The following is a 144,179-nucleotide window of genomic DNA, read 5'->3' as shown; positions in this document are numbered from 1 at the left end:
GAAGGACGTCGTCTCTCCAGCGTGTATTGCAGGGCTGGCCAACTAGTCAGAGACTAAGAGCCACTTTTTTTTCTGTGTTACTGCAAAGAGCCACATACACGGGTACACATGAACATCATCTTTTAATCATGTATGCACGCATACACAGACCTCTGCTCAGCCAGATCTAATGAAAATAACCACACCAACATGATAATATCAGTAATTTTCAACAGTTAACATTGTGTGCACTGTCTCACACACACAAACTCTCAGTTCAAGCAAGTCCACAAACAATAATAGAATAATTTTCAATAACATCTTTCTCTTACTATGCTGCTTAGTGAGACTTCTGGCATTACTTATCTTGAACAATCCTCTTCAAATCTGGCTTGTATTCTGTTGTTGCCACTCTAAGCAATTCTTTCAAATGAGTGTCAGTCAGAACAGATCGATGCTTTGATTTCACATGTTTCAGGGTAGAAAACACAGACTCGCAGACGTACGTTGACCCAAACATGGACAGTATCTTAAGCGCAGCTCGTTTGATGTTGGGGTATTTTTCAATTGGGACACTTTTCCAGAACTCAACGGTCCCTTCCCTTAAAAAAGCTTTCAGTTGATCCTCCTCACAAAGGTCGATCATCTCCAACTCAGCCGCAGCCTCATCTGTGACGAGCGGGGCTTTCAAACAGTCTGGCTTCCAAGCCAGCTGATATGATGCAAGCGTTACGGTCTCCGAGTGTTTTGTAAATTTTTTGAAAAACTGCACCTGCTTTTCTGCCTTGCTTTTCAAAGCGACCAACTTGTTCTTGCGAAGTTCAGTCCCTTTTGGAAATTCCTGTTCGATGTTAGGGTGGAGTGAGCTGAAGTGACGCTGAAGATTTGAAGCTTTGAAATGCGCTAATGCTGCGTGACATATAAGGCAGATCGGCTTGCCATTACGTTTAACAAAAAAATATAAACTCTCCCACTCTGGCAAAAACGTCCTGTGTTCTACTTCATATTTTCGTTTGGCTGTGCTTTTTTTCCCTGCCATTTCAAGAGGTAACTTGACGGAAATTGTTTACAACACAAATGATGTCACACCAAAGATTCTCTCGTCGCTCGTTTGACGTCACTCAAACAGGCTTACATGGTCAGTGTGCCATCTAGCTGTAGGGGGAGTGAATGACAGCGCCAGCCAAGCATTTTTGACACATGTCATGTGACAGCTCCTGAAGAGCCGCATGAAACTAGTTAAAGAGCCGCATGAGGCTCGCGAGCCGCGGGTTGGCCAGGCCAGGTGTATTGGGTCGTCCCCGGGGTCTACTCCCGGTGGGACGTGCCCGGAACACCGCACCAGGGAGGCGTCCGGGAGGCATCCGAATCAGATGCCACAGCCACCTCATCTGGCTCCTCTCGATGTGGAGGAGCAGCGGCTCTACTCTGAGATCCTCCCGGATGACCAAGCTTCTCACCCTATCTCTAAGGGGGAGCCCGGACACCCTACGGAGGAAACTCATTTCGGCCGCGTGTATCCGGGATATTGTTCTTTCGGTCATGACCCACAGCATGTGACCATAGGTGAGGGTAGAAACGTAGATCGACGGACTTGGAAAGTCGGGAAGTCGAATCTCAGATTCAGGAGGAGCAGTGTGGTTTTCGTCCTGGCCTTGGAACAGTGAACCAGCACTACACCCTCGACAGAGTCCTCGAGGGTGCATGGGAGTTCGCCTAACCACTCTACATGTGTTTTGTGGACTTGGAGAAGACGTTCAACTGTGTCCCTCGGGGAGTCCTGTGGAGGGTGCTTCGGGAGTATGGGGTCCCTGTACGGCCGGAGTCAGAGTTTGGTCTGCATATCCGGCAGTAAGTCGGACTCGTTCCCGGTGAGGGTTGGACTCCGCCAAGGCTGCCCTTTGTCACCGATTCGGTTCATAACTTTTACGGACCGAATTTCTAGGCGCAGCCGAGGCGTAGAGGGGGTCCGGTTTGGTGGCCTCAGTATTGCATCTCTGCTTTTTGCCACCTGTCCCAGCTTTTTAGGAATGTGTTGCAGCCATAAAATTATTAAAAGTTATTGATTATTTGCTAAAAACAATAAAGTTTATCAGTTTGAAAATTAAATATCTTGTATTTGTCGTGTATTCAATTAAATATAGGTTGAACATGATTTGCAAATCGTTGTATTCTGTTTTTATTTATGTTTAACACAACGTCCCAACTTCATTGGAATTGGGGTTGTACAACCCGGGCAGTAAGCGCGTGTAATGAAGTTGTTCACAATCATAAGTAAATTAAAAAAATGTCACGAACTTCCTCAGCCAATGGCAAACAAAATAAAGCATTTGCTAAGTCAATAACAATAAAACAAATTGTATGTGTGGTCAATTGCAGTCAAAGCAGAAAAGGATTTGGGACCGGAATAGTGGGTGTTGTAAAAACAGAATGAATGGGTCTGAGATCGTGTGTCATCCGATACTTCCCCCACCACCTTTTCCACGGGCAAAATGTTCCAGGAAGACGACGAGGGCTCCAAGACCCTCGATTCCTTCAAACCTACGATGGTGTCCCGGATGCCCTCATCGGCCTCCGGAGTGCGTCGATACTGGTTCTGCCAGATGGGGTTTGGGAAAGAGACAGAAAAATAATGGGAGGCACCGTGGAGCAGAAGTCAACATCAGTTGTACTCTGAGTCCACAATGCCTCAGGCAACTGCGCCAGAACCGTTTCAGCGTCAGAGTGACCTGTCTGCGCTCTACCATTATCAGGTGACATTTGGTGATATTCTAAAATAGAGGAATTTGTAACATATACCAAATTGCCATACCCTGACATAGATGATGAAAACTCGACATCAGGAATGGCGGTCTGGACCCAATCTTTTACGCACTTTCTAATCATGGGACCCAAATTTTTTGATTGATGGTTAGGTCCGACAACCAATGTGATGTGTGGCACAGCTGTCGTGTCCATCTCATACCACTTGCTCTGCTCCTGTGTGAGACACACATGTGAGGCAATGCCAGTTGATATGACATACAAATAGTCAGAAAAAAATGACCACTGATTACCTTCAATTTGAGATGAGAAGTGGTCCTGATAGACTAGGTCATATGACTTATCATAATACAATGTACAATGTAACGGGTCAATTGGTGAAGTGTAAGGGTGCAGGCTAGTAAGCCATGGACACCAGAGTTGATAGAGGGTGTGCAAACCGTGGGAGGAGGGAGACTCAGGATTCAGAGCTGCCCAATCGATGTCAGCATATTGATCTTGATCTGCCGTGGGGACAGTAAAGAGCATGACGTGTGATGCCCCTGGTGAATAATGACAGTCAATTTAAGTCCCATCCGGGAAGGCCACATGTAGCCCATCGTGTCCACCGAAGATACTAGCTCAACACTTGACGAGCATATCTGAGAGGGGTGTCCATCTGCAGTCACCGGAATGCAGGGGTCTGCCAAACCCTGCACGTCGAGGCTTCCTGGGCACCCCTATTGATGAGTGGAGTACTGCCCCAGAGGTGGCGGCGCCAGGTCAGCATTCGGTAGCATGTGCGGCGGTGGTAGTTGTTGCAGTTGTTGATAAAACAGAAGTGGAGGTCGTGATGTCTGGCGTGGTGGTTCAGATGGTAAAGTTGTGCCTCACAGGGAGTCCGACCTGGGGCAGGTGGAGCGGCAGTCATGGACTCCTGCTGCACCAGTTGCTTATCTTTTTTAATGGACTGAGAATTTACTCTTTTCTAGCCTGCAGCACCTGTAAATGTAATAATTATTTTTCTTTATCTGTATTAGCCTTTTCTTTCTTTTTTTTATGTCTAATTAAGTAATGCAAAAAGGGTATTTTCCAATCAGTAGGTGTTGCTGTTGTCATAGCCGGATTATTTTTCATAGCATCGGCCACTGGGTGGGTTGCTCCTCTGAGCACCACATCACTATGAAGCTGAGTCATCACAGGACTATCCGACGGATCACCACCTGAAGCTTTGGTCCAGTCTCGGCACATGAGTGAAAAATAAGCAAGGCCTGTCTCCTCCCCACCATCCGAAAAACACAGTTGGGGAGAGAGACCTGGATGGGGTCCTGAAGTCGCCCATATCTAACACCTCCCCCTGTGTGGCATTTCAGAAATGTTGCATGAAAATTGGAAGTTTTTCACTTAAGCATGTGCGATAAGACATATTGAAAGGAGTATACATAAGTTCCTGTATATGAACAGAACAATGCAGGAGGGGCCCCAATAATTTCCTGTTTATGTTTTTATTGTTTGTCTTACCAGACCACTTCTCCTCTAACTGGAGAGTCCGCACTCATCTGCTTCCTCCTTCCATCTGCCATCTCGTTAACTGATCCTGGTCCGGACCAGTCATACACAAACTCTGAAACAACTCACACGCTTACACATATTATGTCTCCTCTATCTTCAAATGGGCCGCACTCAAGTGTATACGTAAACCATCCAAGTGTGAAATATCATTACCAAATGAACAGAACAATGCAGGAGGGGCCCCAAGAATTTCCTGTTTATGTTTGTATTGTTTGTCTTACCAGACCACTTCTCCTCTAACTGGAGAGTCCGCACTCATCTGCTTCCTCCTTCCATCTGACATCTCGTTAACTGATCCTGGTCCGGACCAGTCACACACAAACTCTGAAACAACTCACACGCTTACAGATATTATGTCTCCTCTATCTTCAAATGGGCCACACTCAAGTGCATACGTAAACCATCCAAGTGTGAAATATCATTACCAAATGTAATTTTGTCCAGCTCCCTCTTCACAGAGTCATAAGCAAAAACTAATCTTGAAAATGTATATTTTCCCTGCAACCCTAAACAGGATTAGCGTTACTGAAAATGGATGGATGGCTGTATATAGTATATTTTTTGCATTTGTAAATAATGTAATGTAATGTGTACCTCAGTAAAGGTTTTGCCATATGAATGGGATTATTTCTAATCCTTTCCTAAAGAAGTGGTATTGACTTGAACCATGCAGAGTTCAGGGGAAGTTTACTTTGAAATGTCACATCATATTAGATCGGACCTTTTCTGTTGGTGACCTGGGGTGGTCTAGTGTTACCCAGAACTGCACTGGTGTTGCGATACCTCATTGATTTTTTTAATGAATGTTTTAAATCAGTGGTAGTGACAATGAAATATGCATATTTCAGGAGACTTGTATTTTGAAATGCCACATCATATTTGGATGGGACCTCTTTTGTTGGAGACCTGGGGTGGTGTAGTGTCCCCCAGAACTGGACTGTTGTTGCGATACCGAAAGGATTATTTTTAATCCTTTTTTAAAAATCAGTATGCATTGATAGCCACGTGTTATTTGAAATTCAACATCAGAAATGGATGGGACCTCTTTTGGTGGAGACCTGGGGTGGTGTAGTGTCCCCCAGAACTGGACTGGTGTTTTGATACCGAAATGATTATTAGTATTCCTTTTTAAAAAATCAGTATGCATCGATAACCACGTATTATTTGGAGGCTTCTATTTTGAATGTGGCTTTTGTCGCTAGTTTGCGGCATATTACCGTAATGCCTAGTATACATAAAATTAGGGGCGGCTGGCTTGACTTCTTCTTTTCCTGTGGAGCCTGGCTTGACCGCAGTAACTGCAGGCAGGAGGTACACCCTGCACTGGTTGCCACCCAATCGCAGGGCACACATAGACAAACAACCATTCACACGCACATTCATAGGGAGGGGCAATTTAGAGTCTTCAATTAACCTATCGTGCATGTTTTGGGGATGTGGGAGGAAACCGGAGTACCCGGGGAAAACCCACGCAGGCACAGGCAGAACATGCAAAGTCCACAAAGGCGAGGCCGGATTTGAACACGGGTCCTCAGAACTGTGAGGCAGATGTGCTAACCAGTCGTGTCGCCGCTACATAAACATTATTTGTTTTATTGACTTAAATGACTGGAAGAAGAAGCTGTTTGCTGACCAGACTTATTGATAGTGTGTGTGTGTGTCTGTGTCTGTGCCTGTCTATGTTTGTGTGTGTGTGTGTATGTGTGTCTGTGTGTGTGTGTATTTGAGCGCATGAGAGAGAGAGAGAGAGAGAGAGAGAGAGAGAGAGAGAGAGAGAGAGAGAAAGAAACATCTGCAATTTACCGCAAACAAACAAAAACTGAAAGAGGCTGCAGTAAAGGCCTGGAAAAGCATTTCAGATGAAGAATGCAACAGTCTGGTGAAGTCAATGGGTCGCAGGCTTGATGCAGTTATTGTTAAAATTTATGCCACCAAAAATGATACTTTAATTTAATTTAATAATGTCTGTTCCAATACTTTTGCTCACTTAAAAAATGGGTGGCTTCAAACAAAAGGTGCTCTGTCCAACTCAATCCTCAAAAAGGCCCAGCAGAGGATGTACTTCCAGTGTCTTCTGAGGAAGCACGGCCTGCCACAGGAGCTGTCGAGACAGTTCTACACAGCAGTCATCACAGTCTGGTTTGGTGCTGCTACAAAAAAGGACAAACTCTGACTGCAATGGACAAGCAAAACTGCTGGAAGGATTGTCGGTACCACCCTACCCACCCTTGAGGACTTGCACGCTGCCAGAACTAAGATAAGAGCATGCAAAATCCTCTTGGATCCTCCACATCCTGGTCAAACCTCTTCCAGCTCCTTCCCTCAGGTAGGCGCTACAAAACAATGCAAACTAAAACAAGCAGACATTCCAACAGTTTCTTTCCTCTTGCCATTAACTTCTGAAACAGTTAATTTACAACCCCATTGCAACATGCTGCCAAGTTGAGTTTGTTGTCACATCTCTGTCGGGTCAATTATACATTACTCGCGCACTTTTGCACAATGGTCATTGCACCGGACTATTGCAATATTAGTCATTCAAACTGCTCTAAGTGCTAGAGGACTCTGCATCTTTTTGCACAATTGTCAAAAAATAAAAATAAAAATGTACCGGCATTACCAGATAACGAGCAACCCTTTATTGCTCAGTGACTGTTTTTTGTCAATGTTTTTATGTCCCAAAAGTATTCTCTGTCAATTGACTGTCTGTTGTCGTACTAGAGCGGCTTAGATACTTAAACTGTATAAATTTCTTGAAGTATGTGTGCCCTTTGCACAATGGTCATTGCACCGAACTATTGTTCTATTAGTAATTTCAAACTGCTCGAAGTGTGTGGCTTCAAACAAAAGGTGCTCTGTCCTGAGTTGTTCAACACATCTAGATGTAAATACCATGAAATAAAAGCTGGAATTGTGAACTTTTGTATCTCATATTCATCTTTTGATCTGAAACCCAAATGTCTTTAGTAGACAACAAAAACAAAGGAATTGACCTTGCCATTCCAATACCTTTGGAGGTGACTGTACCTGTATAATGGTAGTATAGTATAGACAATGTTGAGAGGATTTACACCGACCTTAAAGATATGGCCATGAAGATGTCTAATCTTGAAAAACAAATTGAAGTGGTAGCACGTCCTGTCAAGTTGAAGCAGAAAAGAATGGATGACCTTGAAACATGCACAAGAAGATGTAACCTAAAGCTGGAGGAAGTTCCTGAAACTAACCAGGATAATGTTCGAGGGGAAGTCATCAAAATATGTGCAGTTGTCTTACCAAGCATGAAAAACAAGCTGGCTGATACCATAGACATTGTCCATCGCCTGGGAAAGAAGCCACAATCCACGAAGTTGAGACCCAGGGGCATCATCTTGCAATTTATATTGCCTGTCTGCAGAGATAAAGTGTGGAGAGCTGCAAAAATCTCTCCTTACTAGAATGAGCGTGGGATTCCCTTCCAGTCAGATTTCTCCAAAACGGATTGTGAAAAAAGACAGAAACTGTGGCCTGAGCTTGAGAGAGCACATGCTGCAGGGATGAAGGCTTTCTTCGCCGGGGCCAGGGCTTTCATTTGAGAGGGAGCGATCATTCTTCCTTGATAAATTCCATGAACGTTTTGTGATGATGATAAGCAAGATTAAGTTTTTTTTGCAAGGTATTACATTATCTTATCTTCTTTTATATTGTAAAATCCAGAGAGATTCGGTGAGCACTGATACGTTCTTCTTACATGGCAATTGGTATTTTTATAATTTCAACAGTTTTGTCTCAAGATAACTGTGGCTAAAATTCATCATCCTCTTCTTCTTTCCCAATCCGGCCTTTCCCGTTAGGGGTCGCCACAGCGTGTCATCCTTTTCCATGTAAGCCTATCTCCTGCACCCCCCTCTCTAACACCAACTGCCCTCATGTCTTCCCTCAGAACATCCATCAACCTTCTCTTTGGTCTTCCTCTAGCTCTCGCTCCTGGTAGCTCCATCCTCATCAACCTTCTACCAATATACTCACTATCTCTCATCTGGACGTGTCCAAACCATCGAAGTCTGCTCTCTCTAACTTTGTCTCCAGAACATCTAACCTTGGCTGTCCCTCTGATGAGCTCGTTTCTAATTTTATCCAACCGAGTCACTCCGGGAGCGAATCTCAACATCTTCATTTCCGCCACCTCCAGCTCTGCTTCCTGTTGTCTCTTCAGTCCCACTCTCTCTAATCTGTACATTATGGCTGGCCTCACCACTGTTTTATAAACTTTGCTCTTTATCCTAGCAGAGACTCTTCTGTCACATAACACACCTGACACCTTCCTCCACCCGTTCCAACCTGCTTGGACCCGTTTCTTCACTTCCTTACCACACTCACCATTGCTCTGGACTGGTGATACCCCAAGTATTTAAAGTTCTCCACCCTTGCTATCTCTTCTCCCTGTAGCCTCACTCTTCCCCCAAACCCCTCTCATTCATGCACATATAGTATATTCTGTCTTTCTTCGGCTAATCTTCATTCCTCTCCTTTCCAGTGCATGCCTCCATCTTTCTAATTGTTCCTCCACCTGCTCCATGCTTTCACTGCAGATCACAGTGTCATCTGTAAACATCATGGTCCACCGGGATTCCAGTCTAACCTCATCTGTCAGCCTATCCATCACCACTGCAAACAGGAAAGGGCTCAGGGCTGATCCCTGATGCAGTTCCACCTCCACCTTAAACTCCTCTGTCACACCTACAGCACACCTCACCACTGTTCTGCTGCCCTCATTTATGTCCTGTATTATTCTACCTTACTTCTCTGTCACTCCAGATGTCCGCATGCAGTACCACAGTTCCTCTCTGGGTACGCTGTCATGCGCTTCCTGCACGAAGACAGAATGTAGCTCCTTCTGACCTTCTCTGTACTTTTCCATCAACATCCTCAAGGCAAATAATGCATCTGTGGTACTCTTTCTAGGCATGAAACCATATGCAAATACTCACTTCTGTCCTTAGGCTAACCTCCACTACTCTTTCCCATAACTTCATCGTGTGGCTCATCAACTTTATTCCTCTATAGTTACCACAGCTCTGCACATCACCCTTGTTCTTACAATTGGGCACCAGCACACCTTTCCTCCATTCCTCAGACATCTTCTCACTCTAGTATTCTGTTGAACAAGCTGGTCAAGAACTCCACAGCCTCCTCTCCTAGATGCTTCCATACCTCCACAGTAATGTCATCAGGACCAACTGCCGTTCCATTTTTCATCCTTACTAATCATTGCCACTTCCTGGTCCACCACACTTGGCTCCTCTACTATTCCTTCTCTTTTCATTTTCCTCATTCATCAACTCCTCAAAGTATTCTTTCCATCTATACAGCACACTACTGGTACCAGTCAACACATTTCCATCTCTATCCTTAATCACCCTAACCAGCTGCACATACTTCTATCTCTCTGTCTGGCCAACCTGTATAGATGCTTTTCTCCTTCTTTAGTGTCCAACCTGGCATACATGTTATCATATGCCTCTTGTTTGGCCTTTTCCACCGCTACCTTTGCCCTACGTCGCATCTCAATGTATTCCTTTCTCCTCTCCTTGGTCCTCTCAGTGTCCCACTTCTTCTAAGCTAACATTTCCTTGTAACCTCTTTCCTGTACTTTGAGGTTCCACCACCAAGTCTCCTACTCTCCTTTCCTGCCAGAAGATACACCAAGTACTCTCCTGCTTGTCTCTCTGATCACCTTGGCTGTAGTGGTCTAGTCTTCTGGAAGTTCCTCCTGTCCACCAATAATCTGTCTCAGCTCTTTCCGAAAAGCCGCACAACACTCTTCCTTTCCCAGTTTCCACCACATGGTTCTCTGCTCTGCCTTTGTCTTCTTAATCTTCTTCCCCACCACCAGAGTCATTTTCCACACCACCATCTTATGCTGTCATGCCACACTCTCCCGTACCACTACCTTACAGTCAGCAACTTCCTTCAGATTACATCATCTGCACAAGATGTGATCCACCTGCATGCTTCTACCTCCGCTCTTGTAGGTCACCCTATGTTCCTGCCTCTTCTAGAAAAAAGTGTTCACTACAGCCATTTCTATCCTTTTTGCAAAGTCTGCCACCATCTGTCCCTCCAAGTTCCTTTCTTGGATGCCAAATTTACCCATTACTTTTTCATCACCCCTGTTTCCTTCACTAACATGTCCATCACAATCTGCACCAATCACGACTCTCTCTCTGTCTGGGATGCTCAGAACTACAACCCCAATTCCAATGAAGTTGGGACGTTGTGTTAAACATAAATAAAAACATAATACAGTGATTTGCAAATCATGTTCAACCTATATTTAATTACACTACAACAGGGGTGCCCAATACGTCGATCGCAATCAACCAGTCGATCGCAAAGGTCGTGTGGGTAGATCGCGTCATGCAGATGTACACAGACAGGCATGCACAGGAACACACAACGGCGCCTTCCTTGCAAGCTAGTGAGTTATCGTTTAATTTAGAAACTAAACTTAAGGTGTAAAAATGTGTGAGGGCGCCGGACCAAGTAAAAAGACGAAAACGTATCACTTCCATACGGAATGGGAGGAGGACTATTTTTTTACTATGTCATTTTCAAAGTGCATTTGCCTCATCTGCCTGTCCAACATTGCTATTCCGAAAAACGGAAACGAGGAGCGGCATTTTCGGACTGTGCATAAAAACTATGACATTGACTTCCCACCGAAACGCGAGCTGAGAAGGAGAAAGGTTAAGGAATTAAAATCCCAATTGTCCAGGCAGCAATTATTTTTCACGCAGCGAACTTTTAAACAAAGCAGAAATACTGTCCTTGATCAGAGCTCTCCAACTATCAAGAATGACAGTCACACTAAAATCAAAGTTCGCAGACCAAACCCCATTTCGACAAATAGACCTCAACAATCTCTGACATTGTTGTGTGACGCACCGAATGAGTCCGGCGACCTGCCAAGCAAAAAAGACAAACAGCCATTTTGACGACTTTTAGGTAATCTTACCGTTGACAGCAGATCGGAAAATTTTTACTTGACAACCACACTTGGGCGGCACGGTGACCAACTGGTTAGCAAATCTGCCTCACAGTTCTGAGAACTGGGGTTCAGATCCCGGCCCCGCCTGTGTGGAGTTTGCATGTTCTCCCCGTGCCTGCGTGGGTTTTCTCCGGGGCACTCCGGTTTCCTCCCACATCCCAAAAACATGCATTAATTGGAGACTCTAAATTGCCCGTAGGCATGACTGTGAGTGCGAATGGTTGTTTGTTTCTATGTGCCCTGCGATTGGCTGGCAACCAGTTCAGGGTGTACCCCGCCTCCTGCCCGATGACAGCTGGGATAGGCTCCAGCACGCCCGCGACCCTAGTGAGGAGAAGCGGCTCAGAAAATGGATGGATGGATGGATGGTGTTTTCTGATATGACTGCAAAAGAGGAGTTGTTAACGGTCCTAACCATAAAAGAACATACTCGAGGAGAGGACATATTTCAGTCTTTTAAAAACTTTATTGAGAAAACTCAGCTCCCAGTGTTCAAATTGGTGTCCATCACCACGGATGGAGCACCTGCGATGGTTGGCCACTTGAATGGATTTATTGCCAAGGGCAGGGAGGACGACACTTTTCCGGACTTCCTTAATTACACCATGCACGAAAATGCTCAACATGAAGGAAATGGATTTAGCAACGAAGATCGCCTGTTCTATTCGCGCCAGATCTCTTCAAAGACGGCTTTTCCGTGAGCATCTGGATAACGCTGACAGTGACTACTCTGAGTTACTGTTGCACACTGATGTCAGATGGCTTAGTCGAGGGAAATTCCTGCAAAGATTTCGAGACCTCTGTCCTGAGATTAAGGTTTTTCTCAGTGAAGCTAAACATGCAGTCCTGAGATTAAGGTTTTTCTCAGTGAAGCTAAACATGCAGTATATAGCCAATTAAATGATGAAACTTGGAATTTTTAACTGATCTGACCAACATGCTGAATGAACTGAACCTAGAGCTGCAAGCAAAAGATAAAACTGTGATCAATAAGATAAGCTCAATTAATGCTTTAAAAGAAAAATGTGAAATTTCTCCTCAAAGCTCCAGCGCCATGATTTGGCAAACTTCAAGAACCTTGTGTCGGAGTTGGAGATGCAAGGGAAATCATGTGTGCAGCTTGACAGTGTACGCTACACAAAACAGATTGATAATTGTCCGTCAGAGTTTAAAAAACGATTTCAAGACTGTGGATGACTCGAGCCAGTCGCTACGTTCATGTGCTACCCTTTTCAGGAAGATGCTTAGGTTGTTTCACACGCATCAAAAATGGCAAAACTCTTTGACCTAATTTCTACTGTAGTAGAGGAGAAGATTTTGACATTACAAGACGATATTGAGCTGAAGTACAAAGCTCATGGACAGTTCTGGTGCTTACTCACAGAGGAGAAGTACCCCAACATGAGGAAATGTGCAACCTGTTTGACTGCATTATTCGGCTCAACTTATTTATGTGTGTCAGCCTTTTCTCAAATGAAGATCATCAAGTCCAAGTACCATTCTACCATGACTGATGATCATTTGGAAGTGTGCTTGAGGCGAGCTGTCAGCAGCGACTCTCCGGATTAGGCATCTCTGCTGATTCCATTCAGTGCAAGTCATCAGAGTAAGGTAAGGACAAAAAAATTGTTGTGTTCAGCAATATGGGTTCACACAGGTATGTAAGGTACACTACCATATATGGTTCATATAAAGAATTCTCAATATATTTATAAATAAATGTATGTTTTTTGTATAGTAGGTAGATCATTTTCACTTGGTCATTTTGTAGGTAGCTCGCATGTTAAAGATGTGTGGGCACCCCTGCACTACAAAGACAAGATATTTAATGTTCAAACTGATAAACTTTATTGTTTTTAGCAAATAATCATTAACTTAGAATTTTATGGCTGCAACACGTTCCAAAAATGCTGGGACAGGTGGCAAAAAAGACTGAGAAAATTGAGGAATGCTCATCAAACACCTGTTTGGAACATCCCACAGGTGAACAGGCTAATTGGGAACAGGTGGGTGCCATGATTGGGTATAAAAGGATCTTCCCTGAATTGCTCAGTCATTCACAAGCAAAGATGGGGCGAGGTTCACCTCTTTGTGAACAAGTGCGTGAGAAAATAGTCGAACAGTTTAAGAACAATGTTCCTCAACGTACAATTGCAAGGAATTTAGGGATTTCATCATCTACGATCTATAATATCATCAAAAGGTTCAGAGAATCTGGAGAAATCCCTGCATGTAAGATGAAATTGAAATTGAATGCCCATAACCTTCGATACCTCAGGCGACACTGCATCAAAAACCGACATCAATGTGTAAAGGATATCACCACATGGGCTCAAGAGAACTTCAGAAAACCAATGTCAGTAAATACAGTTCGGCGCTACATCCGTAAGTGCAACCTGAAACTCTACTATGCAGAGCAAAAGCCATTTATCAACAACACACAGAAACGCCGCCGGCTTCTCTGGGCCCGAGCTCAGATGCATATGCATTGTCATTACACGCTCATTCCACCCTCACATCACCAGTCAGTCTCCTTTGCCAATGTTCGTCTGTCCAATGTTTTGTTGTTGTTTCCTGCATTGCTTCCCTTGTAGATTCCTATGTTAGATCTCATTAAATTTTCTATAAAAATTCACTACCGGCATCAGTTGTGTGTGTTTGGGTTGGAGAAAAAAACCTCTGGCTGTCTAGAACGCTTATCTAATTCATGTAGCAACCTTCAAATTATGAGACTGAGGAAAAAAGGTTTGTCGACACTTTGTCCTGAAGTTATATACATCTAAAAAGTGACGTGGATCCCCTTTACTAGATAAAATAGTTGATTTTAACAATTAAAGTTACGGAAGTAATGCAGGCGTCGCTTCCAGCTTATTCTTTTCTCCTAAATTAAGTACATTTTTATTTAACACATATAGGCTAAACCTTCAAGACATTCTTAGCTAACTATTCTTTTAAAATAACCCCTACTCCATTTCGCTTCCCATCTACACCATGGTAAAATAATTTAAACCTTGCCCCTAAACTTCTAGCATTACTGCCTTTCCACCTGCTCTCCTGGACACACAATATATCAACCATTCTCCTCATCATCATGTGAACCAACTCCCGAGCTTTTCCTGTCATAGTCCCAACATTCAAACACCCCACATTAAATTCTAGGCTCTGTGCTTTCCTCTTCTCTTTCTGCCTAAGAACCTGCTTTCCACCTCCTTCGTCTTCAACCCACAGGAGCTGAATTTCCACCGGCGCCCAGCAGGTTAACGGTGCCGGTGGCGGACGTTGTTAATCCGGGCCAGGACCAATCCAGTATAGAATGCTTTAGATGAACGCTCATATTTGTTTGGCAAAATTTCAAGCCGGATGCCCTTGATGCATCCCTCTGCCTTTATCCGGGCTTGGGACTGGCCTACAGTTTGCACTGGGTTGTGCATTGGAGACAGGATATTGTATTTATTAATATACTGAGATAGCTGGATAAAGAAATGTTTCTCAAAACTTTGGCAGTGGAACAGATAATACAGATTGGATGATAATTATTCATATCTGTTGTATTTCCTGATTTGAAAATAGGGGTACATTTTGCGGCCTTCCAAATAGAGGCTGAACTGAACATGTCGAAAGTGTCGTTAAATAAATCAGCAAGTGGGTACACCTCTCCTTAAGCCGTCACCTTATCGTGGTGGAGGGGGTTTGTGTGTCCCAGTGATCCTAGGAGCTAAGTTGTTTGGGGCTTCACGCCCCTGGTAGGGTCACCCATGGCAAACAGGTCCTAGCTGAGGGACCAGACAAAGCAAGGCTCCAAAACCCCCTATGAAGAACAAACTATATGGAGAACAAACTATATGGATCGAGGTTTCCCTTGGGACCGGCCTACAGAGGGTCACCGGGGCCACCTGGGCTCCAGAGGGTCACCGGGGCCACCCTATGGAGCCAGGTCTGGGGGTGGGGCACGAAGGCGAGCGCCCGCTGGCCGGGCCTGCACCCATGGGGCACAGCCCGAAAGGGTAACGTGGGGGCGGGGACATTGGCGATCCCATCCCCGGCTACAGAAGCTGGCTCGAGGTACGTGGAATGTCACCTCTCTGGCAGGGAAGGAGCCTGAGCTGGTGTGTGGGGTTGAGAAGTTCTGACTAGATATAGTCGGGCTCGCCTCCACACACGGCTTGGGCTCTGGTACCAGTCCTCTTGAGAGCGGTTGGACTCTTTTCCACTCTGGAGTTGCCCACAGTGAAAGGCGCCGAGCAGGTGTGGGTGTACTTGTTGCCCCCCAGCTCGGCGCGTGTACGTTGGGGTTCACCCCGGTGGACAAGAGGGTAGCCTCCCTCCGCCTTCAGGTGGGGGGACGGGTCCTGACTGTTGTTTGGGCCTATGCACCAAACAGCAGTTCAGAGTACCCAACGTTTTTGGAGTCCTGAGAGGGTGTGCTGGAGAGCGCTCCTGCTGGGGACTCCATCGTTCTGCTGGGGGAATTCATTGCTCACGTGGGCAATGACAGTGAGACCTGGAAGGGCGTGATTGGGAGGAACAGCCCCCTCGATCAGAACCCGAGTGGTGTTCTGTTATTGGACTTCTGTGCTCACCACGGATTGTCCATAACGAACACCATGTTCAAGCATAAGGGTGTCCACATGTGCACTTGGCACCAGGACACCGTAGGTCGCCGTTTGATGATCGACTTTGTGGTCGTGTCATCGGACTTGCGGCCGCATGTCTTGGACACTCGGGTAAAGAGAGGGACGGAGCTGTCAACTGATCACCACCTGGTGGTGAGTTGGCTCCGATGGTGGGGGAAGATGCCAGTCCGACGTGACAGGCCCAAACGTATTGTGAGGGTCTGCTGGGAACGTCTGGCAGAATCCCCTGTCAGAAGGAGTTTCAACTCCCACCTCCGGCAGAACTTCACCCACGTCCTGGGGTAGTGGGGGACATTGAGTCCGAGTGGACCATGTTCCGCGCCTCTATTGCCGAGGCAGCCGACCGGAGCTGTGGCTGTAAGGTAGTCGGTGCCTGTCGTGGCGGCAATCCCCGAACCCGTTGGTGGACACCAGCGGTGAGGTATGCTGTCAAGCTGAAAAAGGAGTCCTATCGGTCCTTTTTGGCCTGTGGGACTCCTGAGGCAGCTGATGGGTACCGGCTGGCCAAGCAGAATGTGTCTTTGGTGGTCGCTGAGTCAAATACCTGGGCGTGGGAGGAGTTCGGTGAGGCCATGGAGAACGATTTCCGGGCGGTTTCGAGGAAATTCTGGCCCACCATCCGGCGTCTCAGGAGGGGGAAGCAGTGCACCATCAACACTGTGTATAGTGGGGATGGGGTGCTGCTGACCTTGACTCGGGACGTTGTGAGTCGGTGGGGAGAATACTTCGAAGACCTCCTCAATTCCACCGACACGCCTTCCCTTGAGGAAGCAGAGTCTGGGTTCTCTGAGGCGGGCTCTCCTATCTCTGGGGTTGAGGTCACCGAGGTGGTTAAAAAGCTCCTCGGTGGCAAGCCCCCGGGCGTGGATGAGATTCGCCCGGAGTTCCTAAAGGCTCTGGATGTTGTGGGGCTGTCCTGGTTGACACACCTCTGCAACATCGCGTGGACATCGGGGACAGTGCCTCTGGATTGGCAGACTGGGGTGGTGGTCCCCTTTTTGGGAAGGGGGACCGGAGGGTGTGTTCCAACTACAGGGGGATCACACTCCTCAGCCTCCCTGGTAAGGTCTATTCAGAGGTGCTGGAGAGGAGGGTCCGTCGGGAAGTCGAATCTCAGATTCAGGAGGAGCAGTGTGGTTTTCGTCCTGGCCGTGGAACAGTGGACCAGCTCTTCACCCTTGGCAGGGTCCTCGAGGGTGCATGGGAGTTCGCCCAAGCACTCTGCATGTGTTTTGTGGACTTGGAGAAGGTGTTCGACCATGTCCCTCGTGGAGTCCTGTGGGGGGTGCTTCGGGAGTATGGGGTACCGAACCCCCTGCACGACCGGAGTCAGAGTTTGGTCCGCATTGCTGGCAGTAATTCGGACTTGTGAGGGTTGGACTCCGCCAAGGCTACCCTTTGTCGCCGATTCTGTTCATAACTTTTATGGACAGAATTTTTCGGCGCAGCCAAGGCTTAGAGGGGGTCCGGTTTGGTGGCCTCAGAATTGCATCTCTTCTTTTTGCAGATGATGTGGTTCTGTTGGCTGTGATCTACAACTTTCACTGGAGCGGTTCGCAGTGTGAAGCGGCTGGGATGAAAATTAGCACCTCCAAATCTGAGACATTGGTCCTCAGTCGGATAAGGGTGGAGTGCCCTCTCCGGGAGATCCTGCTCCAAGTGGAGGAGTTCAAGTATCTTGGGGTCTTGTTCACGAGTGAGGGAAGAATGGAACGGGAGATCGGCAGGCAGCTCGGTGCAGCGTCAGCAGTGATGCGGACTTTGTATCGATCTGTTGTGGTAAAGAAGGAGCTAAGCCGAAAGGCGAAGCTCTCGATTTACCGGTCAATATACGTTCCTACCCTCACCTATGGTCAGGAGCTGTGGGTCATGACCGAAAGAACAAGATCCCGGATACAAGCAGCCGAAATGATTTTTCTCCGCATGGTGTCCGGGCTCTCCCTTAGAGATATGGTGAGAAGCTCGGTCACCCGGGAGGGGCTCAGAGTAGAGCCGCTGCTCCTCTGCATTGAGAGGTGCCAGATGAGGTGGCTCGGGCATCTGTTTAGGATGCCTCCCAGACGCCTCCCTGGTGAGGTGTTCCTGGTGGACGACCCATGATACGCTGGAAAGACTACGTCTCTCAGCTTGCCTGGGAACACCTCGGGATCCCCTCAGACGAGCTAGAGGAAGTGGCTGTGGAGAGGGAAGTCTGGGCTTCCCTGCTGAGGCTGCTGCCCCCGCGACCTGACCTCGGATAAGCGGAAGACAATGGATGGATGGATGGATGGGTACATTAATAACAGCTGCTATTTAAAGAAATTTAGCTTGCAGACCACCCAGCCCAGGACTGCTATTTTCTTTTAGTGCATTACATGAAAAACATCAAGAAGCTGGATCCTCCTCTAAGAAAATTAATGTGGAAGTGTAGCTGAATAGTTAATGTTGAGAAAGCCAGCTGTACTATAGGAAGTGAAGTCGTGGGAACCACAGATAGATCCAAAGTAACTATCGAATGCATGTGAAATACATCCTGGATCAGAGTAATATTCATTATTGATCACTTTTTGATTGTCAATTTTTTTGTATTATTTAATGATATTTGCTTTGTAAAGTTATTGATCCTATCTTAGGTGTGCTTGCCTATTTGTACTTTTTTGTTCTTCTCTCTTAGAAAACCACGAGTCACACAACTAAACATATAAATGCACGAAGAGACAGGGATTGTTTTCAAGGGAAAAAACGGCAGTTAAGGAGAAAAGTCACTGAAAATTTTGAATTTGCAAGCATTTTCATGAGTCCCCTGATTTGGAAAATTATGTTTCATATGCACCAAATATTACTAACCCTATTAGTTTTATACAACCTTCAAATGTTTTATTGTTCCATAGCTCTTAGTCAGCACAGTACTTATGTATGTCCCGGCCATGTTTTGAATACTCTGTTTTTCTCCTCCTTTCTCATCCTGTGCATGTACCCATTCCCAGAAAGATAAGTTTGAGTCCAGCTGGACAAAGATAATTGTGTGAGAATGTTGTGGGAATGAGGGGGTGTATTTCTTTTTTTTCCCTTCTTCTCTCTGTCTCTTTCACGTCTGTATAATGGTGATGTTTAGGTTGGAATTCAGTAAGGGGTAACAACTCATGACGACTTGTACCTTTTCCTCTCTTTGCAAAGATTTATTTTTTCCTGCAATAAAATCCCACAAAGACAAGATTTATTCCTTACTTATTCTGTCAGAAAAATATTTGCCAAAACAGTTGTTGTCAGAACTGGGATTCCAGGATTGATCGCCGATACAGAGGCCCTCCGGACCAGTGACTGATCATCCCGGACGAACACACCAGTCCCGCCCCTACCCAAACATTAAGACGGGGATTGCCCGGCTGCCCTCCTGGACTGGTCATCACCTCGGGCTTCCAAACGGACCTGAACACAGAATTACCATAAATAATTCAATCATTTTTTATTTTACATGGTAGTGCATTTTGTTTGGGGCAGTCTTGTCTTTGTATTAAGTGGTATTGGTAATTGCTCTCCCCACATTCCATTGGTAAGGTTAGGGTCCTTAAAGTCCATGTTATAAAGTCTAGGTTAAAGTCCCGGATCAAAGTCCCCTGGTTTGAGTTTGGGGGTTGGGGGTTTAGGTTCCCCAGGTTCCAGTGTTAGTGGTTATGGTCCCCAGGTTCGGATTCGAAGGAGTTAGGGTCCCCAAGTTCGAGTTCCGACGACCAGTGGTTAGGGTGCCCAACAATTTCGAAGATGTTTGAATATTGTCAAAAAGAGAAGCGCTTCTAGCAGGTCCTGGAAACGGGAAGTGGGAAGAGCAAAAAATAATTACCCACATGAGACAAAAATATGGGGAAAAAAATATATGGAGTGTGTTGAGAAGTGGATAACTGAATATGGTTTCCCAGTGACAGCAAGTTTAAGTATTCGGGAGTTACAGCAACTGAAGGAAAGGTTGGAAGGAAAAAAAAAGTCATTTGAGGAAGAACAAAAAATTTAAAGTAAAGGATTTAGAAGAAATTAAGACAAATGTGAAATGTCTAGAAATACGGTTGGCAGAGGCTAATCAGCGAGAGAAGGATAATAATAATGAAGAAAGAAAAAGAGTGCAAAGAAACTGATAACTGTGCATTTCCTCCTGTGTCCCTGTTGTCCCAGGTTGCCTGGTGGAAGACATCGGGATGACGCCAGTGATTGGGTTCCCCCATATCTCCCACCGGCACAAGTCAATCAGCAGCCTGAGCAAGGCCAGCCAGGCGACAACGATCAGTGGCTGCCTCCTCCGACCGCGCAGCTCCCTCCCCTCCTCACACAACCCGCCGCTGCTGCTGCTGCTTCCCCGTACTCCCTGCCTGCACAGCCTGCTCCTGCTGGCAGCATGCCACTTCCTGCCATGAAACAGGAAAGATGGGTCGCCGGCAGACACCAGACAGAAGGCCTAGATGGATCCAAACTTTCAAATGCCAATGATTGAGTTCCCCGGCCCTGACGGTCAACCTGTTCTGGCATTCCGTCATATGGACCCAGAAATGAAGGAGGCAATAAAGGAGTGGCCACATCCCAATGAAGGTGGCTACAAGCTTTGCCGTGCTTTCCTCCAGTTTGCCCGACAGTGGCAGTGACAGTGGCGACAGTTTTCCTCCTCCACCTCGGAGCAGAGAATTTCAGGAAAATTGCGTCAGTGGTGAAACAGGGAGAGTAAGAGCACCTACAAGCGAGGACAGCCTCCTGGAACCCAAACGGAAGTGCGAATGACAGCCATAGGGGAGGCCCTGGCGATGCACTTCCCCCTCCGGACTGACCTGTCACACATTCGCACCTGCGTGCAAGAAGCAAAGGAGACAGCAGCTGAATACTTGTACCGTCTCATGGACATTTTCTGAGAGCCATTCTGGACTTACTAAACCGGCCAGTTTCGACAGTGATGAGGGCCCCTTCTATTCCATTGTGAAGGCAGCATTTATGGATAGTCTATGTGCCCTACTGACCAAAATCAGGGCATCCCAACCGTCAGATATTCACACATCTCTGAAAACTGTAGCCTATATGAGCTTTCCTTCTTTGTTGATTCTGGGGCTTCAAATTCTGTAATTATGGCCTCTGAAACTGTTGCTCTCGCTCCAACCAAACGATTTTGTTACTCAACGTGTGTAAATGGAGGTGTCACAAAAGACACACCCCGCTTCATGCACATTGCGTGGCTTTGGGCCAGACGTGCCATTCAAGCATCCATTTGTGGTATCTTCCACGTGTCCAATCAATTTATTGGGAAGGCATCTCATGATAAAATTAGGATTGCTACTGACATCCACTCCCGCCAGTATTGATATCACGTGTACAGAATCATCATTTGTTAAATTTAGTCCCCACAAACCTCTATACATTTATCGTTGGGGAATCAACAGTCCAATAAACACTTATCTGACGCAATTTGCGACTCAGTTAATTTCTCCCGGTTCTTATGTAATGGACAGCCGCAAATTGCATTGCATGACACATTACATGACGGACCAGACCGACATTTGGAGGAGACTCTTTATAAGGACTTGAATGACTCACTAAATATCAGGCACCTATTTCTTAATTATGACTTTTGCGCAGGATTTGTCTCACTCACGGCAGCGCAGATGTCTGTCTTTGATGTTGTCCGTTAAGCACCACACATTTCTCTAGCAAAACGACCTGCGGCGCAATGGCAGGATGGCCCTTTTGTTTATCAATGTCAACGCACGACTGATTGGGCACCAACATCGGATCTGACGTTTTTTTTTTCTTCGAAATCTGTCAGAAAGGTGATCAGTGCGCGCACACGTGCCTTGCGTTCTGTCTATCTTACGTTGAAACCGACCTCATTTAGATCTCAGTTGTTTCACACACAAACTCCAATGGACATCTCCCCTCTGCTAGAGCAAGTTCTACCCACGCTGTGGACTACCAGTAAACATGATGTAGGGTTAATTAAGAAATGTCCACCGGTTCAAATCAAACCTAAGTCGTCCTACCGCCCTCTACAGCGTCAGTACCCACTGCGTTGGGACGCTGTTGATGGTATTCGGCCAGTATTTGAGACATTGCTCAAAACTTGAATTTTTGTACGGTGTACCAATTCACCAGTTCAAACTCCAATATTTCCGGTGAAAAAATTTTTACCTCAAGGTCAGCTGACTAAGTGGCGCTTTGTTCAGGATTTGTAAGCTGTTAATGCTGCGATAAACACTCCAGCTCCTTGCGTTTCAAAGGTATACACCATTTTGGGCCAAATTCTACCTGACGCAAAATGGTTCTTGGTTGTCAGGGGTTGACGTGCAGCCCCACCATCTTTTGTGAGGCGCTCACCCGCAGTCTTGAACCTTTGACATTCACACCTGCCACAGCTTTATAACAATATGTTGATGACTTGATGATTGCCGCACCCACCAAAGAATAATGTGAGACTGATACAATTGCTTTGTTGAAACACCTTGCATCAGAAGGTAACAAGGCATCATTGTCAAATTTGCAGTTCGTATCACAAAGGGTTAGGTTTTTGGGACACATCTTTACATCTCATGGGAAAACACTTTCTCAAGCCCGAATGCAGGCTATTGTCAACACCCCTAATCCACTCACCAAGAAACGGGTATTACCTTTTTTGGGAATGTGCTCTTACTGTAGACATTTCATTCCGAATTACTCTATGACTGTGCTGTCCGCTTCCTCAACCTGGACAGGTGTCTCACTTCCACATCACACGTCCAATGGACGCCTGAGGCTACCACCAACTTTGAACACCTGAAGTGCACTTTGCAGTCCTCCCCCACTGGCTTCCAGATTCATCCAAGCCCTTTGTTCAGTTTGTGGTCGAACGCCATGGCAACATGACTTCCGTGTTACTTCAGCGTCACGGCGACCGTCTCCGCCCAGTGGGGTGTTTCTCTCGTCAACTTGATCCAGTGGCGCGGGGTCTTCCTACGTTCCTCCGTGCTCTGGTAGCCTGTGAACAGGCTGCGCTTGCTACACGTGACTATGTGGGGTACTCCCCACTCACTTTGTATGTTCCTCTGTGTAAGTTCTATCTTACAGGAACAACGCACACTTGTCTGTTTCATGTTGGCTCCGATACAACACTGTGTTGTTGGGACTTCCTCATGTGACAGTACAACGTTGCAAAACTCTTAACCCTGCCACTGTCATGCCCCTCCCTGATGAGGGGGAGCCATATTCTTGTGTTTCAGAGTTGCAATATTTATGTGCACCTCATGTTTGCCTCTCTGACACGCCCTTGCAAAACCCAGATTTAATCTTTTATGCAGATGGCTCTTCCTTGCGAGACCCTGATACCCTGACCCCTAAACAGCTGCAGCTTATTCATAATGTTGCAGCTCGGGTTCTGACCAGAACAAAGAAGTCAGAGCATATTACTCCAATTCTAAAGTCTTTACACTGGGTTCCAGTCAGCTTTAGAATAGATTTTAAAGTTCTGCTACTGGTCTATAAATCACTAAACGGTTTAGGTCCTGAATACATGAATGAAATGCTAACTCTTCTTTTTTCCCATGCTTTTTAGAGCATTTCAACTTTTAAAACGATATTTCTTGCTTGTACGTTGTTTTAATTGTATTTGTATTTTTATTTTTTCTCTTTGTTTTAAATGCTTATAAGCTGCTTTTTTCAGTTTTTTTATTTATTTTTTTGGTTTTTTTAATCATGTAAAGCACATTGAGTTACCTTGTGTATGAAATGCGCTATATAAATAAATTTGCTTTGCTTTGCTTTGGTACGGGTTCCGGCCGCAGTGGCTTTCGCTGTGGTTGATGACTTCAGCGTCATGTCTTCCTCACTAGTCCCTTCTCATTATTTGTCGCAAGTGGCTGAGTTGGTGGCACTCACTGAGGCAGGCCATCTAGCAGACGGTGAATCTGTTACAATTTACACTGACTCTCGTTATGCCTTTGGCATGGTTCATGACTTTGGCGCCCTCTGGCGCCACCGCAAACTTTTAAAATCTGACGGAAAACCTATTCTTCATCATAAAAAGGTCACTGCTCTTCTTGATGCCATTCTTCTCCTTTCCGTCATGGCGGTCTGCAAATGTACGGCGCACACCAGCATATCTGACCCCATCTCTGAAGGGAATGCACGTGCAGATCCCGTGGCCAAAGAGGCGTTCCTACCTCCTCCATCTCTCCACCTCTCCTCTTCCCTCTCCGCTCCTCCCTTACACGCTCTTGCTCTCTCTGAGTCTCACTGTCTACTCCCGCTGAGCGCACTTTGTGGCAACAGTGCGGGGCGACCTTTGATGAAGGCGTGTGGATGGGCCCCAAGGATAAGCCTTGTCTCCCTCGGCGTCTGTTTTTTTGTTATGCTAAAATGGCACATGGGTTAGACCATGGTGCCAAAGGGGGGATGATTTCTGCAGTGCAAGATCAGTGATTTATGAAGGGGTTTTCTGCTTTTGCAGGCACCTTCTGCAAATCTGCCTCACATGTGTTCATCACAATCCTGGCAGACTGCGCCCACTCACCAAACAGGCAGCACACCCATCACCTACACGATCATTCCAACATGCAATGATGGACTTCATAAAATTAACACCCTGTGAGGGCAAGAAATACTGTCTAGATATGGTAGATATGTTTTCAAAATGGATGGAAGTATTCCGGCAAAACATGCATCTGTGGTGGCAAAAGCACTATTGATTGAAATTATTCCCAGATGGGGAATTCCTGAAAAACTTTCTTCTGACAACATTTTGTAAATGAAGTAAGCTTTTAAATGAATAATGAAGTAAGCTTTTAAAATTTGACCTAAAAACACATTGTAGCTACCATCCCCAATCTGGCGGTGCAATAGAGAAAGAAAATGGGATTCTAAAATCTAAATTGATTGCTGTGAAGACACAAAATTAAATTGGATTAAATGTCTGCCTATTGTGTTAATGTATATGAGAATGCATGTGTGGCCTAGCCACAATTTGTCCCCTTTTGAATGTCAGACTGCATCCTCCAGGCTTGCCGATAGACACACATTTTGCGAGGAGAAAATGATCAAATATTGCACATCTTTGACTAACTCTGATGTCAGGAAACAAGTCCAATCAGGATTGCCAAGGCCGGCCGACAAACCCCTGTATGACATAAAATCCGGCGACTTCATGCTGATTAAGAACTTCCAGCGGAAAACGTGGAGACATCAGCACTGGCTGTGACCTTTCCAAGTCCTCCTTGTGACCCACATTGCAGTGAAGGTTGCTGAAAGAGCTTTGTGGGTTCACGTATCACAGTGCCAGAAGGTCTCAGCGCCTCCTATGGTCCAGACTTCTCTTCTTTCACATTCTACAACAGATGCCCAGAAGGTTCATCCTAATTAGACAAAAAAATCACCTCTAAGAAAGAGGATTCACTGTTAGCATACACTTTTAGCTACAATCAGTGCAAGTAACTGACTGCACGTTGATAGGTCATAGAGGAGCAGAAGATAGGTCATAAAAAGCCGAGCAACGACTGTTATCTGAACTGACGCGTGCACACCACACACACACTTGCATAACTCGGCAGAAGAAAAGAAGAAGACGATGACATCTCCCGGGGGTTTCAAACCCCCTCCTCGGTGGTTTGACATTAATTGCCATAATTATTGTGATTAAAATGTGTATTAATGCTCCCACTATGCCAGTTGACACAATTTTGCACCTTAGAAGACAACAACTATGACAACCTTCTTTGGTTACATGCTATCACCACTATCTCTGCTAATTAAACTTCCTACAGTATGAATGTTTGGTTTCTCTATGCCTTCATGTGGCCAAGCATCGTTCTGCTGTGTTTGTTCTTTCATGCTGCATGCCGCTGCAAACCCACATGTAGTACCTTCTCCGCATCCCAATTCGTCTTCACTCTTTCTTCACAACTTAACTTCTTTTGCCAGTTCACAATACCTTAACCAAACCGTCCTTGCTGCGACAGGTTCTCCACTCCCCCACCTCAATGTGACCAAAAATGTTGATGGTTTTAAACCCACTAATGATTCGGTTATGGTGCCTTAGTTTGACCCAGTTCACATTAGCTCCGGAGTGAAATTCTGCTGTTTTGCTATGAACAAGACCCTATTTGGCCAGCGTCTGTGTGTTGGGAAGGTACCAAAATCTTATTGCCAATCTATAACTGTACCATGCACGACCTTTGTTTCTAACTCCTCTCTGGACAATTCCCAAAACCTTCTTGGTACTACCTGTCTTCCCTATATGTCAGCACCAGCACCGGTTTTGTGTGCGTGTGTGTGTGTGTGTGTGTGTGTGTGTGTGTGTGTGTGCGTGCAAAATCAGAAAATCACATTTTGTGGATTTTTTTTCTCATTTTGTCTCTCATAGGTGACTCCTATGATGAAAATTACAGGCCTGTCTCATCATTTTAAGTGGGAGAACTTGTATAATTGGTGGCTGACTAATTACTTTTTTGCCCCACTATATATACACACACACGCACACACACGCACACACACGCACACACACACACACGCACACACACAGTGGATACGGAAAGTATGCAGACCCCCTTAAATCTTTCACCCTTTGTTATATTGCAGCCATTTGCTAAAATCATTTAAGTTCAATCATTTAAGTTCAATCATTTCATTTCAAGTTCAAAAATCATTTAAGTTCACCCCTCCTTGAGCTGTCACCTTATCGTGGTGGAGGGGTTTTCAGTATCCCAATGATCCCAGGAGCTAAGTTGTCTGGGGCTTTATGCTCCTGGCAGGGTCACCGATGGCAAACAGGTCCTAGGTGAGGGACCAGACAAAGCACAGCTCCAAAAACCCCTCTGATGACAAACAATTCAGGAAGACGTTTTCCCTTGCCCAGACGTGGGTCAGCGGGGCCCATCTCTGGAGCCAGGCCTGGAGGTGGGGCTCGAAGACGAGTGTCTGGTGGCTGGGCCTACACCCATGGGGCCTGGCCGGGCACAGCCCGAAAGAGTAACGTGGGTCCCCCTTCCCATGGGCTCACCACCTGTGGGAGGGGACATAGGGGTCGGGTGCAGTGTGAGCTGGGCGGTGGAAAAAGGCAAGGACCTTGGCGATCTGATTGCCGGCTACAGAGGCTGGCTCTTGGTACGTGGAATGTCACCTCTCTGGCAGGGAAGGAGCCTGAGCTGGTGTGTGAGGTCGAGAAGTTCCGACTAGATATAGTCGGGCTCGCCTCCACACAGCTTGGGCTCTGGTACCAGTCCTCTCGAGAAAGGTTGGACTCTCTTCCAGTCTGGAGTTGCCCACGGTGAGAGGCGCCGAGCAGGTGTGGGAATACTTATTGCCCCCCGACTCGGCGCCTGTATGTTGGGGTTCACCCCGGAGGACGAGAGGGTAGCCTCCCTCCGCTTTCGGGTGGGGGGAAGGGTCCTGACTCTTGTTTGTGCCTATGCACTAAATAGCAGTTCAGAGTACCCGCTCTTTTTGGAGTCCATGGAAGGGGTGCTGGAAAACGCTCCCGCTGGGGACTCCATCGTTCTGCTGGGGGACTTTATTGCTCACGTGGGCAATGACAGTGAGACCTTGAAGGGCGTGATTGGGAAGAACGGCCCCCCCGATCATAACCCGAGTGGTGTTCTGTTATTGGACTTCTGTGCTCACCACGGATTGTCCATAACGAACACCATGTTCAAGCATAAGGGTGTCCACACGTGCAGTTGGCACCAGGACACCCTAGGTCGCAGTTCGATGATCGACTTTGTGGTCGTGTCATCGGACTTGCGGCCGCATGTCTTGGACACTCGGGTGAAGAGAGGGGCGGAGGTGTCAACCTCGAGTTGGCTCCGATGGTGGGGGAAGATGCCGGTCCGACGTGGCAGGCCCAAACATATTGTGAGGGTCTGCTGGGAACGTCTGGCAGAATCCCCTGTCAGAAGGAGTTTCAACTCCCACCTCCGACAGAACTTTGCTCATGTTCCGGGGGTGGCGGGGGACATCGAGTCCGAGTGGACCATGTTCAGCACCTCTATTGCCAAGGCGGCCGACTGATGCTGTGGCCATAAGGTACTTGGTGTCTGTCGTGGCGGCAATCCCCGAACCTGTTGGTGGACACCAACGGGGAGGGATGCCATCAAGCTGAAGAAGGAGTGGCCTGTGGGACTCCTGAGGCAGCTGATGGGTACCGGCTGGCCAAGCGGAATTCAGCTTTGGTGGTCACTGAAGCAAAAACTCGGGCATGGGAAGAGTTCGGTGAGGCCATGGAAATAGACTTTCGGATGGCTTCGAAGAAATTCTGGTCCGGCCTCTCAGGAGGGGAAAGCAGTGCACCACCAACACTGTGTATAGTGGGGATGGGGCGCTGCTGAACTCGACTCGGGACCTTATGAGTCGGTGGGGAGAATACTAGAAGAAGAGTATGGGTTCTCTGAGGCGGGCTCTCCTATCTCTGGGGTTGAGGTCACCGAGGTGGTTAAAAAGCTCCTTGGTGGAAGGAGTGGATGAGATTCGCCTGGAGTTCCTAAAGGCTCTGGATGTTGTGGGGTTGTCCTAGTTGACACGCCTCTGCAACATCGCGTGGACATCGGGGACAGTGCCTCTGGATTGGCAGACTGGGGTGGTGGTCCCCCTTTTTAAGAAGGGGGACCGGAGGGTGTGTTCCAACTACAGGGGGATCACACTCCTCAGCCTCCCGGTAAGGTCTATTCAGGGGTGCTGGAGGGGAGGGTCCGTCGGGAAGTCGAATCTCAGATTCAGGAGGAGCAGTGTGGTTTTCGTCCTGGCCGTGGAATAGTGGACCAGCTCTACACCCTCGGCAGGGTCCTCGAGGGTGCATGGGAGTTCGCCTAACCACTCTACATGTGTTTTGTGGACTTGGAGAAGAAGTTCGACCGTGTTCCTCTGGGAGTCCTGTGGAGGGTGCTTCGGGAGTATGGGGTACCGAACCCCCTGATACGGGCTGTTCGGTCCCTGTACGGCCGGGGTCAGAGTTTGGTCTGCATATCCGGCAGTAAGTTGGACTCGTTCCCGGTGAGGGTTGGACTCCGCCAAGGCTGCCCTTTGTCACTGATTCTGTTCATAACTTTCATGGACAGAATTTCTAGGTGCAGCCGAGGCATAGAGAGGGTCCGGTTTGGTGGCCTCGGAATTGCATCTCTGCTTTTTGCAGATGATGTGGTTGTGTTCGCTTCATCAAGCCGTGACCTCCAACTCTCATTGGAGCAGTTCGCAGCCGAGTGTGAAGCGGCTGTGATGAGAATCAGCACCTCCAAATCTGAGACCGGAAAAGGGTGGCGTGCCCTCTCCGGGTCGGGGATGAGAGCCTGCCCCAACTGGAGGAGTTCAAGTATCTTGGGGTCTTGTTCACAAGTGAGGGAAGAATGGAACGGGAGATTGACAGGCGGATCGGTGCAGCGTCTGCAGTGATGCTGACTTTGTATCGGTCCGTTGTGGTAAAGAAGAAGCTAAGCCGAAAGGCGAAGCTCTCGATTTACCGGTCGATCTACGTTCCTACCCTCACCTATGGTCACAAGCTGTGAGTCGTGACCGAAAGAACAAGATCCCTGATACAAGCGGCCAAAAAGAGTTTCCTCCGCAGGGTGCCTGGGATCTCCCTTAGAGATAGGGAGAGAAGCTCGGTCATCCGGGAGGATCCCAGAGTAGAGCCGCTGCTCCTCCACATCGAGAGGAGCCAGATGAGGTGGCGGGGGCATCTGATTTGGATGCCTCATGGACGCCTCCCTGATGAGGTGTTCCAGGCACGTCCCACCGGGAGGAGGCCCCGGGGACGACCCAAGACACGCTGGAGAGACTACATCTCTCAGTTGGTCTGGGAACGCCTCGGGATCCTCTCGGAAGAGCTGGAGGAAGTGGCTGGGGAGAGGGAAGTCTGGGCGTTCCTGCTAAAGCTACTGCCCCCGCGACCCGACCTCAAATAAGCAGTAGAAAATGGATGGATGGAAGTTTTTCACACTTGGATTTGGGGATCCTCTGCTATTCCTCCAGATCCTCTCCATTTCTGTCAGGTTGGCTGTTGAATATTGGTGGACAGCCATTTTCAGGTCTCTCCAGAGATGCTCAATTGGTTTAAGTCAGGGCTCAGGCTGGGCCTTTCAAGAACAGACACGGAGTTGGTCTAAAGCCACTCCTTATTTCAGCTCTGTGCTTAGGGTCATTGTCTTGTTGGAAGGTGAACCTTCGGCCCAGTCTGAGGTCCTGAGCATTCATCCAGGAAATCCATGTACTTGGCCGCATTCATCTTTCCTTCGATTGCAAACAGTCGTCCTGCCCCTGCAGCTAAAAAACACCCCCAAAGGATGAGGCTGCCAGCATCATGCTTCACTGTTGGGACTGTATTGGACAGGTGATGAGTAGTGCCTGGTCCTCTCCACACATACGTCATAGAATTCAGGCCAAAAAGTTCTATCTTGTTCTCATCAGACCAGAGAATATTATTTCTCACCATCTTGGAGTCCTTCAGGTGTTTTTCAGTGTTTTTTTAGCAAACTCCATGCGGGCTTTCATGTGTCTCGCACTGAGGAGAGGCTACCATCGGGCCACTCTGCCATAAAGCCCGAACTGGTGGAGGGCTGCAGTGATGGTTGACTTTCTAGAACTTTCTCCCATTTCCCAACTGCATCTCTGGAGCTCAGCCACAATGATCTTTGGGTTCTTCTTTACCTCTCTCAACAAGGCTCTTCTCCCCCGATTGCTAAGTTTCGCCGCAGGGCCAGCTCTAGGAAGGGTTCTGGTCGTCCCAAACATCTTCCATTTTTAGGATTATGGAGGCCACTGTGCTCTTAGTAACCTTAAGTGCAGCAGATATTTTTTTTGTAACTTTGGCCAGATCTGTGCCTTGCCACAATTCTGTCTCTGAGCTCTTCAGGCAGTTCCTTGGACCTCATGATTCTCATTTGCTCTGACATGCACTGTGAGCTGTAAGGTCTTATATGGGGTGTGGCTTTCCTAATCAAGTCCAATCAGTATAATCAAACACAGCTGGACTCAAATGAAGGTGTAGAACCATCTCAAGGAAGATCAGAAGAAATGGACAGCACCCAAGTTAAATATATGACTGTCACAGCAAAGGGTCTGACTACTATTGGCTGTGTGATATTTCAGTTTTTCTTTTTTAATAAATCTGCAAAAATTTCAACAATTCCGTTTTTTTATGTCAATGTGGGGTGCTGTGTGTACATTAATGAGGAAAATATTGACTGAAATAATTTTAGCTAATGGCTGCAATAAAACAAAGAGTGAAAAATTTAAGGGGGTCTGAATATTTTCCATACCCACTGTGTGTGTGTGTGTGTTAAGCTGGCAGCCTGGATGAATATACGGACACTGTCAGACCCTATATTAGTTTCTGCCAAGATGTGTGTGTACCAACAAAGTAATTTCGCACATTCAATAACAAAAAGCCGTGGTTCACTGCCAAACATAAGCAACTTCGCCAAGCTAAGGAGGACGTATATCGAAGCGGGGACAGGGCCCTGTATAATCGCACTAGAAACCAGCTGACAAAAGAAATTAACATTGCAAAGTGAAACTATGCAGCAAAGTTGGAAAAACAGTTTACCGCTAACGATTCTAAAACAGTCTGGCATCCATTACAATCACTAACCAATTACAAGCGACGATCCCCCCAAGCTGAGAACAATAATAGACTAGCCGACAACTTGAACACCTTCTTATGCAGATTTGAAAACGACACTTTCTGTGGTGGCCGACACAACCTGGAGCTGAACACGCTCAAGACTGTAGAGATGATTGTGGACTTCAGGAGGCATCCCTCGCCACAGCTGCCCCTCATGCTGTCCAGTTGCTTTGTGTCAACCGTCGAGACCTTTAAGTTTCTGGGTATTACAGTTTCTCAGGACCTGAAGTGGGTGATCAACATCAACTCCATCCTCAAAAAGACCCAGCAGAGGATGTACTTTCTGTGGCTTCTGAGGAAGCACGGCCTGCCACAGGAGCTGTTGAGGCAGTTTTACACAGCGGTTATCGAATCAGTCCTGTGTTCTTCTATCACAGTCTGGTTTGTTGCTGCTACAAAAAAGGACAAACTCCGACTGCAATGGACAATCAAAAGTGCTGAAAAGATTCTCGGTACCTCTTGGTACCTCCACATCCTGGTCACCAGCTCTTCCAGCTCCTTCCCTCAGGTAGGCACTACCGAACAATGCAAACTAAAACCAGCAGACATTCCAACAGCTTCTTCCCTCTTGCCATCAACTTCTTAAACAGACAACTTATTCCATTGCAACATGCTGCCAATTTTTTGTCTTGAGTTTGTTGTCACATTTCTGTCGGGCCAATTATACATTACTCGTGCACTCACTGTAGTAATTTCGCAACACCGTACTATTTGCATATCTGTTGTTGACCAATACTGGCCACTCATGCCAGAATAGCATCTGCACCACCACACTGACTGAGGAGTATCTGCAACATTGGCACAATTGAAATTGTCCCAGATTATCGCACTACTAGTCACTTTAAACTGCGTACATTCCTTGAAGTCTCGGCGCCCTTTGCACAATGGTCATTGCATCGGACTATTGCTATATTAGTCATTCAAACTGCTATCATTGCTAGAGTACTCTGCATCTTTTTGCACAATTGTCAAAAAAAAAGAAGATTACTAGCAACCTTTTATTGCTCAGCGACTGTTTTTCTCAATGTCTTTATGTCTCAAAAGTATTCTCTGTCAATTGACTGTCTATTGTCGTACTTGAGCCGCTCCAACTACCGGAGACAAATTCCTTGTGTGTGTTTTTTTGGACATAGTTGGCAAAATAAAGATGATTCTGATTCTGATTCTGATGTCTTGGACATTCGGGTGAAGAGGGGGGCGGAGCTGTCAACTGATCACCACCTTGTGGTGTGTTGGCTCCGAGGGTGAAGGAGGATGCCGCTCCTACCTAGCAGACCCAAACGTATTGTGATAGTCTGCTGGGAACGTCTGACACAGTACCCTGTCAGAAGGACTTTCAACTCTCACCTCCAGCAGAACTTCGCCCATGTCCCAAAGGGGGTGGGGGACATTGAGTCCAAATGGACCATGTTCCGTGTCCCATAGTTGAGGACCGGAGGTGTGGCCGTAAGGTGGTTAGTGCCTGTAATGGCGGCAACCCCTGATCCCGTTCGTGGACACCAGTAGTGAGGGATGCTGTCAAGCTGAAGGAGACCTTAGGGCCTTTTGGGCCTGTGGGACTCAGGAGGCAGCTGATGGGTACCAGCTGGCCAAGTGGAATACAGCTTTGGTGATCGTAGAGGTAAAAACTCGGGTGTGGCAGGAGTTTGTTGGGGCCATGGAGAATGACTTCCAGACGGCTTTGAGGAAATTCTGGTCCACCTTCCGGCGTCTCAGGAGGGGGAAGCAGTGCACCATCAACACTGTGTATAGTTGGGGATGGGGTGCTGCTGACCTCAACTCTGGACGTTGTGATGCATTGAATACATCAAAGACCTCTCTTCATTTCCACCGACATGGCTTCCTTTGAGGAAGCAGAGTCTGGGGACTGTGAGATGGGCTCTCCTATCTCTGGGGTTCAGGTCACTGAGGTGATTAAAAATCTCCTTGCTGGCAGGGCCCCGGAGATGGATGAGATCCACCTGGAACTGCTAAAGGCTCTGGATGTTGTGGGGCTGTCCTGGCTGACACGCCTCTGCAACATCACATGGACATCGTGGACAGTGCCTCTGAATTGGCGGACCGGGGTGGTGGTCCCCCTCCACAGGGTGTGTTAATGTTCTCGGAACCATGCAGGTTTCGCTTTCTAAGTCTCTAAGAGGAAACGGATTGCCTAAGCTTTGCGGAGGGATGGTGGTGACTGCGAACTCGATACAGTCGAGCATCTCTGTGGAAAATTAAGTTAGTCCAGGAGCTTGTAGCAAAGGTAACAACCTACCTGATTCCTGGTGCACCATGTCTCCTTTCCTCACGGTGTCCAATTGTGAAAGCTGTGCCACTCTGAGCTAAAAAGTGATCGAGCTTGAAGAAAGAATATCCACGCTTAAAAAAAATCCAGGAAGCAGAACGTGAGCTAGAAACGATTCTCAACGAACGAACACAAGTCCTCGCCATCAGCGCACAACTAGCCAAGACAGCACTGTGTGATAAGCCTCCACCTGGATGAATATACGGACACTGTCAAATCCTATATCAGTTTCTGTGAAGATGTGTGTGTACCAACAAAGTCATTTCGCACATTCAACAACAACAAGCCGTGTTTCACTGCCAAACTTAAGCAGCTTTGCCAAGCTAAGGAGGACGCATATCAAAGCGGGGACAGGGCCCTCTATAATCGAGGTAGAAACCAGCTGACTAAAGAAATTATCATTGCAAAGAGAAACTATGCAGCAAAGTTGGAAAAACAGTTTAGCGCTAACAACTCTAAATCAGTCTGGCATGCATTCCAATCGCTGACAAATTATAAGCGACGATCCCCCCAGGCTGAGAACAATAGCAACTAGTCAACGACTTGAATACCTTCTAATGCAGATTTGAAAAGGACACTTTAACACCCCACACCCACTCAGCCGCACCACCGACCACCATCAGACCACCAACTTCTGCGTTAACCATCCGTGAACAGGATGTGAAATGCATTTTCAAACAACAAAAGATTAACAAAGCGGCAGGCCCAGACCATGTGTCCCCATCCTGCCTCAAAGTCTGCGTGGACCAGCTCGCTCCAGTCTTCACACAGATCTTCAACAGATCTCTGGAACTGTGCGAAGTACCATCCTGTTTCAAACGCTCCCCCTTCATTCCAGTCCCCAAGAAACCTACAATCTCGGGTCTAAATGACTACAGGCCTGCCGCCTTGACATCTGTGGTCATGAAGTCCTTTGAACGTCTCGTGCTGGACCACCTCAAGAGCGTCACAGGTCCCCTGCTAGACCCCCTGCAGTTTGACTACCGAGCGAACAGGTCTGCGGATGATGCAGTCAACATGGGACTGCACTTCATCCTAGAACACCTCGACAGTGCAGGGACCTACGCGAGGATCCTGTTCGTGGACCTCAGCTCAGCATTCAACCACATCATCCCTGAACTCCTTTCCTCCAAGCTTCTCCAGCTCAGCGTCTCACCTGCCATCTGCCAGTGGATTTACAGCTTTCTGACGAGCAGGACACAGCAGGTGAGGCTGGGAGAGACCACCTCATCCACACGCAGCATCAGCACTGGGGCACCCCAAGGTTGTGTCCTCTCTCCGCTGCTCTTCTCTCTCTACACGAACGACTGCACCTCAACCCACCCGGCTGTCAAACTCCTGAAGTTTGCAGATGACACCACTGTCATCTGCCTCATCAAGGACGGTGATGCGTCTGCATATCGACAGGAAGTGGAGCGGCTGGAGCTGTGGTGCAGCCGACAAAACCTGGAGCTGAACACGCTCAAGACTGTCGAGATGATCGTGGACTTTAGGAGGCATCCTTTGCCACAGCTGCCCCTTACGCTGTCCAGCTGCCTTGTGTCAACTTTAGAGACCTTCAAGTTCCTGGGAATTACAGTCTCTGAGGACCTGAAGTGGGCAATCAACATCAACTCCGTCCTCAAAAAGGCCCAGCAGAGGATGTACTTCCTGCGGCTTCTGAGAAAGCACGGCCTGCCACAGGAGCTGCTGAGGCAGTTCTACACAGCGGTCATCGAATCAGTCCTGTGTTCTTCCATCAGAGTCTGGTTTGGTGCTGCTACAAAAAAGGACAAACTCCGACTCCAATGGACAATCAAACCTGCTGAAAGGATTGTCGGTACCCCCCAACCCACCTTTGAGGACTTGCACTCTGCCAGAACTAAGACAAGAGTGCGCAAAATCCTCTCAGACCCTCCACATCCCGGTCACCGGCTCTTCCGGCTTCTTCCCTCAGGTAGGCGCTTCTGATCAATGCAAACTAGAACTAGCATACATTCCAACAGCTTCTTTCCTCTTGCAATCAACTTCTTAAACACCTAACCTACAATTCCATTGCAACATGCTGGCAATTTTTCTGTCTTGAGTTTGTTGTCACATTTCTACTTGTGCACTCACTATAGAAGTCTCGCCACGCTGCACTATTTGCATATCTATTTGCATATCTGTTGTTGACCAATACTGGCCACTCATGCCAGAGTAGCATCTGCTCCATTTGCACACTGACTGAGGAGTATCTGCAACATTTGCACAATCAACATTGTCCCAGATTATCGCACTACTCGCTTGAAGTCTCGGCGCCTTTTGCACAACGGTCATTGCACCGGACTATTGCAATATTAGTTATTCAAACTGCTCTAAGTGCTGGAGGACTCAGCATCTTTTTGCACAATTGTCAAAAAAAAATAATAATAATGTACCGGCATTACCAGATAACGAGCGACCCTTTATTGCTCAGTGACTGTTTTTTGTCAATGTCTTTATGTCCCAAAAGTATTCTCTGTCAATTGACTGTCTGTTGTCGTACTGGAGCGGCTCCAACTACCGGAGACAAATTCCTTGTGTGTTTTTTGGACATACTTGACAAATAAAGATGATTCTGATTCTGATTCTGATCATTCAACATGAAGGATTTGAAGCCGGTCACTGATGGTTTAGTGGTACACTTGCCTGACTTTGGTGCGGGCAGCGTGGGTTCAGTTCCCACTCAGTGACGGTGTGAATGTGAGTGCATGTTGAGCAAATGGTTGTCCATGTCTATATGTGCCCTGCAACTGACTGGTGACCAGTTCAGTGTGTAGTCTGCCTTTCGCCCGAAGTCAGCTGAGATAGGCTCCAGTGCCCTGCAACCCTAACCAGGATAAGGTGAAAATGGATGAAATGGATGGATTTGAAGCCAACTGTCTAAATCAGTATGTGCTGGAAACCAGCTTCTTGGAGTACATCCAGACAAATGGCCCAATCGGTGATGAAGACCCAGTAAATGAGACCAGTGTTTCTCACACAATTTTTCACCAAGTATCACGGTAAAAAAAAATACTTGGCTTTCCAAGTACCACCATCATGACCAGCATTACAGTAGCGTAGTAGGCCTAAGTGTTCATGAAATTAACAAGGCAGAGGATTTATTCCCAAAGAGTATTTTTAATATTATCATAATACAGTCAAACACTATGGACAGTTACAGCATCAACACTGCGCTTGAAAATAAGAAAATGGAAAAAGTGCATTTCAGTGACTTGTTTTTCTTTATTCTTTTTTTAACATTCAGGGTTCAAGAGGTACCTTGCATATAGACAATTCACACAATGGATCAATCACATCCTTGGGAAGAAAAACAGTTCTGCCTTCCTGTGTTGTTAGTAGAATATGTGCTCAGTGGGAGAGTGAAAACTATAAATACTGTGGATTTAAATATCCAAAAGTCTAATTAAACCAGAACTTTGTTGAACCAGGTGCATTTTTTTCTCCCATTTACCACCTGCATCTTGTCAACCCTGTCATATTTCTCAACAACATTTCGTGGCTCACATATCTAGCCGGCATCAACCACAGCTGCCTTCAAGGTTGGACATTTCTGTCTCCTTTGCATGACTTCATCCAGCAGTGTCTGGACAGTCTCGACCAAAAATGTTTGGACATTTGAAGTAGTGATCAAAGCACTTAATAAATACAATATACTATATTCCAACTCACCCATGATGTTTGAGTACTGACTGGCTTATTCTTAACCGTAGCTTGGATACACACAGAGTTGAGATTGGACTGTGGTATAATTTCTGTGACATCCATGGCAGTATTAGCATCATTTGACGTGACATGGTTTTCATCTATTTCTCTCGCTCCTTGTAACTCGGACACCATCTGGAAAAATAGTGATGCAAGATTAACCACTTTATTTGTGAACAAGCAACAAAAGCCCTTGATGAGTCAGACTGTGCATAAGGATTTGCAGGCTTGAGTTTGATACATACAGGAAATGTACCAAACTGCGAAGCATTTTAATCAATGGGATATTTAAAAACAATCACATATTTTAATATTTTTTTTACGTGATTTCAATCACAGATTTTGAATCATCTTATTTGAAACCAAAAAGATGGGGGAGACCAAGCCACATCATCCTTACATGTAGTATTACCGTTGTGGTAAAAAAAATATTGGCACCCCTGCGGTGCCAATGCAAAGACACAGTGCTTTTTTTATTGACGTCTGACATGAAATCAGACTAAACTTCATCTGTTTTAGGATTAGCAAAATTATTTCTATTTGCTAAATGCAAGAATAGTGAGAGAAGGATTCTTTGGGATTCATTATGGGATTCATAACGCATTGGTCCATCCATCCATCCATCCATCCATGCATCTCTACCGGTCAAATTTATTTGTTGTGATATGATAGAGCATTTTATTGTACGTGCATTATATACATTTGGTCAGTATTCTTCCGGTTTCTTGGAGAGAGCCCTCCTTAAAAAGAGACAGTGGTCTCAGTGGGTTTTAATTTCTAAATAAAGGTATTGATTGTTTGGTTATTGTCACTGTTACAGTAACAATGAAAATCCATTTGGGATCCCTTCATAAATGACATTGAAGTAAAAGTTTTAAAAAGATTATCCCAGATTATCGCACTACTCATCACTTTAAACTGCATACACTGCACAATGGTCATTGCACTGGACTATTGTGAGATTAGTCATTCGAACTGCTCTAAGTGCTAGAGGACTCTGAATCTTTTTGCACAATTGTCCCCCCAAATTTTTTTTTATGAATAAATACTAAATAATAAAACAACCCCTCCTTGAGCCGTCACCTTATCGTGGTGGAGGGGTTTGTGTGCCCCAATGATCCTAGGGGTTAAGTTGTCTGGGGATTCAAGCCCCTGCTAGGGTCACCCATGGCAAACAAGTCCTCGGTGAGGGACCAGACAAAGCACGGCTCAAAGACCCCTTATGAAGAAGACAAATTATGGACTCAGGTTTCCCTTGCCCGGACGCGGGTCACCCATGGGACCCGGCCGGGCACAGCCCGAAAGGGTAACGTGGGTCCCCCTTCCCATGGCCTCACCCCCTGTGGGAGGGGCCATAGGGGTCGGGTGCAGTGCGAGCTGGGCGGTGGCCGAAGGTGGGGACCTTGGCGATCCGATCCCCGGCTACAGAAGCTGGCTCTAGGGATGTGGAATGTCACCTCTTTGGCAGGGAAGGAGCCCGAGCTGCTGTGTGAGGTCGAGAAGTTCCGACAAGATATAGTCGGACTCGCCTCCACGCACAGCTTGGGCTCTGGTACCAGTCCTCTCGAGAGGGGTTGAACTCTCTTCCACTCTGGAGTTGCCCACGGTGAGAGGCGCCGAGCAGGTGTGGGTATACTTATTGCTCCCCGGCTCGGCGCCTGTACGTTGGGGTTCATCCCGGTGGACGAGAGGGTAGCCTTCGGGTGGGAGGACGGGTCCTGACTGTTGTTTGTGCCTATGCACCAAAACAGCAGTTCAGAGTACCCACCCTTTTTGGAGTCCTTGGAGGGGATGCTGGAGAGCGCTCCCGCTGGGGACTCCATCGTCCTGCTGGGGAACTTCAATGCTCACGTGGGCAATGACAGTGAGACCTGGAAGGGCGTGATTGGGAGGAACGGCCCCCCCGATCAGAATCCGAGTGGTGTTCTGTTATTGGACTTCTGTGCTCATTACGACTTGTCCATAATGAACACCATGTTCAAGCATAAGGGTGTCCACACGTGCACTTGGCACCAGGACAACCTAGGTCGCAATTCGATGATCGACTTTGTGTTATGTCATCGGACTTGCAGCTGCATGTCTTGGACACTCGGGTGAAGAGAGGGGCGGAGCTGTCAACTGATCACCACCTGGTGGTGAGTTGGCTCCGAACGTATTGTGAGGGTCTGCTGGGAACGTCTGGCAGAATCCCCTGTCAGAAGGAGTTTCAACTCCCACCTCCTACAGAACTTTGCTCATGTTCCGGGGGAGGCGGGGGACATCGAGTCCGAGTGGACCATGTTCCGCGCCTCCATTGCTGAGGCGGCTGACCAGAGCTGTGGCCGTAAGGTGGTCTGCAATCCCCGAATCCGTTGGTGGACACCAACAGTGAGGGATGCCGTCAAGCTGAAGAAGGAGTCCTATCCTTTTTGGCCTGTGGGACTCCTGATGCAGCTGATGGGTACTGGCTGGCCAAGCGGAATGTAGCTTTGCCATGGCGGCTGCGAGATTTAGTTCTCTTGCTGGCAGTTGAGGTCCTGATGGCCGTAAGAAAAATAATTGGCACCGCAGATGGTTTCAACCTCTGCCTTATTACACCTGTGTATCCAATGCTTTCTGCTAAGTCTTTCTCAAAACACGCCAGTTCGAAGTGATCAGCACAGAGTTTGGAATGCTTGCTTGGCACCCGAGGAACAGTGGACGACTGGTTAGAGCGTCTGCCTCACAGTTCTGAGGACCGGGGTTCAATCCCCAGCCCCACCTGTGTGGAGTTTGCATGTTCTCCCCGTGCCTGCGTGGGTTTTCTCCGGGCACTGCGGTTTCCTCCCACATCCCCAAAACATGCATGGTAGGTTAATTGACAACTCTAAATTGCCCGTAGGTGTAAATCTGAGTGCAAATGATTGTTTGTTTATATGTGCCCTGCGATTGGCTGGCAACCAGTTCAGGTTGTACCCCGCCTCCTGCCCGATGATAGCTGGGATAGGCTCCAGCACGCCCGCGACCCTAGTGAGGAGAAGCGGCTCAGAAAAAGGATTGGATGGATGGATGGATGCTAGGCACCCATAGTTTCTTCCCCTGTCGATTTACTTTCCCTATCCACTGGTCACATATTCCTTTTTCAATTGGAAAGCCAAACAAACTCTTCCCACTGCCTGAACCATTTGTACAACCAAATGCCACACAATAAACCATTGTGAAATCGCTAGATCATCCATCCATCCATCCATTTTCTGAGCCGCTTCTCCTCACTAGGGTCGCGGGCGTGCTGGAGCCAATCCCAGCTGTCATCGGGCAGGAGGCGGGGTACACCCTGAACTGGTTGCCAGCCAATCGCAGGGCACATAGAAACAAACAACCATTCGCACTCACAGTCATGCCTACGGGCAATTTAGAGTCTCCAATTAATGCATGTTTTTGGGATGTGGGAGGAAACCGGAGTGCCCGGAGAAAACCCACGCAGGCACGGGGAGAACATGCAAACTCCACACAGGCGGGGACGGGGATTGAACCCCGCACCTCAGAACTGTGAGGCTGACCCTCTAACCAGTCGGCCACCGTGCCGCCTCGCTAGATCATACGACAACAAATATACAAGGCATGGAACAATAGCACACAACGATGAATGAACAGGCTGTTTGGCTAGTGTTACCATCACAGCGCCGGATCGCGCCGAAGACCGGAAGGCACTTGATGCAAAAAGCAGAAGGCGCATTCTGAATCATATTTATCGATTTATCTGCTGTATATCTTCTATATAATCAGTTTGAAATGGTAGATGTGGTTTGAAGGGTGTTTCGAAGCTTTTCATTGGCTCATAGTCTTTCATTGTGTGTCATTGCCTCATTGCGTTTCAATGCATACTGCCTGACAGGTTTGACAGATTTAAGTGGTTGGCACTATACTAGCTATATAAGATGCATCATTATGCTTCAAAATTGGGTTGTGAGGAGAAAGAGATTTGGAGAGTGAGAGTAAATAAACCCTTAACCAACATTTAACCCTTAATATAATTTGCATTTATTCTTTGGGTTAATCTGGAATGTGGTTTACAGTATGGGGGAAAGCATCTGCATATTTTATTGTAATGACGATATAATTATTATTTGGTATGAATGAACAAAACACTTGAATGACCATACAGACTTTTCTGAACTTTTATTGCTGTCATGGGAAACAGTGCCAGTACTTCAGTCGTGCTCTTTAGCGGTTGCTCAATGACTTGTTTATCACCGTGATCGTAATACAAAGTTATCCAATACAGCAGACCTCTAACGCACCTTGCATCTTCTAGCGCCGACTCTTTCGTCATGCCCACAAACGTCTCCATACTTTTTTTTTAATCTCCGCAATTGACCACAAGCAACGATGCTTCACTTCTTCTGCATTCACCGGCTAGCATTATTTTTTAGGCGCTACTTCCTGCTTTAGAGTGCACACCGCTTCGCCTCATTAGTAAATGAGAGAGAGAGAAAAAGAGTTTTGCGTGCCTGTAACCCGAAACCAAAGGTTCGGACAATTATCATCAACCGTCCCACGCCTAGTTACGTTACTTAGCTGTACTAAAACGTTCACAATCACATCATTTTTATTTCTAATCGTCCCAAACCAATCTATTAAACGTAATGTTTAACCAGCTAGATAAACTGTTAAAATAGCTTACCTGTCTTTGTGAGTATTGTAGTCATGGATGAAGTTTGACTTCGTTGCTGTTGTGTATATAATGCGCAAGTTGCAAACCATGCAGATTGTCATCCTCTTTTTGCAGACTTCATCAACAACATAGTCCTTGAATCCAAATTTTATTATCTTTAGAGCTTCTGCCATCGTTGTTCATACAGGTGGGTACTTCATGCTGGCAAATGTGCAACAATGAAGACTGTGTTGCCAGGTTGGTGTTTTAGCAATCTTTTTCTGACAAAATAAGTAAGGAAGCAATCTTGTCTTTGTGGGTTTTTATTACGAGAAAGAAATCTTTGCAAAGAGAGCAAAAGGTACAAGAGTATTCACCCCTTACTGAAGCCCGACCAAAATATCACCTTTGTTATAAGTGACAGAGACAGAGAGAAGAAAAGAAAAAAAAGAAAAGAAATACACCCCTCTCATTCCCACAACATTCTCACACAATTATCTTCGTCCAGCTGCACTCACACTTTATGCTAATGGCTGCATGCAGAGGATGAGAAGAGAAAAACAGAGAGTAGTCAAAACAATCCAGGACACACATGAGTACTGGTCTGACTAAGAGCTATGGAACAATAAAACATGTAAAGGTTCTATAAAACGAATATTTGTTATATATGAAACATACATTTTCACTGTGAATAAACCCCCCAAAACGTTTCTTTTTCTTTCTTTTTTAAAGGCAAACTGTCTTAATTAAAATGCAGATTTCCAACTCTATATAAGATGACTTATCAAGTCATGTAGTTCAAGTCAAAGTCAAGTCAAGTCTCTTGGTTACCAAGTCTTAAGTCAAGTATTTATTAAGTATTCGCAAGTCATAAAACTGGTCGTTTTACTTGCTGTCATGTCACATAGACTTTGACGTCATGTTTTCTCTATAGTTTGAGTGTTTTGTTTTTCCTGCGTTTCTTTGTATTATGAATTTGGGGGACTTATTACTGTATTTTAGTGATTTAATTCTATGAGGAACTGTACTTTGTTTGACCTTTTTGTGAATAAATACTTTTTTTTATTAGAAAACGCCTGCTTCCCCTGCCTCACTTCTCTGTCTTCCCTGCATTTGGGTCCACCTTTTAAACCTGTCCTGTTCAGCTGCATGGCCTTGCAGGATGGTGGATCTGTATGCCTTTGTGCTGGAACGGTTTTGTCGTGCAACAGGGGAGGCTGAAACACTCCCTCTGCTTACTTTTAAATGTTTTAATTATTCTGATGTTCATTGAAAATCCAGCCAGACAGAAAAGAGTTTTAGGGGACAGACAGAGGGCACTACGGGTCAGAACCACAGCAGAACAATGGTGAGACAAGTCTACTGTACATATTTGAACACATGTAACATTTCAACAGTCAAATCATATTATTATTTGTGGATGGAGGGCATGCAATAACTAACTAAGAGAACAAGATGAGCGAGGACAGAAAAGAGCAGGACAGGATGTGGGAGTGGCAGTGCTACTGACGAGTGGTGCAGTGGGATTTTCTTTTTAGTGTCTAAGCACCTGTAAGAACCTATGAGTTGCTATGTTGGTATAACCTATGTTGTTATAAGTAGTCCCAGCACAAGCAATTAAAGCCTATCATGTGTCTATTGAACTTATTAGTGAATGAATCTCTTATCACATGCATGTTAGTCAACTGGTGTACGGAGTTGCTGAACCGGCACACTGAGTAAGGGTGGGCCCCTCCACCCACAAAGGGGGGCCAAGCCAGCCAGCCCGCCCAGCAGGGGACCCAACCAGGGGGACGACACCAACCCCCCCAGGACCAAGGGAGGTCCTGAGTCCAACCGAAGTGCCCCGACCTGTTTCAAAGGGAGGGGCGCGGACACCCCTCAGGAGGGCAACACGGACACAACCAGACCCAAGAAGAGGTGGGGGAAACAGGCCCAGCATCCCCAGAGGCCCACCACGCAGATCCAGAAGGATAAGGGATGCAAGTGACCCTATGGTGTGCACAGGGGTCTAAAATAACAAGATATGATTTGGTCAGATTACATTATTTACCGGCATTACCAGATAACTAGCAACCCTTTATTGCTCAGTGACTGTTTTTCTCAATGTCTATGTCTCAAAAGTGTTCTCTGTCAATTGACTATGTTGTCGTACTAGAGCGGCTCCAATTACTGGAGACAAATTCCTTGTCTCTTTTTTGGACATACTTGGCAAATAAAGATGATTCTGATTCTGATTCTGATTATATTAAATTTCTGTATGACATTCTTCACCACAGAATTGCGCTTCAAGGTTCACCATTTTAATGAAAGGTGACAAGATTTTGCCATTTGTTATTATCAATCTCTTGTTTACTTTTCGAGTTTAACAGTATTGTTTTTTAGTATTGGTTGAGCATGTTTACTTGGGAGATCTACAGTATACCTTTGAAATCACCGAGCAAAGATAAGGAGAAATCGGAATCCTACAGTTCAAAACTGAGAAAAGCTTCTGTGTAACTAGTGACCTCAGAAGCACTGTATGGGTGTGCAATGCCAAAGAGCATGCAAATAAGTGTCTAGAGCGTTTTCAGTACAATGAGTGCATATGTTTGATTTTGAATAGCCCATTTTATGCATACTATATTGCGTAACATGTGATCTATGGAGTACTTTGAACAGAATTAGCTGTAAATTACTGTTTTTTGTCATTGAGAATGTGTTTCTACAGATTTGTCCCCAGTAATCATTGTCAGCAAACACTGAGAAGTCTTTATTCCATTTTGCGATCGGTAAGTGTATTGAATTGAATGAGTTTTTTGTTTTACAAAGGTTCCTTCAAATGGTGAGCCCGACGTGATCCTGGAAGAACATTAGATAAAAAGACAGTGGAGCGGACTGGAATTCAGTTGGACTGCAAATCTCACCGGTGCACCGAAATAAAAAAGGTGAGCAGAAGCCTGTTTGATTATATCACGAATTCTGCACATTGGAAATGGCGAAATTTGGGAGACTTGTGGTACAGTTGTTTTGTTGTCAATAGTTAATAAGACGTTGTGTTGCTAAAATTGCATAATTAGAAGTCAGGGTAACGGAGGACCTGACGTCAGGGTAACAAGGTACCTGACAAACCAGGATAATAGAAAATCCTGGGAGAAAGTAGGGTAACAAGGTACCTACTTGTCCCGTCGTAGACTGACTTGAAATCGGACGCGGTTTCAAATTGTAACGTTTCGGTAGACAGGGATTTTGGGACCCCCAAAAACCGATTTAGAATAAGATGAGTGTGCCACCAAAACTTGGGGTTGTGAATTGGACAGTCGAGTGTAGAGGTAATGAATATAAGTGTCGTGTGTGTGTGTGTGTTCCGGGTTTTGTCTTCCCCCCTGTTTCACACACACCTGCTCCTGTGAGCATCTTCACCACCTGTGCCTCGTTCACCCTAATTACCCCTTGTATATAACCTCGTGTCTCATTTCCTCTCGTTGCCAGTTCGTTGTACCTTGTCGTCGCGTTCCAGCATTCCTTGTTTCCACGTCATAGATTCACAGTAAGACTTGACCCTGTTCCGATTATCGACCTTGCCTCTTTGCCTCATGTTTTTGGATACTGTTGCCTCTCATGGATTGCCTGCCTGTGTACCGACCTATGCCCGTCTATTAAACCTCTCTTTTTGGAAACTGTCCATTTGTTTTGGAGTCGTGCATTTTTGGGTCCTATCCTCTGTTCCGTTCATGACAGAACGAACTGGCCATAACATGGACCCAGCAGACTCAGACCCGGTGCGCAAAGCCCTTCAAGCGCAGGGTCAACGCCTCGCGAAGCAGGATGAGCAGATTGCTGCCCTCCACCTTCATCTAGAGGGACTGTCAAGGCATCAGGACAATATGATGAGACAGGTGGCCTCGCAGTTTGAACTTCTTTTGAAATTTTTTCAAGAGAAGGAACCAGTTGGCACCACACCCAGTACTGCCACGGTATTTCCATGTGAAGTAGTCACCATGCAGCCACCTGCCACCTCCGCTGCTGTCTGCCCACAGCTCTCTCGACCGGAGAGGTTCTCTGGAAATTCTGGGAACATTAAGCCGTTCATCACGCAGTGCGAACTCCACTTTGAGCTGCAGGGAGCTGCATTCCCCACCGAGCGGGCAAAAATCGCATTTGTCATTTCCCACCTGACTGGTCATGCGGAGACGTGGGCTACTGCTGAATGGAGCCGCAATTCCGCCGCGTGTCATTCATGGGCTTTTTTCGTAAAGACTATGGAGCAAATTTTTCAATTTTCCACTCCTGATCGTGAGGCAGCTCGCTCCCTTGTCACCTTACAACAAGGCAAGCGCCGGGTGTCAGATTACGCGATTGAGTTTCGCATTCTAGCAGCTGAGAGTCATTGGAATAATCGGGTGCTACTCGATGCCTTAAAGGACTATCCCCCGCCGTCAAGGATCATTTAGTCCCGCTAGACCTGCCGACCGACTTGGACGCTCTCATTGCTCTCGCCGTAAAAATCGACAAGAGGCTTTAGGATCGCGAGCTAGATGGAGATCGGCGGAGGGCTGCGTCAACGCGCACTTGGAGGACGAGCCTCGGTGACCAGCCAAACCAAGGCAGATCCCCTGGTTCCGGTCTCAACCCACTGGCTAGCGTCCCCACGGAGGAACCCATGCAACTGGGCAGGTTCCGTCTCTCCCCTGAGGAACGTCAACGTCGGCTGAGGGAAGGGCGGTGCTTCTACTGCGGTCAGTTGGGTCATTCCGTGAGCAACTGTCACGTCAAAGGTGCCGGTAGACAGGGCACAGGAGAGGTGAGTCTGAATTTCATTACGGAAGACCCTACACGGGTTCTTCCTAAAGTGACACTATGCTCTCCTGATCAAGAAATTCATACGCCTGTATTAATTGACTTTAATTGGTTCTGATGCAAACTTACTCAACTCCATCCTGGTTAGACGTATGCACCTTAGAACCTTTGGAATAAAACGCCACCGCAACACCTATGCTGCAGACGGCAGTTTTATGGGCAAGATCACTCACCGCACCCAAACACTCACATTGACATTCCCTGATTCTCACTCGGAACGTATTAGTTTTCATGTTTTTGATGCCATGAATCATGACGTTATCTTAGGGAACCCATGGTTGAAATTACATAACCCCCACATTGACTGGTCCTCTGGGCAGTTTATGTCATGGGGCAGCAATTGCGCCCGCAACTGTTTCAAGCCGCCACGTGATGTTCAGGGTCATGTTTCTAAGGACACTCCACAGACCCCATCTGGGGATCCTGATTTATCTCAAGTGCCCACCTGTTATCAGGATATTAAAGATGTTTTTTCCAAGTCCAAGGCCAAATCCCTTCCACCCCACAGACCTTATGACTGTGCTGTTGACTTGCTGCCTGGAACCACACCCCCACGAGGGAGGTTGTTCTCTCTTTCAGGGCCGGAACACAAGGCCATGAAGGAGTACGTAGAAGAATCACTGGCAGCCGGGATCATTCGCCCATCTTCATCCCCTGCGGGAACAGGATTTTTCTTCGTGGACAAGAAAGACAAGACCCTGTGACCCTGTATCGATTACTGGGGTCTCAACGAGATCACGGTAAAAAACAGGTACCCTCTTCCTCTCATCTCCACCGCCTTTGAGTTCCTGGAGCCAAGATTTTCATTTTCTCCGAAGAGAATTCTTTGTCCGACCCTAAGACTATCTTGCCTAAATCATGTTTCATTTCCGCGTTTGTGTGGGACATTGAAAATGCGGTCAAAGGGGCTCTGAAAGACACTCCTAGCCCTGAAGATTGCCCTGAGAACAGGCTTTATGTGGTTCCGACCTTAAGGGGAAGAGTCATCCACTGGGCTCACACGAACCGAACTGTATGTCACCCAGGCATTGCCAAGACGCAATCAGTGGTCGAACAGCGCTTTTGGTGGCCTAATGTTAGGAGGGATGTTATCGATTATGTCAATGCTTGCCAGGTATGTGCTGCTAACAAGCCCTCTCATCAACGTCCTTCTGGGGAGTTGCGACCCCTGCCAATACCACATCGTCCTTGGTCAGACATTTCCGTAGACTTTGTGACAGGATTACCGGCCTCTAAAGGCAATACCACCATTCTTACAGTTGTTGACAGGTTCTCTAAGATGGCACACTTCATTGCACTTCCAAAACTCCCCTCAGCTAAGGACACTGCCGAGCTAATGATTAATCAGGTTTTTAAGTTCGTTGTACCTTGTCGTCGCGTTCCAGCATTCCTTGTTTCCACGCCATAGATTCACAGTAAGACTTGACCCTGTTCTGATTATCGACCTTGCCTCTTTGCCTCATGTTTTTGGATACTGTTGCCTCTCTTGGATTGCCTGCCTGTGTACCGACCTATGCCCGTCTATTAAACCTCTCTTTTTGGAAACTGTCCATTTGTTTTGGAGTCGTGCATTTTTGGGTCCTATCCTCTGTTCCGTTCATGACAATAAGTTGTTTCACATAACAGAGAGGTTATTCTGAAAGGGAAAAAAAGAGGAAGGAAAAGTTGGATGCTGCAGGGTGGAGAGAGAAAAGAGATTTGAATAAGAAAATAGAAGAGAATGAAAAATTGAGGAGAAAAATTTATGAAATTTGTCTGGTGTGCCCTGCCATGGCAGCTGTTCAGCGGAAAAAAAGAGCGACAAATTCCCCCGCTAAATACAATTTACGGACCTTCCCGAAAACAGCCCCAGTGACGTCACTATAAGGGAGCTGCTCAAATGGCAGACCAATTGTAGAGGGGAAATAAAACTCCTATCAATTCCGCACGAGCCCGCATTCAAAAAGGTGGGTAAATATACAAAAATTGTCTTTAAAAAATTTAGAGTTTTTACAGAAACGGCTGCCCGGACTGGCTGCTGTTGGTGTAATTTGGATCCAGGGGCTGAAAAAGTTGACGGACAACATGAACCTGGCGTGTGGTGACATAGTGAGATTGATACGCACCTGTTGCATTTCGGTTCACCAATCGGATGATATTTTGACACGGTCGGGTCTGAATAATGTCGAACCTGAAATTTTATTTTCCCCTTTTGCTCCTATAGTGTTTGCAGTCATCCACAACATGTTCCCGTCCTCTTCCCCAACGGTGCCGAAGCTTCCGGACTTCAATCCTCTCATGGATCCCAGTTCTCACTTCGAAAATTGCATAAGTATTTGGACAGATAAGACCGGGTCACATCCCTCCCGTTTAAGGGAGGCAAATGTTATTTATAGAATAGCTTTACTTGACACCTTGCCGGTTGAAGTTAGGACTGAACTTTTAAAGACCCTGACCACAGGAAAGGGGGAGATAGCTTCTTTAATTGTCATGTGTCACACCATTTGAAACTTTTTGTCGACAGACAACACAAATCATCAGATGAGGTAAAGGACATGCAGGAACAACTTTTGAAGCTACAATTGGCCAGGGCCCGTAAAGTGGCCATTAAAAAAATAAAAAATAAAAAATAAAAATGGAAGCAGAAAAACAGATGTGGATGGCGCAGGGGTCAACGAGGAGACGAGGTGGGAGTCGTGACAGAGTACACCAACGGAGGCAGGGGAAGCCCTTGCCGACCTCCAACGGACCAAGCGTGCTTCAATGGTGGTCAGTATGGACACTGACGATCACCAATGTACTGTTTACCCAATGATTCAACAGCGACCTCCAGTGGAACCCGGAGAGGCCACACCTCAAAGAGGAGGCTACAAAGCTTCAAGAGGGAGAGGTGGGCGCTGCCCGGCAACAGCATCCGCAGCAGGCTCCACAGCAACAAGAGCCATCTCGCCAGTACTACTGCGATGAGGACTGGTCTGAATGCCCAATGAGCCCGGAGCCAGGGGACGGAGGAAAGACAGAGCCTCTGAACCCCGCTAAGGGAAGACAACCACCTGAATGAGCTTTGCAGGAGTGCTCATGAGTCGACACCATTAAAGACTGAAATTGCTGGACAGACACATGAACATCAGTTTGTCCTCATGAAAAGAGGGGCTCCAGTGAACCTGATGGGCAGAGATCTGCTTATCTAAACCAGGGCTACCATCCTTTGTAGCCCGGACGGACTGACGATACGGTTGCCCGATGGGACTGTGATGAACTGAGAGTGGAAAATTGTCCACTGCATGGAACATGGTACAACATGAACTTCCGAAAGCGACCGCTGCAGAAACCAAGGAGGGAGGAGGCGTCTACTCGGCCTTCCTGCGGTGGAAGCCCTGAATCGACTCTCTTGCCTCCTAAAGCCCTCCGATTGATCCCCTCCATCTCACACTGTACTATGATAAAAATGACGATTTGGTTTACAGAGAAGCTTTTGAGCCAATACAGGAGGAAAACTGGATGCTCAATAGTAAAAGTATTTACATAGGGAAGCAAGGTGTGGCAGCTGCCTCCACCTTGACGCCAGAGCAGAGTGAGTGGTTTATGATGATTTTGACATCTTTTCAAACTTTTTCACTTCCACTTGCACTAGGACATGAAGCCTGAGAACTGGGACCCATGGTGAGAAAATGCCATTTGGCAAATGATTGGCAACAAGGTCAGATACAATGTGTTGTACTTTCCTAGTAGTGAATGTTTTTGTATTCAGGGTGCCACGGTAGACGGGGAATGTGACTTTGGCGCGATTCCATGGCAGAGAGCTCTCGGACCATGAGGACGCCGCACAGCTGTTGAACTCGCTGCCGGACTCACTGTGGTCCGAGTGGCCTGCAGATGGCATCCGTGACTCCCGTAACATTCGAGGTAGACCCGACTGCTTTTGTTAACGTGCCGTAGTATCCTTGTAAACAAGAGGCCGTAGAAGATATCGCGGAAACCCAAATTCTGAAATCCAAACGCTTTGGTCCATAAATGATGTTATGAAACCCTCCGCTTAAGCTGCAGAACTGCTGGCCATGTGCAGGGCACTAGAGGTATCTGAAAGTCAGAGTGTTACTATTTATTAATGATTGTTGACACTTTTTCTGGATGGCCCAAAGGCTATCCTTGTGCAAAAGAAAACGTGCCGTCTGTCGACAAAGCGCTGGTTAACCATTATATTCCGACGTATGCGTTTCCACGAGTAATCAGATCGGACAAATGATTCTACTTGTCCCAAACATGCAGGCCTCTATTGTAAAAAAAAAAACTAAGGAATAAGGGTGAATGGTATAAATATTTGGTGCGATACGTTTTATAAATTGTGTACACAATATAAAGTAAACCTTAGAACTTCGATGAATAAAATTATATGACTATATATGTAAAAAGTTATAAAGCACTTCAAAGGGTACCCATTATATTTATTAACTAAATAAATAAGGCATACATATTGTATGTATAAATAGGTATGCATATGATATTCTGGAAGATAAATTAAATAATAGATAAATTAAGACGTGTGCCTGGCGGATGTGATCAAGCCTCTCTCTCAGCAGGAGATCAACCATATGGCAGATTTCACCTGGGAGAGTGACTGGTGTGGGGGGTGTTTATTCATTTTCTCAGGAGACTTGTCCTCTCAAGGCCTTTAAAGAGAAGAACCCCCACTGCAAAGATCTGCAGCTGCCGTTGAAAGAGGACGGGGAGACAATGAGCGCGCTCGCTGCCTTGATCGACGCCTTTGTATCCCCTTCACAAGACTGTTTAAATTAGGTTTTGTTGAGTATTGTCGTGAAATAGGCTGCAGGTATAGGGGTTGTTGATCTTCTGATTATCAGAAGATCAACTTGGGGGATTGAAGGGAATATAGAATACTTTATATTATATTATGTAATTATAACTAGTTTGGAAGGTAAGCAAGGATGTGTATTGAGTAGAATCAGATAGGGGGTAGGAGTATATTGCAGTAAGGCCCCCCCATCGGGGGGTATTTGGAGACAATAAGAAACAGATGTCAAGGAAGAAAGGAACTGCGGGAAGCTACTATAAACATTGAATGCAGGAATGTGGGCCGGAGTCTGCAGGCGACATCTGCAGGTGACACCTGGAGGCGACGTCTGGAGCCAGAACAAATGGTCATCATTCTGCAAACAACGATGACGTCAGATTACGGACCAATCAGACGACAGCGATTCCATACTGGCCCGTTTTGAAACATTGTATAAGTCTGGGGTAGAATCAGATAGTTTTAGTTCGATTACTTTATCTGCTAAGGATAAGATAGTTACGAACCCAGAGCTCTGCAAATGTATAGACTCCTCTGTCAGGAATAAATTGGTTGGTTTTTATACATTGTTGTGAACGTAATTCTTTCACGAAAACAAGCACGCTTGGAACCACGGGAATAATAGAAGATTTTAAAACAAAGGTTCCTTCAGGACGCAATGATATGGTGCGAACAGATTGCGTGGTTTCTAGACTTTTCCACCAAGATGATAAAGTGGCAGCAATAATCAGATTCTTAAAACAGTTGTGGTGTTTGAGACTTGTGTTGATAAATGGGAGGTCTGAAAGTTTGGTACTATTGGGCTATCTGTTCTCGTTCCAGCCAAGATTGTTGTTCAAAATTTGGATGTAACCATTTAATGAGGTACTGTATTTGGCTAGCTAAGTAGTCGTGTTTGAAGTTGGGGGCGTCAAGTCCCCCTTCTGTTTTACCTTTCTGAAGGGTAGCAAGGCTGATCCATCCATCCATCCATCCATATTCTTTACCGCTTATCCTCAGTAGGGTCGCGGGCTGCTGGAGCCTATACCAGCTATCTTGGGGCAGAACCCTGAACCGGTTGCCAGCCAATCGTAGGGCCCAGAGAAACAAACAACCATCGCACTCACATTCACACCAACGAGCAATTTAGAGTCCTCAATCAACCTACCACGCATGTTTTTGGGATGTGGGAGGAAACCGGAGTGCCCGGAGGCACGGGGAGAGCATGCAAACTCCACACAGGTGGGGCCGGGATTTGAACCCCGGTCCCCAGAACTGTGAGGCAGATGTGCTAATGTGCTATTGTTTTAGCAGATAATCATTAACTTAGAATTGTATGGCTGCAACACGTTCCAAAAAAGCTGGGACGGGGTCACGTTTACTGTGTTACATCACCTTTTCTTTTAACAACATTCAATAAACGTTTGGGAACTGAGGACACGACGTCCAGAATTTACAAAAACAATTTGAAATGTGGACTCGTCAGACTGCAGAACACTTTCCCACTTTGCATCAGTCCATCTTAGATGAGCTCAGGCCCAGAGAAGCCGCCGGTGTTTCTGGGTGTTGCTGATACAACCCCATTTCCAATGAAGTTGGGACGTTGTGTTAGACATAAATAAAAACAGAATACAATGATTTGCAAATCATGTTCGACCTATATTTAATTGAATACACTACAAAGACAACATATTTAATGTTCAAACTGATAAACTTTATTGTTTTTACCAAATACTCATGAACTTCAGAGAATCTGAAGAAATCACTGCATGTAAGCGGCAAGGCCGAAAACCAACATTGAATGCCAGTGACCTTCGATCCCTCAGGCGGCATTGCATCAAAAACCGGCATCAACGTGTAAAGGATATCACCACATGGCCTCAGGAACACTTCAGAAAACCAATGTCAGTAAATACAGTTCGGAGCTACATCCGTAAGTGCAACTTGAAACTCTACTATGCAAAGCAAAAGCCATTTATCAACAACACCCAGAATCGCCGCCAGCTTCTCTGGGCCCGAGTTCATCTAAGATGGACTGATTCAAAGTGGAAAAGTGTTCTTTGGTCCGACGAGTCCACATTCCAAATTGTTTTTGTAAATTCTGGACGTCGTGTCCTCAGTTCCCAAACGTTTATTGAATGTTGTTAAAAGAAAAGGTGATGTAACACAGTGGTAAATGTGACCCCGTCCCAGCTTTTTTGGAACGTGTTGCAGCCATAAAATTCTAAGTTAATGATTATCTGCTAAAAACAATAAAGTTTATCAGTTTGAACATTAAATATCTTGTCTTTGTAGTGTATTCAATTAAATATAGGTTGAACATGATTTGCAAATCATTGTATTCTGTTTTTATTTATGTTTAACACAACATCCCAACTTCATTAGAATTGTTATAAATGGCTTTTGCTTTGCTTAGTAAAGTTTAAGGTTGTACTTACGGATGTAGCGCCGAACTGTATTTACTCAGAGTAGCATCTGCTCCATTTGCACACTGATTGAGGAGTATCTGCAACATTTGCACAATCAACATTGTCCCAGATTATGCACCATGCTAGTCAAGAACTACTCGCTTGAAGTCTCGGCGCCCTTTGCACAATGGTCATTGCACCGGACTATTGCAATATTAGTCATTCGAACAGCTCTAAGTGCTAGAGGACTCTGCATCTTTTTGCACAATTGTCAAAAAATAATAATAATAATGTACCGGCATTACCAGATAACTAGCAACCGTTTATTGCTCAGTAACTGTCTTTTTTTTTTTTTTTTTGTCAATGTCTTTATGTCTCAAAAGTGTTCTCTGTCAATTGACTGTCTGTTGTCGTACTAGAGCGGCTCCAATACCGGAGACAAATTCCTTGTGTGCTTTTTGGACATACTTGGCAAATAAAGATGATTCTGATTCTGATGTCAATCGTTTGAATCCCTTCAAATTGGATTTGGTTGAGCGTTTCAGGATGAACTTCGAGTTTGTATTGTCCAAAAAAGTTGGAAATCTTGATTTCGCTGTCATAATTGTCAGCTGGCAGGTGGTAAAGGGCGACATCCTCAATGTACAAAATGGCATCTTTGGGGACGTTGAGCCACATGGTTTGATTTGGCAGGGCGAGTCTCGTTGTGGTGTCGCGGTGGTTGAAACTTAGTGTTGCGCTTAGGGCAGGTGTGTTGACTAGCCATTTGGTACCAACAATTTCCACGGGAGTAGTAGTAACCTTGTAGAGAGGTCTAGCTTCTACTATCCAACGTGACCCATCCTTCATTGGCTTCAGGCCACAAATCCCATCCGAGACTGGGGCACAAGTAATGGATGTCTTTCGTGAGGATGCACGTGTGCAAATCTGGCGCCAGATACAAATAGTGGCTAGTTAACACCTATAGCTGCCAACACTAAAAGACTGACTGTTATGATGTTTTTTTGTTGTGATCAAATGATTTGTGGTTTTATTCTCTCTTAATAGTATATTTGTAATAAATTAGTGACTCGAAGCGGCAGAGCAGGTCTTGGCCGATGACCAGGGGGACGGATTCAATTGAAGACACATAGACCCGATGGACTACCGTCATGGGACCAATTGTCCAGTGGAGCATAGTTACATAACAGTGATGTGTGCCGTGGGGTCAATCAGAGCTTCGCAGACAAGTTCGTGCTCAAGTGTAACGGTTAACTAGAACTTCCGAGAAGTACCTTTAGCAGTTAGTTCGCCCAGAAGCTGTCGAAATGGCTGAACGTTATTCAGTAGCGTAATGTCACGCGAGTCAGGGTCCTCACCTGGGTCTTGTCGGACGATTAGGATGGCACGAGAGGGGTCTTGGGATTGGTTGTCACAAAGTGGTCCATTAAGGTTATGGCGAGGTGAGGTCGTCGTGGGGTTTTCCAGGGTCACAGATGGATTGGACAGGTCGTTAGGAGAACAATGGAGGTTCCCCGGTTGACCTACCACATCCTCTGTGACTGTGTTCGACTCAGTCAGGCCTAGTCATAACGATAGATCCTCCTTTTTGTCTTTGGACAGGCTGCAGAGCACCTCAGGTAATTCTTCTATCACTGCACTAAGTTCCCTTTGGAAGCTTTGAGCTCAGGGGGCCCTTTTCCCGGTTGTCACTAGTCATTTTAGGGTTTCGGTTAGACGAGTCAGATTTATGCTGGTTGTTGCGTGTACCCTGTTTTGACATGTAGTTGTTGTGCGAATTAGAGTTACGGTTATTCCCTGATTTAGATTTATCATTGGATTGGCGTTGTTGGTTACGAGGACCATTGATATACATGGACCGAGATTGGTTGTTTGGATAAAATAGTTCTTTTGGTTGCCGGGTTTAACATCGCCAGAACGTTGTGCGTCAGCCGTACGTGTGTCACACGTAGCTCCCTCTAATTCCATCTGTGGCGGTTCGTTTGTGAAGAAGACGCCGGAGTCTTGTGCTTTTGAGGGAGGGTATTTTTGTTTAGCGAAACCTTTGGCGGGCAGTTCACGCAGTTGGGCACAGGACATTATGCGCGGGCACGCTGCCATGCCCAGCTGGTGGCTGGTGTTTGGCTGTAGGTTTCGTTTAAATTTCTGAAGTACGCAACTGGCAGTAATAAGCTTGTGGTGTCTCAAGTCTCCCCTGTTTAACTGTGAGGGCTGCAGAAAAGCCAGTTGCGGCCTCTAGATCATCAAATTCTTTAGACGTCTACTGTGCAGCCTCAGATGCAGCAGTTAGATCGGTTATCCGAGCCTCAGCATCATCGCGTTCCATTTCAACATCAAGGAAGCGGGCTTCAGACAAGTTTGTTGGCGCGGTGGTTTCTGTCAATTGTGCAGTTAACTCGACTTGTTTATGCTGTTCAGCTTCCAGCCTGCGCTTCATCTAGGTCGCTCCATTTTAGTTGGGACACCAAGTTCAGCACTATGAAACCAAGTGTTCAAGCGAAAATTTTATCTTTTAAGGCTTTGTGCTCGGCGTCACTCATAAGTCGTGTGATGTCATTTAGGCCTTCAAGGCTAGCATTCTTTTACAGATTGTGCATAACCCAGGACAAGGTCTTTAGTTAAGTTACTGACGAGGTTTTCGAGTGTGTCAAGATTTTTTTCAAGCGCCTTTTGTTGGTACAGTTTGTTGTAATCGTTATGTTGTAAATCTCAAAACTGGTTAAAAATACGAGGCATGAAGCTTTAAAACACAATCATAGCGTCAGCATTCCGAAAAACGAGCGAAAATGGAGGCTTTTAAATGAATAAGAGCACTGTATCGCGATCGTGGGTGGAGTGGCTAGTTCGCTGTGTTCTCGGAGGGTGGTCGGTTGCTAGGTGACGTATCAGAGCACTCGTGGGAAATCAGCGCACAACAAAAGCTTAAACCAGCAGGAAAAAGCACTCTGCGGTGTTGTAGGCAAGCTAATGTTTATTGTTTCGACAGCAATGACCAAGAGTGAACATGATTTGTCGATGTGTGTTCGATAAGAGCTTCCTAATGGCTGAGCAGCGGCTAAGCGGCTAACAGCTTCAAGGCAGTTTACTGGAAGCTGCGTAATGGCATGAGCGTCCGCGAGGGGGCACTCGAGGGCAAACCAAAGCCTATACCACGGTTCAAAGCCACGAAGGAGGGAACCAAAGTGGCTACATCACGATGACATCACGTCTTCCCCAAACGAAGACGGTGAATTACGATCCCTTAAGTCAAAATGACCAAATGGCATTTCATGCAGGAGCCATGTGGTTTCAAAACAAAGCAAAAATGACAACCGTCACGGACGCCACGTATTTTGTTTCAAACACAAAGAGCTAACACTTTAGCTTGGAGTTTGATTGACACACAACAGGAATTCTCTGTGTCGCACGCATTTATTTGGGGCCAGTGACTTCCCAACTCTCCTATTCACACAGCGAAGCTCAGAATAAAATTCCCCAAAACCACAACGGGCATATAACTAGTCCGGTCAGCTACTCCAGAACCTATAATAAGGGGAAAAGGTATCGCACAAACGCCCAGAATTCGTGATCCATTTTGTGATCCTTGAAGACCTTTTTAGTCATTTACGAATGAAATCTTCCCACAGTTCAAAGCACGGATATCCAAATATCATTTAAAATGCCACAAATTCGCTCCTATTTCATTAGAGGGCTAATCTTAGCTTTCTCAAACTCACAAGTGCTCGGGACTCTGTGTTGCCATGGTAACGAAGTGACACTCACACACAGACTGCGGCTGCTTCCTGCCACATCCAAGATGGCTACTACGCTGCCTAGATTTATTGCAAAATATCGTGAATTTTGTGTGTTTGGGTTTGATAGAACTTGGTATTTGCCTCACTCGGGCCTGCACCAATATGTAGTGTGAATTGGCGTTGGATAAAACGTAATTTACATAATCTGAAGGTTGCTACAGTAATGAAATACGAGTCCTCGATCCCAGAGGTCTCTTGTCGCATCCACACACACAAATGATACAGGTAGTGGATTCTTAGAGAAAATTTAATGAACTCTAATCTACATGAACCAATACAGAGGGGTCTAACTACAGAACAAAGGACAGACAAACATTGGTAAAGGGGGCTGGACTCGGTGTGCAAGCTGGCGTGAGGATGTATGGTGAACAATGCATAGAGCTGGGAGTTCCTGTTCCCGTTAATTTAAACCCAAATATGCACAAATCTGTACTTTAGTAGACCACAAATTGGATTTACGTTGCATGGAACACAATTTAGGTAGGCTGGTTGATCTCCCGGATGCTTGGCAAGGAACAGGTGGATTTGATGGAAAAAGGAGGAAGGAAAAAAAGAAAAAGAGTTTCAAGTGCAGGGCGGCTGCAGCATTTGGATGGTGCTGGTTGCCAGGCGTTCGGAGCGAACTTGTGTCGTACCGCCTCCCGAATGGATCTGTCAAAATTACCCCACATGCACCAAAGTGTGGTTGTGGGGCGCGGCAGAGCACTTCCGCCCTCTGCATTCCGTTGAGTCAAGGCCTCGCGGTGGGGGGCTTCACTGGAGATACGCCAGTTCTTCAGCAAGGTGAACAAGCGAGCGAGAGCGAGAGAGCCTTTAAAGGGGCTCTGGCCTTTTATACACAAACGAGAGAGAGTGAGTCACTTTTTATATGTATTAAATTTAGGGAAAGTGACGAGAGAAACCTTTTTATCAGTCTCGTAATCTGAAGGTTGCTACATTTTATGAAATACGAGTTCCAGATGACAGAGGTTTACTTCAACTCAGAACACACACAAAACACAACCAAGAGTGGAATTTTTGGTATATTTAATGACACCTACAAGGGATCTGGAGGGAAACACACAAAAGGGGTCTAACTAAAGAAAGAAAATAACACTAATAATGGTAAAAAGGAGAAAAATAGGCATACGAAAAGGGAAACAGAACATCGTGTGTTGGACTAAAGTTGAAAATGCGAGCGTTTATGTGTCCATTCCAGACGAGAGACAGAGAGAGAGAGAGAAAGAGCAAGAAGAGAGAGAGAGAGAGAGAGAAGAGAGAGGACAAAGTTGAGATTTTGTCTGAAGCTAGTAATTTCCCCGAAATTATTAGGCACTAATATTGTACAGTTCAGAAAACTCACGTTTGGTTGGGAGCGTATCTGGTAGCTCAGCAGCAACTCTTCGGGAGGCTTAGCAGCGGTGATCCCCGGAGGCTAGGGAGCCGGGTCTCCATCCCCAAGGCCCGCGGTTACCGAGCCGCGTGCCCAATCAAAGAAAGGAGAGGGGTGGCCAGAGACCGCCCCGTAGCCGGGGAGCTGATAGCAAGAAAACAGCGAAGAACCAATTTTCCTTTGGTTAAACATCAAACAGAATGGAAGTTCATGGGTTGCAGTACTCTCAAACGCCAATGGGTGGCGCCTTGCGTGCACGTTTGAATATTAAGCAAGTAGTTTGTTGCTGTACTTGCATTCCATCGTCGATCGGCCCCTTTTGGGCTGCTGTCAGTTCAAAGGAAGACAAGGACTCTTTAATGACTGAAAACCAAGATTTCGTGGGGACCTACTAATTACTTTAGGCTCCACTTGAAGTACTCCAGGCGTCCTCTTAGCGACTGTCTCACAGCAGGGAGGCTTCGAAGAATACAGTTCATCAAGCTGTGGGGAGTCACTGTGTCACTTCAGGTTGCGGGAGCATTTCCGCTACACAGTCTTCAGTTGACAAACAGATTTGAAATTAGACATTCAAATTCAAAGAAATACAATCATTAGTGACATTGGTGTGGTGATACACTGGGAGCATTCATGCAAAGTTCTTAAAATGTCACACAACATTCACATTCGGTGAAGCTATGTTTGCAGTGACTCTCAATCGTAGAGTCCAGTAACTATCCACCGCCTGTCGGTGTCGCTTGTGATCCATCAATTGTCCCAGACCCGAACGGTCAAATGGTCTTCTGTTGGTGAGCAGAGACAAGTCTTTGTCGGTGAGAGTCTTTAGACCGGCTGCGGGTGAAAGTTAATTAACTTAGCGTCCGAGTGAGAAACTAGATGTTCTGTGCCTCCGCTTTGATGAGATGCTTCAGACTGGCTAGTAATTAATTTAGCATCCGTGTGAGAAGCCAGGTTTTCTGTGCTCCTCCTTTGATAAGTGGCTCAGCCTCCCTTAGATGTCTTGTGTACACAGACGGGCTCAGCAGGGTGGCAGAGGCAGGTATGCAGGGCAGTCAGAGATTGGGGGTTCCTGGTTGCCATTTATTTGTTCCGTCAGGGCATACTCGCTACAGTTACAAATATCTTTGGAATTTCACAGGCAAATGGCAATTGTGAGGAGGCAGCTTGGAGGTCAGCCACAGACAAATACTGAAGAGGGTGAGGCAGATCCTGAAGAGTCAGCTGCATGGCAAGAATAATATCCAGGCCTTTAACACCTATGCCCTGCCAGTCATCACGAGTGAGGGAAGCAGTGATGCGGACTTTGTATCGGTCCGTTGTGGTGAAGAAGGAGCTAAGCTGAAAGGCGTAGCTCTCAATTTACTGGTCAATCTACGTTCCTTCCCTCACCTAAGGTCACGAGAGGGGGACGTGACCGAAAGAACAAGATCCGGGATACAAGCGACCGAAATGAGTTTGCTCGGCAGGGTGTCAGGGCTGTTGCTCCTCCACATTGAGAGGAGCCAGATGAGGTGGCTGGGGCATCTGATTCGGATGTGTTCCGGGCACGTCCCACCGGGAGGAGTGTGTTAGTGGAACACACTAAAGCAGGGCCAGCTCAGGGTATCAGTGTCTTCCTCAAGGACACCACAGCCGTGAGGCCGGGGGATGTTGGCGGAGGGTCCAGTCGGGTTCTTGAACCTAGGTCCCCCATGGCAGTAGGGGATGATCTTAACCATTGGGCCACGGCTGCCCAAGAGCTTCTCCATGGCATGTCAGGATTTCAGTAATTAATCTTAACAATACACTTAAATCTCAAGTTCTTTCTCAGCAAATGTTTGCAATTCATAACACGAAACTTGCATCTTGCAACTTGTTAATTGTTTGCTTTAATTTTTGCAGTACAGAGTATTTTCAGTATTTGAGCAGTTAAAGCACATGACCAAGGTAGCTTCTGTTACACAGCTATGTCTCACCGTTTTGCTAAAAAAAAATAATAGCACACACTACTCTGTGTTCAATGCACTTCTTTCTAGTGTTGCGCAACAATAGACTTACTTATGAGACCTAAATGCCTTTCTTAACATTTAATTTCTCATAGTATTCCTTCATGGCAACAGGAATATTTTACCCTAGTATGGTACTAACTTGTTGCATTTCTTGTAAACTGTTGTGATTAAATGTGTAACTCCTAAGATATTTTACAAACTTGTATTTGCAATTTGGAGCCTCGTGGCTTTTGGAATGAAAAAAAAAAATCATGCGGACTAACTCAGCACCAAATGACCAGGAGTGTATTACAGTTTAGAAAGTGTCTTTGTTCGCTAGAATTAAGTTTGAAGTCACAGTTTGATTTTCAGTAAGAAAATGCCCTAAGGTACTTCAATAATGACCACTAAATTAGTAATGGTTTTACTTATTTGTGTGACTTCACACTGATGAAGGGATTAACAACTTGGTTTCTGTTTTCTGGGAGTCTCGTGTCCATACTATAATTTAAAAAATGTCAGGGGTTACTTTATTTAATATCCTCTCTTATTCTTAAATGGCATCTCTCTTTCCGTATGCTTCACCCATTACATTCCTTATGAATGAATGCCTTATTCTTGGCTATGTCATTTGCTTTCTGAAATGTTTTACTTCATACTATATTTAAACTCCGCCTCATCACTGCTCCCTCTTCATCCTCAACATTTCATCATTTCATTATTTGTGATTTCAGTAGGCTGTAGTGTGCATAGCTCTCCACTACAATGTGGTGGTGGCTGTTTTCTATATTGAGCAGTATGTTGTTTGTCTTAGTTATCGTCATATTCCTGACCATTGGGCAGCGCTACAAGGTTTTTAGTGAGACGTGCCTTAGGCCGCCAGGACCCTTGGTTAACGATGACAAAAAGAGGGATGACAGGCTCAAGAGAGGTAAGAGCCATATTTTCTGACATTTTCTGATGTACAGTAAATAATCAATCGTCCTCTTTATTGTCTGCTCTTTCAATATACATTTGATCCGCAAATAGTGTATAAGAGTCATAATATTAACATTACCAAATTATTAAAGGGAGGCCTTTAACAAATAATTCAGTGTTCAAATAATTGTTCCTTAATTCTACTGCCTTAAACCCTTCATGTGGTTCAATATCTGATAGCAGCCTTGGGATATCAAATTCATTTGAGATAAATTAAGACATTAATTTATTTAAATTGAAATGTTTCTCCTGTATAAATAAGACTGGACCCGATCAAGTTTTTATTTATTTACCCATACCCCCATACCCCCACACCAGACGTGAACCTATGTGCAAAGCTGACAAATCTTTTCAGTGGAGGAAGGATACAGCAGCACGACTACAGGGAGGCACAGTGGGAAAAAGGCAAAATATTAGCCCTAGCAGACTATGCATTTGTTATGCAAATGGTTTGGTATACAAAATTGTTAAATACTTTAGTCCTTATGTATTGAAAGCATCATTGATTCTTGTTGTCGCTCACCATCAGATAATGATCGTCTCTGTGACCTGACTTTGTGATTTACACTCTAGTGCAATCAATTGCCTTCAGAAGTCACCTTATTAGTAAATAGAGTTTACTTATGTAAAATGTACTCTTAGTACAAATATACGTGTTTTGGGGTCTCAGTAGTTTGATAGAGAAAACTAGTGAAAAACAGCATCATGAAGACTAAGGAACTCCCCAGACAGATCAGGTATAAAATTGTGGAGAGGTTTAAAACAGGGTTATGTTATAAAAGAAAGATCCCAAGCTTTAAACATCTCAAGGAGCCCTGTTCAATCCATCCAAAAAGGGAAAAAGTATGGCATAACCGCTAACTTACCAAGACATGGCCATCCACCAAAAGTGACAGAGCGAACGAGGAGAGCACTGGTCAGAAAAGCAGCTAAGAGGCACATTGTCACTCTGGAGGAGCTGCATAAATCCACTGCTCAGGTGTGAGAATCTGTCAACTATAAGTCTTACACACCACAAATCTGGCCTTTATGTAAGAGTGGCAGGAGGAGGAGGAAGCAAGCCATTGTTGAAAAAAAAGGTATAAGAGGCCCCTTTGTAGTTTGCCACAAACCATGTAGGGGACACCCCAAACATGTGCAAGAAGTGCGTTGGTCAGATGAGCCTGAAGTTTAATTTTTTTGGCCAAAATGCAAAGCGCTATGTGTGGTGGAAAACTGAATGATCACCGTGAAAGTTATGGCGAGGAAAATGCTTAACGTCCATAAAACCCAACATATTTTCACAGGTTGAAGTGAGCACTAGTGCAGATGTCAGAATCAGAATCATATTTACTTGCCAAGTATGTCAAAAAAACATACAAGGTACACTTTTGAGGCAAAAAGACATTGAGAAAAACTCACTGAGCAATAAAGGGTTGCTAGTTATCTGGTAATCCCGGTACAATTATTTATTTATTTTATTTTTTACAATTGTGCAAAAAGATGCAGTTCTCTAGCAATGACAGCAGCTTGAATGACAAATATAGCAATAGTCTGGTGCAATGACCATTGTGCAAAGGGCGCCGAGACTTCAAGGAGTGTATGCAGTTTAAAGTTACTAGTAGCGCGATAATCTGGGACAATGTTGATTGTGCAAATGTTGCAGATACTACTCAGTCAGTGTGCAAGTTGGGCAGATGCTACTCTGGCATGAGTGGCCAGTATTGGTCAACAACAGATATGCAAATAGTGCAGCGTGGCGAGACTACTACAGTGAGTGCACGAGTATGTATAGTTGGCCTGACAGAAATGTGACAACAAACTCAAGACAAAAAAATTGGCGGCATGTTGCAATGGAATTGTAGGTTAGCTGTTTAAGAAGTTGATTGCAAGAGGGAAGAAGCTGTTGGAATGTCTGCTAGTTCTAGTTTGCATTGATCGGTAGCGCCTACCTGAGGGAAGGAGTTGGAAGAGCTGATGACCAGGATGTGGAGGGTCCGAGAGGATTTTGTACGCTCTTGTCTTAGTTCTGGCAGCGTGCAAGTCCTCAAGAGTGGGTTTGGGGGTACCGACAATCTTTTCAGCAGTTTTGATTGTCCGTTGCAGTCAGAGTTTGTCCTTTTTTTGTAGCAGCACCAAACCACACTGATGGAAGAACACAGGACTGATTCAATGACCGCTGTGTAGAACTGCCTCAGCAGCTCCTGTGGCAGGCCATGCTTTCTCAGAAGCCGCAGGAAGTACATCCTTTTTGAGGAGGGAGTTGATGTTGATCGCCCACTTCAGGTCCTGAGAGACTGTAATTCCCAGGAATTTGAAGGTCTCGACGGTTGACACAAGGCAGCTGGACAGCGTGCGGGGCAACTGTGGATCCCTAAAGGATCCCTCCTGAAGTCCACGATCATCTCTACAGTCTTGAGCGTGTTCAGCTCCAGGTTGTGTCGGCCGCACCACAGCTCCAGCCGCTCCAGTTCCTGTCGATAGGCAGACTCGTCCCTGTCTTTGATGAGTCCGATGACAGTGGTGTCATCTGCAAACTTCAGGAGTTTGACGGCCGGGTGCGTTGTGGTGCAGTCGTTCGTGTAGGGAGAGAAGAGCAGCAGAGAGAGGACAAACCTTGGGGTGCCCCAGTGCTGATGCTGTGAGGTGGTCTCCCCCAGGCTCACCTGCTGTGTCCTGCCCGTCAGGAAGCTAAAAATCCACTGGCAGATGGCAGGCGAGACGTTGAGTTGGAGAAGCTTGAACTGTCCACTTCAGTTTTGGTTATGACTGATAGCAGTTTTCTGACATTAAGTGATGTTAAGCTTTTTCCAATGGAGAGGAAAACTCTTCGTCCATAAAATACAAAATACTGGGGTGATCGTTCTAATATTTTCAGAGGTTGATGCGGTCATAAGGAGAGATGTCGACATAAATCTTGGGGACGTTTGAATGGAGTTTTCTGCCATTACGCGACATTGAGCTTTTTCTCTATCGTGAGCGCCTATGGAGAAAAAAATGATTAACGTCCATAAAATCCAAAATATTGAGGTGATCGTTGTGATATTCTCAGAGGTATGACATAAAATACTTCGTCCTCACATGCCAAACCGAGTCGTTGTTTGACCAGTGCCACTGTTTAAAATTGTCAAACATTATTTTATCATATTTAATGCCTCTGTCCTCATAGTTTGGGACACCTATGTATGTTATTAAGCATAAAAGAATATTAATATGAAATTTAAATAGACCACCCAGCACAGTGGCCAACTGGTTAGAGCGTCAGCCTCACAGTTCTGAGGAGCGGGGTTCAATCCCCGGCCCCGCCTGTGTGGAGTTTGCCTGTTCTCCCCGTGCCTGCGTGGGTTTTCTCTCCCGTCATTCCGGTGTCCTCCCACATCCCAAAAACATGCATTAATTGGAAACTCTAAATTGCCCGTAGGTGTGACTGTGAGTGCGAATGGTTGTTTGTTTGTATGTGCCCTGTGATTGGCTGGCAACCAGTTCAGGGTGTACCCCGCCTCCTGCCCGATGATAGCTGGGATAGGCTCCAGCACGCCCGCGACCCTAGTGAGGAGAAGCGGCTCAGAAAATGGATGGATAGATGGATGGATAAATAGACCACAACAATACAACAATTAATTTTGATGATTTTCTCGCCACAATCTCGGCATAAACAATATTTAAAGAGCCATTGGGGGTCTCGCACATCGTGCCATTCAAGCTAGGACCGCCACTGCACACACGTGTGGTGCAACAATACATTTATCTGTCTTGAATCGTTCGATACAGTGTTCACGGTTTGGTAGGCACAAAATGACAATACTGTACGTCATTTTATATTTACTGAATCAACCTCTGACGATGAGGACCTGTGCTCAGTTACTCCGCCTTACACCTGATTGTTGAGCGCAGATCCACTGCTGCTCCTCTTGCATGTTCATTCTGACCAAGGAAGGGTGCATTCTGAAATTGACTCTGACGCCCTAACTCTACTCTCAAAATGCGCAGTCCCGAGTATAGCAGAGCAGCACCAGACTACATTTCCAAACGCACCCCAAGTTGCTGAGACAGAAGCTAACGCATCGTTGCAACATGGCAAGTTCCAGAGACCGTCCTGAAATCGAAAATCCCCCACCATCCATCAAATCTGGAACTACTTTGGTTTTAGTGTTACGTAAGTATGTCCCAGATAGCAAGCGTGTTGTAGACAAAAGTTACATTTACGCCGACATCACCCCAATGAGAAAACAAGTGCCTGACAAAAACAAGGAGCATGCATCCTACAAACTTTACTCGACTTATATGGACAGCATGATTCAGAGACGGCAAAAGAAATTGACCGAGCTATTGCTACTTTTATTGCTGCCGACATGCGATCCTATTCTGTAGTGGACAACGCCGGGTTTCACAACATGATGCGGACACTTGAGCCCTCTTATACTGTAACTGTTGCTCTAGTCTGACCTCAGATGGCTGGATGTCGAGCGCCACGCTGCCTCCTAGTCTTAGTAAAGCTGTGTTCGCCATCTTTCATCTATCGCTCCCACGCCGCTCGCAACTTCACTTTGAACGCCCTGTTTACAGCGATGTCCAGCGGTTGGAGTTCCTTCATCAAGCCTCCTGGAATGATGGCATGCCCCGAGTTCATTTGCTGCACTTGGTTTTTCACAGCGGCTGTGAGATGGGCGCGCATGGAGTCACAGATCAACAGGGACGGTGACGCGTGGAAAAAAACCATCCGGTCTCTTTACATACACCTCACTCAGCCACTCTCTCATTTTCTCCTCGTCCATCTAGCCATGCTGTCCTCAGTCACGTCTGCCTTTCCTCTATGTAAGGAGGGTATCGGCAGGAAATGCTCTCAGTCAGTCAAGCGGAGCGCTCATCAAAGTCACACAACATTTACAGATTTTGGAACTCGGTGCACACATAAGGCGCGCCACATTATTAGGCGCCCCGTCCATTTTGGTGAAAATGTAAGACTTTTAAGTGCGCCTTATGGTCGTGAAAATACGGTACATAATATTCTAGTTTCTAGAAATGGTGAATGTGGGATTTTCACTTGCTGTAAAATATCATTAGGGATGTCCCAATCCAACTTTTTCACTTCCAATCCAATACCGATATTGCAGCCTTAAATTTTGGCCGATACAGATATTGGTCCGATTCTGTCATGAACGGAACAGAGGACAGAACCCAAAATGCAAGACTCCAATACAAATGGACAGTTTCACAAAAGAGAGGTTTAATAAACGAGCAGAGGTCGGTACACAGGCAGGCAATCCGAAAAGGCAACAGTATCCAAAAAACGTGAGGCAAAGAGGCAAGGTGAATAATCGGAACAGGGTCCAGTCTTACTATGAGTCGGTGACGTGGAAACAAGGAATGCTGGAATGTGACAACAAGGTACAACGAACTAGCGTCCAGAAAGAATGAGACACGAGGTTAAATGCAAGGGGTAATTAGGGTAAACGAGGCACAGGTGGGGAAGATGCTCTCAGGAGCAGGTGTGTAACTAAGTAACTTTAAAAATAAAAAACATATTAGAAAATCCTGAAAAATAACTATATAATAAATAAATAATAATAAAACCAATAACAAAAATATTCAGCTTTTTATCGCAAGATATTGGGTAACTATTAAATAATAATTCCATCCATCCATTTTCTGAGCTGCTTTTCCTCACAAGGGTCGCGGGCCTGCTGGAGCCTATCCCAGCTATCATCGGGCAGGAGGCGGGGTACACCATGAACTGGTTGCCAGCCAATTGCAGGGCACATACAAACAAACAACCATTCGCACTCACATTCACACCTATGTTTTGGGTATGTGGGAGGAATCCGGAGTGCCCGGAGAAAACCCACGCAGGCACGGGGAGAACATGCAAACTCCACACCGTGCCGCAAGGTGGATGACTGGTTAGAGCGTCTGCCTCACAGTTCTGAGAAGCGGGGTTCAATCCCCAACCCCGCCATTGTGGAGTTTGCCTGTTCACCCCGTGCCTGCGTGGGTTTTCTCCGGGCATTCCTCCTACATCCCTTCTGACAGGTGATTCCGCCAGACATTCCCAGCAGACCCTCACGATACGTTTGGGCCTGCCACGTTGCACCGGCATCTTCCTCCACCATCGGAGCCAACTCACCACCAGGTGGTGATCAGTTGATAGCTCTGCCCCTCTCTTCACCCGAGTGTCCAAGACATGCGGCCGCAAGTCCGATGACACGAACACAAAGTCGATCATCGAACTGCGACCTAGAGTGTCCTGGTGCCAAGTGCACATGTGGACACCCTTATGCTTGAACATGGTGTTCATTATGGACAATAAGTGATGAGCACAGAAGTCCAATAACGGCTCGGGTTCTGATCGGGGTGGGGGGCCGTTCCTCCCAATCACGCCCTTCCAGGTCTCACTGTCATTGCCCACGTGAGCATTGAAGTCCCCCAGCAGAACGATGGAGTCCCCAGCGGGAGCGCTCTGCAGCACCCCCTCCAAGGACTCCAAAAAGGGTGGGTAATCTGAACTGCTGTTTGGTGCAAAGGCACAAACAACAGTCAGGACCCGTCCCCCCACCCGAAGGTGGAGGTAGGCTACCCTCTCGTCCACCGGGGTGAACCCCAACGTACAGGCACCGAGCCGAGGAGCAATAAGTATACCCACACCTGCTCGGCGCCTCTCACCGTGGGCAACTCCAGAGTGGAAGAGAGTCCAACCCCTCTCGAGAGGACTGGTACCAGAGCCCAAGCTGTGCGTGGAGGCGAGTCCGACTATATCTTGTCGGAACTTCTCGACCTCACACACCAGCTCGGGCTCCTTCCCTGCCAGAGAGGTGACATTCCACGTCCCGAGAGTCAGCTTCTGTAGCCGGGGATCGGATCTCCAAGGTCCCCGCCTTCGGCCACCGCCCAGCTTGCACTGCACCCAACCCCTATGGCCCCTCCCACAGGTGGTGAGCCCATGGGAAAGGGGACCCACGTTACCCTTTCGGGCTGTGCCCGGCCGGGCCCCATGGGTGCCACCAGGCGCTCGCCTTCGAGCCCCAACTCCAGGCCTGCTCCAGAGGGGGACCCCGGTGACCTGCGTCCGGGCAAGGGAAACATGAGTCAATTTTTTGTCGTCATCATAAGGGGTCTTTGAGCCGTGCTTTGTCTGGTCCCTCACCTAGGACCTGTTTGCCTTGGGTGACCCTACCAGGGGCATAAAGCCCCAGACAACGTACCTCCTAGGATCATTGGGACACACGCTAAAGTACAAACAAAAAATCACTCGTTTCCAGGTTCAAAGATATAATTGCAAAAATGGCTGTGACAAGGATCATGGGCTGAAAGCCGGCTCGGGTGAATCGACCAAACGGACATAGACACTCTGGCACCAGACAAGGGAGACAGACTATTTAAGCACATGAGGGTAATGGGGCACAGGTTGAGACAATCAGGCCCGACACATGAGGAAGGGCAAGTGGTCTGAAAGGAGAGAACAGTTAGTCTTTCAAAATAAAACAGGAACTGACCAGACAAAAGACCCCAGACAGGACAAACCTCACCACAGTGTGACAGGATTATTTCTACCTTCTTTTTATTATTTTATTTTACCAGGAACTCTTTGAGGGGGCGAGCTGTACTGATGAACATTGATTGATTTACAGACCTCTGTAGGCGTTTACTTTTTCATTCACAGCGCTACCATTATGCAGTATTATGCAAGGCTCCAAATAAGAGGATTAAAATACATTGAAAAGCAAAACTTCAAATCACTGATCGAGCTTGATGATGGCAGACCTTGCCTCATGGGCTCGCAGCGAGATATGCTAACGCCCTGGCCAAGTGGGCGTGTGCGTCTTTGTCGGCCGGGGCTGAGGGGCATGAGGCTTCCAAACACCAATCTTTATGTCCACACTTGGTGGACAAGGAGCAGGCTTGACACACGCTATGCTCGCCAAGTTTAGATCGTTGGGCCAAAGCCGGGCTCAGTGACAAGCCTCGGCAGCGAACTTGGTGGCGAAGTCCGCCACTGGGAGGTCCGCCACCACCACGGGCGAGATCCGCTGCCTCCCCAGCGGCAAGGTTCACTGTTGGCTGACTTGGTCCAAGTCCAAGCGGGCATGTGTGTCTTCCTTGGCCGGGCAAGAGGAGATGAACACCTGCGTGAGGCTGGCTGGTAAGGATGCTCTAATGGTGCAATCCAGTCAGTTGCGGAGGGAAAAACAAATAAAAAAACATATGGGGATGAGGCGGGCCTGAGGACAGCCAGGGCCAATGTGTCCTGTGGAATCAGGGAGACCACGATGAAGTACTCCAGGAAGATCGCCCATTGCTTCAGTGACACCAGGAGTCTGTGGAGTGGTATTAGTGGTGGAGACCATTACGGACTATAAACCCTCACCACAGACCTGTGACAGCTGCACCTCCCTGCTAAATGATCTAAATGACTTCTTTGCTCGCTTTGAGGCACACAACACCACCCCTGCACACAAGAGTGCTGACAGCGTGAAAAGATTGCTTGACAGGATCAACACACAAAAAGCCCCGGCCCAGATAACATACTTGGTCGTGTTCAGAGGGACTGTGCAGCTGAACTCACAGATGTCTTCCCGGACATCTTTAACACCTCCTTGAGTCACGGTGTTGTAGTGCGTCAAAGCCACCACCATCATCCCGGTCACGAAGAAGTCGTCTCCCTCCTGCCTCAATTACTACCATCTGGTAGCGCCCGATGAGGTGCTTCGAGCGGCTAGTCATCAAGTCCTCCCCCCCCCCCCTTGGATCCCTTCCAGTTTGCATATCGGTCCAACCGGTCAACCGATGACGCCATCTCCACCGCCCTCACACACCTGGGGCCTCATGTACAAAAGGTGCGTACGCATAAAAACGTGGCGTACGTTTTTTTTTCATGACAAAGTTCAGATGTATCAAGAGTGAAATGACCGTGGAAATGTGTGGTGCCTCACGGCAACTTCCTGGATGGCGTACCCACGTTTCTGCAGCTGTTGGTGCTTTGGCGACACTTAGAGGTGATGCTGGGAAATTGTTATCATAAATCTGCACATCAGAGACACATGAACAATTAGCACTGATGAACAATTAATGCCTGGCAACATTTGACTTCAACAATGTAACAGAGGCAAGGATTCAGAATTCATTTGTTAACCAGTGTATTTAATTAATCAATGATATTTGTGAGGACACCTATTGCCCTCACAATCGCTTCTTCTGACTCCAGCATATGCACTGAAAAAAAGTAATTACTTAATTTGAACATGATTAAAATGTGTTAAAATTACGTTTTTTTTTAGAAGAGGGGTCAATTATGTCATTTCATGACATTTTCATGACATAATTTACCCCTCTTCTCCTAAAAAAAAAACATAATTTTAACACATTTGAATCATGTGCAACCAATGTACATGTTCAAATTAAGTAAATTCAAATGACTTTTTTTTCAGTGTGTGTGTCCTCTCTTGTGTATTAAAATAATAAATTGAGTCTGTTTTGGCCATACTTTGGCGTGGGCAGCTGTCCTCCACTTCTAATGTCCATCCACATTAATGTCTGACCACTTCTTTTTTAGTTCAGCGTGTGCGCTATTCTGACTCTACAGCATTGACAGCCGCACACACGCTGTCCCATTCACTCCTCTTTCACTTGTTGTTAACGCTGGAGGACAGCGTGCCAAAAGAGGATTTTTTTGCATACCTCCACTTCATTGAGCAACTTCACATTCAGAAAAATTATTTTTCTTCATGACCTTGCTCATTTTCCTTTTTTTCTGATCATGCAGAGATCGAGATCTCAGATGCAGGGTTCATTAAAATATGATTTGCATATTTAAATGTTGGTGTGGAAAGGGAGGGGTCACCTACTCCAACATGTGCACTCAATTCTACGTTGATTGGGATGTACGAAGGAAATGTGCTTGGAATCATTCACAATGTTTTCTGGATTTGAGAGTACACCATTTTTCAGTAGGAAGTATTTGTACATGAGGCCCCTGGACTCTAAGGCCTCATATGTCAGACTGCTGTTCATAGACTTCAGCTCAGCATTCAATACCATCATCCCTCAACAACTGATCTACAAATTGGACCAGCTGGGGATCAACACTTCGATGTGCAACTGGCTCCTGGACTTTCTGACAGGGAGACCGCAGGCAGTACGGCTCGGCAGGAACACATCCAGCACCATCACTCTGAAGACGGGGGCCCATCAAGGTTGTGTATTGAGTCCCCTCCTCCTCACCCTGCTGACCTATGACTGCACACCAACATATAGCTTCAACCTCTTCATCATACGGACTACACAACTGTGGTGGGTCTCATCAGCAACAGTGTAGAAAAAAATGTGGAAAAAAACAAGGAGAATGTTGTGGACTTCAGGAGAGCTCCTAGCATGCTCCCCTGAATATCAATGGTGCTGTGGTGGAGAGAGTGCACAGCACCAAGTTCCTGGGAGTGGACATCACCGAGGACCTCTCCTGGATCAGCAACACCTCATCACTGGCCAAGAAACCTCACCAGCGTCTCTACTTCCTGCGCAAGCTGAGAAGAGCAAGAGCCCCAACCCCCATCATGTGCTCGTTCTACAGAGGGACCATAGAGAGCATCCCCACCAACTGCATCACTGATGGAGTTGGAGTATGGAGATGGAGATGGAGTATGGAGCATGCACCGCATCCTGCCGCAAGACTCTCCACCGCATATGAGTGCACCTGAGAAGAATATTGGGACCTCTCATCCCTCCCTGCAGGACATTTCCAGCACCCGCTTCACCCGCAAAACCCTCCGCATAGCAGGGGTTGCCAGCCATCCATCACACAGCCTCTTCAGTCTGCTGCCATCAGGGAGGAGACTGCGGAGTCTGAGGGCCACGATGAGCCGACTCAAAGACAGTTTTATTCATCAGGCTGTCAGGAATCTGAACTCTCTGAACACTCTTGGCCGCTCTGCCCCCTCTAACTCTTCTGTCCTCTGCCCACCTGAACTTTGACGCCACACAAACATGCACAAGCACACACACTCACACACACACTCACACACACACACACATCAAGACACAAAGACACACACACATCAGACTCAGGGTCGCACCAGCCACTTTAACAGCATTGGGGTTTCGTCATCTAATTGTCTTATTTGCCTTGGTTTTCTGACCTTGACGATGTTGCACACGTCACCTGATCATTGATATTTGCACATGCAATTAATATTTTATACTGTTTATACCATAGTTTTATTTAGCTTTTTATATTCTTCATCTGGCGGCACGGTGGGCGACTGGTTAGAGCGTCAGCCTCACAGTTCTGAGGAGCGGGGTTCAATCCCCGGCCCCGCCTGTGTGGAGTTTGCATGTTCTCCCCGTGCCTGCGTGGGTTTTCTCCGGGCACTCCGGTTTCCTCCCACATCCCAAAAACATGCATTCATTGGAGACTCTAAATTGCCCGTAGGTGTGCATGTGCGAATGGTTGTTTGTTTGTATGTGCCCTGCGATTGGCTGGCAACCAGTTCAGGGTGTACCCCGCCTCCTGCCCGATGATAGCTGGGATAGGCTCCAGCACGCCCGCGACCCTAGTGAGGAGAAGGGGCTCAGAAAATGGATGGATGGATATTCTTCTTCTTCATTTCCTTGCAGTCCCACATCCACCTTAAACTCCTCTGTCACACCTCACCATTGTTCTGCTTCCCTCATAAATGTCCTGTATTCTTCTAACATACTTCTCTGCCACTCCAGACATCCGCATGCAGTACCACAGTTCCTCTCTGGGTACTCTGTCATCCACAAAGACACAGTGTAGCTCCTTCTGACCTCTGTACTTTACCATCAACATCCTCAAGGCAAATATTGCATCTGTCGTACTCTTTCTAGGCATGAAAACATACTGTTGCTCCCAAATACTAACTTCTGTCTTGAGTCTAGCCTCCACTACTCTTTCCCATAACTTCATTGTGTGGCTCATCAACTTTACTCCTTTATAGTTCCCCCAGCTCCGCACATCACCCTTGTTCTTAAAAATGGGCACCAGCACACTTTTCCTCCATTCCTCAGGCATTTTCTCTGGACAAAAATTCCACAGCCACGTCTCCGAGAGGCTTCCATTCCCAGGAATGTAATCAGGACCAACTGGCTTTCTATTTTTCATCCTCTTTAATGCCTTTCTAACTTCCCACTTACTAATCATTGCCACTTCCTGGTCCACCACACTTGCCTCTTCTACTCTTCCTTCTCTCTCATTTTCCTCATTTATCAACTCCTCAAAGTATTCTTTCCATCTGCCACCACACTACTGGCACCAGTCAACAAATTTACATCTCTATCCTTAATAACCCTAACCTGCTGCACATCCTTCCCATCTATATCCCTCTGTCTGGCTAACCTGTATAGATCCTTTTCTCCTTCTTTAGTGTCCAACCTGGCATGCGTGTCATCATATCCTCTTGTTTGGCTTTTACCACCTCTACCTTTGCCCTACGTCGCATCTCAATGTAGTCCTTTCGCCTCTCCTCGGCCCTCTCAGCGTCCTACTTCTTCTTAGCTAACCTCTTTCCTTGTATGATTTCCTATACTGTGAGGTTCCACCACCAAGTCTCTTTCACTCCTTTCCTGCCAGAAGATACATCAAGTACTCTCCTGCCTGTCTCTCTAATCAGCTTGGCTCTCGTGGTCCAGTCTTCTGGGAGCTCCTCCTATCCACCAAGAGCCTGTCTCAGCTCTTCCCGAAAGGCCGCACAACACTCTTCCTGTCTCAGCTTCCACCACATGCTTCTCTGCTCTGCCTTTGTCTTCTTAATCTTCCTCCCCACCACCAGAGTCATCTTACTCACCACCATCCTATGTTGTCTAGCCACACTCTCCCCTACCACTACCTTACAGTTGGTAACCTCCTTCAGATTACATCGTCTGCACAAGATGTAATCCACCTCCATGCTTCTACCTCCGCTCTTGTAGGTCACCCTATGTTCCTGCCTCTTCTGGAAGAAAGTGTTCACTACAGCCATTTCCATCCTTTTAACAAAGTCTACCACCATCTGTCTCTCCAAGTTCCTTTCCTGGATGCTGTACTTAGCCATCACTTCTTCATCACCCCTGTTTCCTTCACCAACATGTCCATTACAATCTGCACCAATCACGACTCTGTCTGGGATGCTCAGAACTACTTCATCTAGCTCCTTCCAGAATTTCTCTTTCACCTCTAGGTCACATCCTACGTGTAGGGCATAGGTGCTAATCACATTATAACACCCTCAATTTCAGGTTTCAGCTTCATCACTCGATCTGATACTCTTTTCAGCTCCAAAACATTTTTAGCTAACTCTTCCTTTAAAATAACCCCTACTCCATTTATTTTCCCAGCTACACCATGGTAAAATAATTTAAACCCTGCCCCTAAACTTCTAGCCTTGCTGCTTTTCCACCTGGTCTCCTGGACACACAATACCTTTGTCCTTTTTTTTGTTTAGTTTTTTTTGTCCTGTTCGGCTGTTAGGTCAAACAGAATGGAGGATCTGTATCCCTTTTATGCCGGAACAGTTTTACTGTGTCACAGTGGAGTTTTTAAGCTTCTGCTGTGGTTTCACAGTCGATCCGGGTGGCACGGTGGCCAACTGGTTAGAGCGTCAGCCTCACAGTTCTGAGGACCCGGGTTCAATCCCTGGCCCCCCCTGTGTGGAGTTTGCATGTTCTCCCCGTGCCTGTGTGGGTTTTCTCCGGGCACTCCGGTTTTCTCCCACATCCCAAAAACATGCATTAATTGGAGGCTCTAGGTGTGAATGTGAGTGCGGATGGTTGTTTGTTTGTATGTGCCCTGCGATTGGCTGGCAACCAGTTCAGGGTGTACCCCGCCTCCTGCCCGATGACAGCTGGGATAGGCTCCAGCACGCCCGCGACCCTAGTGAGGAGAAGTGGCTCAGAAAATGGATGGATGGACAGTCGATCCATCGAACAGAACAACATTTCTTGAGGGGAGAGAGAAACGAAGACAAAAGACAAAGCACTAATTGTAAACAGGATTAGAAAAGTAAGTCATTACATTATCTACAACAATGAAACATTAAATATGAGTGCTACATGGGGCTGTACTGCTACACCGTAGTGATGGGACGAACAACACTGGTGCGTCAGCACTGTGCAGAGCACACAAGAGTGAAACCCCGTATTGCTGCGTGTATCGCTTTAAGAAAAAAAATCATGTGACCGATACAGGAAGTGTGTCGTTTGGATGTGCCGCGCCATATTCTGTTTATAAGGAAACAAACTGTGTCGACATGTTGCGGATTTGTTGGATGAAATTTTGCTGTTGCTGTTGGATTTTGGATTTTTGCTTGCCCTCACCTTGTTCCACTGACTTCATGAATCGTTCCAAGAAGTTTTCCCCAGTCTGGAATCATTTTGATCTTTTAATGCCAAATAAGGTAAATCTTTTTCTCCTTTGTGCATTGTTTATTGTTAGTTTTTAAATTAAATATGTTTGTACTCTTTTCTGGTAAGAGGTTTGAATTGTTTTCAGACAAATACACTTTTTATTTTATTGTAGGTGAAGTGTCCGCTCTGCTCCACAGAGCTATCTTACATCAATAAGAGCCCTTCATCAATGCTGAGGCATTATAGAGCTCGGCATGGCAATGAAGAATTGGCAGATACTCATGTAAGTACCTCAGGTATGTTGAAATTCTCACAAAAAATGTTTAATTTTCAAAAGTAGTTTATTACACACAAGGCTTTGTGTGACTCTGTAATATTGTTTGTAAAGATTACAGTCTGTAATAAGCTTTTAAACAAAATATTTCCTTTTGGCTTGCAGTTCCTAAGCAAGCAGTGGATGAGGCTGTGGTCAACATGATCATCAAAGACTGTCAGCCACTCAACAGTGTTGAAAATGAGGGATTCAGGGAGCTCCTGAAGCTTATCAACTGGCACTTCAATTTTTATGCTCACCATCTTCATCTGTACCCTGCAAAGAGTTTTTTCTAAGGCAGGGGAACTGATGTCCAAGAGGAGAAATCGCCTTGGAGCAAAGACACTTCAAAAACTGTTGTTCCTCAATAAAAATGCATAATTGAATAAATGTTTGGTCTTTTATTTCATATGATTGAACACTTTAGGTGGCACGGTGAGCAACTGGTTAGAGCGTCTGCCTCACAGTTGAGGACCGGGGTTCAATCCCCGGCCCCACCTGTATGGAGTTTGGATGTTCTCCCCGTGCCTGCGTGAGTTTTCTCCGGGTACACCGGTTTCCTCCCACATCCCAAGAACATCCATGGTAGGTTAATTGAAGTCTCTAAATTGCCCCTAGGTGTGAATGTGAGTGTGAATGGTTGTTTGCTTATGTGTGCCTTGCAATTGGCTGGCAACCAGTTCAGGGTGTACCCCGCCTCCTGCCCGAAGATAGTTGGGATAGGCTCCAGCATTCCCGCGACCCTTGTGAGGATAAGCAGCTTGGAAAATGGATGGATGGATGAACACTTAAGTTAACAAAATTCCATACTTAAGTTAAAAAATTTAACTCAGAATTTTATAACAGAGAAATTTGCTATATTTTACATACTAACTCATTTTAGCATTAACACAAACAAGGTTTTAAGCTAATTTTTCAACTCTTCTCATAAACAACTTAGCAAACAAATTAAGTAAATGAAATTATACAATGATGAGATCATATTTTAAGTAAAGGACGAGCGATTAAATATTATTTCAGAGGCTGATGTTGGGTTTGCAGCATGTAAGCTTTCCCATCTTATTTTCATTTTGTTTACCTGCAATAATTTTAGAACTACTGCAAGGGTATCTTTTGAGTGACCAACACTGTGTCAATACAGTGCCGACACAGTTTGTGTTGTGTGTCAATACACTCCTTGATGTATCATCATCCCATAACTACCACACCCTGTGAGGGAAGGACAGGACAAGCTAGAATAGGACAAGGACAGGAAAAGAAGCATGCATGACAAGGGTCGTGAACCCGGCTGTACAACTGAAGTGTGGTGGGATTGACAATGTAAATTATAAAAGTCTATAGGACGAGAGTATGAGTGATCAGATACACAAGCAATTCGTATATTCATGAGTTATTTGTCGCAATAAGTGAGTGGCCCCACACCCAGTAAAAGAGTCCCAGGGGTGTGTGCCTGCGGACACATGCAAGTGAATTTTACATGGACAAAGACTGACAGAAGTGTCCTGTAATTTCTGTGCCCGCACCGCGGAGGCTGAGGACCCCACCCAAACAATCGAGGGGCGGGATCGGGCCCAAGGATCCACCCGAGAGCAGCCTGGTGGACGGGTCACGTCCCACACCTTTCTCCTAATCATCATGTCAACCAACGCCCGAGATTTTCCTGTCATAGTCCCAACATTCAAAGTCCCAACATTCAATTCTAGGCTCTGTACTTTCCTTCTCTTTCTGCCTAAGAACCCGCTTTCCACCTCTCCTTCGTCTTCGACCCACAGTAGCTGAATTTCCACCGGCGCCCTGCAGGTTAACGGTGCCGGGGGTGGACGTTGTTACCCCGGGCCACGACAGATCCGGTGTGGAATTCTTTAGATGAACGCTCATATTTGTTTGGCAAAGATTTGAGCGGGATAAACTGGGATAAGCTCCAGCACGCTCGTGACCCTTGTGAGGATAAGCGGAACAGAAAATGGATGGATGAATATATACAGTGGGTATGGAAAGTATTCAGACGCCTTAAATAGTTATTATTATATAAATTTGTTTTATTGCAGCCATTTGCTAAAATAATTTAAGTTCATTTTTTCCTCATTTATGTACACAGAGCACCTCATATTGACAGAAAAAAACAGAATTGTTGACATTTTTGCTGATTTATTTAAAAAGAAAAACTGAAATATCACACAGTCATAAGTATTCAGACCCTTTGCTGTGACACTCATATATTTAACTCTGGTGCTGTCCATTTCTTCTGACCATCCTTGAGATGGTTCTGCACCTTCATTGGAGTCCAGCTGTGTTTGATTATTTTGATTGGACTTGATTAGGAAAGCCACACACCTATCTACATAAGACCTTACAGCTCACAGTGCATATCAGAGTATATGAGAATCATGCGGTCAAAGGAACTGCCTGAAGAGCTCAGAGACAGAATTGTGGGATGGCACAGACCCTCAATCCCCGGCCCCACCTGTATGGAGTTTGCATGTTCTCCCCGTGCCTGTGTGGGTTTTCTCCGGGTACTCCATTTTCCTCCCACATCCCAAAAACATGCATGGTAGGTTGATTGAAGGCTCTAAATTGCCCGTAGGTGTGAATGTGAGTGTGAATGCTTGTTTGTTTATAGGTGCCTTGTGATTGGCTGGCGACCAGTGCAGGGTGTACCCTGCCTCTCACCCGAAGATAGCTGGGATAGCATGCCCACGATCCTAGTGGGGAAAAGCGGTACAGAAAATGGATGGTTATTTAGTGCCATGGTTCGATATTTTTTCGATGCGAAAAGGAGACATTTTTGTGTCTTTTTTAACTTGGAAGTTTGTTGAAATTACCAACATTTATTTCAGCTCAAAAGTACAGTTTTTGAATTTAATGTATCTGGTGCAGATATACCTGCCTCACTTTCTGTTGTGCATACTTAGAGGTTAGAACCATATTAAACAAAAGCAGTACCTTGTAAAAATAAGCACACATGCTTCTTGTTTTCATGTGGTTCCACTTGTTTTTACATCAGGGTGATGAAATTTTGTTGCCATGTTTGTTGTATTTCCACCGATATAGTTTAGCATTGTGTAACGCGACAAATCGTTTTACTTTGCTGGCGAGTGATAGATGTATTGTTTTCACAGTGGCTCACTCATACCCGCTTGAGGTGCACTTAGCAGGCATGTGATGCTGAGGCTTCAACCGCGGCCTCATGGATCTTTTTAATTTTTTTTATTTTTTAGTTTTAGCATCTCGCTTGGTGTGTGTGTGGAAGGGGGGGTGGGGGAGGGGTCTGATTATGGGAGTATACATTTATCACCCAATTATAAGTATAAAAATAAAAATAAAATTTGGGGGCCGATTACTCAGTGGACAAAGTATCCGTAGGATTATCAATTCTAAAAATATTCAATAGTGACACCCCTAGTGTGTGTGTGTGTGTGTGTGACCATATTTAATGTGGGTTGATCGTTCGATTTCTCTTTAATAAATGGATGTACTGTATATGCTAACAAAAAGAAAAATTGTGTGAGAGTATGTGCAAGAATATGTACATTATTCTACACAAACCACATTCATATTGGCTAGCCTGATTGTAGTCATAGATAAATAGACTCCAAAAATTTATTCCTGCAGCCAGCTTCACAGCATTTATCATACTGTAACCTGTGAACCCTACAGGTTTCCGGATGGATCGGGTTCCCCATGCTCTGGATGCTGTGGTTATTGGCAGCGGTATGGGCGGTTTGACAGCTGCAGCTCTGTTGTCCAAGGCTGGAAAGAGGGTTCTTGTTTTGGAGCAACACGATCAGGCTGGTGGCTGCACTCACACCTTCCAAAACAAGGGATTTGAGTTTGATGTGGGTAAGTTAATTCCTCAAATATCTTTTCCTCAAAGTTTAAATATCCATGGTCTGGTAATAGATTCAGAGACACACTCTATGTAAGTACTCCATGTAAGCTTTGGGGGGGGGGTGAGAGAAAAATGAGAAAACAAAATCTCAAGATCTCAGCCGATTTGGAGCACGGTATTTACAAAAGTAAAAGTGAGAATAATAAACAGGATGTTATAAGGACCCCTCCTTGAGCTGTCACCTTATCGTGGTGGAGGGGTTTGTGTGTCCCAATGATCCTAGGAGCTAAGTTGTCTGGGGCTTTATGCCCCTGGCAGGGTCACCCATGACAAACAGGTCCTAGGTGAGGGACCAGACAAAGCACGGCTCAAAGACCCCTTATGATGACGACAAACAATGGACTTGGTTTTCCCTTGCCCGGACGCGGGTCACCGGGGCCCTCCACTGGGGCCAGGCCTGGTGGTGGGGCTCGCAGGCGAGCTCCTGGTGGCCGGGCGTGCACCCATGGGGCCCGGCCGGGCACAGCCCGAAAGGGTAACGTGGGTCCCCCTTCCCATGGGCTCACCACCTGTGGGAGGGGCCATAGGGGTCGGGTGCAGTGTGACCTGGGAGGTGGCCGAAGGCGGGGACCTTGGCGATCCGATCCCCTGCTAGAGAAGCTGGCTCTAGGGACGTGGAATGTCACCTCTCTTGCAGGGAAGGCGCCCGAGCTGGTGTGTGAGGTCGAGAAGTTCCGACGAGATATAGTCGGACTCGCCTCCACACACAGCTTGGGCTCTGGTACCAGTCCTCTCGAGAGGGGGTGGACTCTCTTCCACTCTGGAGTTGCCCACGGTGAGAGGCGCCGAGAAGGTGTAGGTATACTTATTGCCCCCCGGTTTGGCGCCTGTACGTTGGGCTTCACCCCGGTGGATGAGAGGGTAGCCTCCCTCCGCCTTCGGGTCGGGGAACGGGTCCTGACTGTTGTTTGTGCCTATGCACCAAACAGCAGTTCAGAGTACCCACCCTTTTTGGAGTCCTTGGAGGGGGTGCTGGAGAGCGCTCCCGCTGGGGACTCCATCGTTCTGCTGGGGGACTTCAATGCTCACGTGGGCAATGACAGTGAGACCTGGAAGGGTGTGATTGGGAGGAACGGCCCCCTCGATCAGAACCCGAGCAGTGTTCTGTTATTGGACTTCTGTGCTCGTCACGGATTGTCCATAACGAACACCATGTTCAAGCATAAGGGTGTCCACACGTGCACTTGGCACCAGGACACCCTAGGTCGCAGTTCGATTATTGACTTTGTGGTCGTGTCATCGGACTTGCGGCCGCATGTCTTGGACACTCGGGTGAAGAGAGGGGCGGACCTGTCAACTGATCACCACCTGGTGGTGAGTTGGCTCCGATGGTGGGGGAAGATGCCGCTCCAACGTGGCAGGCCCAACTGTATTGTGAGGGTCTGCTGGGAACGTCTAGCAGAATCCCCTGTCAGAAGGAGTTTCAACTCCCACCTCCGACAGAACTTTGCTCATGTTCTGGGGGAGGCGGGGGACATCGAGTCCGAGTGGACCGTGCTCCGCGCCTCCATTGCTGAGGCGGCCGACCGGAGCTGTGGCCGTAAGGTGGTCGGTGCCTTTCGTGGCGGCAATCCCCGAACCCGTTGGTGGACACCGTTGGTGGATGCGTCAAGCTGAAGAAGGAGTCCTATCAGGCCTTTTTGGCCTGTGGGACTCCTGAGGCAGCAAATGGGTACCGGCTGGCCAAGCGGAATGCAGCTCTGGTGGTCGCTGAAGCAAAAACTCGTGAGGAGTTCGGTGAGGCCATGGGGAAAGACTTCAGGATGGCTTCGAGGAAATTCTGGTCCACCATCCGGTGTCTCAGGAGAGGAAAGCAGTGCACCACCAACACTGTGTATAGTGGGGATGGGGCGCTGCTGACCTCGACTCGGGACGTTGTGAGTTGGTGGGGAGAATACTTCGAAGACCTCCACAATTCCACCGACACTCCTTCCCACGAGGAAGCAGAGTGTGGGTTCTCTGAGGCGGGCTCTCCTATCTCTGGGTTTGAGGTCACCGAGGTAGTTAAAAAGATCCTCGGTGGCAGGGCCCCGGGGGTGGATGAGATTCGGCCCGAGTTCCTAAAGGCTCTGGATGTTGTGGGGCTGTCCTGGTTGACACGCCTCTGCAAAATCGCGTGGCAGACTGGGGTCGTGGTCCCCCTTTTTAAGAAGGGGGACCGCAGGGGTGTTCCAACTACAGGGGGGTCACACTCCTCAGCCTCCCTGGTAAGGTCTATTCAGGGGTGCTGGAGAGGAGGGTCCGTCGGGAAGTTGAATCGCCGATTCAGGAGTAGCAGTGTGGTTCAGAATGAACAGAATCGGTGACAAAGGGCAGCCTTTGTCACCGATTTTGTTCATAACTTTTATGGACAGAATTTCTAGGCGCAGCCGAGGCGTAGAGGGGGTACGGTTTGGTGGCCTCAGTATTCATCAAGCCGTGACCTCCAACTCTCACTGGAGCAGTTCGCAGCCGAGTGTGAAGCGGCTGGGATGAGAATCAGCACCTCCAAATCTGAGACCATGGTCCTCAGTCGGAAAAGGGTGGCCTGCCCTCTCCAGGTCAGGGATGAGATCCTGCCCCAAGTGGAGGAGTTCAAGTATCTTGGGGTCTTGTTCACGAGTGAGGGAAGAATGGAACGGGAGATCTACAGGTGGATCGGTGCAGCGTCTGCAGTGATGCGGACTTTATATCGGTCCGTTGTGGTCCGGTCGATCGACGTTCCTACCCTCACCTATGGTCACGAGCTGTAGGTCGTGACCGAAAGAACAAGATCCCGAATACAAGCGCCCGAAATGAGTTTCCTCCGCAGGGAGTCCGGGCTCTCCCTTAGAGATAGGTTGAGAAGCACGGTCATCTGGGAGGATCTCAGCGTAGAGTCGCTGCTCCTCCACATCGAGAGGAGCCAGATGAGGTGGCTGGGGCATCTGATTCGGATGCCTCCCGGACGCTTACCTGGTGAGGTGTTATGGGCATGTCCCAGCGGGAGGAGACCCCGGGGACGACCCAGGACATGCTGGAGAGACTACGTCCTTCGGCTGGCTTGGGAACGCCTCAGGACCCCCCCGGAAGAGCTGGATGAAGTGGCTGGGGAGAGGGAAGTCTGGGCGTCCCTGCTAAAGCTACTGCTCCCGCGACCCGACTCGGATAAGCGGTAGAAAATGGACGGATGGATGGATGGATGTTATAAGGAATTCAGCGAGGCCTGAGTGGTCACACTCAGGATGGAACACGATGGAATTCCCTCTTCCCATTGTTCTAATGTTTGGTGGTGGTCTTGTGTCCAAATAAGAATCCTGATACACTAAACTTGTCTTTTGAGTATTTATTACAATGAAATTAAGAATACAAATTCACAAAGCTATGGTCGGGTGGAAGCATACAGCGCGCTTGACTCTCATTCTGCTCTCGTGGGATCATCCCTGATTCCTGTACCCTGATTCCAGTACAAGCAGAGCTGGAACATACTTGTGGCCTCTCGGGCAAAACAGCTTTGAATTACCCAAAACACATTACACTTGTCAACAACTCTTTAGAATTGACAAATGTCCCTTTTCTTTTTTCTTTCCATTCGGCTTCCCAACCATTCAGTCAAGCCTCATCTCCTTATCTGTAACATCTACCTCTAAGCCCTTCAACAACCCATAAACGTAGTCACATAACAAACACAAAACCTTCCAATTCTTAAACTTGTCCCTTTTCATCAATCACTTACGCAATCTATACTGTTCAAATCCTCACCGATTAAGTGCAACTTTCTTCATCCATCTTCCTTACGTGGGGCCACATTCACCCCAGTTTGATCTCAAGTGCACCGGACCAGAACAGTAATTTCCCATAACGGCAATTCAGTTTTTTGGCTGAAAATAATTAAATTTGGAAAATATTCACATTCATTGATTATTATCTTGTCCTAAATCTTGTTTAAAATCATGAGCAATCTGAAATTTCTTAACTAAAATGAGTGCAATTTACACACACAGTGGATCTATAAACTGTATGTACCTTTTAGGCCTTTTATTATTTTCATAAATTTCCACATCCATCTGGAAATCTTGTCAACCTCATCAGACTAACCAAATACTTCACTGAGATAATGTGAGGCCTATGGCTTTGTTGTTGTTAAATCACACGTGGCTGTTTATCAAACTGCTATGGCCTATGTTGCAAGATTGATTTTTTTTTTCCAGGATAAAATGTTTGATTAATTAATTAATTAATTTTAAAAGCTTAACTATTATGAATTTGATATTAGATGTACAGTGTTGTGACACTGTGTCAGACTGGCTTCTGAATCTAATTATTAATTGTTTCCACCAGGCATTCATTATCTTGGACAGCTTCATGAGAACAGCCTGCTTAGGGTTGCCCTGGATCAGATCACAGAGGGCCAGCTACAGTTTACCCTGCTTGAGCAACACTTTGATACATTAGTCTTGGGCCAGCCTGGAAAACACAGGTATTTTATACATATTTTCTTTTTAATTTTGGTGTATAGGTTTTAATACCATCTGTACCCATTACACTTCATTCCACCTTTACTTTCTAGGGCATATCACATACATGCAGGGAAGACTGAAATGGCAGCTAGCCTGAAGAAGCAGTTTCCAGGCGAGGAGGATGCAATTGATGAGTTCTTCAGATTAATGAAGGTAGAGTAGGAGGAGGTAACTGTGGCTGGATTTGAATAGTTTCAGTCAACAGGCAATTGTATTGCAATTATTGAAGGATGACATTACATAAATATGAAATACAAACCCCAATTCCAATGAAGTTGGGACATTATGTAAATCGTACATAAAAAAAAGAATAGAATGATTTGCAAATCCTTTTCAACCAATAATCAACTGAATACACTACAAAGACTGATAAACTTAATTGTTTTTAACAAATAATCATTAACTTAGAATTTTATGGCTGCAACACACTCCAAAAAGGCTGGGACAGGTGGCAAAAAAGACTGAGAAAGTTGAGGAACACTCATCAAACACCTGTTTGGAACATCCCACAGGTGAACAGGCTAATTGGGAACAGGTGGGTGCCATGATTGGGTATAAAAGGAGCTTCCCTGAATTACTCAGTGATTCACAAGCAAAGATGGGGTGAGGTTCACCTCTTTGTGAACAAGTTTGTGAGAAAATAGTCGACCAGTTTAAGGAAAATGTTCCTCAATGTACAATTACAAGGAATTTAGGGATTTCATCATCTACGGTCCATATAATCATCAAAAGGTTCAGCGAATCTGGAGAAATCACTGCATGTAAGGGGCAAGGCTGAAAACCATGGATATTTAATGTTCAAAGTGATAAACCTTATTGTTGTTGTTATTTTGCAAATATTTCCACATTTTGAAGTTGATGCCTACAGCACATTCCAAAAAAGCTGAGACAGGGTAATGATTACCACTGATTTACATCACATTTCCTTTTAACAACGTACAATTACTCGTTGGGAACTGAGGACACTAATTGTTGAAGCTTTGTAAGTGGAATTCTTTCCCATTCCTGATTGAAGTACAGCTTCAGTTGCTCAACAGCCCGGGGTCTCCGTTGTCATATTTTGTGCTTCATAATGTGCCACACATTTTCAATGGGAGACAAGTCTGGACTGCTGGCAGGCCAGTCTAGTACTTGCACTCTTTTACAAAGCCACGTTGTTGTAAAACCTGCAGAATGTGGCTTGGCATAGTTTTACTGAAATAACTAGGGATGTTCCTGAAAAAGAGGTTGCGTAGATGGCAGCATATGTTGCTCAAAACCTGTATTACTTTTTCAGCATCCACAGAACACTAATACTAGTCTTCGAGGTCATATTTAAGGGAAAACGATGTCATGTTTGTGGGCTACAGTTTACTTCATAACACTGCTCTGGCATCATAAATGATATGAAACTAAAGCTGACTTTGTCATCATCATTTAACCTGCTAGGCATCAAAAGACACACAGAAGGATGACACTTCTTCCCCATTTTAATGTATGTGAGTGCTTGCAGTTATCGCTAGCCTATAACTAGTATGCTACATACCTGTAAATATTTCCTCATGTTCCTTCACTGCCAGCAAACACTCTTTGCACTGCACAAATATGTTCGGGCCCTTATCTTTTGTTTGGATAAATGTATTCCAACCCATGGACGTCTTGTGCACCTGCGACATTGGTTTAAACTTGCAGCTGACTGTGTAGCAGCGTACCATTAGAAGCCAATTGAGTAGCACGGCAGAATGGCACATGACCGTAGAGAGCTAATCACAAAGCGGCATAATGGCACTTGAGAGCCAATCATATGCGTCGGCTTTAGAAGGTGGACGAAAACAACTATTTGCTCAATTCAAGCTTCTGTAGCAATTTTTCAAATGTAACGAAAATTGTCATCATCGAAAATTCCAAAAGCAACTGTAATTTAATTACATACTTTTTCCCCAGTAATATAACGCATTAAAGCCTCTTTATACGCCCGCGGTCGCACGGCCGACAACGCCCGCATTGCATCACGTGACCGACGAATTGCCCCGCGCAACACCTCTGCGTAGCTTGCCGCCGACCCAACAAAAATAGTTGCTGCGCGTCGAACGCCACAGAGATCATCTCTCGTGATTGGTCCGTTTTAGTCACATGCTGTGATGACGTACCAGCGTGCCCATTGGTTCTACATACCATCTACGTCGCCGCCTTCTCATCGATTTTGCAGCATAATTAAATGTGTCATCTAAGTCCATTTGTTCTGTTCCGGTCGCCATTGTTGTTGCTTTGTTCCTTGTTACTGAAAGGAAAGTAAAAACGGCTACCAGAAATTGCAAAAAAAAAATGCAGCGGAAACTCCACCCTGTGGTGTCCTATCCAATACCAGCCATAGCAACACCCTCGACTTGGAGGAGAACTGCACCACACTTTCAAAATAGCGCGCGTGGGTTGCGCTCGAGTATAAAGCTAAACTACGCGTGGGACAGCCGCAGTGACGTCAGCGCGGTCGCCGTCCGTGCGAGTATAAAGAAGCCTTTACAGTCATCCAAATTCAGTAATTAAATTAGGTAATCACGTTACATGTAATTCGTTACTCCCCAACACTGCTGGTATCTCACATCACTGAAGCAAGGATTGGACAACAGCACAATGATGGAATTCTAAGAAGCATCCAATGGACATAGAAATCTACATCAGATTCGTCAACAGGGCATAAAATGTATTAACCCCTGCATCACAGAATAGTTCACTTGCACTGCACCACCTTGGCTTTCTAAGCAATATCTGCATGCAGTCAGTATAAGCAACATTAAGCTTATTGATGCTAGACTTTTTAAACTTTATCCACAAGGAAGTAGTATACAGAGGAGTACAGTATGTTCTAAAGTTTATCTTGGCATTATCTGAGCACCAGTGGAATTTCCTGACCAACACGTTAGCTTGTGCATATAACATGCAGCGCTATCTATACTTATTTACAGCAGACAGATACAGCTTGCCCTGACAAGTAAAATAATGGGAGGGCAAGATTTTGTCCACTTTTGCTTTACAACTCATAACAACACTCTTTTTAGCATTGTAATTCACATCAAGTTGGACACCACACTGAGAGAATATATTCAACATCTATTGAAACCCAGCACTGCTCGGAGCGAAAATAGCCAGATCACCGGCATAAATAAGATGATTTACCAGGGTGTTACCCATCATACATCCTGTTTGACAGCCTCTTAGTTGATCAGATTAATCGTTCATGTACTCATTGAAAAGGGCTGGGGAAATTAGCCCGCCCTGTCAAACCCCATTTCCAACAACACATGGAACAGAGACTGCATTACCCCATTTGACCTGCATGCTCTAGTTTGCATACCAATATGTCAGGGCACTGGTGGGCACTCCTCTTTGACTCAGTTTTTGAAACATCTTGTAATGGTTAACTCAATCACTGGCTTTAGAGGCATCAATAAAACCAATGAACCCACAGTTCTGCCTTCTATAAATTTCAACCGTTTCCTTCAAGGCATATAAACATAAATCAATACCATGCTTAGCCTTGAAGCCAAACTGATTGTCTGTGTTACCAAGAAAAAAGCATAGTGTATCTAGTAGAATTATTTCCAAGATTTTGCATAATACACTGGCTAAAGCAATCAGTCTGTAACGATCCAAGCTACCCACCTTGCCCCTTTGTCCGAGATGACAGTCACCAAAGTATCGGACAACATGGAGTCCGGCAACAGATGATGATTCATAAGGCCAGTAAAACAGATTGCAAGTAGGGCAGCAACCCTCAGACTTCTATGTTTGAGGTGCGCTGCAGTGATCTGATCTAAGCCGCTAGCTTTGTTGTCAGCTAGCTGTATAATTGATTGATAGACCTCATTGGCTGTGATTCCCACTCTGTCACTGTTGGCAATGTTGCTCACTTTCTAGGGGTCACTTTTAACACAATTGAATGGCTCAAAATAATGTTGCCTCCACAGATCAGCTATGTTGTCGGCGCCTGAGACTCCTTCTACGGTACAAGGTAACAATGTACTGCCACTGTTCAGAGCTCTCACCTCCTTCTAGGCGCAAGTAACATCATTACCACAGAGATTTTAAGCCAGAGAGTCCAATTTCATTGCTTGTTAGTATTTGCTGATATCGTGAACTGCATACATATACTGAGCGTTGGTAAAAGCTTTTTGTGATCCTGGAAAGGCCCCTCTCTAGAGCGACCTGCCAGGGTTAAAGCCTTAAAGGCATGCTTAGCGTCAGCATGATGTGGGCGGAGGATAAGAGTACGCCCTGCAACCAGAGATGATGATGATGATGATGATGATTATTATTATTATCATTATTATGTGCACCCTCATTTCTATTCCACCCTGGTTCAATGCTGTGTGTTTTTCCAGAGTGAGTAAAGTATGTCCTGCTAGCTTCATAAACAGCTCCCACAATACAAATATGTATAGCACAGAGGTCCTGACAGTGAGCGCTGCTATTACAATTCACAACAGTACACATCATTGCATCTCTGGGTAGATATACATTACTGAGAAGGGAATAAGTTCTCCTGTAGTATAACATCACATCCTCACCTGTGAGTTTAGACCAATCCAGTTTAGCCTTATAGGCACTATTAACCTCTTAATACATCTCCGGGAGTCTGTCACGTCATGTCATTTCATGTTATGTCGAGAGACATAACAAAACGACCATGATCAGACATAGAAGCTTCATTCACAAGCTCCATAGATCTCAGGATAGCATGAGCATCAGCAGTGCTAATGTGGTGGTCAAGGCAGCTATGATGTAGAGTGCCAGGCCTCACTTATGTAAGAATAACTACTGTATCTGCAGGCAGGAGCTTTTGGCTAGATAGTATAAGATTGATATCGTCACAAAACTGCAGAATATGTTTTGTTTTGCAAACAAGGAACTTCTGTCTGTCATGAACGGAACAGAGGATAGGACCCAAAAATGCACGACTCCAAAACAAATGGACAGTTTCAAAAAAGAGAGGTTTAATATATGGGCATAGGTCGGTACGCTGGCAGGGAATCCAAAAAAGGCTACAGTATCCAAAAACATGAGGCAAAAAGGTAAGGTCGATAATCAGAACAGGGTCAAGTCTTACTGTTAGTCTGTGACGTGGAAACAAGGAATGCTGGAACGCGACGACAAGGTACAACGAACTGGCGACGAGAGAGAATGGGACACAAGGTTAAATACAAGGGGTAATTAGGGTGAACGAGGCACAGGTGGTGAAGATGCTCTCAGGAGCAGGTGTGTGTGAAACAGGGGGAAGACAAAAACCGGAACACACACCCATGACAGTACCCCCCTCCCTTAACGGCTGGCCCCAGACGGCCCTGGGGGCCCTGGATGCGCAAGGTGGAAGTCCCAAATGAGCGAGTCATCAATGATAAACGCAGACGGCACCCATGAAGGTTCCTCTGGCCCGTAGCCCTCCCAGTCCACCAGATATTGAAACCCCCCTCCCCTCCGACGAGACGACAACAGCCGCTTCACAGAGAGGACAGGGCCCCCATCCACAAACCAGGGGGGAGGAGGGGGCCTGGAAGGCGGGACCAGAAGGGACTCCCGGGCTGGCTTGAGTAGGCTGACGTGAAAAGCAGGGTGGACCCGCATTGACCTTGGGAGCCTCAGCTTCACGGTGACAGGGTTGATGATATTTGTGATGGAGAAGGGCCCAACGAACCTGGGAGAGAGCTTCTTGGACTCCACCCGGAGTGGAATCTGTTTGGTCGAGAGCCAAACTCGCTGACCCACTTTGTAGTTCGGAGCCGGTGTCCTCCGACGGTCAGCAGCGGCTTTGTTGGACCGTCCCTGGCGCAGCAGCATCTGGAGGGCTCGCTCCCAGGTCCTCCTGCAGCGTCTCACCAAGGTCAATGCCGCTGGAACTGTGGACTCTGGGGCTATGGCAGGAAACAGAGATGGTTGGTAACCATGCACAAGGTGAAAAGGCGATAGACCAGTGGATGCAGAGGGGAGGGAATTGTGGGAGAATTCGACCCAAACCAGTTTCTGAGACCAGGATCGCGGCTCCTGTGAAGCAAGACATCGGAGCCCAGTCTCCAGGTCCTGGTTCAGCCTCTTGGTTTGGTCGTTGGTTTCAGGGTGACACCCAGATGACAGACTGACGGTAGCACCTATGAGATTGCAAAACTCCTTCCAAAATTGCTAAATGAATTGGGGACCCCTATAAGACACCACATTCTTGGGGAAACCATGGAACTTGAATATCTGATTGATCATTAACTAGTTTCGGGAGTGTAATGAAGTGAGCCCTTTTAGAGAACCTGTCAACAACTGTGAGAATTGTGGTATTTCCTTTCGAGGCCGGTAATCCTGTCACAAAGTCTACGGAAATGTCTGACCAAGGACGTTGTGGTATTGTCAGGGGTCGCAACTCCCCAGAAGGACGTTGACGAGAGGGCTTGTTAGCAGCACATACCTGGCAAGCATTGATGTAATCGATAACATCCCTCCTAACATTAGGCCACCAAAAGCACTGTTCGACCACTGATTGCGTTTTGGCAATGCCTGGGTGACATACAGTACGGTTCGTGTGAGCCCAGTGGATGACTCTTCCCCTTAAGGTCGGAACCACATAAAGCCTGTTTTCAGGGCAATCTTCAGGGCTAAGAGTCTTTTTCAGAGCCTCTTTAACTGCAGTTTCAACGTCCCAAACAAAAGCGGAAATGAAACATGACTTGGGCAAAATAGCCTTAGGGTCGGACAAAGAATTCTCTTCGCAGAAAATACGCGACAAAGCATCTGGCTTACCATTTTTAGAACCAGGTTGGTAGGATAACATGAAATTAAATCTAGTGAAGAACAGAGCCCATCAAGCTTGCCTCGCATTTAATCTTTTAGCAGATTTAATATACTCAAGGTTCTTGTGATCTGTCCATAGTAAAAACGGAGTCTGTGCCCCCTCTAGCCAGTGCCTCCACTCCATCAAAGCCACCTTGACTGCCAGCAGTTCACGGTCACCAATGTCATAATTTCTCTCAGCTGGGGTCAGTTTTTTGGAGAGAAAAGCACAAGGATGTAATTTACCATCCTTGAGAGATTTCTGGGAGAGCACTGCTCCTATTCCGGCATCAGACGCATCGACTTCTACCACAAACTGCTGTTTGAGATCTGGCAAAGTAAGGATGGGAGCGGAGGTAAAGCTCGATTTTAGTTTCTGAAAAGCTGCCTGACAAAGCGGGTTCCATACAAAAGGTCTGTGTGGCGAGGTAAGATCATGCAAAGGAGAGGCTATAGAACTGAAATTTCTGATACATTTTATGTAGAAGTTTGCGAACCATAAGAACCTTTGTACATCTTTGCGTGACATGGGAGTAGGCCAATTAATAACGACATCGACTTTGCAAGGGTCCATTTTGACTTCACCTTGAGCCAGGACGAAACCCAGAAAAGAAACGGACGCCTTGTGGAACTCACATTTCACAGGCTTGACATATAGTTGATTCTGCAGTAACCGCTGCAATACAGAGCGGACATGAATAATGTGAGTCTCCTCATCCGAGGAGATTATCAAAATGTCGACCAAATAAACAAAAACATACACATTCAACATGTCACGCAGGACATCATTGACAAGGTTTTGGAAAACAGCTGGAGCGTTAGTAAGTCCAAAAGGCATTATCTAATATTCATAATGTTGAATGCTGTTTTCCATTCACCGAGGCTCGTCCTCCAAGTGCGCGGTGACGCAGCCCTCCACCGATCTCCATCCAGCTCGCGATCCAAAACCCTCTTGTCGATTTTTACGGCGAGTGCGATGAGAGTGTCCAAGTCGGTTGGCAGGTCTAGCGGGACTAAATGATCCATGACGGCGGGGGATAGTCCTTGAAAAAAGCCATCGAGTAGCGGCTGATTGTTCCACTGACTCTCAGCTGCTAGAATGCGAAACTCAATCGCGTAATCTGACACCCTGCGCTTGCCTTGTTGTAAGGTGACAAGGGAGCAAGCTGCCTCACGATCTGGTGTGGAAAATTGAAAAATTTGCTTCATAGTCTTTACGAAAAAAGCCCATGAATGACACGCGGCGGAATTGTGGCTCCATTCAGCAGTAGCCCACGCCTCCGCACGACCAGTCAGGTGGGAAATGACGAAAGCGATCTTTGCCCGCTCGGTGGGGAAGGCGGCTGCCTGCAGCTCAAAGTGGAGTTCGCACTGAGTGATGAACGGCTTAATGTTCCCAGAATCTCCAGAGAACCTCTCCGGTCGAGAGAGCTGTGGGCAGACAGCAGCAGAGGTGGCAGGTGGCTGTATGGTGACTGCTTCACATAGAAATGTTGGTACCGTGGCGGTATCGGGTGTTGTGCCAACTGGTTCCTTCTCTTTAATCATTTTCATAAGAAGTTCAAACTGCGAGGCCACCTGTCTCATCATATTGTCCTGATGCCTTGACAGTCCCTCTAGATGAAGGTGGAGGGCAGCAAGCTGCTCATCCTGCTTCGAGAGGCGTTGACCCTGCGCTTGAAGGGCTTTGCGCACCGGGTCTGAGTCTGCTGGGTCCATGTGATGGCCAGTTCGTTCTGTCATGAACGGAACAGAGGATAGGACCCAAAAATGCACGACTCCAAACCAAATGGACAGTTTCCAAAAAGAGAGGTTTAATAGACGGGCATAGGTCGGTACACAGGCAGGCAATCAAAGAAAGGCAACAGTATCCAAAAACATGAGGCAAAGAGGCGAGGTCAATAATCGGAACAGGGTCAAGTCTTACTGTGAGTCTGTGACGTGGAAACAAGGAATGCTGGAACGCGACAACAAGGTACAATGAACTGGCGACGAGAGGGAATGAGACACGAGGTTAAATACGGGTTAATTAGGGTGAACGAGGCACAGGTGGTGAAGATGCTCACAGGAGCAGGTGTGTGTGAAACGGGGGAAGACAAAACCCGCAACACATACACCAATGACAATGTCTGATTAATCAGCATTCATGTCACGCACTACATACAATAGATACATGTGGAATGATTATCAGCAATAAAATCATGTATACAATTTAGGTATTCGTCTTCCTTTTGTTGCTCATATGGACATTGACATTGACATTGAATGTTCCAGAGAGGTGTTTTTTGAGCATTCCTCAACTTTCCCAGTCTTTTGTTGCCCCTGTCCCAGTTTTTTGTGAACATGTTGCAGGCATCCAATTTAAAATGAGAGAATATTTGCAAAAAACAAATGTTATGTATACATTAACTATCTTATCTTTGTCGTGTATTAAATTGAATATAGGTTAAAAAGGATTTGTGAACCATTGTTTTTCTTTTTAGTAACATTTTACACAACATCCCAATTTCATTGGTACTGGGGCTTGTAGTCGATGTAATATTTATTATGGTCATATTAAATTTCAGGTCATGAAATATTCAGGTAATTCATTCATAATTAGGTAATCACATGGATTTTATATTCAGTTATTTGAGCATGGAAACTATGGTAACTTTTTACAGCTACAAATTGGTCTTTTCCTAAAAATGGTAACTCAGCCTCCTTAAGGGAAATGGAATAAAAATAATCCAGATAAAAAAATGCAGTAGACTTTTTTCAAAGCTGCTGGTACATAATGTTTAAGTCATTGATCTTATATTTTCTTCAAAATGGGACCAATAAGTATGGTAATTTAAACATGAGCATTAAATATGTATTTGCTCTCTTGCAGTCAGCATCAAAACGGACACCATATATTGCCTGTTTGAAGATTATTCCTTATTGGCTGGTCAATTTCCTGGTTTGGACTGGTCTATTAGATCGCATATCTACAGTGTTCCGCCTAGCAACCACAAACCACTCTGAAATAATGTCCCACCTCACAGAAAACAAGGACCTTCAGGCCTTGTCTGCCTACCTTTTCTATGGTACTGGATATTCACAATGTTTTAAATACAGTATTGCATTTATAGATCAAGCACACACATTGTCCAATTTATTCAGTTTTTACTTTGTTCTTTTCTTGAAGGTGTGCCCCCTAAACAGTCTAGCTTTCTCATCAATGCACTCCTGATTCACCATTACAAACGTGGTGCATACTATCCACGAGGAGGCGCGAGTGAGTTTGCCTTTCACATCATCCCTGTCATTCAGCAGACAGGGGGTGCTGTCTTGGTCAGGGCACCAGTGCAGCGTATACTGCTAAACCAGCAGGGGAAAGCTTGTGGTGAGGAAACAATGAGACTTTTCCTGGAATGTATGTTTTTTGTGTCCTTCTAAGGAAATAGATTTTTTTCTTTGCCTCTTATATTTTTTAGCAGGTATGTTTTTATGGCAGAACTGATGTCAAGTCTCTGTACTCCTGGAAACCTGGGTTCTCTGGATCCCCTGAGTCGGCCCCTTACATTACGGGGCTGCTAGGGATTTCGGGCCGATAAGGAGAGCGATAACTGATAATTGGAGCCGACATTCGTTTTGCGGTAAAAAGGAAAATACTGTCATCAAAATTTTAAATAATAAATTCCATCACTTGACTGCATTTAAATTCCTTTAAGCATGTTTATTACAGCTTTTCAGATTTGCAACATGTAAGGTTTTTTTTTTAGAACATTGACATCTTTGTTTTAAAACACTAACAAAAAGTGCAGGGAGTTCCCAGGCTCAGCAGCATGTCTTACAAAGTTAAATGAAAACTTTAACAAATAAATATCTCCCTAAAGTTTTATATAGTCAATGAATTTCTCCAAAATTTCAATATAATTGAAATGTTGATGATTTACATAATAATAATTATAATAATAATGGGCTGCACAGTGAACAACTGGTTAGCAGATCTAACTCACAGTTCTGAGGACCGGGGTTCAAATCCTGGCCCCACCTGTGTGGAGTTTGCATGTTCCATTGCCCGTAGGTGTGAACATGAGCGCGAATGGTTATTTGTTTGTATGTGCCCTGCGATTGGCTGGCGACCAGTTCAGGGTGTACCTCACCTCTCGCCCGAAAATAGCTGGGATAGGCTCCAGCACGCCCGTGACCCTAGTGAGGATAAGGGGTACGGAAAATGGATGGATGGATAATAATAATAATAATAATAATAATGGCGGCACAGTGGCCGACTGGTTAGCACATCTGCCTAACAGTTCTGAGGACCCAGGTTCAAATCCGGCCTCGTCTGTGTGGAGTTTGCATTTTCTCCCCGTGCCTGTGTGCGTTTTCTCCGCGTACATCGGTTTCCTCCCACATCCGAAAGACATGCATGGTAGGATAATTGAAGACTCTAAATTGCGAAAGGTTGTTTGTTTATGTGCCCTGTGATTAGCTGGCGACCATTTCAGTCCTAATGAGGACAAGCGTTATAGACGATTGATGTATGATTTGATTGCGCGGCACGGTGACCGACTGGTGAGAGCGTCTGCCTCACAGTTCTGAGGACCGGGGTTCAATCCCTAGCCCCGCCTGTGTGGAGTTTGCATGTTCTCCCCGTGCCTGCGTGGGTTTTCTCCGGGCACTCCGGTTTCCTCCCACATTCCAAAAACATGCATGGTAGGTTTATTGAAGAATCTAAAATTGCCCGTAGGTGTGAATGTGAGTGCGGATGGTTGTTTGTTTGAATGTGCCCTGCGATTGGTGGCAACCAGTTCTGGGTGTACCCCGCCTCCTGCCCGATGATAGCTGGGATAGGCTCCAGCACACCCACGACCCTAGTGAGGAGAAGCGGCTCAGAAAATGGATGGATGGATGTTCCAATACTTTTGCTCACTTGAAAAGTGGGTGGCTTTAAGCAAAAGGTGCTCTATCCTGAGTTGTTTAACACATTTAGATGTAAATATTATGAAATAAAAGCTAGAATTCTGACGTTTTGGCTCATATTCATCTTTTGATCTGAAAACCAAATGTCTTCGGTATACAACAAAAACAAAGGAATTGACCTTGCCGTTCCAATACATTTGGAGAGGACTGCATATCCCCTGCACCTTAGGCACTAAGGGAATCCTGACCGGCTCTCGGTTTAAAGCGTTAAACCTCCCCGTTTTTCCTGCGTATTACACAGTGGACCCTAAACGGCGATGGGAGCTTGCTTTGCCGGTTTCTAGAGCGATTCGCCTAGGTTTTCACGGCCGCTTATGAAGCATCTGCCCCACTTAAATTAGGCCGCACCTTGACAGAGTAACCTTAGCAGATGTCGGGTGAAACTCTAGCCACGCTTCTTTAAATCTGCTCTCTCTCTAACAATCTTTTGCACCTGGTATTGAACTAGGAGGGTTCGATGATCTTTATACGACAGTCAGGACTTATTATTGTTGGTAATAGCTGAAACAACCTTTCAAGAATAGGAGAAAACTAGTCGTAGGCTATGTTAGGAAAGTGTTATTAATTCTGCTAACATGGTTAACACCGCCTATCATTTTTAAAATAAAAGAGACATTTTTCTAGTCAGAAAAAGGTTCTTTAATGAATCAACCTGGTTGAAATGTCTCACAAATTCGTGTTTGGCCTCGCTTGCTTTTGGTTCTGGGTGATTGTTGCTTTTCATATTATTAATATTCTACGACTTGTCAACGCCGTCGGTCAGCAAACAGTTATTGCATGCCTCCCCGTTATGGTTTCTCAGCAATCGTTTTTTTATTATTGCAAAAAAAAAATGCGTTCATACTTTAAGCTTCGCGGGACGTTCCCCAACATCTTCAACAAACAAGAACAGTCCAGTTACCTTGATTCAATCTTTGCGGATTCCACTTGTTGAGTGCTCTGCTCAGTAGCATGCTGCTCCATCGTATTTCCTGCACTGCGCATGCTCATTATGGGAGATGTGTTTTTTTCCACTCGAAAAAAACTACACCGTTTGATACTCCCGTGATCCCCTGCGACGTCAAGGACAGGAAATATTAATCGAGTAATGATTTACGTCTTAATCTTTAAAAGTGCTAAAAAACAACACACATGCACATCCTTATAGTCTGTCGTGCGTTATTTCCTAGTATTGATACAATCGATTGATTACCTTTTAAAACGATTTAAATGGATATATTTTTGTCCAGAAGGCTAACTAGCCAAGGACAGATCAATACACACAGGACTTCCCACATACTGTATATATTTATTTGTGGCGGGCCGCCACTAATAGATTTTGTCGGTATCTGTTCGTCCTCGCTGTGCATGCTGTGTTGTGAACACATACAGACAGGTAATATAACAGTACTCACAGTCATACATTCTTCCTAATCTGTGAAAAACAACTTAAATTAATGTTTTATCACAACGTTCTTATATTATTTTTTAACATACTGCAAACATGTAACTACATGCATGCATCGCACCACACTACCACTAAGAGGCCAACGCCCACATAGCAGGGACAGCAGATAGTAATTTCCCCCCTGACTGTCTGACATGAAATCAGACAAAGATTTTCCTGTTTTCTGTCAATTAGGATGACTAAAATTATATTTTCTCAATGCTAAATAATAATTATTTTTTAATATTATTTTTATTTATGATTTATTTATTGTATGTATCGGATCGGGACTCATTATCGGCAGATACTTAAAATCAAAGACTCGAACTCGGGGGCAAGAAAATTTTATCAAGACATCGCGAGAAATTTCCTTTGTTATTTGTTGTTTGATATTACAGTTTACATTCATTTATTTGTATTTATATAAGTTAGCAAATGTAATTTTTTTTTTATTGATTGGCGGTATTCTGTGTTTGTTTAAACACATATATATATATATACATAAAATAAAATCAAACTTTATTTATAGAACAATTTTCATTCACTGATATGCATCTCAAAGTGCTTTACATAGTTATAATCAATCCCCAACCACCACTCATACACACAGATACATACATGTGTACATGCACACACACAGTTAAAGAAGTAAGGAAATAATAATGAGAAACCAGGTGGGAAACGCCATTTCAGGGAGCCGTCTGCACCAAGAGCAAATAGCAGACCATGGCCACGGGGTACCGACACTACCCTAGTGTAGTGGCGAAGGGAGAGTCACAAATGGTGACTGAGGAACCCATGAGGTAGGACCATGGCTGCGGTCAATTACAGCTCCCAGTGCAGCGGGATTCCTCTGAGGAAACACTGAAAGATCAGAAAACATACATTAAAAAACAAGCATAAAACCCAGTGTTCAATAAAAACCTGTAAAAAATGTAATTCACTCATTTTCCATACCGCTTATCCTCACTCGGGTCACGGGCATGCTGGAGCCTATCCCAGCTATCTTTGGGTGAGAGGCAGGGTACACCATGAATTGGTTGCCAGCTAATTGCAGGGCACAAACAGTAGAAACAAACAACCATTTGCACTCATATTCACACCTACAGGCAATTTAGAGTCTTCAATTAACCTACCATGCATGTTTTTGGGATGTAGGAGGAAAGCGGAGTACACAGAGAAAACCAACGCAGGCACGGGGAGAACATGCAAACACCACACAGGCGAGGCCAGATTTGAACCCGGGTCCTCAGAACTGTGTGTCATGAACGGAACAGAGAACAGGACCCAAAATGCACGACTCCAATAGAGATGGACAGTTTAAAAAAAGAGAGGTTTAATATACGAGCAGAGGTCGGTACACAGGCAGGGAATCCGAAAAGGCAACAGAATCCAAAAAAACGTGAGGCAAAGAGCCAAGGTCAAAAATCAGAACAGGCTCTCGTCTTACTATGAGTCGATGACGTGGAAACAAGGTACAACGAACTGGCGACCAGAAAGAATGAGACAGGAGGTTAAATGCATGGGGTTGTTAGGGTAAACGAGGCACAGGTGGGGAAGATGCTCTCAGGAGCAGGTGTGTACGAGACAGGGTGAAAACAACAACCAGAACACACACCCATGACACTGTGAGGCAGATGTCCTAACCAGTCGACCACCGTACCGCCATAGAAAAATAAAAATAAGCTAAATTGCGGTAAATTGTGATAAAACATTTTTAAAAAAGTTAAAAGGAACTAAAATAATTATAAAGTATGTTAAAAGGAAAATTAAATATTAGTTAAAAGCTAAGTTAAAAAGGTGGGTCTTGAGCCTTTTCATGAAAACATGAATGTTATCTGCAGCTCTGAGATGCTCCGGCAGGCTGTTCCACATACGGGGGCCGTCAAACTATAATGATGCCTCAGCATGAATGTGTGTCCTGACTTTTGGAATAACTAAAAGACTGGAGCCGGAGGACGTCAGGGCCCACAAGGGTTCACATGGTAAACGCAGCTCTGAGAGATAAGAAGGCCCAAGACTATTAAGACCCTTAAAAACCACCAAAAGAACCTTAAAATGTATTCTGAAACATACGGGGAGTCAATGCAGTGCCTTTAAATTTGGTGTAATGTGTTCCCACCTTTAGAGGGTCTGCCTCACAGTTCTGAGGAGCGGGATTCAATCCCCGGCCCCGCCTGTGTGGAGTTTGCATCTTCTCCCCGTGCCTGCGTGAGTTTTCTCCGGGCACTCCGGTTTCCTCCCACATCCCAAAAACATGCATGGTAGGTTAATTGAAAACTCTAAATTGCCCGTAGGTGTGAATGTGAGTGTGAATGTTTGTTTGTTTGTATGTGCCCTGCGATTGGCTGGCAACCAGTTTAGGGTGTACCCCGCCTCCTGCCCGATGATAGTTGGGATAGGCTCCAGTACGCCCGTGACCCCAGTGAGGAGAAGCGGCCCAGAAAATGGATGGATGGATGGATGGTGTTCCCACCTTCTGGTCTTTGTCAGGAGACGTGCTGCTGAGTCCTGTAGTACCCGTAATTTCTCGTGTACAATGCACACCAATGTATAATGCGCACCCCCAAAGTTGACCTCAAAATTCTAGAAAACCCTTCTACCTATGTATAATGCATTTTTACAATGCATGATTTTGCTTCCACCCATATGATCAAAACATTTTTTCAAAGAATTATTCTAAAGTTAAGCACTTAAACGTAATACTTTTTTTTATTTACTTGCTCCTATTTTGAAATTCACAACCTTACTTTTATTTAGTAAATGAGAAAACACAGTTGTGCTCATATGTTTAATTTCCCAAGCAGAATTTGTAAGATGGGTACAATTCTTTAAAGAAAACGAAAGGCAAGGCAAAACATATTTAATTTTATTTTACTGGGATTCAAATTAAACTGTAAGGCATTTCAGGAAAGCATTATCATGAAACAAAACATAACCATAAAGAAATGATGGTTGTTGTTCAGTCATATTTTTAAAAAAAATAAATAAATATTTCACAAATTCTGCCAGGGTATGTAAAGTTATGAGTACAAGTGTACACACAGTATATGCAGTCATATGTACCCCGTGTCATATTGGAATTAAAGTGTAGGCTAAAAAAATTTCATAACCTCTAGGTGGCGGCATACATTTACAAAATGTGAAAGTTTTTTTCATTTCCCCCTAAACCTATGTATAATGTGCACTATTGACTTTTGACCCAAAAAAAATTTGGAGGGGTGGGGGGCGAATTAACATGAGAAATTACGGTAATTGTAGTGCTGATATTGTTTTTTTGGCAAGACCAGAAATCTGGGCATTACAATTGTCAATCTGACTGGAAATAAAAGCATGCATTAAGGCGGTTTCACACTGCACTTGATTAGTGTGAAAGGCCCCCATGTCAATCTGGAATGATGACGTCAACAGGGGTGCGGCCATCCCATATGTGGAAGTGGTGACGTAACAGCCTAGAAGGAAGTCGGGAGGCTTTCCCCGCAGAGCTGACCGGAACTCGCCAATATGTATTTGTTATTGTTGGAGCCCTAGAAACCTCTCTGCCATCCAGAATTTGATGTCTAAAATACAGTTTTAAATATTATGCATTGGACTGGTGTCATCAGGAGACACGGAGATGTATAGCTGCATATCATCAGCGTAGCTGTGGAGTTTTACTCCATACCACCTGATAACTCTGCAAAGAGGGAGCATATACAAATTTAATAAGACAGGGACTAAAATTTATCCCTGTCGCACACCACGTTATTTTCATGGATTTCTGAAGAGCATGTACAGTATTGAGACTTACCATAAGGCTCTGTCAGTGAGGTAGGATAAGAACCATTTGTGTATAGTACCAGAAAGGCCAACCAGGTATTAAGTTTATTTAAAAGAATAGTGTGGTCTCCCATGTCAAAGACATAGCTAAGATCCAGCAGAACCAAAATAATTGACAGTCATCAGCATTGACTCTAAAATAATTTAATATTTTGAGGACAGTCGTCTCAGTGCTGTGATGCTGATTCATCCTAAAACTAGACTTTGTGTGTGTGTGTGTGTATATATATATATATATATATATATATATATATATATATATATATATATATATATATATACATACAGAGTACATACATATATATTGCCTGCGTGAGTTAATTGCATCCAACCAGTGGACCTGGCAAACTCCTTGGGTCCATAATTTAAGTGTTGAGCATTTAAAAAAAAATGTTTTTACCCTAACTGGCTACTGTATTTCTAAAAGATCAGAGTCAAAGCTGTCTGTGTACATCATGCACCACTCAATTTATATAGTGTACACACAAAATGTGAAGAAAAAAATATATTATTGCCCCAACCTCAGTCGTTTCATATAACATCTAGTTTGGACAATGATGGAAAGCCTAAATGGGTAAGAGAGGATTGGGTCAAGTGGTTCGGAAGGGAAATGCGAGGCAGCCATTGCAACTTGAAAATTATGATTGTTTATTTTTACTATGACATCAAACTACTTCTGCCATACCACCTACTTACTACCTACTATTATAATATTATTTTTTTTTTATAGTTTTGCCATTATGTATTCTCCTTGTTCATGTTTGAGTTCAATTAGAATTCATTATTTGTAACAGGAGTGACAGTGCTGAAAGGCCAAGAGGAGATGAAAATCTTCGCTCCTGCTGTCATTTCCAATGCTGGAATCTTCAACACCTTCCAAAAGTTTCTGCCACAGCACATACAACAAAAATCAGGTGATGCATACACTCACACGCAGTATTTGACATGCATCTGTGGAATTCAATTTGTGTTTTTTAAAAAAAATTTTTAACTTTGCTATTCATCTTGTGTCAGTAGAGATCCAGTCATTGTTGAGTATGGTGCGCCATGGCATGGGTTCTTTCTTGGTCTTTGTTGGTCTGGATGGAACCAAAGAAGAGCTGGGAATCGTTTCCACGAACTTCTGGATGTATAAAGACAATGACTTGGATACGCTGTAAGTTAATTGTTTTTGTACTGGTTTCACCTATCTTCCTAGAGTTTTATTTTAACTCCTATTTCAAATTCTGACCTTTGCACTAAGCCACTGAATAGTGTATTAATACCACTCCATGACACCCATCTTTCATAAGTAATAAGCAAAAGGTTCCCACCAGATCAAGGATTCATATTCTGCCGTTAACAGCCAACCTTGCCACTGCAGTCTCAAGGATTACATCAAACATCCATCTTCTTCTGGTTATCTGGGGCCAGGTCGCAGGAACAGCAGCTTAAGCAGGGAAGACCAGACTTCCCTCTTGCTGGCCACAGATCTTCTGGGGGCATCTCAAGGCATTCCCAAGCCAACTCTGAGATTTAGTCTCTCCAGCGTGTCTTGGCTCGTCCCTGGGGGCCTCCTCCCAGTGGGAAATGTCCGGAACACCTCACCAGGAGGCATCTTAACAAGATGTCCAAGCCTCTTCATCTGACTCGTCTCAATGCAGAGGAGCAGCGGCTCTACTCTGAGCCCCGCCAAGGATGACCAACCCTATCTCTAAGGGAGAGCTTAGACACGCTGTGAAAGAAATTCATTTCGGTCACTTGCAATCTTATTCTTTTGGTCACAACCTCAGAGCTTGTGACCATAGGTGAGGTCTAGGAACATAGATTGACCGGTAAATCAAGAGCTTCGCCTTTCGTCTCAGCTCCTTCTTCACCACGACAGTCCAATACTGAGTCCACAGACTGCAGACGTTACACGTAGACACTGCAACAAACCGCTTCTCGAGCTCCAGCTCCATTTTTCCCTCACTCATGAAGAAGACCCCAAGACACTTGAATTCATCCACTTGGGGCTAGAGCTCATCCCCAACCTGGAAATGGCACTTTATCCTTTACCAACTGAGTACCATAATCTCAGATTTAGAGGTGCTGATTCTCATCACAACCGTTTCACACTCGGCTGCGAACCATTCCAGTGAGAGTTGAAGATAGTGGCTGGATGAAGCCACCAGAACCACATCATCTGCAAAAAGCATAGACGAAATACTAAGGTCACCAAACCCGAGCCCCTCAACCGCACCTAGAAATTCTGTCCATGAAGGTTATAAACAAAATCAAAATCCTCTGTTACCCTTCTTAAAAAGGGGCACCAATCCAGATGCACTGTCTTTGATGTCCACGCCATGTTGCAGTGGCTTGTCAACCAGAGGCTCAACAGCCAGATCCTTTAGGAACACCGGACGGATCTCCAGAGATAGGAGAGCCTGCCTCAGAGTCCCCAGACTCTGCTTCCTCATGGGAAGGCATGTCTGTTGAATTGAGGAGGTCTTTGAAGTATTCTCCCCACCATTGCACAACGTCCTGAGTCGAGGTCAGCAGCGCCCTGTCCCCACTATACACAGTGTTGATGGTACACTGCTTCCCCCTCCTGAGACGCCAGATGGTGGACTAACATTTCTTCAAAGCCATCGGGAAGTCGTTTGTATGTCCTCAATGAACTCCTCCAACACCTGAGTTTTTGCCTCAGTGAATACCAAAACTGTGTTTCACTTGGCCAGCCGGTACCCACAGGCTGTCTCTGGAGTCCCACAGGCTAAAAAGGCCTGAGAGGACTCGTTCTTCACTTTGACTGCATCCCTTACCACTGCTGTCCACCAACAGGTTCGGGAATTGCCGCAATGGCAGGCCACAGGTCTGTTCCCAGGAGACACTCACAACATGTTTGGGTCTGCCAGGTCAGACCAGCATCTTCCCCCACCATCGGAGCCAACACACCACCAGATGGTGATTGGTTGACAGCTCTAACCACTCCAGAGTGTCCAAGACAAGTGGCCCAAGTCCGACCACCTGACCACAAAGTTGATCATTTAACTGCGGCCCAGGGTTTCCTGGTGCCAAGTGAACACGTGGACACTCTTATGTCTGTAGATAGTGTTCATTATGGACAATCCATGATGGGCACACAAGTCCAATAATACAGAGTCAAATCAATCACGCCCTTCCACGTCTCACTGTCATTGCGCACTTGAGCATTCAAGTCGCCCAGCAAAATGAGGGAGTTCCCAGGAGGAGCGTTCTCCAGCACCACCTCCAAGGACTCCAAAAAGGGTGGGTCCCCTGAACTGCTGTTAGGTGTAAAGGCAAAAACAACAATCAGGACCCATGGCACCAACCAAAGGCTACCCTCTCGTCCACCCCAAGGTACAGGGACCGAGCGGGGGGCAATAAATATGCCCACACCTGCTCAGCGCCTCTCATCGTGGGCAACTCCAGAGTGGAACCCCTCTCAAGAGGCCCAAGCTCTGTGTGGAGGTGAGTACGACTATATCTAGTCAGAACGTCTCAACCTTGCACACCAGCTTGGACTCCTTGACATTCCATATCCCTAGAGCCAACTTCTGCAGCTGGGGATCGGAGAAACAAGGTCCCCGCCTTCGGTCACAACCCAGCTCGTTTTTCACCTGATCCCCTTGGCCCATCCCACCGGTGGTGAGCGCATGGGAAGGGTGACCTATTTTGCCTCTTTGGGCTGTGCCCGGCCAAGCCACATGGGTGCAGGACAGTACACTGAGGGTCACAACTTGAGAACCACCTGCGCAATCAAATCATCGATCCATCCATCAATTTTCTGAGCCGCTTCTCCTCACTAGGGTCGCGGGCGTGCTGGAGCCTATCCCAGCTATCATCGGGCAGGAGGCGGGGTACACCCTGAACTGGTTGCCAGCCAATCGCAGGGCACATACAAACAAACAACCATTCGCACTCACATTCACACCTACGGGCAATTTAGAGTTTTCAATTAACGTGCATGTTTTTGGGATGTGCGAGGAAACCGGAGTGCCCGGAGAAAACCCACGCAGGCACGGGGAGAACATGCAAACTCCACACAGGTGGGGCCGGGGATTGAACCCGGGTCCTCAGAACTGTGAGGCTGACGCTCTAACCAGTCGGTCACCGTGCCGCGCAATCAAATCATACATCAATCAATTTTCTATAACGCTTGTCCTCATTAGGATTACAAGTGAGCTGCAGCCTGTCCTAGCTGACTTTAAGTGACAGGCAGGGTACAACCTGGATTGATCGCCAACCAATCACACTGCACATATGGACAAACAACCATGCATGTCAAGTCGACTTCATTTATATAGCACGCACCAATTCACACATTAGGGGCTCAGTGAGACCTCACTTACACCAGGCTCCCATGCTCTTTACAAGTAAGGGAGTCCTGACGAGCTCTCCGTTTAAACGGTTAAAGCTCCCCGTTGTTCCTGCGTATTACACAGTGGACTGTAACCGGTGATGGGAGCTTGCTTAAGCCGGTCAAGTGTCAAGAGAGATTCGCCTAGGTTCTCACAGCCACTTATGAAGCGCTGGCCCCGCATAAATTAGGCTTTACATTGACAGAGTAACCTTAGAAGATGTCAGGTAAAACTTTAACCATGCTTCTTTAAAGCTTCTCTCTCGCTTATGGTCTAAGTCACTTGAAATTGACCTATGTAGGATTAGACGGTCTTGATACGACAGCCAGGACCTGTTATTATCTGCAAAGGTCAGTCTCCTTGGTTCACCTCCAGAAACTAAATATCTGCTTCGATGAACATGTCAGTGCCGTCAGAATGACATGTCTGTGTGCCATTGTGTACGGCTATATAGGTATTTAATGTTCAAACAGATAAAATGTATTGTTTTTAGCAAATAATCATTATCTTAGAATTTTATCGCTGCAACACGTTCCAAAAGGCTGGGACAGGGTCATGTTTACCACTGTGTTACATCACCTTTTCGTTTAACTTACATTCAATAAACGTTTGGGAACTGAGGACACTAATTGTTGAAACTTTGTCGGTGGAATTCTTTCCCATTCTTGCAGTCCGGGGTCTCCTTGTCATATTTTACGCTTCATAATGCGCCACATATTTTCAATGGGAGACAGGTCTGGACTGCAGGCAGGCCAGTCTAGTACCCGCACTCTTTTACTACGAAGCCGCGCTGTTGTAACACGTGCAGAATGTGGTTTGGCATTGTCTTGCTGAAATAAGCAGGTGCATCCATGAAAAAGACGTTGCTTGGATGGCAGCATGTTTCTCCAAAACCTGTATGTACCTTGCAGCATTAATAGTGCCTTCACAGATGTGTAAGTTAACCATGCCATTGGCACTAACACAGCCCCATAGCATCACAGATCCTGGCTTTTGAACTTTTGGTTCTTTTCCTCTTTGGCCTGGATGGCACGATATCCATAATTTTCAAAAACAATTTGAAATGTGGACTCGTCGGACCACAGAACAGTTTTCCACTTTGCATCAGTTCATCTTAGATGAACTCGGGCCCAGAGAAGCCGGCGGCGTTTCTGGGTGTTGTTGATAAATGTAGATGATGAAATCCCTAAATTCCTTGCAATTGTACATTGAGGAAACATTGTCCTTAAACTGTTCGGCTATTTTCTCACGCACTTCACACAAAGAGGTAAACCTCGCCCCATCTCTGCTTGTGAATGTCTAAGCAATTCAGGGAAGCTCCTTTTATACCCAATCATGGCACCCACCTGTTCCCAATTAGCCTGTTCACCTGTGGGATGTTCCAAACAGGTGTTTGATGAGCATTCCTCAACTTTTTCAGTCTTTTTTGCCACCTGTCCCAGCTTTTTTGGAACGTGTTGCAGCCATAAAATTCCAAGTTAATAATTATTTGCTAAAAACAAAGTTTATCAGTTTGAACATTAAATGTCTTGCCTTTGTAGTGTATTCAATTAAATATAGGTTGAACATGATTTGCAAATCATTGTATTCTGTTTTTATTTATGTTTAACACAACGTCCCAACTTCATTGGAATTGGGGTTGTAACAGTATCCTCTGCAGGGATGTTCGGATGAAAACTGTGGCTACAGTTTTGATGACAATTATTTTATATTGTACGTGACACCTTGTGTATGTGGGGGATTGATTGCAAGAGACCAGACAATATTCATAATTACGCTTTTCCTGTTTGTACTGTAATTTGTTGACAGACCTCAGCTCATTGTGATACAGAAAGAAAAAGACTGCACTGCATACCACAAAGAAAAAAACAAAAGAGTAGAAAGAAGTAGAGGAAAAAAACACCAAAGCCCATAATTGAGACAGGGGCGCCTTCAGGGGGTGGCCACGGCCCCCCCTATACATTTATTGGTTGCCCCACTCACCAGCCCTTTGTCAGAGAAAGTCTAATGAAAATTTATAACAATACAGTAGGCTTGACATATCATGACAACCTGTTCAACCATTTTTCATGTAAAGACTTATGCGATGAATAACTGCATAAATGTTGTGGTGGTTGAGACTATTCAACGGAGTACACTATAAAACATTTTGATCAACATGAAGTAAACAATTGTTAATGTAGGAAACGGCAGAGAATTGTACACAATCATTTGCATGGATGTATCAAAGCATTTGCAACTTGTTCAAAGAAATGAGAAACTTGTTTTTTTGATGTGCACAACTGACCCAATGATGAGAAGATTAAACAAGTCGTTTTGAGAATTTCAATTCTGATCTGACAAATGTACCAAAGCGACTGAGAAAACCTGTAATGTAGTTTTCCACAACCATTTATTTCTACTTGCTAAGTGTCTATGCAATGTGTCAACTTTATATTTGTGTTTCAGTCTCAATTTGTATAATTTGGGATTTTATTAATACACATGTATGTGGTTGTGTTTGAATTATATGGAAAGAATGGAACAATATGCTTCGCTGAGCAGAGAGCAGGTATTGGGGAACATTCCTATGATGTTCATCACCTTTCCATCTGCCAAAGACCCCACAGCCAACATACGACAACCAGGTAACTGATGGTTCGTGTTATGTAGAAATATAGGAATGTAAAACATAAATCATTAAGAGCATCCTTGTTGTTGTTGGTGAATCATGTGCAACAAGACTATGCCATTTCTGGAGAAATCGCATGTGAATGCTGAAATACTGAATGCAGAATGATGTGGAGTGATATAGAACGATGTTGAATAATACAGACTTGTATGGAATGATTTAGCATGATATTGAAGAATATGGAATTAATTATATTAAATGAAGTGGAATAATTTGGAATGATACGGAATGACGTGGAATGAGCTGAAGAGTGTGAAGTTGGAATGGTTTAGCAAAGCAAAGCAAAGCAAAGCAAATTTATTTATATACAGCATTTCATACACAAGGTAACTCAATGTCCTTTACATGATTAAAAGCATTTAAAAACAAAGAAAAAAACAGCTTATAAACATATAAAACATATAAACATCCATCCATCCATTTTCTGAGCCGCTTATCCTCACTAGGGTCGCGGGAGTGCTGGAGCCTATCCCAGCTATCATCGGGCAGGAGGCGGGGTACACCCTGAACTGGTTGCAGGGCACATATAAACAAACAACCATTCGCACTCACATTCACACCTACAGGGAATTTAGAGTCGTCAATTAACTTGCCACGCATGTCTTTGGGATGTGGGAGGAAACCGGAGTGCCCAGAGAAAACCCACGCAGGCACGGGGAGAACATGCAAACGCCACACAGGCGGGGCCGGGGATTGAACCCCGGACCTCAGAACTGTGAGGCAGACGCTCTAACCAGTGCCGTATAAAACAAACAGAAAAATAAAAAGTACAATTAAAACAGCGTGCAGTGATAGAAAAATAATTTAAAACTGGAAATGCTCTAAAAAGCATGAGAAAAAAAGAAGAGTTTTTTACCTGGACTGAAAAACATTCACACTTGGGGCTGACGTCACTTCTGTTGGCAACTTAATCCATTTGTGTGCAGCATAATAGCTAAAGGCTGCTTCAGCATGTTTGGTTTGGACTCTCTGCTCCACTATTTGACCTGAGTCTGTAGATCTCAGAGCCCTACTCGGTTTATATTCCGTGAGCATTTCATGTATTCAGGACCTAAACCATTTAGTGATTTATATACCAGTAGCAGAACTTTAAAATCTATTCTAAAGCTGACTGGGAGCCGGTGTAGAGACTTTTGAATTGGAGTAATATGCTCTGAATACTTTGTTCTGGTCAGAACTCGACCTGCAGTATTCTGAATGAGCTGCAGTTATTTAATGCTCTTTAGAGGGAGTCCAGTCAGAAGACCACTACAATAGTCAAGTCTACTTGAGACAAAAGCATGGATGAGCTTCTCCGGATCTGCTTATGTTATTGTGATTAAAAATAACTTTCTCAACAATCTTGGCTATGAAAGGGAGATTTGAGATGGGTTTATAGCTTGCTAACATGGAAGCGTCCAGCGTTCTATTTTGTTTTTTAGAAGAGGCTTAATGGCAGCTACATTAAAGAGCTTTTGGGAAACTCGCCCGACTGAAGTGAGCAATTGATTATTTGCTGCAAATCAGCTACCACAGACTTTGCAATAGCTTTGAAAAAGTCAGATGGTATTGAGTCAAGACAGCTCGTTGATGGTTTCAGCTGCTGAACCGTTTTCTCTCCAGTTTTTTTGGTTAACTGTATCAAATTCTGACATGGTAGTAGAGTTTTTCCTGGGTGGCTTCAGACGTAGTATGATTTTATCATTTTGCTGATTTGTGCTGATATTTAACCTGATGGATGGTATTTTATCATTAGAAAATTAATTGCATGTATCTGCTGTTAGGAGTTCTGGAGCTATCTGATTGGGGGGGGGGGGGGGGGGTAGCCTTGTCAGTGGAAAAGGGAGGCATCTTGTTGCTGGTCTGTTACTAATACACAGGCTTGTGCTAATTAGCAGGCCACGCTCACGAAATGGTAAGGGGGTATAAAAAAAATAATGGAATATGGCAATAACTGCCTGTATCTACAAAAAAAAGCACAGCTGCACAGGTTTAAAAATATCCAGGAGTCGCTGCTTCTAATTTCTTTGGAAGAAAAATAAGCTTATCAGCAAGAAAAATGTCAACAGAGGCGAAGCACGCAGAGCGAGCAGAAAAGTGTCTGCACTGTACAAGAGCATCTCAAGGTAGCCAGTAATTACATAACACATTAAAACCCTCAATTTCAAGTTTCAGCCTCATCACTCAATCTGACATTCTTTTCACCTCCAAGACATTCTTAGACTTTAAAATTGCATCATATACAACTACTCCATTTCTCTCCCCATCTCCACCGTGGTAAAATAATTTGAACCCTTCCCCTATGCTTCTAGCCTTGTTGCCTTTCCACCTGCTCTTCTGGGGACACAATATAACAACCTTTCTCCTAATCATCATGTCAACCAACTCTCGAGGTTTTCCTGTCATAGTCCCACCATTCAAAGTCCCCACATTCAGTTCTAGGCTCTGTGCTTTCCTCTTCTCTTTCTGTCTAAGAACCCACTTTCCAACTCCCCTTCGTCTTTGACCCACAATAGCTGAATTTCCACCGGCGCCGATGGCAGACGTTAACTCCGGGCAACGACCGATCCGATATGGAATTCTTTGAATGAACAGTTATATTTGTTTGGAAAGGTTTTAAGCCGGACGCCCTTACTGACGCAACCCTCTGTGTTTATCCTGGCTTTGGACTGGCCTACAGTTTACACTGGCTTGTGCCCCCCACAGACTGCATTCTTAGCAACATAGTATAGTTTACAAATACCGTAAATAGCTCCTTAGAAAATAAAGGTTATACCATAACTGGGCGAGCAAGCGTTTAACTATATTCCTGGCATTGTCAGTAGTCACAGGTATAGTCACAGGTACATCTCAATAAATTAGAATAGTGTCAAAGGTGTTGTCAGCATTAAAATTTGTTTTCCCTGTTTGACTCATGCTTTCCAAATATGTCTGGTAAAGTTTGTAGGACGCTCCTTGTTTTTGTCTGGCACTTGTTTCCTCATTGGGGTGATGTCGGCGTAAATGCGATGTCATGTTTGTTGTATTTCCACTGACGTAGTTAAGCATTGTGTGACATACCGTTGTACAACGACACGCTTGCCACCTGGGACATAAAACTAAAACCAAAGTAGCTCCAAAAGCCAGATTTGAATGATGGTGGAGGATTTTCAATATCAGGAGGCTTTATGGAACTAGCCATGTTGCAATGGCGCGTTAACTTCTGTTTCAGCAGATTGCGGTCCATTCAGAAATATCCTCAGGTGCTGTTCTGCTACACTCGGGACCATGCATTTTGAGAGTCGCGTTAGGGCATCAGGTAAATTTCCGAACGCACGCTTCCTTGGTCGGAATGAATGTGAAAGGAGCAGCGTAGTGCATCTGGGCTCAACAATAAGGCATAAGGCAGAGTAGCTTAGCACAGCTCCTCATTGTCAGAGGTTGATATAAAATGACATATTGTCATTTAGTGCGTACTGTACTATGACCATTGTATCGATACAGATGTATTTTTGTAGCACTAGTAAAAAAAATTAATTTCAGGCTTTGATTTTGAAAATTTGGAGAGTTGTGGGAATGGGAATAGTTCACGCGATGTCTTGAATGAGCTGAACATGTTGAAGTTGGAATGGTTTGAATCGGTCAAGAAAAGTTGAAGGAGGAAGGAATAATGTAGAATATGTCCTCATATGAGAATTTTATCGGTAAAAATCTGTAAAATTTGGTTGAGAAATGTGGAATTTTTTTGTGTATGGGAATTGTTGGAATGTGAAAATATTTTTTAGTTGGAATGGTTCAAATTGGTCGGCAAATACTAACGCAGGAGGGAATAATGTAGAATGTCCTCATATGGGAATTTTGTTGGTGAAACGTTTGTTGAAAGAAGTGAATTTTTTTGTGTGGCAATATTTGAAATGTGGAAAATATTTTGTAGTTGGAATGCTGTGAATCGGTAAAGAAATGGTGAAGCAGGAGGGAATAATGTAGAATGTGCCCTAATATGGGAATTTTGTTGTTGAAAAAGGCAGAAATTTGGAATTTTTGGAATGTGTAAGATATTTTGAAGTTGGAATGGTTTCAATCGGTCAAGATATGTTGGAGGAGGAAACAATGTATAGAATGTCCTAATATGGGAATTTTGTTGGTGAAAAATGTGAAAAGAATTAGTTGGAACGTGGAATTTTTGTTGTGTGGGAATTTTTGGAATGTTGAAAATCATTGCGGCGGCACGGTGACCGACAGGTTAGAGCGTCAGCCTCACAGTTCTGTGGACCCAGATTCAATCCGCGGCCCCGCCTGTGTGGAGTTTGCATGTTCTCACCCGTGCCTGCGTGGGTTTTCTCCGGGCACTCCGGTTTCCTCCCACATCCCAAAAACATGCATGAATTGGAGACTCTAAATTGCCCGTAGGTCTGACTGTGAGTGCGAATGGTTGTTCCTGTGTATGTGCCCTATGATTGGCTGGCAACCAGTTCAGGGTGCCCGATGACAGCTGAGATAGGCTCCAGCACGCCCGCGACCCTAGTGAGGAGAAGCTGCTCAGAAAATGGATGGATGGATGAAAATCATTGCAAAGGTGCAATGAGTTGAACATTTTAAATTTTGAATGGCAACAATGTGAATGTGTTTTGTTGAATGTGTCATTAGCAATGATTGGGGATTTTTTTGGTCCAAGATACGGAATTGTGGGAAACGTGAAAATTGTTTTAATGAGATGAGAGCTCTGACGCGTGGCGTGAATTTTTGGGACTTGTGGCAGTTGGAATGATTTGAATCAGATGTAAAATGTGGCTGTAGAAGACCGTCAAACTATGAGGCGAAGTAAAAAAGTTGAATAAATAATGTATGTGTACTTTCAGCATTCACACAATAATAGTCCATACATGACCGTTCTATGAACATCCCCAAAACAGAAAACGCCATCCATAGTGTATGTTTTAGATGTACACACATTACAAGTACTACTGACCAAAGCAATACAATTAGGTGTGTAGGCTTGGTTATGGTGTGTATTTCTACCAATATCATAAAAATCCAGAAAAGAACAGTGAAGGGAGAATTTGTAATTTTTGTATATTAGTTTGTGAACAGTACCTGGAAAAAAAGCATTTGTTTTCCGGTGATCACTTTGTGCACTTAGTTTAAGAAAAAATCCACACATGACAATATATGGGGAAAAGTGTTTTGTTACTGTTTTATTGTTTCTATTAAAAATAATAATAATAAAATGAAAAACAGATTTTGCTAATACAGTATTTTCTATTTACAAATAAACTTTGTCCTAATTCTGTCCTGGGTTTTAACTATATAATAATAAAAAAGGAAACATCACAAAAACACTTAAAAGTCATGAAAATGAATTGACATTTAGCATCTACCTTAATTATTGAAAAGTATCGGTATCGCTGATACTGGCCCTGTATTTATTAGGTATCGGATCGATATCAAAATATGCAATATTGCACACCACTAATAATAACTTGCTATTATTGTTTTTGTTTTATGGAATGAATAACCCTGCATACCTCTTTAAATGTGTTTTGATAGCTTTTTAAAAACAAATCTTCAAACCCTTGTGCAGATGCAAACACAATAAAAATGTGTCCCTGTGAAAATACTTGTCATGACTTTATCTCCATTCAGGAAAGTCCTGCATGACGTTGTTAACGATGGCTCGCTATGAGTGGTTTGAGGAATGGGAGGGGACGAAGATTGGCAAGAGGGGACAGGATTACCTGGATCTGAAAAACGGTATATCTCAGGAGCTGCTGGAGTGGGCCATAACCATCTTCCCCCAATTAAAAGACAAGGTGTGTGCTTATCTTTGGACTGTACTGTATGTTTATGTATGTATCTTAGATCAGTTATTTTGTTTTAATAGGTATAAGCTATTTGTCAAATAGCGGTAACGCATATAAACTGTATGTGTACACACATATGTTATAGTGAATAAAATGGGACTGAAATAAAAACATTCCTTGTATTGAGTACAGTATATCAGATCTACAGTGTCAGTGTCAGAGTTAGAATATTTCATATCCAGAAGTGCTAATTTTCTTTTCGGTTAGATCAGTGGTTCCTAACCTTGTTGGAGGTACGGAACCCCGCAAGTTATATCTGGAGTTCACGGAACCCTTCCTAATTAGAAAAATAAAATAGGGTTTTCAAATTCAAAACAGGTATATTTTATTGTCTGTGCAGATTCTCAGTCATCCAATGAACCACACATCAGTTGCACACAAAATCATTGTTAAAAGAACAAAACCAACAAAACATGAATTTCACACAAAAAACTAAAAAATAAATTCAATTAAAATTTATTGTAAGTGAATGTGCATTTTGCTGTTGCCATTCCCAGTGCCACTCTCATATCAGACAAATGGACTTCGTTGTGAAAATTCACAACAAAATCTGTTCCTTTTCTTGATGTTATTTCTACAATCCTCGAAAAGGGTTCATAGGTAAAAGTATATTTTTGGGCTATTTTTTATTATTGGAAGCGCTGTCTGACACCACAGCAATGCTATCAACCCAAGTGTATCGTTGAAATGTTGTTAAATAAAGATAGTTTAGCAAAGAACAAAGCATTTCAACTCGACGCGCAGCGCCGCAATGGTAAACGCTCACCTTGATGCAGCGTTGCGTTTTGAACGGCATGAACACGGCATTCAAAATGCAGTGTAAAAAGGCTTTTACGGATACATGCATGTACGCACACACGGTGTGTGTCGAGTCCTCTGTTGAACCCCAACGACTGCCACACCGAACCCCTGGGGTTCGATCGAACCCAGGTTGAGAACCACTGGTTTAGATGATAGATGCCTGCCTCAACAAATGTATTTTCAACTGCTTTTTAAAAATGTCTCCAGAAGAGGCAGCTCTTAGCTCATATGGAGGTGCATTTAACAATTTGGGGCAAAGGCTATCACCTTCAGTTTTTAATGTTGTGTGAAGGACAGTAAATAAAAGGCAGTCAGCAGACCGCAGTGACCTAACACAATAAAATAACAATAAAATGACACCAGAATGACTAAGTATTAAGGACTCTGACTATTGAGGGCTCTGTAAGTTAAAATGTTATACTGATCCTATCTTGTCCTGTCCTTCCCTCACAGGGTGTAGCACTACTGCCTCATACAACACTCATATCTAATGTTTCATTGTTCAAAATATATAAGGATTTACTTTTCTCATCTTGTTTACAGTTAGAGCTTTGTCTTTTGTCTTCTTTTCTCACTCTCCTCTAGAAACTTTGTTCTGTTCGACTGATCGACTCTGATTCTCTATAAATATCCATTATAATACTAAGAAACCACGGCGGCAGCTTAGAAACTGTTACAAAAGAGATACAGATCCTCCATTCTGCTTGATCTAACAGCCGAACGGGACAAAAAATAAAAATAACAATAATAATAATGTACTGAATCTTGAAATTAACACGGAGAAATTGCAAGAGCGACAGCGGGAGTGATGTGGCCGAACGTATGGGATCTAGACAAAAGCCTAACAGCAAAATTCTGAGCTAAGTGGACAACACTTATCAGTACAATCAGTGTTAAAAAAATATATATATTAATCTGATGGTTGCATACAAGTGGCATGAAATACTATACCTTCAAATTTGCTGATGACATTCAGACTAAAAAAAACAAAAAAAAAACGTTATTTATCCCTGTGGCGCAATTCCTCTCAATGACAGAAACCAGTGTCTGGTAGGTAGTAGGTTGAGATTATGAATAGTATCTTATTTAAAAGACGGGATGTCAAGACAGCTGGGTACTGGTTAAATTTAATAATAATTATGAATCACTGTAATAATAATAATAATTATAATAATCACAATAATAATAACTATCTTATAGAGCGGCTTTCATGAAACCCAAAGACACTTAACAGAAACAAAACACAATCGCAACAAGGAGACAACAAAGACACAATCAATAAACAGTAAAAAACAACAACCGGACTAGGTACCAAAGGCCTGGGTGAACAAGGGTCTTTTGAATGCAGATTTGATACTGTCTAATGTCACGTTGAATGCTGTCCACAAAGGTTTGATGGTGTGAGGGACAGTGAGGAGACTTAAATCGGTCGGTTCCCTGAGGAAGTGTAGTGATTGGATGAGATCTGACAGGTATTGTGGGGCGAGGTCTTGATGAGCTTTGTAGGCGTGGAGGACTAGCTTGTATGTGATGCAGAATTTCACTTGAAGCCAGTGTAGGTGTTTCAGGGTGGAGCTGATATGCTGCCAAGGTTTAGTTGTAACATTCTTAATGTTCTAAAACCGGACAACACTTGATCTGGATTTAGCGTGACCTGTTCTTAACTATTGAAAAGAGCTGTTTAGTCATTAATTTTGAAGGTGACAAATGGTTAAAACCTGGGCCAGGGGGTATTAGCATTCAGTGCTTTTCTTTTAGAGTGCATGTATTCTTATTCCATTTAGATGTATTATTCGCTGTTTCTCCTGCCATACCTACCAGTTTTGACTGATATCTTAAATATTTTAAGCAACATTTTAAATGTGTGTGTATTTTTGTCTTCAGGTGGTTATGATTGATGCTGCCACCCCTCTGACTAATGTCCACTATTTGGGTGCACCAAGAGGTGAGATGTATGGTGCTGAACACAATTTGGAGCGCTTCACCCCGGAAACGGTTGCAAGGACCAGACCACAAACACCAATTAGTGGTCTATACTTAACAGGTGGTCAAATCAAAAACCTACTTTGGTGTGTTTGATAGACACTTGTAATGTACAGTATCTCACTGTGTGTGTATGTTTGCAGGTCAGGATGTGTTCTGTAATGGCATGGCTGGAGCTTTGCATGGTGGACTACTCTGTGCCTCAGCTGTCCTAAATCAGATCCTCTATATCGATCTTCTAGCTCTTAAGACCCGCCTTAAAAAAAAGCAAGCAAATCATAAGCTCACCTGAAAATAAAAGTTTGATTTAGTCACAAAGCCCTTCCCCAAATAATGACTATCCATGTATCAAAATACAATATATGTAATGTGTCATTGTGTTTCACAACATCTGAATTGAAATAAAACCATCAAGATGTAATGGAGCGACATCCACAAACTTGCCCGTCCATACTTGTCCGACTTCCTCCACATTGCCATTCCAGTCCGCACCCTCAGATCCTCCTTCTCCATCCACCTGACTCTCCCACCTTCCCGTCTCAGTACCATGAGCAGCAGAGCCTTCAGGCGCTGTGCTCCCTAGCTCTGTAACTCTTTGCCACCAGACCTCCGCAACTCAGTTTCTTTCACCACCTTTATAACTGAAATAAAACCTACCTGTTCAAGATCGCCTCCTCACTGTAACTCCACGCCATGTTCTTTTTTTTAATAATTGTTTCATTCTGTCTGTATAATTCAGTTTTTATTGTAGCTTTTTATGGACAGTGTCCTTGAGGATCTCGAAAGGCCCTACAAAGGAAATGCTTTATCCATCCATCCATCCATTTTCTGAGCCGCTTCTCCTCACTAGGGTCACGGGCGTGCTGGAGCCTATCCCAGCTGTCATCGGGCAGGAGGCGGGGTACACCCTGAACTGGTTGCCAGGGATTGACGCTCTAACCAGTCGGCCACCGTGCCGCCAAAATGCTTTATTATTATTATTATTATTATTATTATTATTATTATTATTATTATTATTATTATTATTATTATTATTATTATTATTATTATTATTATTAGGCGGCACGGTGGGCGACTGGTTAGAGCGTCAGCCTCACAGTTCTGAGGACCCGGGTTCAATCCCCGGCCCCGCCTGTGTGGAGTTTGCATGTTCTCCCCGTGCCTGCGTGGGTTTTCTCCGGGCACTCCGGTTTCCTCCCACATCCCAAAAACATGCATTAATTGGAGACTCTAAATTGCCCGTACGCATTACTGTGAGTGCGAATGGTTGTTTGTTTCGATGTGCCCTGCGATTGGCTGGCCACCAGTTCAGAGTGTACCCCGCCTCCTGCCCGATGACAGCTGGGATAGGCTCCAGCACGCCCGCGACCCTAGTGAGGAGAAGTGGCTCAGAAAATGGATGGATGGATGGATTATTATTATTATTATTATTATGGAGGCAGAACGGGGTCCAACTGGTTAGCACATCTGCCTTACAGTTCTGAGGATACGCGGTATGCGGTATGGAAAATGGATGGATGATAGATTATTATTATTATGACGTCTGAACCGTCGCTTTTACCGGAGGAAACACTGGAGAGTTTATGTAAATATCTGCATTAAAGGGGGGCGAGGGAGTGGACAGATCGCACAAAGATAACGTTGACATTTACAGGTACAGTGCCGTGAAAAAAGTATTGGTCCTCAAATTCTTATATTTCTCCGTAGTTTCCCCACTTTAATGTTTAAGATCATGTTTTTAAACAGTGATTTTATTATTAAGGAAAAATAACTTTTCAAAGGGCGGCACGGTGACCGACTGATTACCACATCTGCCTTACAGTTGTGAGGACCCGGGTTCAAATCTGGCCTGGCCTGTTTGTGTTTGCATGTTCTCCACGTACCTGCGTGGGTTTTCTCTGGGTACTTCGGTTTCCTCCCACATCCCAAAAACATGCATGGTAGGTTAATTGAAAACTCTAAATTTCCCGTATGTGTGAATGTGAGTGCGAATGGTTGTTTGTTTCTATGTGCCCTGCGATTGGCTGGCGACCAGTTCAGGGTGTACCCCGCCTTTCGCCCACAGTCAGCTGGGATAGGCTCCAGCAGGCCCTAATGAGGATAAGCGGTACGGAAAATGAATCAACTATTCAAACCACCTGACCCTGTGTGAAAATTAATAGCCCTCCTTGTTAAATCATAAATTAACTGTGGCTAATCACATTTTTGGTTCATTTTCACTAACCACACCAAGCCGGATTACCTCCAGACCTGTCCAATCAATAAATAACTTAAAGGGGACATATTTTGCCAAACCAACTTTTTCAAGTATTTGAGATCTAATATTGTCTTGAGGTGGATTTTTTTGCCTGTGGTTCCGAGTCGGAGGTCACCCGGGAGACCTGCGGCTTTCCGTTGGGCAGAGATGAATGAAGACTTCGAGACACTTGGCGTTTGGGCTAATTCGATTTATTGAACAAGCCTTCGTGTCATAACAGCTGCTTACATTGCCAGAACAACGAAAAAGCCTCCGAAAAACCACTGGATCTCAGTTTATCAAGGTTTAATTCTCTGGGCATGGAATTAGCCCCTCCCTGGGTGCACCCGGCAGATGGCCGTTCCTCATGACCATATTTGGAATCACACCCGCCTGCTGGCGCCTCACCTTCCAGCTACCCTCACACCTAATTCCCTTATCTTATAAGATGCAAAACAATCCTCTTTGCAGACCGGGACGCCTGTTGTGAACCCAAGACATGTTACTGTCTGGGCGGAGAATGAAAACCCTAATAAACGTACAAATGGTTGAAGGAAGTCCTTTGATGTAGAACTTCAAAGAAAAGATGGTTGGCTTGAATACAGATCTCCAAACATTTGGCCCTTGCAAAGGAACTCTAATTGTAGTACTATTGAAATATACGACATAACCCCGCTTTAATGAGATCCCCAAACTCATTACAACACCTAGAGGCAGCAACTGACACCTGGCAAGAAACAACAAACCAGCGTTAGCCCAAAAAGGTAACCTATTATCTACAATTTTGAAGAATCTACTTGGTCAAGAAAGTCTATCATGTTCCAAGGCATCTACTTAAGGTTAACCATTAACTAAGAAAAACAATTAATCTAATAAGGTCGAATCACTCCCTGCATCCCCTCGTCGCCCCTGAGGTCACATGTGAGTACCATACAGCCAAATAAACCAAATCTCCTTCCTGCGAACAACAATGACACGACGCTCGCCAATCCGAAATTTATGCCTTTGTACGTGCAGCCTCGTGGGAGTGCCAAAGATTCGCGGCTCTCAGTCGAAAAACCTTTCTCTTAAGAGACTAGGAAAAGAGAGCAAGCCATATCACGCCTCCTTCAGAGCCCCTTATAGTGAATCGCCCAAGGGGACCCTGACCCGGATGACAAAACATCCATCCATCCATTTTCTACCGCTTATCCGGGTCGGGTCGCGGGGGCAGTAGCTTTAGCAGGGACGCCCAGACTTCCCTCTCCCCAGCCACTTCATCCAGCTCTTCCGGGGAGATCCCGAGGCGGTCCCAGGCCAGCCGAGGACGTAGTCTCTCCAGCGTGTCCTGGGTCGTCCCCGGGGTCTCCTCCCGGTGGGACGTGCCCGGAACACCTCACCAGGGAGGCGTCCAGGAGGCATCCGAATCAGATGCCCCAGCCACCTCATATGGCTCCTCTTGATGTGGAGGAGCAGCGACTCTTCTCTGAGATCCTCCCGGATGACCGAGCTTCTCACCCTATCTCTAAGGGCGAGCCCGGACACCCTGCGGAGGAAACTCATTTCGGCCCCTTGTATCCGGGATCATGTTGGCTGAGGCGTGTGATCCCCCTGTAGTTGGAACACACCCTCCGGTCCCCCTTCTTAAAAAGAGGGACCACCCCAGTCTGCCAATCCAGAGGCACTGTCCCCGATGTCACGTGATTTTGCAGAGGCGTGTCAACCAGGACAGCCCCACAACATCCAGAGCCTTTAGGAACTCCGGGCGAATCTCTTCCACACCCGGGGCCCTGCCACCGATGAGCTTTTTAACTACCTCGGTGACCTCAACCCCAGAGATAGGAGAGCCCGCCTCAGAGAACCCAGACTCTGCTCCCTCATGGGAAGGCGTGTCGGGGGAATTGAGGAGGTCTTCGAAGTATTCTCCCCACCGGCTCACAACGTCCCGAGTCGAGGTCAGCAGCGCCCCAACCCCACTATACACAGTGTTGATGGTGCACTGCTTCCCCCTCCTGAGACTCCGGATGGTGGACCAGAATTTCCTTGAAGCCGTCCGGAAGTCTTTCTCCATGGCCTCACCGAACTCCTCCCATGCCCGAGTTTTTGCTTCAGCGACCACCAAAGCTGCATTCCGCTTGGCCAGCCAGTACCCATCCACTGCCTCAGGAGTCTTACAGGCCAAAAAGGCCCAATAGGACTCAGCTTGACGGCATCCCTCACCGTTGGTGTCCACCAACGGGTTCGGGGATTGCTGCCACGACAGGCACCAACCACCTTATGGCCACAGCGCCGGTCGACCGCCTCAGCAATGGAGGCGCGGAACATGGTCCACTCGGAATCGATGTCCCCCCCCTCCCCCGGAACATGAGCAATGTTCTGTCGGAGGTGGGAGTTGAAACTCCTTCTGAGAGGGGATTCCGCCAGACGTTCCCAGCGGACCCTCACAATACGTTTGGGCCTGCCACATTGGACCGGCATCTTCCCCCCACCATCGGAGCCAACTCACCACCAGGTGGTGATCAGTTGACTCTCTTTACCCGAGTGTCCAAGACATGTGGCCGCAAGTCCAATGACACGACCACAAAGTCGATCATCGAACTGCGACCTAGGGTGTCCTGGTGCCAAGTGCACGTATGGACACCCTTATGCTTGAACATGGTGTTCGTTATGGACAATGCGTGATGAGCACAGAAGTCCAATAACAGAACACCGCTCGGGTTCTGATCGGGGGGGCCGTTCCTCCCAATCACGCCCTTCCAGGTCTCACTGTCATTGCCCACGTGAGCATTGAAGTCCCCCAGCAGAACGATGGAGTCCCCAGCGGGAGCGCTCTCCAGCACCCCCTCCAAGGACTCCGAAAAGGCCCTATTATCACACCTCTACATAACTCGACAACTCCTGTATTTTAGTTCTCCTAGTCAGCCAGCAATAGAGGTACAGTAGATGTTCTTGGTCCATCGATATTTGCATGTGCGACGTAGGATGCTGAGTGAGGCATTTTCTAACAACACTACTAGCAGAATATTTGACAAATGGTAGGTGAAATCAAGTAGGAGGTTTGCTCCTTTCTGACCTCTCTCTTCCACCCCTACCGAAGTTTAATACCAATTTTGAAGTAGAAGCCCATCTGAGGACTGCATGACCGCATACTCCCGTAATAGCAAAAATATTTCTTGCCATAATTTCTCCCACCATCCTATCTAGCGACTCTACCAACCCCGCTGACTAGGGAGACGGCTGAGTCTAAGTAAAACTTAACCATCCTTATACTGAAAACTCCTAAATATATGTACTGTATAGTCTTTACCATTTATTTCTGTTCAAGGGCAGGTGACCTTCTTAATACCAATTACCAAATAACCTTAAGTGTGTCCCCACCATTTTCCGACGAGCCACTGAGCACCGACCGACTCCGACCTCAGCCACATAGCATCCTTGATGGCTTCTAGTTATGTCCACTGAAACTTTTATCACATTATTCCAATCCGCTTGGTAAACGTTGAGACACAGGACCATTCAGCTCCTCTTTTTTCTTTCCAGTATTCACCGTCTCCACCACAAAGTCCTTTCATTGGCTCTCTTTCTGTCATGAGAAACATCCTTCATATTGACACAGTCATCAGGTTGAAGAGTCTCTCTCAGTCACTCATGACAAATATTAACAGTTGCGCCTTCTTCCTGGCTGCACAGCATTGCTTTAGTCTCTGTTATACTGTCGCGGATGTTCTTCCCTCGCATGGCAAAGCCGAAACCGCCGACAGACCAGCGGCTGTAACAGAATATGAGAGGGGACACACTGGGTTTTCACTTGTCAATAAGTTCACACTAACACTACTGGGGGCCTCCCATAGTCACCTGTTCAGTAAACGGCGTTTCTGTCCTATCTTCTAAGTTCGTCTTATATCCGCTTACTTTCTAGCTTGTTCAACTAAGTTAGTTGAAGATTTTTAAGTCTAACTAACCTATGTTCTTGCCCTCCATTTTACAGTTGTCCATGATTAGCAACCATCCAGAGTCCCGTCCCTTACGCGCAGCCATAAACTCCGCCTATCGTAAACCTCGCACACGCACCCAGTCGTAAAGCTGCTCAGCCCCCCCCCCCCCCCCCCCCCCCCCACACACACACACACAGACTGGGACGCGAGTGTCTTGTCATAAACAATTTGGTGCTAGTTCAATTTTAGGGCTCTGGGGCACAGCAGGACTTCCCAGATTATTCTGTCAGCTATTTCTTCAAGAAGCCTAACTAGTAATGATTAATCTATATATTGTGCTTTACTATTACCCTTTAGTGTATTATAACTTTATGTCCCACATGATCAACGCCTTGACTAAGCCTCCCCAACCGCTGGAGTGAACCAGTCCCAAATAACTGTAGCAATAATGTTATCTCAACCTCGAGCCAACACCTTAACTGAGGATTATGAAGTCAACTGGGCTAAGTTCACACACATTGCCTTTGAATTCCCAGTTTGACAGTGACACTGGTTATAAAGAACCCAGAGTCAAATGTTCAGTCTAGCCTAAGCGGCGGACTGCTAGACAAATGGATGTTCAGAATTTGAAGCCTATCTAATCCCTACAAATATACCGATGTATACTGGTGTGTGAGGTCGAGAAGTTCCGACTGGATATAGTCGGACTCCCCTCCACACACAGCTTGGGCTCTGGTACCAGTCCTCTCGTGAGGGGTTGGACTCTCTTCCACTCTGGAGTTGCCCACGGTGAGAGGCGCCAAGCAGGTGTGGGTATACTTATTGCCCCCCGGCTTGCAACCGGCTTGGCGCCTGTACGTTGGGGTTCACCCCGGTGGACAAGAGGGTAGCCTCCCTCCGCCTTTGGGTGGGGGGACGGGTCCTGACTGTTGTTTGTGCCTATGCACCAAACAGCAGTTCAGAGTACCCACCCTTTTTTGGAGTCCTTGTAGGGGTTGCTGGAGAGCGCTCCCGCTGGGGACTCCATCGTTCTGCTGGGGGACTTCAATGCTCACGTGGGCAATGACAGTGAGACCTGGAAGGGCGTGATTGGTAGGAACGGCCCCCCCCCCGATCAGAACCCGAGCGGTGTTCTGTTATTGGACTTCTATGCTCGTCACGGATTGTCCATAACGAACACCATGTTCAAGCATAAGGGTGTCCACACGTGCACTTGGCACCAGGACACCCTAGGTCGCCGTTTGATGATCGATTTTGTGGTTGTGTCATCGGACTTGGGGCCATATGTCTTGGACACTCGGGTGAAGAGAGGGGAGGAGCTGTCAACTGATCACCACCTGGTGGTGAGTTGGCTCCGATGGTCAGGGAAGATGCCGCTCCGTCGTGGCAGGCCCAAACGTATTGTCTGTTGGGAACGTCTGGCAGAATCCCCTGTCAGAATGAGTTTCAACTCCTACCTCCGACAGAACTTTTCTCATGTTCCGGGGGAGGGGGGGGACATCGATTCCGAGTGGACCATGTTCCGCGCCTCCATTGCTGAGGCGGTCGACCGGCGCTGTGTGCTGACCTCGATTCGGGACGTTGTGAGTCGGTGGGAAGAATACTTCGAAGACCTTCTCAATTCCACCAACACGCCTTCCCATGAGGAAGCAGAGTGTGGGTTCTCTGAGGCGGGCTCTCCTATCTCTGGGTTTGAGGTCACCGAGGTAGTTAAAAAGCTCCTCGGTGGCAGGGCCCCGGGTGTGGAAGAGATTCGCCGGAGTTCCTAAAGGCTCTCGATGTTGTGGGGCTGTCCTGGTTGACACGCCTCTGCAACATCGCGTGGACATCGGGGACAGTGCCTCTGGATTGGCAGACTGGGGTAGTGGTCTCCCTTTTTAAGAAGGGGGACCGGAAGGTGTGTTCCAACTACAGGGGGATCACACTCCTCAGCCTCCCTGGTAAGGTCTATTAAGGGGTGGTGGAGAGGAGGGTCCGTCGGGGAGTCGAATCTCAGATTCAGGAGGAGCAGTGTGGTTTTCGTCTTGGCTGTGGAACAGTGGACCAGCTCTACACCAGCTCGAGGCAGAACCTCGAGGGTGCATGGGAGTTCACCCAACCAGTCTACATGTGTTTTGTAGACTTGGAGAAGGCGTTTGACCGTGTCCCTCGGAGAGTCCTGTGGTGGGTGCTTCGGGAGTATGGGGTACTGAACCCCCTGATACGGGCTGTTCGGTCCCTGTACGACCGGAGTCAGAGTTTGGTCCGCATATCCGGCAGTAAGTCAGAGTTGTTCCCGGTGAGGGTTGGACTCCGCCAAGGCTGCCCTTTGTCACCGATTCTGTTCATAACTTTAATGGACAGAATTTCAAGGCGCAGCCGAGGCGTAGAGGGGGTCTGTTTGGTGGCCTCAGTATTGCATCTATGCTTTTTGCAGATGATTTGGTTCTGTTAGCTTAATCAAGCCGTGACCTCCAACTCTCACTGGAGCAGTTCGCAGCCAAGTGTGAAGCGGCTGGGATGAGAATCAGCACCTCCAAATCTGAGCCCCCTCCGTCGGAAAAGGGTGGCATGCCTTCTCCAGGTCGGGGATGAGATCCTGCCCCAAGTGGAGGAGTTCAAGTATCTTGGGGTCTTGTTCATGAGTGGGGGAAGAATTGAACGGGAGATCGACAGGCGGATGGTGCAGCGTCTGCAGTGATGCGGACTTTGTATCGATCCGTTGTGGTAAAGAAGGAGCTAAGCCGAAAGGTGAAGCTCTCGATTTACCGGTCGATCTCCGTTCCTACCCTCACCTATGGTCCCTATGTGGGTCGTGACCGAAAGAACAAGATCCCGGATACAAGCGGCCGAAATGAATTTCCTCCGCAGGGTGTCCGGGCTTTCCCTTAGAGATAGGGTGAGAAGCTCGGTCATCCGGGAGGATCTCAGAGTAGAGTCGCTGCTCCTCCACATCGAGAGGAGCCAGATGAGGTGGCTGGGTCATCTGATTCGGATGCCTCCCGGACACCTCCCTGGTGAGATGTTCCGGGCACGACCCAGGACACGCTGGAGAGACTACGTCTTCGGCTGGCCTGGGATCGTGTTAGATAAATTGTAGAAGTTATCATTTATTTGCTTAGCTTGCATTAGTATTATGGACGATTTTATATGTCTCGCCTTCGAAAAGATGACTCAGCATCATCCGATGGAAGGGCGCCTGGACCAAGGACGTGATCGGATGTGGTCGGGTCGGGACAAGTGTTGGTCCAATATTTTGTGTTGTGTCTTATTGCTTAGAATACTATGTCTGGGAAAAACCCTCTTATTATCAAATATTATGTGTCGTGTCTTATTGTTTAGAATACTATGTCTGGGAAAAACCCTCTTATTATCAAATATTTTGTGTTGTGTCTTATTGCTTAAAACATTATGATTTCTAAATCCCTCCTATTTCAAATAAATGCAGGGGCGAGGGGGGGGATTGTTTAGAGCGTGTTGAGAGGCTGTGATCTGAACAATCTCCCATACGCCCTCCTCATGAGAAAAAGAAACCAGTGTCTTCATTCCTTTTGTGTCTATTTTTTATAATGTTGGGTAAGATAAATCCAACATTAAATTGGTCCTTCAAGCCGGATGTCAACACACCCGAGGATTCCAGTTGTGGAGCCGACTTCCAGTTAAGAGACCGTGGCCACGGCAAGTAAGACCCTTTACGGGACTGGTCTTCGTTCTCCTCAACTGGGATCTGAAGGTTGACGACAATCCACAGGATTGAAGACGAGTGGTGAGTTAAATTTAAAAAAAAAAATTTAGGAAAAAAAGGATTAAAGAGTGCGGCACGGTGTCCGACTGGTTAGAGCGTCAGCCTCACAGTTCTGAGGTGCGGGGTTCAATCCCCGTCCCCGCCTGTGTGGAGTTTGCATGTTCTCCCCGTGCCTGCGTGGGTTTTCTCCGGGCACTCCGGTTTCCTCCCACATCCCAAAAACATGCATTAATTGGAGACTCTAAATTGCCCGTAGGCATGACTGTGAGTGCGAATGGTTGTTTGTTTCTATGTGTCCTGCAATTGGCTGGCAACCAGTTCAGGGTTTACCCCGCCTCCTGCCCGATGACAGCTGGGATAGGCTCCAGCACGCCCGCGACCCTAGTGAGGAGAAGCGGCTCAGATAATGGATGGATGGATGGATTAAAGAGTGAGTGAATTGCGCGACGAAGAAGTCTGCGGCAGAACAAACCTTGTGTAATACTAGTCACTGGCAAGTGGTCAGATGGACGACGGAGTCCGATAAAATCCGTGGGGACGGCGGGGTCCTGTACGTACTTAAATTCCGTATTTCTGTGTTTCTGTGTTTCCGTGTTTTCGTGTGTTTATAAAAACGTTATTAATATCGTGTGTATGTGTAAAAGTATGAATGTATAAGACTGGATTGTAAGTGACAACTGGGTTTGGAAGCAAAGGCAAGAATTCTCCGCCCCAATTGGGGTAGAAGCTTGAGAATTGCCAGAACTCAGACATTTATTGTCACCCTGTCATTTTTGAATAAAGTCAGTATTTAGGTCACTCTAGGTGCAAATGAACTGACTTCCAAATTCACAAAAATGGGAATAAATAACAGTAAACCGGATCAAAAAATAGACCTAACGTGTAAAGATTGGAAATATGTTCAACTACAAAACCATTCCAAAATAGAACGTTTAAACACGGGGATAACCAAATACGGTTTCGCTGGCCAGCTAAATTCGCAAAAAATAGTTCAACTTCAAAACGAAATAAAGTGTCGACACAAAAATGATATATCACAAATACAAAAAGATGGATTTGACGACTTACTCTTCTGGTTAAACATGGCGTCTAAAAGAGAAAAAGGAAGGGAGAATAAGAAACACTTAACAAATGAACAAAAAGAGCAGGAAGGTAGACATAAAAATATGTTGTTTCAAAGACAGGAAGATGACGAGACAGGACCAATAATGAGAATTAGCGAGAAAAAGGTAATTGAAGAAAGTTGTAAAAAAAATAAGGAAACAAAAGCATCAGCACCCTTGTACCCGGTTTTGCCACCTCATGAAAATCCTCCAACTCAAGAGGCACAAACACAACGAATTTTACGATCGGGAGGGGTACAAATGAATTGGTCTAAAACTATGGGAGAAACATTTTCTACCACTCCCAAAATAACAAATATAACCTCAGACGAGGGAGACATGGATTTATTTCCGATGATTGAAGTGGCAAATCCAAATATACAAGAGGACCAGAAAAAAAAACTATTTTGGTCTATAGGACCTGGACTAATGAGGATGTGAAAAAGGCCGTAGCCGGCATCACACCTTATCAACAACAGTTAAAAAATGCTTTACATGCGAATTCGAAAGAACACATTAACAGATGGGTAGATTAACATTGGATAAACCTAGCAACTGGCCCTCTGGAGGAATATGTTAATCATGCCCTCCACGCAGAAAGAGTGTTAGACAAAAAACAAAAAGAGAAGATAGATGTCTTCCTCGACGAAGAAGCAGAAATATACTATCAAGGCAGAGAGAGAGATAATTTTAGAGGACGCGGCAGAGACCGTGGGAGAGTAAGATATGGTAGAAATCGAAATTATTATGATAATACCATCTGTGGTGCTGTGGAAACAAAGGCCACATTGCACGTCTTCTTCTTTTCCTTTCGGCTTGTCCCGTTAGGGGTCGCCACAGCGCGTCATCCTTTTCCATGAGAGCCTATCTCCTGCATCCTCCTCTCGAACACCAACTGCCATCATGTCTTCCCTCACGACATCCATCAACCTTCTCTTTGGTCTTCCTCTAGCTCTCTTGCCTGGCAGCTCCATCCTCATCATCCTTCTACCAATATACTCACTCTCTCTCCTCTGGACGTGTCCAAACCATTGAAGTCTGCTCTCTCTAACTTTGTCTCCAAAACATCGAACCTTGGATGTCCCTCTGATGAGCTCATTTCTAATTTTATCCAACCTGGTCACTCCGAGAGCGAACCTCAACATCTTCATTTCCGCCACCTCCAGCTCTGCTTCCTGTTTTCTCTTCAGTGCCACTGTCTCTAATCCATACATCATGGCTGGCCTCACCACTGTTTTATAAACTTTGCCCTTCATCCTAGCAGAGACTCGTCTGTCACATAACACACCTGACACCTTCCTCCACCCGTTCCAACCTGCTTGGACCCGTTTCTTCACTTCCTGACCACACTCACCATTGCTCTGGACGGTTGACCCCAAGTATTTAAAGTCCTCTACCCTTGCCATCTCTTCTCCAGTGCATGCCTCCATCTTTCTAACTGTTCCTCCAGCTGCTCCCTGCTTTCACTGCAGATCACAATGTCATCTGCAAACATCATGGTCCACGGGGATTCCAGTCTAACCTCATCTGTCAGCCTATCCATCACCACTGCAAAAAGGAAGGGGCTCAGGGCTGATCCCTGATGCAGTCCCACGTCCACCTTAAATTCTTCTGTCACACCGACAGCACACCTCACCGCTGTTCTGCTGCCCTCGTACATGTCCTGTATTATTCTAACATACTTCTCTGCCACTCCAGACTTCCGCATGCAGTACCACAGTTCCTCTCTGGGTACTCTGTCATAGGCTTTCTCTAGATCTACAAAGACACAATGTAGCTCCTTCTGACCTTCTCTGTACTTTTCCATCAACATCCTCAAGGCAAATAATGCATCTGTGGTACTCTTTCTAGGCATGAAACCATACTGTTGCTCGCAAATACTCACTTCTGTCCTGAGTCTAGCCTCCACTACTCTTTCCGATAACTTCATTGTGTGGCTCATCAACTTTATTCCTCTATAGTTGCCACAGCTCTGCACATCACCTTTGTTCTTAAAAATGGGCACCAGTACACTTTTCCTTCATTCCTCAGGCATCTTCTCACGCACTAGAATTCTATTGAACAAGCTGGTCAAAAACTCCACAGCCACCTCTCCTAGATGCTTCCATACCTCCACAGGAATGTCATCAGGACCAACTGCCTTTCCATTTTTCATTCTCTTTAATGCCTTTCTAACTTCCCCCTTACTAATCATTGCCACTTCCTGGTCCACCACACTTGCCTCTTCTACTCTCCCTTCTCTATCATTTTCCTCATTCATCAACTCCTCGAAGTATTCTTTCCATCTACCTAGCACACTGCTGGCACCAGTCAACATATTTCCATCTCTATCCTTAATCACCCTAACCTGCTGCACATCCTTCCCATCTCTATCCTTCTGTCTAGCCAGCCTGTATAGATCCTTTTCTCCTTCTTTAGTGTCCAACCTGCCATACATGTCATCATATGCCTCTTGTTTTGCCTTTGCCACCTCTACCTTTGCCCTGTGTCGCATCTCAATGTATTCCTTTCGCCTCTCCTCGGTCCTCTCAGTGTCCCACTTCTTCTTAGCTAACCGTTTTCCTTGTATGATTTCCTGTACTGTGAGGTTCCACCACCAAGTCTCCTTCTCTCCTTTCCTGCTAGAAGATACACCAAGTACTCTCCTGCCTGCTTCTCTGATCACCTTGGCTGCAGTGGTCCAGTCTTCTGGCAGCTCTTCCCGTCCACCGAGAGCCTGTATCACCTCTTCCCGAAAAGCTGCACAACACTCGTCCTGTCTCAGCTTCCACCACATGGTTCTCTTCTCTGCCTTTGTCTTCCTAATTTTCCTCCCCACCACCAGAGTCATCTTACACACCACCATCCTATGCTGTCTAGCCACACTCTCCCCTATCACTACCTTACAGTTGGTAACCTCCTTCAGATTACATCGTCTGCACAAGATGTAATCCACCTGTGTGCTTTTACCTCCGCTCTTGTAGGTCACTCTATGTTCGTGCCTCTTCTGGAAAAAAGTGTTCACTACAGCCATTTGCATCCTTGTTGGAAAGTCTACCACCATCTGTCCCTCCAAGTTCCTTTCCTGGATACCGTACTTACCCATCACTTCTTCATCACCCTTATTACCTTCACCAACATGTCCATTACAATCTGCACCAATTACGACTCTCTCTCTGTCTGGGATGCTCAGAACTACATCATCTAGCTCCTTCCAGAATTTCTCTTTCACCTCTAGGTCACATCCTACCTGTGGGGCATAGCCACTAATCACATTACACATAACACCCTCAATTTCAAATTTCAGCCTCATCACTCGATCTGATACTCTTTTCACCTCCAAGACATTCTTAGCCAACTCTTCTTTTAAAATAACCCCGACTCCATTTCTCTTCCCATCTACACCATGGTAAAATAATTTAAACCCTCCCCCTAAACTTCTAGCCTTACTGCCTTTCCACCTGGTCTCCTGGACACACAATATATCAACCTTTCTCCTAATCATCATGTCAACCAACTCCCGAGATTTTCCTGTCATAGTCCCAACATTCAAAGTCCCCACATTCAGTTCTAGGCTCTGTGTTTTCCTCTTCTCTTTCTGCCGAAGAACCCGCTTTCCACCTCTTCTTCTTCTTCTTTGACTTCGACTTCGACCCACAGTAGCTGAATTTCCAACCGCGCCCTGCAGGTTGACGGCGCCGGTGGCGGACGTTGTTAACCCGGGCCACGACCGATCCGGTATGGAATTCTTTGGATGAACGCTCATATTTGTTTGGCAAGGTTTTAAGCCAGATGCCCTTCCTGACGCAACCCTCTGCATTTATCCGGGCTTGGGACCGGCCTACAGTTTGCACTGACTTGTGCCCCCCATAGGGCTGCATTAAAGGCCACATTGCACGTGACTGCCCTAAAAAATAAAAAAATAAAAATAAAAGAGAATACGGACAAACTACCGCATGACTAGGCCAGCCTGCTTCCCAACTCAACAAATCCTCTTGTGTAAACATTACAGAGAATGAGGAGGTGGATTTCAATTTACAGGACATTCTGAGTTTGGACACTGAAAAACCTGAAATAACCAAATAATAATGCATTCTTTTCAGTAACAATAGAAAATAACAGTCAATTTTGGTTTGCATTCACATTTGAGAAAAAATATATATATATACATTTATTAGATTACCGCAAGGTTACTGTGAAAGTCCAACTAATTATTCACAAGTTATGACAACACGCATGTCTTCTGGCATCTACAGATGGAGAGACATGCAAAGATTCATTGACTTTACTGCATCATCTAACAGAAGAGGGACATAAAGTTAACAAAAATAAATTGCAATGATGTAAAAGACAAGTTAAATATCTAGGCCATAATTTAAGTATAGGAGGAAGGACTATATTAGAAGACAGGAAAGCTATAGTCTTAAAAAATCCTAAACCACAGACGAAGAAACATATAATAATCATTTTTAGGTCTGACAAATTATTGTAGAGCATGGATTCCAAACTATGCAGAAATTGTTGCATCATTGTCAAAATTAATGTATGAAAACAACCTTAAAATGACATCACCTGTTTAATGGAGTACAGAGGCAGAAAAGGCCTTCTGTGACATTAAGCAACATTTGGTGTCCAGTGCTGCGCTAGGCCTTCCAAATTTAATGATAAAACATTCATTCAAATGGTAGATTGTAAAAGCTATTGCATGACCTCCGTACTTACACAACAATACGGTGATAAGCTAAGACCAATAGCTTATTTTTCAACGAGAGAGCAGTTCACCCTTAAGGTCCCACATACAGTGTCTGCTCTCCTATTGCAAACCAATATGGCGTTTTTACCACCTGCAAGACATTTATCTTGCATGGCCATCTTGCTGTCACAACCACATTTGACTGTTGAGCGATGCACAACCTTAAATCCAGCCACACTAATACCCTTACTTGATGAAGGCACGCAGCATGATTGACAGGAATTGGCTGAACAAGCTGCTGAATTAGTAGCATTAACCGAGGCATGCAAACTAATGATAAATAAAGATGGTACAATCTATACTGATAGCCAATATGAGTATTCCACAACAAGACCGTAATTATTGTGAAAAACAAAGTGCAAAACTACAAAATGAAATTTACATTAGCACAGTGGGAAAAAAAAAAGAGAAAAAAAAACCTATTCAAAATGGGCTGCTATATTGAGCCATGCTGTGTCACATGTCTCAACCGGAGGGATGGTGGCACAGATAGATTGACACTTTACAGCCCTAAAAAAATAAAATAAAATAGCAGAAAGAAACACGTGGGTTCATTTAACACACTGTAAAAGAGTCATTTCAGCTGAGTACTCAAATAGGGAAGGTGAGCAAAAGTCTGATAACGGAGCAGGAGCAGATGTGTAGATTCTGAAAACGCTTGCTGGTCAGTGAAGAAAAAAGACACCAACCCTTTTAGTGAGAACTCAGCAGAAAGGCACACCCACGTTGGTTATGAGATTCGATAAGTTGTTACGTAGCAACTTTGGCTACTATGATGTTGGTTTTGTTTTTGTGGTACATGGGACGTCCCACCCTCAATGATACAACCAATTTTTTTTGATAGAAAATCACCTACCAACTGGAGCAATATGACAAACCCAATAATAAAAAATTTTGAATCATTAACTCGTGTCAAAAGGAGTATAGCTGATGATCAAAATTGTGGGCATGGCCTCCAAAGGTTTAATATTTTGTGCCCCCCAAAATCAAGCTGCTTTAATCATAATTCCATATGCGGCTCTCACCAATGATGCTCAAGAGAATGGGCAGAATTGGGGATTTAGATATGACTGGTATGCAACTATAGGCTTTAAATGGGAAGACCTTATTGGTGAAACAGGTTATGATTGGTCCAGTTGGTCAAAAAGAACAGCAAAAGAATATAGAAAGAAATTTAACCTAAGCAAAACGGTCCATAGTTTAATATTGAAATACGAATCAAATCACCCAATGTGTTTGATAGTGAGCTTGTGGGCATATACTTTTATATAAAAGATCCCCACTTCCAAGTAGCATTGTGTTATGGGAACCATGTTAAACCAAAAATGCCATTAAAAACTTCAAATAAAGGTGGACAAATTTTAATGATTAACAACATAACTACTGATGATTGGTTCCTTGTTGTCACAGGAGTTTCAGGACAAAATAATAATTGGTTACTATTGGTGGAACTATTACACTATTGGTGTAAATCATGGGATCCTATATATCCCGTAACAGAAGCAGATAAACACAAACCGATGTTTTCTACTTTAGTAGCACCAAATAATTTCACTTGTATAAACATGATTAGTAAAGGGAAAAAATTAGGACCACTAAACGACACACAGTGTAAAGTAATCTTAAAAGTCGGACCAAATTTTGTGCCAGTGTCACGGAGCGACATCTGGTGGTGGTGCGGAGATGATAGACTGTTTGATAGATTACCTAAAGATATATCTAGATTATGCGCCTGTTCAAGATTTAATGGAAAGGGCACTAATGTTTTTGTCCAATCTAGAACATATACAAAAAAGAGATTTGTCCTGGCAGGGGCAAAATAATCCAACATACATCACGCCATAGGTGTTCCTCGTGGGGTTCCTAATCAATACAAATTGGCTGACCAAGTTGCAGGAGGATTTGAGTCTTTCATATGCTGGTGGTGTACGATTAATAAAAATGTTGATGGGATAAACTACATCCACTTCAATGTACAGAGATTAGGATATTGGACTCAGAATGGGTTGGAAGCTGTGCACGAGCAGCTCAAGGACGTTCCAAAGACCGCATAGCTGTCGACATGCTCCTCGCCAGAGAGGGAGGTGTTTGCGGTATGTTTGGAGAACAAACAATACTGCTTCAGATGGCAGCTTGACCAGAGCCATCGATGGTCTACGGACCCTCAATCAACACTCCTTGTGGGACAGCTCGGATGGACGTTTTTGGTAAATAGAAAACCCTAATTTCACCAATATTGATATCAATTGCTGTTTTTGCAGCCATTCTGACATTATGTGGATGTTGTTGTATCCCATGCATTCGGGCATTAATCAGTAAATTAATCACCACAGCCATAACCCCCATGGAGAAATCGTATGGAGCTGATGTATCCATTACTGTATGATGATTATGATGATAATGATGATTTTGCTTTAACTGATTTGTTCCCCCCTCCTTGAGCCGTCACCTTGTCGTGGTGGAGGGGTTTGTGTGTCCCAGTGATCCTAGGAGCTAAGTTGTCTGGGGCTTTATGCCCCTGGCAGGGTCACCCATGACAAACAGGTCCTAGGTGAGGGACCAGACAAAGCACGGCTCAAAGACCCCTAATGATGACGACAAACAATGGACTTCGTTTTCCCTTGCCTGGACGCGGGCCACCGGGGCCCCCCACTGGAGCCAGGCCTGGTGGTGGGGCTCGAAGGCGAGCACCTGGTGGCCGGGCCTGCACCCATGGGGCCCGGCCGGGCACAGCCCGAAAGGGTAACGTGGGTCCCCCTTCCCATGGGCTCACCACCTGTGGGAGGGGCCATAGGGGTCGGGTGCAGTGTGAGCTGGGCGGTGGCCGAAGGCGGGGACCTTGGCGATCCGATCCCCGGCTACAGAAGCTGGCTCTAGGGACGTGGAATGTCACCTCTCTGGCAGGGAAGGAGCCCGAGCTGGTGTGTGAGGTCGAGAAGTTCCGTCTCGATATAGTCGGACTCGCCTCCACACACACCTGGGGCTCTGGTACCAGTCCTCTCGAGAGGGGTTGGACTCTCTTCCACTCTGGAGTTGCCCATGGTGAGAGGCGCCGAGCAGGTGTGGGTATACTTATTGCCCCCCGGCTCGGCGCCTGTACGTTGGGGTTCACCCCGGTGGACGAGAGGGTAGCCTCCCTCCGCCTTCGCGTGGCGGGACGGGTCCTGACTGTTGTTTGTGCCTATGCACCAAACAGCAGTTCAGAGTACCCACCGTTTTTGGAGTCCTTGGAGGGGGTGCTGGAGAGCGCTCCCGCTGGGGACTCCATTGTTCTGTTGGGGGACTTCAATGCTCACGTGGGCAATGACAGTGAGACCTGGAAGGGCGCGATTGGGAGGAACGGCCCCCCCGATCTGAACCCAAGCGGTGTTCTGTTATTGGACTTCTGTGCTCGTCACGGATTGTCCATAACGAACACCATGTTCAAGCATAAGGGTGTCCACACGTGCACTTGGCACCAGGACACCCTAGGTCGCAGTTCGATGATCGACTTTGTGGTCGTGTCATCGGACTTGCGGCCGCATGTCTTGGACACTCGGGTGAAGAGAGGGCCGGAGCTGTCAACTGATCACCACCTGGTGGTGAGTTGGCTCCGATGGTGGGGGAAGATGCCGGTCCGACGTGGCAGGCCCAAACGTATTGTGAGGGTCTGCTGGGAACGTCTGGCAGAATCCCCTGTCAGAAGGAGTTTCAACTCCCACCTCCGGCAGAACTTTGCTCATGTTCCGGGGGAGGCGGGGGACATCGAGTCCGAGTGGACCATGTTCCGCGCCTCCATTGCTGAGGCGGTCGACCGGAGCTGTGGCCGTAAGGTGGTCGGTGCCTGTCGTGGCGGCAATCCCCGAACCCGTTGGTGGACACCAACGGTGAGGGATGCCGTCAAGCTGAAGAAGGAGTCCTATCGGGCCTTTTTGGCCTGTGGGACTCCTGAGGCAGCTGATGGGTACCGTCTGGCCAAGCGGAATGCAGCTCTGGTGGTCGCTGAAGCAAAAACCCGGCCATGGGAGGAGTTCGGTGAGGCCATGGAGAGCGACTTCCGAGTGGCTTCGAGGAAATTCTGGTCCACCATCCGACGTCTCAGGAGAGGAAAGCAGTGCACCACCAACACTGTGTATAGTGGGGATGGGGCGCTGCTGACCTCGACTCGGGACGTTGTGAGTCGGTGGGGAGAATACTTCGAAGACCTCCTCAATTCCACCGACACGCATTCCCATGGGGAAGCAGAGTGTGGGTTCTCTGAGGCGGGCTCTCCTATCTCTGGGTTTGAGGTCACCGAGGTAGTTAAAAAGCTCCTCGGTGGCAGGGCCCCGGGGGTGGATGAGATTCGCCCGGAGTTCCTAAAGGCTCTGGATGTTGTGGGGCTGTCCTGGTTGACACGCCTCTGCAACATCGCGTGGACATCGGGGACAGTGCCTCTGGATTGGCAGACTGGGGTGGTGGTCCCCCTTTTTAAGAAGGGGGACCGGAGGGTATGTTCCAACTACAGGGGGATCACACTGCTCAGCCTCCCTGGTAAGGTCTATTCAGGGGTGCTGGAGAGGAGGGTCCGTCGGGAAGTCGAATCTCAGATTCAGGAGGAGCAGTGTGGTTTTCGTCCTGGCCGTGGAACAGTGGACCAGCTCTACACCCTCGGCAGGGTCCTCGAGGGTGCATGGGAGTTCGCCCAACCAGTCTACATGTGTTTTGTGGACTTGGAGAAGGCGTTCGACCGTGTCCCTCGGGGAGTCCTGTGGAGAGTGCTTCGGGAGTATGGGGTACCGAACCCCCTGATACGGGCTGTTCGGTCCCTGTATGACCGGAGTCAGAGTTTGGTCCGCATATCCGGCAGTAAGTCGGACTCGTTCCCGGTGAGGGTTGGACTCCGCCAAGGCTGCCCTTTGTCGCCGATTCTGTTCATAACTTTTATGGACAGAATTTCTAGGCGCAGCCGAGGCGTAGAGGGGGTCCGGTTTGGTGGCCTCAGTATTGCATCTCTGCTTTTTGCAGATGATGTGGTTCTGTTGGCTTCATCAAGCCGTGACCTCCAACTCTCATTGGAGCAGTTCGCAGCCGAGTGTGAAGCGGCTGGGATGAGAATCAGCACCTCCAAATCTGAGACCATGGTCCTCAGTCGGGAAAGGGTGGCATGCCATCTCCAGGTCGGGGATGAGATCCTGCCCCAAGTGGAGGAATTCAAGTATCTTGGGGTCTTGTTCACGAGTGAGGGAAGAATGGAACGGGAGATCGACAGGCGGATCGGTGCAGCGTCTGCAGTGATGCGGACTTTGTATCGGTCCGTTGTGGTAAAGAAAGAGCTAAGCCGAAAGGCGAAGCTCTCAATTTACCGGTCGATCTTCGTTCCTACCCTCACCTATGGTCATGAGCTGTGGGTCGTGACCGAAAGAACAAGATCCCGGATACAAGCGGCCGAAATGAGTTTCCTCCGCAGGGTGTCCGGGCTCTCCCTTAGAGATAGGGTGAGAAGCTCGGTCATCCGGGAGGATCTCAGAGTAGAGCCGCTACTCCTCCGCATTGAGAGGAGCCAGATGAGGTGGCTGGGGCATCTGTTTCGGATGCCTCCCGGACGCCTCCCTGGTGAGGTGTTCCGGGCATGTCCCACCGGGAGGAGACCCCGGGGACGACCCAGGACGCGCTGGAGAGACTACATCCTTCGGCTGGCCTGGGAACGCCTCGGGATCCCCCCGGAAGAGCTGGATGAAGTGGCTGGGGAGAGGGTAGTCTGGGTGTCCCTGCTGAAGCTAGTGCCCCCGCGACCCGACCCGGATAACCGGTAGAGAATGGATGGATGGATGGATGATTTGTTTCCTGATACAGATGATTACGATGTTTAAACTACAACATTCATATATGACAAGTTTACTCTGAGTGTAAATGTATTTGTTTCATAAAAATGATTCTACAGTTAAAAATCGAAATGAAGTGACTGTAAGATGATATGAGAATTTGTGCAAATACATGATAAACAGGAGGGAAATGTTAGATAAATTGTAGAAGTTATCATTTATTTGCTTAGCTTGCATTAGTATTATGGACGATTCTATATGTCTCGCCTTCGAAAAGATGACTCAGCATCATCCGATGGAAGGGCGCCTGGACCAAGGACGTGATCGGATGTGGTCGGATCGGGACAAGTGTTGGTCCAATATTTTGTGTTGTGTCTTATTGCTTAGAATACTATGTCTGGGAAAAACCCTCTTATTATCAAATATTATGTGTCGTGTCTTATTGTTTAGAATACTATGTCTGGGAAAAACCCTCTCATTATCAAATATTTTGTGTTGTGTCTTATTGCTTAGAACATTATGATTTGTAAATCCCTCCTATTTCAAATAAATGCAGGAGCGAGGGGGGGGATTGTTTAGAGTGTGTTGAGAGGCTGTGATCTGAACAATCTCCCATACGCCCTCCTCATGAGAAAAAGAAACCAGTGTCTTCATTCCTTTTGTGTCTATTTTTTATAATGTTGGGTAAGATAAATCCAACAGATCGCCTCGGGATCCCCCCGGAAGAGCTGGATGAAGTGGCTGGGGAGAGGGAAGTCTGGGCATCCCTGCTAAAGCTACTGCCCCCGCGACCCGACCCGGATAAGCGGTAGAAAATGGATGGATGGATGGATGGATAGCTCTCCGCTTGTCCCCAAATTATGGTATCGGCCTGATTTAGGAGATAGAATGCAAATAAATAAACCTCCGTAAAATTTACTTGCCAGACAGATGGAAAATCCTCTTTGTCCTCCCTGCTCTAATACTGAATCTGGCGAGACAATCAAACAGATTAACCCTCATACCGAATAACGTAGTCATTGTCAAAGACATGTATGCCACATAATTTCCCTTGTACAGGCATGGTCTCATGTCGTATGTAGCTGGTCATTATAAACACCCTAACTCCCTCTATTGAGTAAATAGCAACTCAACATGACACATCCGCCCACTTCTGTGAATGGGAAGGATTGCATTCCCTATTCTGTATTAATATTCATTACACTGTATCAATTTAATATTGTAAGGGGGTCTTTAGCCGACTGGTGTCCCTTGCGTAAATTTCTTAATCCGGTTTGCCACAAACAGGAACTTCTATTTATATCTACTGACGATGATTACCGACTTTCTTTATATTCCCAAATTTTCATGTAGCATAGACTGGTAGACAGGCTACTATAATCCCAAAGGAGCTTTTGTATTTCCATACATGCTTTTCCCTCATTACCTGCTTTATTATCCTTCATTACAGTCTCCCAGCCGCTTACTTGTGTGTCACTCCATAACACGAAAAATGTCTCCCTCTGACGCGCAAGTTAACACATCTTTCTTTATTTTGCAACATATGTCAAAGCTCCTCTTCTAGGAACAAGCAAGAACAGCACCACCGTAAGAGTTAGTTTACTTCTCACGATCCTCTATCATCTCAAGTGCTCTCTAAGCAATAAATTTCCACTCCCCTATCCAACATGCATTAACAAATCATTTCTCAAGTTCTCACTACTAGCTGAGCTCACTGCAAAGCCCTATACCCACTTCCTGACGTCATTGTCATCACTCGAGTCGGATATTAGTTTAATTTATCTTCCAGAATATCATATGCATACCTATTTATTCACACAATACGTATACCTTATTTATATATGTTATAAAGATAATGGGTACCCTCTAGAGCGCTTTATAGATATTTACATATATATTAATATATTTATATGTATTATAGTTCTAGGGTTTTCTTTATATTGTGTACACAATTAATAGGTCGTATCACACAGAATATTCGTATCATACACACTTAGTCCACGGGTCTTTTTCCAGATCTCATGTGAGTCTCATCTGTTCCTGATTAGAGCTCACCTGGTCTGTTACTTAATTTGCTCACACCTGATGACGCCTGGCCTCAGATTAGTGTAACTGAATACCGACAAGGAGTCGAACCCTCAGATACACCACACAGGAATAAATCCACGTCGGCCCCGCCTTAAATATAGATATGTTCCCTCATCCTCCCACCGAGCGCCGTGTGGGATAACTTAACCCAATAGCCTCGTCTGCTAGCTTTGGCGGCCTCACATGGACCGCCGACGTCACTTCTCTTAGACCACGCTTTCTCACTCATTCTGCTAAATGGTAACCTGGCCAGGTTGTGTTCAATCGGTAACTAAAGACTATGGGATATCGTACGCACCTGGTGACGTGCCTTGCTAATATACGGCCTGACTGACATCACGCGGGTATGCGAGCTCAGACATTCGCGTGAATGCATCCGTTCTGAAGCCAAGCACTCGTCCCAAATCGAGCATTCTACTTTTAACACTTTGAACCTCTCATTTGACATAATCGCATGTCACATTCATCCTAGAGGGCCATCCCCTTACGTTTTGTGTGGGTGTTTTCAAGCCTTCAAACACCCCCGCCAACACAGACACACAGGCACACCCACACCAGTCGTTTCAATGCCGCACACAAGCCACTCGCGCGAGCGTCACGCGGCCGCCAGATTCAAACAGTGAGGAAACGCTCACCTTCTTGCCGGCATGAAATCTGAAGCGGCCCCGTGGCGCCGTCGCAGAGAATCCTGTTCGTGACGCCACTTTGTGGTGGATTTTTTCACCTGTAGCTCTGAGTTGGAGGTCACCCGGGAGACCTGCAGCTTTCCGTTGGGCAGGGAGGAATGAAGACTTCGAGACAGTTGGCGTTTGGGCTAATTCAAATGATTGAAAAAGCCTTAGTGTCATAACAGCAGCTTACAATGCCAGAACAACGAAAATGATCTCAGTTTATCAAGGTTTAATTCTCTGGGCGTGGAATTAGCCCCTCCCTGGGTGCACCCGGCAGATGGCCGTTCCTCATGACCAACCCTAATAAATGTACAAATGGTTGAAGGAAGTCCTTTGATGTAGAACTTCAAAGAAAAGATGGTTGTCTTGAATACAGATCTCCAAACAGTTGGCCCTTGCAAAGGAACTCTGATTGTGGTACTATTGAAATATACTACAGTCTCTATGGTGCCTCAGTAAACATCTGAAATCTGAATTAAAATCTTCCATGCATTCCTGAGTTACAGACGTTTTTCTGCCGAGAGGCCGAAATCAGGTCATTCGAATTTCTCCAGCTTATCTACGTCACTAGTGAAGATCTCCGCCTTCCCTTTCCGCTCCTGGGCCAGTATGCTCTCACAAGTAAGTCTTCTGCTGAAGGAACCTGTGTTTTAAAATTTCCTAACTCCCGTGGTTCCAAGCGTGCTCGTTTTCGTGAAAGAACTTCATTCACAACAATGTATAAAAACCAACCAATTTATTCATGACAGAGGAGTCTATACATTTGCAGAGCTCTGGGTTCGTAACTACCCTATCTTATCCTTAGCAGATAAAGTAGTCGAACTAAAAACTATCTGACTCTACCCCAGACTTATACAATGTTTCAAACAGGCCAGTATGTAATGGCTGTCGTCTAATTGGTCCGTAATCTGACGTCATCGTTGTTCGGCAGAATGATGACTATCTGATCTGGCTCCAGACGCCGCCTCCAGGTGTCGCCTGCATTCAATGTTTATAGTGGCTCCCTGCAGTTCCTTTCTTCCTTGACATCTGTCTCCAAATACCCCCTGATGGGGGCCAAATACCCACCGATGGGGGCCTTCCTGCAATATACTCCTATACTCCAATACACATTCTCTTCCAAACTAGTTAGAATTACATATTAGAATATAAAGTATTCTATATTCCCTTCAATCCCCCAAGTTGATCTTCTGATAATCAGAAGATCAACAACCCCTATACCTACTACCTTTTTCACTACAATACCCAATAAACCTAATCTAAGCACAGCAAAACAAAACTTTAAAAATTTAAAGAGAGGATACACCGGTATCGTTCAATGGAGCGAGCGATTCCATGGCCACCCTGTCCTCGTCCAGGGACAGCAGCTGATATTGGCCGTAGGGGTCCTTACCCACAAAGGCCTTGAGGACAATTCTGAGAACCAGGTTCCTGAGACAAGGGATAATACAACATCCACAAATAGCAAGCACAGCCATGACAATTATGATGGTAGTTGCCAAAGTCAGTATGAGACCTCTCCATTTACCAAACATCCTATTAAGCAGGCTATAGAATGGGTTGTCCTCCACTCCAGACATTGATTTAAGTTTAACAGACATGGCTTGCAAACCTTTCATGGCTCTGGTGATCTTTCCGTTCGGCGCCGTATTATTGGGGATAATTGTACAACAATGTCCTTTAATTCGAGAGCAGGCACCCCCTTCTTCCGCTAACATACTATCAAGGACCAACCTATTTTGGAATGCCATGAGAGATGTAGTTGATAGTTGCTCATGGATGCCCTCCGCTAGTTGGGAGGTGAAATTCACCAATCTTTGAATTTGGTAATGGTGGTAATTTATGAAATCAACATTTTTATTCGGAGTTACCCATATAAAAATACACTCAAGACCTGCGGAAATTTGACAGCGAGCTTTATACTCATCCGGGACACCTCTGGGAATTCCAATGGCATCCAGGTAGATGGGGTCCTCACCTTCTTCCCAAGCATTTCCACCCACGTTGAAGCCACTGACCATACGGTGGAAACGGTTCAAACTACCCCACCAGTCACGCTCCCAGGTG

General features: G+C 45.7%; 1 protein-coding gene and 2 long non-coding RNA genes across 4 annotated transcripts in view; 2 read left to right on the top strand and 1 right to left on the bottom strand.

Moving 5' to 3' along the window:
• Positions 1-1,431, bottom strand: part of LOC133477307 (uncharacterized) — a 2,069-nt gene extending 638 nt beyond the window's left edge. Inside the window, exons 1-2 of the long non-coding RNA XR_009788291.1 lie at positions 312-1,431; positions 1-80 (exon numbers count right to left, since the gene is read on the bottom strand). The exon at positions 1-80 is cut by the window's left edge and continues 638 nt beyond it. This is a non-coding gene — a long non-coding RNA (uncharacterized LOC133477307). The remainder of the gene's footprint in view (positions 81-311) is intronic.
• Positions 1,432-62,004: 60,573 nt separating this feature from the next.
• LOC133477306 (all-trans-retinol 13,14-reductase-like) lies at positions 62,005-118,540 on the top strand. 2 transcript variants are annotated; one of them, XM_061771934.1, is made up of 12 exons: positions 62,005-62,226; positions 80,554-80,736; positions 85,085-85,223; positions 85,314-85,416; positions 94,922-95,117; positions 95,219-95,416; positions 103,039-103,158; positions 103,262-103,400; positions 109,105-109,214; positions 114,860-115,026; positions 117,763-117,922; positions 118,005-118,540. In XM_061771934.1, the coding sequence occupies exons 1-12, from the start codon at positions 62,061-62,063 to the stop codon at positions 118,151-118,153; spliced, it is 1,830 nt and encodes a 609-aa protein (XP_061627918.1). In that variant the 5' UTR covers positions 62,005-62,060; the 3' UTR covers positions 118,154-118,540. The 2 variants fall into 2 exon arrangements, with proteins under 2 accessions (XP_061627918.1, XP_061627917.1); XM_061771933.1 differs by having other exon boundaries at positions 103,259-103,400.
• On the top strand, positions 76,439-77,286 carry LOC133477308 (uncharacterized). The gene is made up of 3 exons (XR_009788292.1): positions 76,439-76,633; positions 76,756-76,866; positions 77,023-77,286. It is a non-coding gene; the product is annotated as an uncharacterized LOC133477308 (long non-coding RNA).
• Positions 118,541-144,179: the final 25,639 nt, after the last annotated feature.

The sequence above is a fragment of the Phyllopteryx taeniolatus genome, chromosome 4, assembly GCF_024500385.1.
Source record: "Phyllopteryx taeniolatus isolate TA_2022b chromosome 4, UOR_Ptae_1.2, whole genome shotgun sequence".
Lineage (NCBI taxonomy): Eukaryota > Metazoa > Chordata > Actinopteri > Syngnathiformes > Syngnathidae > Phyllopteryx > Phyllopteryx taeniolatus.
Note: the sequence above shows the minus strand (reverse complement) of the source record. Positions and strands in the feature narration are given on the sequence as shown.

Coding starts and splice junctions, on each gene's coding strand:
- LOC133477306 (XM_061771933.1), top strand. CDS start 62,061: ATGTGGTGGTGGCTGTTTTCTATATTGAGCAGTATGTTGTTTGTCTTA. Junction 80,737..85,084: donor GGGATTTGAGTTTGATGTGG/GTAAGTTAATTC, acceptor TGTTTCCACCAG/GCATTCATTATCTTGGACAG. Junction 85,224..85,313: donor GGCCAGCCTGGAAAACACAG/GTATTTTATACA, acceptor TTTACTTTCTAG/GGCATATCACATACATGCAG.